Here is a 144,179-nt window from a genome sequence, read left to right on the forward strand (position 1 = left end):
GTAGAGACAGGAATCTAGTTATTTTTCCTAACATTTAGTATGGGATATCCTTACTTGGATTCACATTTTGTACTTGAAATTGCTAAAATCATAATTAGAAATAACTCACTAATTAAAAACATATAAAAAAGCAAACTCATCCTAAATTTCCACTTAAAACCAAACCTAAATGACATTTTTTTATATTGGAGGATGCTTATAGCAGAAAGAAAAAAATCTTTCCCCTATGTATAAGAACTTTATCTCTAGGTGAGTTTTGCTTGGGACATAGGGATAAAAGTAATTTCTGCTGGGCACTGGTGGCTCATGCCTATAATCCTAGCTACTCAGGGGGATGAGATCTTAAGATCGTGGTTCAAAGCCAGCCCTGGAAAATCTGTGAGATTCTTTTATCTCCAATTAACCACCTAAAAGTTATAAATGGAGATGAGGCTTAATTGGTAGAGTGCTAGTCTTGAGCCCCAAAACTTGAGGACACTGCTCAGACCTGACACACAAAATCATTTCTATTGTGTTTACGTGTAATTATTTAGAGTATTCATATGTAATAGTGTTTTACAAATAACATATTATTGTTTCTAACGATCTTTCAAGGTAGATATGTACCACTATGGCCATTTAGAGACAAAGAACTGAGGCATGAACAGGTAGAATGTCCTGTGACTGTAATTGGAGTCATCTGGAGTAGAGTCCGGCTCTGTACTTCTTTGCAGCTCTAAGGCATCCAACTTCCTCTGTCTGCCCTCCTACAAACCTTCCCACAGAATGTCCCTCAACCTCTTTCAGCTGGTATTCAGACCCACAGGAAACCACCTAGCACCCACTTATAACCTGACAACATTAGAGCCGAGACTGAAAAAGGAGCAATGAATGACCGGACGCACAAGGTAATGGTCTGAAATGTCTTATTAGAAATCTAACAAAACATCACCCCGCTGTTTCTCTAAGAAACAAAATCAAATTACCAGAGGGAGAAGGCAGAAATGAGATGAGAATTAATTTTTCTCTTCAAAGCAAAGTGAGATGAAATATCCCCTTGGAATTTTTTTTTGCCTCTTAGCGATTGCAGCGGTCATGAATGCAGTATTAGTCTTTCGTATTTGTGACCTGTGGGGGGCCCTTGGATAAACCTCGAACTGTACACCTGCGAGTTGTCATCATACCCCTCCCCCAGCGGCTGTAGCACTGTGGCCAGATCCTATGTCAAGGGCTTATCAGCACATTCATACTTCAAGAAATGGTTCTTGATTTACTCCAGTTTTGGAAGTTCCAGAATTTCACAGAGAAAGGAAGCTACGTAAGATTACATCATATTATCCTTAATTACACAGGAATTTTTTTAAAACACACACACACAACTTTTGGTGGCTCTTTCCTCCCAAACTCTCAAGGGAGAAAAAAAAAAAAGATACAAAACGATGTATCTGTACTTGTTAAATATCAGAAACAAAGCAGACCTATGCAGATCGAATAAACCTTCCATCAGAAATACTTAGGAGTCTAAGATCTACAGAAGTAAAAAAAAAAAAATCTACCACCTCTCCCCCTCCACACACTTCCCTAAATTCTTCCAGCTCTAAAGACAGATCCTCAAACTGTCAGGGATGCTGTGATGACACACAGACTTTTACAGGGAGCCCCAGGACACACTGTCACCCTAGCCTATCACTTCCCCCTGGGGAGTTTGGAGCAGAAAGCCAACAAGTCAGAGTCACAGCTTCCGTCAGAGTTCGGCAGGAGGGTGAAAGCAACGTCACTGCGTGTCCCCAACCAGCTCCTTCTGAATCAGGGCGTGGTCGGGTGTCTTCCTTCCGGACCGTGGGGAAACACCGGGGCTCCTGGAATTTCCCACTAACCATGCATAAAAGGGGTTCTCTGTTCTCGGGGAGACACAGATCCATCCGAGATCACCATCAGCTCTCCAGCTCCAGGCTCTGCGATCATCCTCTTGCTCAGCTCCGTGATGGCCCGCATTGCCTCCCTCTCTGCCCGCGCTGCGCAGCAGCAACTCAGAGTCGCACCGCTGCTGCTGCTGCTGCTCCTGCTGACCAGGAGCCAATGCACTGCAGGTGAGGTCCTCACTCTATGGTCCCACGGAAGGACAGAGCTGGGAGGGCGCCCAGCTCCAGGACAGCCCTCGCTAACCTGGTCTCTCCTCCCCGCAGGGGCGCCCTTGGCTAGTGAACTGCGCTGCCAGTGCCTGCAAACCCTGCAAGGGATTCACCCCAAGAATATTCAAAGCGTGAAGGTGACGGTCGCCGGACCCCACTGCGCCCAAACCGAAGTCGTGTAAGTTCTTCCCTGTCCTCTGTGGCTACTGAGTCACCAGACCCTCTCCATCACCCCACCCTTGACCCCAGACCCAACTCCTGCCTCTCACTCTGCTCCCCGCTTTCTCTCTGCAGAGCCACTCTCAAGAATGGACAGCAAGTTTGTCTCAACCCTGAAGCCCCCATAGTGAAGAAAATCATCCAGAAGCTGTTGAACAAGTGAGTCGGGGTTCTATTTGCACGTGGGACTGCAGTCACGAGGCTCAGGCTGGCCCGTGTCCAAAGAAACTCAGGACTAACGAGGGACTAGCAATCACGATTCATCTTGCTATTAAGATCACTAATGCACTCCAGTGCCAGATAGACATTTAAATGGACCACTATGTGTCCTTGAAACATCAGGTAGAATTGTCTAGGAATGCAAGCCTTCTACCTATTGGGGTGCAATATTTACCTCAGTCTCTTAGGAGCCTCAGACCTGAAAAGTGGAACCCCTGGTTTGATGCCAATGTTCCTCTACATCTTTCTGAGGAGGATCAGGGGCTTTGTATTAAGATCCTTCTGAGTTGAAATCTACGTTTCCCTTCTAACTCGTCCTGTCATTCAATGGGAAAGTAGTCATCGTTCAAGGCTACTCTGAAGCTTCAGTGAGGTCACACACATTCAGCTTTATACCTGTGCAATATTGTTGGGGATGTTGGATGCTGAGAGAATTTTGACCCCCTAATTACACAGCATCCAAAGCCTGGTGGGTTTGCTCCATAGTCAGGTGGAGCTAGGGGATGACTCTATGTGGAGATATCTATATTAAGGTGGGAGAAAGGGCTGCTCCATCTATTTGGGGATATCTACTAACAGCAACCATTTTTTCAACACAGAGACAACAGCAATTGATTTGGAAAATTCTCTGCTTCTGTTCATCCTCTGAAGAAAGATCAAAGTGAAGAGAGAGAGAAGCAAGCTCTGTCTGGAGATAGCTGAACCATCGGTGTCTGATGTGTTTATTTATGAGAGCTTTTCTGTTTATTTATATCTGTATTTATTTATTTAATTGATGCTTTTGGAGTCCTATTTATTGTGATATTTAAAGACATGAATGTGTTTGGTGATACACTGTAGGGCTTGATATCTGTCATAGATGGTCATTTCTTTTTTGAAATGCTCAATCAGATATTTCAGTCCTGAAGGAGGGTGATATTTAATTGGAGGGTGATGACTTTTTATTTTCCTTGTTATTTCTTTGGAAGTGATAGATGTAAGATGTTGTTAGTGTGTTAAGTTTTGGAGGGGAGGGTTGGGCAGTGGACAGTGGTAAGCCCCTGTGGTGAACACTGAAGATCAGTAGGGAAAGAGCCAGATGCATGTAGTCAGATCACTGTGTGTATGTGTGTGTGTGTGTGTGTGTGTGTGTACACTATTTTTTTGATAACTGTTTAGGAGAATGTCAGCTGCCACTTATTGTAATACTTTCCCAGTATGTGGTCAGCGTTTCTGATGCTGAACTTTTAAGAATTCTGGTGTTCGATTTATCCCTTGGACATTTTATGTCTTCTTTGTAAGGCACAATGCCTTCCATAGCAATAATAACACAATGTCCTCCATGTCTTGGAGTTGAGATATTTATTTATTAATGTATTATTTTGAATAATGTAAAAAATAAAGCTGTTCACAAAATAAACATACTTTGCTTGAAGAAAATTACTCTGTGTGTTTCAACTCTTTGTTCCTCTGGGATACTAGATTTCAGGAACCCGTAGCAGACCTTAGACCATAATACCTACTGTCCCTAGCTGGCACTTCCCTTATTTCTCTCAAAAGGTGTGTTTAATGTTTTTTTTTTCAGAGTCTGAGTGGTCCCCACTTTAAGCAACCTAACTTTACATAATGTGTTAATCATGTTTTATTTGAACCACTTTCCTATTTAATTCTAGAACTTGAATCTTTTTTAAAAAAAATTAATACACAAACAAGACCACACTAAAGCTACCAGCACAACCATGTTTATTGCAGCATTATTTACCATAGCTAAGATATGGAACCAACCCAGATGCCCCTCAGTAGATGAATGGATCAAGAAAATGTGGTATATATACACAATGGAACTCTATGCCTCCATCAGAAAGAATGACATTGCCCCATTTGTTAGGAAATGGAAAGACTTGGAAAAAATTTTATTAAGTGAAGTAAGCCAGGCCCAAAGAAACATAGGTCCCATGGTTTCCCTTATTTGCAATAACTAATATATGTCTGAGTCAAGCAGAAAAGGTCAGATAACGTGATGTTAGGGAAATGAACCTAAGATATGTATTCAAATGTTTTTTTTCTTCTTTCATGCGATTGTTTCTAACACATTTATAAGATTATTTCTTTGTTGCTTTGTATGTCCCCCCTCCCATGGTATAACCCCTGCTTTCACTGTATTTGATGTTGTTATAATTTGTGGAGGGGAAGGGAAAAAACAAATCGTTTAAATAGGGATACAGGTGGACCCACTGCAACAAGAGATGTACAGGTCGTGATGTTGAAAACAAACTTTACAACTTTGATGGTGGGGGGGAGGAGGATTGGGTGGAGGAGTGGGGAGGATGGGATGGGAAGGGGAAACAAAGGAGGAGGCTACAATGCTTGATAAGAAATGTACTCATTATCTTGCCCATGTAATTGTAATCCTTCTGTACAGTATTTTCATAATAAAAAAATTTAATAGTTATTTTAAAAGAGATTTTCAGGTAAATTACTAAATGTTTTCAATCATATTTGCCACTTAATTCTGCTTCCTCTTAATGAAGTTGAGAGTTGAATTGGAATAAAGTGGATTCTGTTCCAGAACATAAATAGTGCAATTAATAATAATAATAATAAGCAGGAAAGAGATCTATATAAGTAAGGCAGTAGCTGAAAAGGCCTTCATTTTCTAAACTTCAGGGACCACCACCAATCACTGAATTTAATGTCGTTTTGATGGTTTCCAAAGTGGCACTATTTTAGATGCAGTGGCAGCCTGTCCATTTGAACTTAAATTGCAGAAGCACACGGGGCCTCCCCAACAGAAGACAAGGCTGCCATCTCATGGTAGAAAAAGGTCTGAATTGTGTGGAAAACACTCCAACCCAGAAAAGGAGGGAAGTCTGTCCACTTGCAGAAAGAGGAGAGGGAATGTGGATGTGGGAGGGGAGCTTTTGAGTCTGACCTATTTTTCGACTCTGAAGCTTAGTCTATGGCAGGAAGGAGGGCTGATCCACCCCACGCACAGCCCCAGAGCTGCAGGCAGGAACCAACCACACTGAAGGAGATGTGCCTCTTCCTCTGAAGAGAAAGTATACCAGACTCTTCCTTTGACAGGATTTGCTTCTAAATGAGTGAAAAAGGATGGGAAAATGTGTTTACATTGTCCAGAGATAAACAAATGCAAGTCATTCCGGAAGTTCTGTAGGAAAGTTAGCCAGTAGCAACTCTGTAAGCTTAAAGGGGCATCTGTGCTTTCAGCTATGGGAGATAAAACTTCCAAGGATTTAGCAGGGAAAAGTTACCTTTGCAAACCAGGAGGATTAAATCCACTGCCCTTTGTACAGATAATTGCTCTTGATTGTAGATTTTCCCAATGCCTCTAATCCTGCCCCCAAAGGAAAGTGGCAACTTGCACTAAGTCTCTAGATTAAGTCCCAGGGATAGGGAGATAGGGGTGCTCCTTCTAGTTATTTACAGGTCAAAAGAGATGAAGCCTTAGGCATTGAGAGGTGGTCTACGTGGGGAGTGAGTGGATTTCTGTCTAGTTTTTGAAGAGGGCAAGTTGATGTTTGCCTGTAATTCCAACATTTGGAGCGTGAAGGAGGTTGTGAATTTGAGGCCAGCCTGGGCTCCATAGTGAGACACTGTCCACAATGAAACAAAATAGGACCCAAGCAAACATAAAACTAAGACACAGGTGTGATCTGTTCTCTTGGAGACCCTTTTAGGAGGGGAGATGCCCTCTCTCCTCCTTCTGCTTTCTAAGCAGAGCACTGTTCTTTATCTTCTTTCTCTTAGCTCTTCAGTGGAGAGGCTGGTTTCCAGAGCAGAGCCATCAATGTGACTTTCAGTACTTTGTCTCAAGGTCTTGACCAGCAAGAGGTATAACAGACTTAGTTACTGTAAAGTATTTAATAAGAAATGTGTCATTGGTCACAATTCTTCTCACAGTCACTCAAGATCAAATTTTAAAGTATGGAAAGTAGATACTCCCAGAACTTAACAACTTGGTTCCCAGAAGGAAAGAAGAAAAGGAGATGCAGCTAGTTCACAAGGTAATTAAGAGCCTAGGGTACAATGGACTGAGTGGATATGGGAACAGCTTGTAACTGATCTGAAGGTCAACTTTTGATACATTTAAACTTTATTCTTCCATAAAAGAGATATAATAGTGCTATTTCTGATTTGCATTCGTCACTATAATTTTTCAATTTTTTTGCTGTTTTTATAAAGGTTATATACAGTCATATAAACCACATATTGAGTACATTTCTTTTGGACAATATCACCCCTTTTCCTCACTCCCTTCCATCCCCACACACAAGTTATACAGTTCATTTTCTAGATTTTTTTTTCTTTAAAGAGACACCAATATTTCTTTTTCAGGAAAAACTTTTTTTAAATGATGACTAATTGCAAATATCCTTGAGCCTGCAAAAGTCTATAGCTCCACCTCCAGGAAATACTATGAAAAAAATGTTCATACCTTTATTGACAAATGTAATGTTTGGGATTTTTCATCCCTTCCAAGTAAAACAAACTGGAGAAGTAAATTCTACTTCCTTATTGACTCAGACCAAACTGACTTCTCCTTTTCTTCTTCCACAAGGAGGGAGAAGGGAATAAAAGCTACTCTTGAGCCCGGTACATTGCCAATCCAGAGAGATCAGGAAACAGAAGCCATGGATCCCTCCTTCCATCCTCCCCCCACAAAACAAAAAACACTTTTCTGCTCTCTGCTCACATAATTTCTTCTTTCCTTTGGCCTACTGGGACATTTCTTTAAAAATAAAAGAAAACCAAAGAGACATGGCTACCCTACTTTAAGTAAGAGACATGAAGTCTGAAGTTAAAGAAAGTCATAATGCCCTCAGGTTGTTAAGCACCAAAGTCCATAGAGAAATAGAAACAAATATATTTAATTACTTTGAAATCCTCAGTACAAAGATCTGTATTTCTTACTATCACCTCTAGTAAGAAATGCAGTAGGAATTGTTACTCCAATTAAGTCTAAAGTGTTTATTAGTACATGGGAGGAGATCTAACATCTAATGATCATTTAAAAAATTTTCACTGGACTCAAGCATTTCTTTTATACTTATGTAAAGTTATTGTCTTGGTGATAATAAAAGCCTGTAGGGAATCAATATTTGTTCTGGTATATCTAATATTATTTTATAGTTTCAGGTTAATAAATGCATATTCATTATTATATTAAGATAGTATTAGCAAACAATTGATATTTCATAATTTATATGGCTATTGATATCAAGATTTGAATGTTAATACAATATTGGAACTTACCAAATTGACTCCAAGTATTAAACAATTTTGCAATGGACTGTTTATCTTCACTAAGAATTTCAACTATACTTACCTCATACAGCTGATGATGGTTAAGAATTGCAATATTCAGACATAGTTTACTTCTCCCAAATTCATTGACAATACCTAGTTTATACTTGAGATTTTTTTCTCTCTCCTCCTTCTTTTTCTCCTTCACCCACCTTTCCTTCCTTCTTTCCATTTGTTCTTTCCTCTCTTTCTTGCTTGTTTTCCTGCTTTAGTTATTTTCCAATAGGCTACTGTGGCTTTGCTTGTGGCCAGCCTCTAGTTTCATTCCTTCCATTGAACTAGGATTACAGATATGCCACACCATACCCAGCTGGTTTATTGGTTGAGATGATGCTTTGCTAACTTTTTGCCCCAATGGTCTGCTCTCTTTTTCTTTCCTGAGTATCTGGGATTGCAGGACTATACTAACATACCTAGCCTGGTAATGAATGTTTCTTGCTGTGACTGAAATAACAAAAGAAACTGTGTAAGTACAAAAAACAGAAGAAATTAAGGACATTTACATTGTTGTTTTTAGAAGTAAAATACTTACAAACTTCACTCAACTATGAATATAGGAGTCTGAGGTCTAGGGCATTCTTTTATTATGCAGAAGAAAACAAACTTCAATGTTTAAGGCTCCCATTATAGAAACTTTCAGAAACCTTAAAAAAGCAGTCTGATATGGTAATATGAATAAAGTATCCATTAGAATGGGAATTAATTTTGACTCCATGAGCATCTACAATTTAAGCAATAACACATGTTGATCAATGAGAGCAAGTAATTCAGAAATCTTATGAACTTAGATAGAAGATATTAAAAAGATGTCACTGGGTACTGGTGGCTCATACCTGTAATCCTAGCTATTTAGGAGATTAAGACTAGAGGGATCATGGTTTGAGACCAGCCTAGGTAAAAAAAAGTCTTTGAGACTTTATGTCCAATTAACTAGCAAAACCCAGAGGAGGAGCTGTGGCCCTAGCCATGAACAAACAAGCCAAGGAAATGCAGGCCTGTGACTAGCTCCACAAAACTAAACAAAAAAGACCCAAAACAAAACCTCATGCAACATGACTTTTCAGAGTTAAAGTTTCTCTAATTGCACAAAACTTCACAAACATGAGAGACTATATAAACACATGTTGTATTAAGATATAAGCCTGTTTTACATGAATTATATAAAAGATCAAATAAAACATTTTATGTATACATACATCTATGATATGCACAGGTGTATATATATATATATATATATATGTACACACACACACACACACACACACACACACACACATAATTTGGCATGCACTTCTAGGAAGAGTAACAAAATAATGATGTGCATTTCCCACTTCAAGACATGGCCATTACCTGTGTAACCAGACACACTCTCTTACACTATCCCAGCTCTCATCCTTCTACTTTTGCATAATAAATTAACTAGGAACAACTTAATAAAAAGAATTTTAGCCAAATACTGTTTTTGTTACATTCCCCAACTTTCACTCTGATCTTGAATTCACTGTTCACAATTTCCCATTTGTTTCTATGACTGAGATTCTAAACAATTCCTTACTTCTGTTTGCTTTTGATCCCTGGTCAAATGAGAAACTGCTACAGAAATTTGACTTGATTCAGTCAGGTGCATGTTTACGGATTCTATCAAAGGCTGATCCATTTTTACAAAACTTCCAAGTCTTCATCACTTTTGTAGGTTATCCTTATGACAACATCAATGCTGATTTATCTGATCCACAGCTGGATGGACATTTGAGTTGCTTACACCCTTGTACTGATGTCGATTACATCCTCAAAGATAAATATGTAAAAGTAGAATTACTGGCTTACAAGGTATGGATGTCTGATTCACTAAATAACATACAGTTTTCCGTTTAAACGGTTGTACTAATTTACTAAAAATTTTCTAATTTTTAAATTTTACCAAAAATTTTCTAATTTACTAATTTTCCAAAAGCAATTCAAGGAAGTCCCTCTACCGCCACCTCCCGGTCATTCTTTAGAAGTCCTGTCAGATTTTTCCAATTGTTATCAAAGGACTCGATATAATGTTATTGTATGGTATTCATGTCCATTTTCATTTTTATGCATGAAGATGAGACTCTTTTCACAAGCTTATGAACTATTTGCACTTGCTCATAAGTGCCTCAGGCTTTAACTCTTGGGCCATTGAGAATGCTAATTCAAAGCTAGGTAGAGAGAGAACAACTAAATTTCCCAAAGGTCCATTTCAATTAGCATGATAATAGAGTTCCTTCTCTAACTTGTATGAGAGTGTGTGTGTGTGTGTGTGTGTGAGAAAGAGAGAGACAGAGACAGAGAGACAGAGACAGAGAGACAGAGAAACAGAGAGATACAGAGAGACAGAGACAGAGACAAAGACAGAGAAAGGGGGAGAGCGAACTTCTGTGCTTAAGGCTAGTGCTTTTTACCACTTGAGCCTGAGTCTCGGGATTGTGTGTGTGTGTGGGGGGGGGGGTAGTTAATGTGATAAGAGTCTCAAGGACTTTCATGCCTGAACTAGCTTGAAACAACAATCCTCATATCGCAGCCTCCTGAGTAGCTAGAATTACAGACATAAACCACCAGTACCCAGCTTTGGCTCTAATCTTTGTGGGAAAAAAGCAATCTGAAATAACATGATGCTTATGAATGCCTATTGTTCTTGTTCCCAATGTCTATTTAAAAGTAATTTTCAAGTAAACATATATATCACATTTTCTTGATCCATAGATTTAGAGGGGCATCTGAGTTGGTTCCATATCTTAGCTCTGGTAAATAATGCTGCAATAAACATAGTTGTGCTGGTAGCTTTAGTATGGTCTTGTTTGTAATCATGTGGATAAATGCCCAAAAGTGGGATTGCTGGGTCATAGGGGAGCTCTATGTGGAGTCTTTTGAGGAACCTTCATACTGCTTTCCAGAGTGGATGAACAAATTTACACTCCCACCAACAATGCAGTAGGGTTCCCTTCTGTCTACATCCCCTCCAGCATCTGTTATTATTAGAGTTCTTGATTATAGCCATTCTAACTGGAGTGAGGTGGTATCTCAATGTTGGTTTGATTTGTATTTCTTTTATGGCAGAGATGTTGAGCATTTCTTCATGTTGAGCATTTCTATTGGCCATTCTTATTTTCCTCTTCAGAGAAATCTCTCTTTAAGTCTTTAGCCTAGTTATTAATGGGGAGGTTGTCTGCATGTACTGTTTGCTCTAACTGGAACTTCTTTCATCTTCTCAATCTTTAGTCCATCCATGTGGTTAACTTTTACCTGCGCTTCCACTATTACTTTATATGTTACTGCCTCCAAGAGTCATTTCCTCAGTCCCTCAAGTATTATTTGGCTAACGGGGTGTCATGGTAACAATCACTCTATTTTCACTATATGTTGTGTGTGAACAGCATTGAGCAAGAGAAAGGAACTGACTTGCCCAAGGTTAGACAGCCTGTTAATAGCAGTGCCTTGGTGCCAGGATTGTTATCTCCATTTTTTTTCATTTCCGCCTCAGGTAGTAGTACCCAACTCCACCTCGGTTATACCTAGGCCCTGTGGAGTGCTAACATATAAAATCACCAGAAAAACAGGCCTCTGTGTAGGCTTGGGTGTGGTGCATTTCTTCGCTCTAACTCATTAGCCCACTAAGACATCCTGATTGTTGCTCCCTGCCAGCTCTGTCGGCCTCTGTCACAGGAACATCCAGTGCAGTGATCTTAATCCGGGCTGATGTCTATTTGCTGCACTTTCTTTTTGTTGCCAATGTAGGCATTGGCAATTAAACACTATAATTTAGTTAGCTCTCCCCAGAGTTTGCCTGATAAACTCAGGCCTGATAAACCCTTCCTTCCTTCCCTCCCTCCCTCCTATTCTAGTCCTCCCTCCCTCCTTCCTTCCTTCCCTTTCCTTCTTTCCTTCCTTCCTTCCTTCCTTCCTTCCTTCCTTCCTTCCTTCCTTCCTTCCTTCCTTCCTTCCTTCCTTCTTTCCTTTCTCTCCCTTTTCTTTCTTTTTGTGTTAATACCATGGCCTGAACTCAGAGCCTGGGTGCTGTTCTGAGCTCTTTTGCTCAAGGCTAGCATTCCACCACTTGAACCACAGCTTCACTTACAGTTTCTTGGAGTTAACTGAAGATAAGGGTCTCATAGACTTTTTGTTCCTAGGCTGGCTTTGAACCATAATCCTCAGATCTCAGTCTCCTGAGCAGCTAGGGCAATCTACCTACTCAGCCATGAGCAACTGGTGCCTGGCTCCTTCTATTTTATCATTTTACTTTATGCACAATTTACCCAGCTATCTAAGTCAGGACCTATGTTTCATCACAGACCGAGCCTCTTTCTCAACTCTGCTATTTCTAGCCCCCTTAGCCACTCTCATAGGTAACATGTCTTCCTTCCTTCATCCCTATGCTTTTGCTTTGATTTTGGATTTCAGCTGGGCCATTGAAGTAACTTCACGTTGAATCTCTCCACTCCAAGTCTATCCATTCTAGTCAATCCTATTTACTGCAACGTAATTGGTTCGAAACACAGAGGTCATGAGCATGGCCTCCCTGAGAGTCTTTAATGAACCCTTAAAATGGATAGTCAGTATCCTTGAGCTTTCATGGTGTATTTGTTAGCTTGAGCTATCATAACAAAATATCATTGACTGAATGGATTAAGAGAAATCTACTTCAATCTAGTTCATCAACTTTACAATAATAAGAGCCAGTTCAAGACTTAGAGGAGATAGAAAAGGGGATATTACCCTTAATTCTATAGAAATCCAGAGGATCTTTAGAGATTATTGAAATAAATGGATCGATCAATTTATAGACACGTATAATATATTAGCAAGAGAAATCTAGGGAGTAGATATGCTCACTAATCCTGAAAATGTGTGCATACTAACTCCTGAATATTTACTCATCTATGTATACTTTTCTGTGCCTATATTATACCAAACGTTAGTTCAAAAATATTGAACTTAATCCATATGAATATAGATCTCTCCTCTTCCCCGTTCTTCCCTGTAAATTTCTTACAGATCATTCTTATAATCCAACACACATTTAGCTATTTTATTCTAGGGAGCACATATACATTATCAGAACTGTTAATATACATGCAACTTTATTAAAGATCAGAGTACAATATTGATAAGCAGTTTCTCAGTTTTAAAGACTCCACTCAGTTTTAATGTTCCTTCATGCTACTGAGGTCATCACTTTGCCCCTATCCCTTTCATTGAGGTTGTTCATACATTGGTAAAACAGATTATCTTGACATAAACAGGCTATATTATTTTCTGAAAACCAGAAGCCTTCTACATGAATTAAAAAATATATATATATACATTAAGTTTTATTCTTAATGTGTAAAGTTCTAAAGGTACTGGCAAATGTATCATAACAGGTATCAATAATTATACTATCATACAGAATGATTTCACTCCTAAAAACCCTCTATCTATTAAACCTTTTTCCTAAGACTTTGTCCATCACTTAGCTTTTTAAAAAAATTGTTCTTTTTTTTTCTTTATGTGATGTCAAATAATTTGAATAATACTGTCTTTTCCAGCTGTGTGTTTGTGTGTGTGTGTGTGTGTGTGTGTGTGCAGATTCTGGAGCTCAAATTTAGGCCACGTGTGCTGCCCCTGAGCTATTTTCTCTGCCACCTGAGCCACAGCTCCACTTCCAGCTTTTTGTGGTTGTTAATCAGAAATAAGAGTTTCATAGACTTTCCTGAGTGGCTGGCTTTGAACCAAAACCTTTAGATCAGAACCTCCTGAGTAGCTAGGATTATAGACATGAACCACTGGTACATGGCTAAACCATTTTTACTTATCAATATTCTATATATATTTTTTAAATTCTTTTAGACAGGTTACCTTGTAGTCCAGGCTAGCCAGCCTCAAATTCATCACATTCCTGCTGCTTGGAGTGCAGAAATGTTAAGTTTGAACCACCACACCTGGCTGAACAATCATTTAAAGCTTATACATCTCTTTTTATGACTTTCTTATTGTTAATGAATGCTATCTCATTGTGTGGTTATAAAACAATTTGTTTACCCAATACTTCCCTTTAAGAGATAGGGCCTAACTGAAGTAAGTGAGGTCACTGGGGATGTGCCCTTGAATGAGACATTGGGACGGAAGTCCCAATCTGCCAGATTCAACAGTACTCCTCAAACACACAGTGTTGTTGCCATTTTGGACTATGCTACCAAAGACTCAGAGCAACGTGACAGCTAAATGACTGGACTCCCAGCAACACGAGCAAAAGCAAACTTTTTCCTCCTTTAAGTTGATTATCTCAGGCATTATTTTCCTGGTGATAGAAAACTGAATGACACAGGGACAAATTCATTGTTTAGTACCCACCAACAATGATTAGAGTTCTGATTGCTCCATGTTCTCCTCTACATGGGTTATTATCAGTTTTGGGACGCTTTAGCCATCCTAATAGATGTTTGTTTCATTGTTGTCTTAATTTTCATTTCCAAATGGCAATTTAAAAAATGCTTTATTTGACATTTGTTTACTGCAAATATCTATTTAGATGCCTTGTCTAATTTTGGCTTGTGTTTTTATTGGTGGTGTTTTAAGAGTTCTTCAGATATTTTTTGATACAAATTCTTGAGTAATGTTTTTCACACATTTTCTCCCAGTGTTTGCCCTGATTTATCTTTTCATTCTGTTAACTCTCCTGTTACACAGCAGAAGTTTAAAACTATTTCTTTTATAGATTATAATGTAAATGCTTTTCAAAAACACCGCACTGATGAGATTTTTCTCCCTTTGTCTTTCAGGCCACTCTTTCCATGGGCTTTCCTTATTATCAGTTAGATGCAAATGGGAGGTTCCATTTCTAACAACCTTGGATTCTAGAAAGCAAATTTTCTCAGTAGAGAGCATCTGTGAAAGTGATTATGACTTTGCAGCTGCAGCCTGACCTTGGAAAAAATATTATTTCTTGCTAGCTTGGCAGCGATTTTACTTGTGGTAGTTGTCTCTCTTAGTTTGTACAACGAATTAAGGTTTGTTTTGTTTTTTTCAAAGACAGCAATATTTTGCTTTCTCAATACAAACTCACTGCACAATGAAGAGTTTCCAGGCTATGTCAACTTGATTACAGACCCCCGGGGTGGGGGGGTGGGGGTGGGGGAAGCCATCCATCTTCCAAAGGTGGAAACGTATGTAAAGTTATGGAGATCCTGGGATCCAGACCTTGTTGAGTGGAGTTCTCCTCCTCCACACAGTGAAATCCTTGTTTCCGTTTCTCCTTGTGTTTCTTTCTCAAGGTCACACAGAGAGGGTTGGCTTGGGAAGCCAAGGCCTCTGTCTCGCAGCAGCTCTGCAACTCAAAGCGGTATTTCACGTAACCTTGGAGATGGCCCCAGAGGCGCAATGGCTGGGGGAAAGTGGGGCACGCAGTCTGCGGTGCTTCGGGCAGCCGCCCTCCCCTTGGACCTCGCCGGAGGGACCTGCGGAGGGGCGGCGCAGGAGGGCGGAGCCGGGTCTCCAGGTCCGTCCCCCTCCCGGCCCCGCCCCGCGTGGCTCCCGGGGACAGGGCGGTGGGCGGACCCTCGCGCTGCGCCAGACCGGCTGGGGCGGAGCCGGCCTCGCGCGGGGATCCTGCGTCCGCAGCCATGGCGATGCGGGCTCGCGGCCTCCTGCTGCTCCGCGGACGCCTGGGCCGCGGGCCCGCGCTGCTCCCGGGGACGGCGGGGCGCGCGCTCCGGGGCTTTCGGAGCAGCCGAGTGAGGTGCGTGCACTAAGCTGGGCGGTTGGTGTCTGGCACGGGTGTGCGGTCACAGGAGGTCACATGGGAAAGGCAAGGGCGATCGCGGGAACGGAGAGGGCGATCGCGGGAACAGGGAAGGGAGCGCGTGATCGGGGAGGGCGCGTGGAACGGGAGAGGGCGCGTGGAACGGGAGAGGGCGCGTGGAACGCGGGAGAGCCGTGAGCTTGGCCTTGTGGGCATCACGCCTGCCGGTCCGGGGAACTTGGCCGTACTAGGCCCTGGGCTCCCGCCCGGGAATGGATCGTCTTCACAGCAGGTGCATTTGAGCGACCAGGAGGACCTTGGAGGCCCTCTGCAAAGAGGTCGAGCCCGCCTGCCCCACCCCGGTGGTCATTGGTTTTGGCTCTGGTCCGTGAGAAGGAGGCGGGGTGGCCTGGCTGGTCTGGCTCCCTTTGTTTGGGGTCTGCGGAGGCCTTTCGCACAAGTGTTGGCTAGCGTGATGCAGACGCGCGGTGGTGCCCTGGAATGCTTCATTCTGCCCCGTCTTTTTACCAGTCGTTGTTGGGGTCCCAGAGCCCACAAGAACCGTTTTTTAAAACTGTCAAGGCTTCCAGAGATGCGATTTCACTGCTGTCTTAGATGGCTGGAGAGTGTCTCTTTGATTTCTTTATCCCCAGTGCCCAATTTGGAAGAAAGCAATCCATCATGGGTCAACACAGATACTGTGAATTTAAATTAGCTCCTCATTGTATACACTTACCTTGCAGGCCTGAGCCACTAAAATCAATGAATGCCTGAAAGATTTATTGGGGACGTGATTTATAGTGACTAGGTCTCCACAAGGGTATGTGAGAAAATTACAGTAATTCAGAGTTACGATGATGTAAACTGTAATGGTGTTGTATAGGAATTTGTTGGGTGGCCACGGGGTTCCCAATTATCAGCTAGCTCTACTCCCGGGCAAAAGCACCTTCTGCAGAATCTTCTTTGTATTATAGAAATGAGAGAATTATTACTGCCGCTCTAAATTATTCAGATTATTGTTAGATCAATTATTAGATCAATTTCAGTTGTTTTAGCACTTCTTTCCAGAGTTAGGACTATCTTTTTTCACATTGTACAAGTTGATTAATTTCCCTTCCCTTCACTGTGACTGTGTTCACTGACTGGAAGTCACAAAAAGCAGTTTCAGCTCAAACACGTGATTAGAACTCCATGCTTCATACACACCAGCACATACAACACCCATTCATAGAAAATTCAGATATTTTAGCATTGGCATGAGGCCTGGGATTGGAATATATAATGACCTCTTTGTAAGTTGAAGTATTCGACTGCAGTGGTTTTGGAAATACATTATTCAGAAAGATGATGTAAGTTATTACTTTCAGTCTGGCTGTGTACCCTCCCATTGGATACAGATTATAACTCTATAAGAGAAAATATTTCTGATAGCTTAATTTTGTTTAAAAAGATAGCTCTGGTTAGGATAAGGTGTCATTTTTTACATTCTCTTGGCACTGAATACCTGATATGAAGGTGAGGCTGGCTGTCAGGTTTGCACTGCAGAGTGGGGTGGGGAGGAAGCCGGACAGTGTGTTGATGCTTATTGGTGTCTCTTTTCTCTTCTAGGACCAGCAGAGAGAAGAGATTCCATCTTCCAGAGATTGCCACTGTCTGCCTCCCCACTTGTCCCCATCCTCAGACATCTTTTTAAAAATACTTAATGACATGTTAGTTGTAGTCTAGTTCCTAGTGTGAATGCTATTTAAATTAAGCATCATCACCATGGTAGGAAATCAAGCCCTAGTATTATTTTTATTGAAAAGTATCCTCAAGTGTGATAAATTTCCCAGTGATACTGCTTTAAATTAACAGCCATTAGAAATATTTTTCCCTTAAGTGGACAAATATTTTTAGTATTCTTTTATTTTTCTGATGAGTTAGATACCTGTAGTAATGGAGCATATTAAATATTTTTTAAATGGTGGAGTTTCAAGAAATTATACTTAATTGCAATCAAGAATTATAAAATCTTAAGATTTATCTTTTAATGATTATCCCCTTAAGATTTGCAATAAATTTCCTTTCCTGTTTGTCCAGGGAAGTAGATAGTATAAGTTGAAGAAATTAAGGTCAAGAAATTAAGTCCTTTAATTTGTTATAGCTTCTTATTTCTTGAACTACTTAGCCGAAAGTCTGAGAAAATCTTTAGTGATTAAATTTTTCCCACTTCCCTGGGATGTGTGAAGAGTTCACAAATGAATATGGCCTTGGGTAATAAACATCCTGGGAGTCTGAGCCAGTGCTTTTCAGTCTGGCAGCTGCCTATTCTGTTTGGGTAAGGTAGTCTCAGAGCAGATGTCTTGCAACACAGATACTTTCCCAAACCTGCTTTAGGTTACTCTACCTGAACAACTCATTTTTAGTAGCCACATGGAATCCCATGTGTTTCCATTTTTATTCTGCTGCTCAACAATTTCTTGTCATTAATTTGTTAGATTTTATTTTTTCCTTCCTACAAATGCTTTATTCCTTTTAGCATCTGTACAATGTTGAGTGCCATCCTACAGCCTTATATAAACCTTCACCTTTCTTTATGTCTCATTGCCAATAGCTATTTAATTTTTGCAGCTAGGCCAGCTTTAAAAAAAATCCAAATTTGGAGCTACTAACATATAGTACTTTATTTAAATATGCCTGTCTTTTAAAGTGGGTAGTTTAATAATTTAACAAATTTTAGCAGAAACACTGCTAAATCTCAGATTCTCCCTACTAGTACTTGTTCAACATCTTCCTCCCTATAGTAGAGTTATTGTTTTTATCCTCATCTGAAACTTGAAAGACCCAGGCTCCAAGTGGGAACTGTACAAAAGTTCATTTTTCTATAGACTAATTTTGTTCAAGTGAGGATTGATCCTAAAGGCTAGTAAAGACAGTTTTTCAAAATTGCATTATTTTGTTTGAAAAAAATGAGTTTTATTAAAAGAATCTGAAAATAAAAAATGAACTCCTCTTCTAATAAAAGTGATATTTAATACCTAGCTGGCTATGATTATGAGTGCTAGCAGTTATGCCATTTTAAATTTAGACTGTTTCAGTGTTTGGCATCTCAGGTTTTAGTTTTATCTTATCCATTTCCCAGTTGTTCAGAGATGTTATATTCCATTGAAGTATCTTGAAAATCACTTTTTCTGACTGATATAGATCAATAAATGAACAAAGGGGTGATTATTAAATCTCAGATCTTGTTTGTGGGTTAGCAGTTTAATGAAATGAATTTTGATTTTTCAGATGATTTGAAGTTGTTTATCCTTTCATGACAGTATCTTGATGGGAAGATAAAAAGAGCAGGGAAAACAAAAACAAAACAATGAAAGTAGACCAGTACCCAGCATTTGGGAGGCTGAGTTCAGGATGACTGAGAGAACCAGGACATCCTGGCTGCAGAGTGAGGCTCTATCTCAGAAGACCAAAGCCAACTAACCCACTACACTACTTCCACCAAAAAAACCAAAACCAAAACCACCAGATAATCTTTAGTAGCCTCAGAGTTTTTCAAGAAGTCACAGAGAGCTCAATGAAGGTCTATAAAATAGTTTGTTTTGGAGCTGGTTATGTTGTTGGCAGAGATTCATAGAGTTGAGAGGTTAGATGAAATTTAAACTAAATAAGAGGGATACATTGAGAGAATTCTTAGCAACTAATGATATTTTTCTATTAAGTACAATTTGTACCTAAGGAAATACTGTGTATAGGAAAACCCTGGTTAGTGTATGGATATATGCAAATTGCTTATAGACGTGTCAAGACGTATAATTGCTCCACTCAGCTTTACAATATATGTATTCCATTTCTTGTTACTGTTTCCAGTATTTTAATGTGTACATAGTAATAAATCAATTGCTATGACTTTCCTAATTCAATTGCTATTTTCATTTAATGTCTAGTTTTTGCAAAATGTAAAATAATTTGCTCTCAGATTCGGGTCATTCTCTGGTCAACGTCCTATGAACCCCTTTTGTTTACTTAATAGTGAGAACTGTAAGTTGGTTTGGTGACTATTCTTACTAAACTGTGCCCCCATTTGAATCTCTAGATGGCCTTGAGTGAAAATGCCATCCAGAAATTCAAGAGCGGGCTCAGCTTAAAATAGATGGTCTGTTTCCTCCCCCTCTTTTTTTCTATTTTTAATTCTGCAGTGAATATTATCTTGGTTTTAAGTAATCTAGTTGCTTTATTGAAAAATAAATTCTTACTCTTACCTATGGATATCTTTCTCATTGGTAAGCACTTAGATGAGAATTTTCACATACACAAGGGTTTTTGTGTTTTTGTTTGTTTGTTTTTTCCCTCACAAGAAGCGAAAGAAGTAGATTTAAGCACAGCCATTCACAACTAATGGACTGGGAAATTGGAGCTTAGATAAAAGAAACAATTTTTCCCAGGTTATCACAACCAAAATTATAATAAAGACAGCTTTCCAGGACTCTTCTTTACAATCAGTTTATGATTGTTGACTTATCTCACTGCTGCTTTCTTTCTATGAAAATAATTTATCCATGTAGGACATTTGTGTAAGAAGAAACTAATTTTTCTTATTAATCTTAAAAAAAAAACTTAATTTGTCATAGTCCCTTTCATGTGGCATGTACTTAACTTAGAGCCTCATGGATAGGAAAAATCCATAAATACCCTTGCATGGGAGGTCAAGGTCATAACATCTAATCAGCACTTTTTCCTACTTGTAAATGTTGGCACAAATCATAAGACTACCATCAGTACTTGTAAAATTATCCATACAAAGCACAGAAATTTAATGTCAGTTAATGCTGATTATACAAAATAGCATTTATACTTAGGGCTGCTTTGATTGAACAGTAGTGTCAATCAGGTATTTGGTATTATTTGATATTAAGTAGTCCTATCATTAGATCCTATTACATGATGCTTTGAGAAAAGTATTTGATTATACTGTATCAATAGAACTGGCTTCCCTTGGAATCCGGTGTATTCAATAATGCATTTCTTTGATTTCCACAGTAGAGTCCTTTGTTAAACTATAAAAATGAATAACAAAAATCATACATAAGGATAAGAGCTTGCTTTATTTTTACTGATACACAAATAGGCTTTTCTTTTGGTAAAATTACTTTAAAAATACACTGTAGATGTATAATGAATTTTTTAAAGAATTTGAACCTAATGAATATTCAACAGTATTCATTTACTTTAAAAATATAGCTCAACCCATTCTCTACTATTAGTGACAGGTTTTACTCCACATGTAATCTTTCTTGGAAATTGTTAATTCAGAACTAGAATGCTCAGAATGTGCCAGGAGACACAAAATGGTTAAAGTACATACTAGTGCTTGAGAAGAATGTTGAACTTTTAACAATTATGTTAAGAGTTTTCATATTTCTAAATCCTAATTTCTGCTTGTCATCACCTGGCTGTTTCCTGTGTTTTCATGTAGTATTATTCTCTGTGTCTTCTAAAAGGGCTGTAGTCCTATGGATTAAGGCCCCAAACTGTCCAGTTGGATACAGTGTTTCCTCTTAACTTCATATGCAAAAACTTTGCTTTCAAATAATATCCTATTTACAGGTTTGAGTTTAGGAATTGAACATAGAACATAGAACCATCGAAAGACTGTCATAACTTCAATCTGGGAAATGAACAAAGATGATGGCTTTGTACTAGCTAAGCTGTAGTAATCAAAACTGTGTGATACTGGCATATAGATACATGGAACAAAGCTTGCTGAAATGAGCCTGTGTAGTTAAAGTTGGTCACTGACAAAGGTGACAGGCGTGAAGAAAGAGTACAATGAAGACAATCTTCAATAAGTAGCTTTGGGAAAACTCGGTACTGCACTTGGGAAGTTAAGGCAGGAGGACTGAATTTGAGGCCAGGCAGTAATAGCTAGTGATACTTGTTCCAATAACAGTAACAACAAAACTCCAAAGAAAACAAGAACAAAAAAAAAAAGCTCTAAAATGTCACATGATCTCCATGGAGATATCACATGATACTGCATGGAACTCCCAGGGATGAGAGGGAAGTAGGAGGAAATGGGGAATGCTGCCCAAAGGGCAAAAAGCTTGTTGGACCATATGGAGAAGATCTGGAGTTCCCATTGTACAGCACAGTAACTAGAGTTAGTCATCATGTATTTCAGACTGGGACTATTTTTTTAAAATTTTAATAGTTTTTGTAAAAATACTATACAAAGCGGTTACAGTTACATGAGCAAGGTAATGAGTACATTTCCTATCAAGCATTGTTACCTCCTTTGTTTTTCCCCTAACATCCCTTCCCTCCCACCTCCACAATTACACTCCTTTCCTCTCCCCCTTCCCCACCCCAAACTCCTCCCCACACGCCTAAATTGTAAAGATCGGCATAGCATCTTGTACATCTCATTGTTACAATGGGTCCACCTGTGTCCCTATTTAAGCATTTTGTTTTTTCCCTTCCCCTCCCCAAATTAGACCAACATCAAATACAGTGAAAATGCGTTATACCATGGGGGAGGAATATACAAAGAAACAAAAAAATCACATGATACATTATAAATACGTTAGAAACCATAGCAAGAAAGAATAGTGTTTCTGAATCACAGATGTGGTTGTAGCACAATTTTAGCCAATTCCCCAGCCAATATACATACATGTATTCATAGATGACACTTGGGAATCCCTTCCTGACAAAACATCATTTGAGCCTGGCTAAATGCTATGGACAATGCCAGGCTGAACTGGAATACTCTTGATATGGATCCATCTAATGCACACAATCCTTTCAGAGAGGGCAGTTAACTTATTTGGAAGCAAATTTGCATTTTGTGTATTGGCTGATGTTCATCATGCCCATTGTGATCATAAAGTTAAAAGTACACATTTAGAAAGAATTCATTCTTAAGGGCCTCCTTGCCTCATTTTCCCCTTGTACTTCCTTCCTTTCTCCACTTCCTTCTTCACTGTCTTATTGGCTTACTTTTGGTGTCTTGTGGAATTGAGTTTTATACAATAGGATTTTCAATAGAAGCAGGCAGCAGGGAAGGAACAAAGTTACTTTTTCCAAGTCTTTACCCATTTATCTAGTTTAGAATATGTACATATATAAAAAAATCCTGTTTTACACCAAAGATATGTACATTTAAACAATAAACACACAGCAAGAACCTAAATCACCACTTAAATCTGACATCATAAAGAACAAAGTAATCTTAAACACTTTACTTTGTTCCTTGTTTTTCTACAGATAATTTATTGTCATCTGTCAAAAGGTAACAATCCCTACCTTAAGTACTTATAAATTGCCAAGGAATAATGTTCTATAAAGAGTTTTCTATAAGACATGATTCCATGTCACAGAACAACCAACCATCTGCTTTCTGAGCAGGTGCCTCACATAATAGCAAACCTGTCAAGACTCACAACTTTTGTCAGCGAGTTGGTCTGGGGCTGAGGAATAAAATGATTCCTTGAGTAAAGTTAAGAGTTTTATGGAGCTCTGGATTGTCAAGTGTGAACTGATTTAACTGAGCTCACAAGATTGTGGGGCTACAAATATAGAATATAAAATACAGCTCTGAAGTTGAATGTCAAGTTTAACTAGGCTATGCTGATTTTGCTCTTCAGAAGAAACAGCAACACTTGAAATATAGCCAGTGTTATAGTGAAGATCTTGAAGATGTGATTTGATTCAATATACGCACACATAATATGAATGAAAATTGGGGGCTTCTGCTGCACGGTGTTTTAGTCCATTTGGACTGCTGTAACAGGATACAGTAGACTTGATGGTCTGTTGACAACAAAATGTAGGTAGCACAGCTCTTGGGGCAAAATTCCAAAGATCAAGATGGTGGGTGATTTAGTATGTGGTGAAGGATAGTTTCTTGATCCATGGATGGTCATCTTCTTTGTCTTCCAATGAGTGGAGTTCTCAGGAGTGACTTATAAGGGCCCTAATCTCATTCCCCAGGGTTCCCAAAAGTCCCATCTCCAAATCCTGTCGCATTGGGCAATGAGGAGGGGTGGAAGACATTAGTCTTTAGAAGTTAGATTATAAGGCAGAACCAAATAGAACATGAATCCTTACAGATTTGAAATGTAAATATGAGTCTGCAGGTGTGTCAATAAAATGGGAGAAAAATCGAATGTTGCTTATTAGTATCCATCAGTTGTATGTGGGGTTTTCATTTCAGCATTTGAATACATGCAGGCAATGTACCTGATCGAACTCACTCCTCCATTACCCGCACTCCCCCCTCTCCTTCCCAAGCCAGTCCCCACAGCTTCATTGTTCCATGCTCAGACACTCACAGAAAATATTTGACCATATTTACATGTCTTCATCCTGTTTTCTCTCATTGCTCCCGTCCCAGATAAGACAAGTTTCAACCTCGTCTTATTCATTTTAGTTAGGGTACCGACAGATTAATTATTGTTCAGAAGGCTTTCCCTATGGGATTTTGCACATGCATTGTGCCATCCATTCATCAGAATGATCGTATGTGTGTTCATGTGAATCTTTCAGTTCCTGGTTTTTCTTTGGTGGTAGATTATTACTGCTTTAATCTCATTTCCTATCTGTATCTCTATTTAAGTAGTTAAAGTACTCTGGGTTCAGTTTTGGTTATCTAGAAATAAATTCATTTCTTTTAGGTTTTCTAATTTGAGTATATGTTTCCAAAGTCTGTAGTCATGATGTCCTGGATTTTACTTGTATTTGTTGGGCTAAGTCCATTTTCATCTCCAATCTTTCTTATGTGAGTCATTTCATTCATCCTTTTAGTCAGATTGTGTGAGAGTTTTTTGATTTTGTTTATCTTGTTTCGTTGATTCTTTTTAAAATTAATTTACTTTATTGTTATCACAGAGGTGATGTACAGAGGGATTGCAATTACACATGCGCAGTAATCAATGCATTTCCTTTTGTACACTGTCTTCTGTTCCCTCACTCTCTCCCAGATTGATTTACCTGGCTGTTACCCTAATCTTTGTTATTTCTTTCCATTTCTGCTAATTTTCAATTTGGCTAGTACTTTTTTTTTTGTCGATCGTGGGGCTTGAACTCTGGGCCTGGGCGCTGTCCCACAGCTCTTCAGCTCAAAGCCAGCCACTCTACCACTTGAGCTACAGCTCCACTTCCGGTTTTTAGTGGTTTATTGGAGATAAGAGTCTCACGGACTTTCCTGCCCGGGATGGCTTTGACTTGTGATCCTCAGATCTCAGCCTCCTAAGTAGCTAGGATTGCAGGTGTGAGCCACCAGTGGAGCTTAAGGTATATCATTAGGGTAGTTATTTGAGATTTTTTTTAAACATAGGCACTCATAGTTATAAACTTTCTTCTTATTACTGCCTTTTCTGTATCCTAAGCATTCTAATATGTTATGTTTACATTGTTATTGGATATAGGAACTTTTGCATTTTCCCTCTTATTTCTTTAGTGACACACTCATCATTGAACAGTGATGAGTCTCTATGGATTTGAGTGGTTTCTGTGATTTCTTTTTCTGTTGAGCTCTAGTTTAAATCACTATGGTATGATAGAATTCAGGGGATATCTTATGCTTTCTGGGGCTTGCTTTTACTCCTACAACACCATCCATTTTGTAAAAAGACCCATGGGCTACCAGAAGAATGTGTAGTGTGCAGCTGCTAGATGAAATACTCTATAAGTATCTATCACATCCATTTGGTCCATGAGTTTTCAAACATAAGTTTTCTTGGTTAAATTTTTGTATGGATTACTTGTCTGTTGGTGAGAGTGGGGTATTGAAGTATCCCACTATCCTTGTGTAGGTGTCCATGTGTGTTTTATAGGTCCAATAGTATATTTGTTGTACAAAGTTGGATGCAACTTTAAATAATTTGTTTTTAAAGTTCACCAAAAAGTTAACCTTGTTTGAGTTAATATTTAATATTCCTTATAGTGTTTTTAGCACTGCACTGTTTTGTTGTCCACAGATATGAAGCCATTATCATCTCTGGAACTGAAATGGCCAAACAAATCCAGAAAGAAATACAACGAGGGGTGGAATCGTGGGTCGCCCTTGGGAACAGACGACCTCACCTTAGTATAATTTTGGTGGGAGACAACCCAGCAAGCCACACCTATGTGAGAAATAAGTTAAGAGCTGCTACTGCTGTAGGTGGGTATGTCGTTTAGTTGTAATTCTTATTAAGTATGTTTTCTATTTTTACATAATTTTACATAATTACAACTCATAAATTACAAATTAAGTATCCATTCAATAATGTGTCATTATTATTAGATTTTTCAGTTACTATATGTTAATTTATTTCTATTTTTCTTCAAATTTCTTATAACACTAGTTCCTGTAACTTTATATCTTAAGAGAAATGTAGGATAACTATTTTGCATTTCAAGGGCCTGTATTCATTATATTTGCTTTAATCAAATGACAAACTTTGCTTGTTTACTCTGTCTCGTTTAGCTTTACAGCATTATGGTAATAGTACTTCTACTCTCCTCAAATCTAGAAAGAGTAGGTTATCATATGTCAGTGCAAGTTGTTACCCGGGGAACTATCCAAAGAACACATGTGAATCACAAAAAATTACCTGTATGCACGTAACGGAGGGAAACCAGGAGGAGGAACAGAATCAGTGGGAAACAGAACAGCATACAACAAAGGAGCCCATCTGCTGCACTGGACATAGAAGAAAGAGAACTAAGCAGCCCAAAGACAGCGATGGGAAGGGAGGAATGAGAGGGAACGAGGGAACAGCCTACACTAAGCAGAAGGAAAGAAATGTAAACATCACCCAATGTGGAAGAAATAATTTGTATTGTCAAAGCTCAGAGAATTCACAAACTTTATAGACCAGGATAATGATAATTTGCCTTGTGAAGGTTAAAATGTGCTTGTGACTCTAAGTATCACTATTCCACAATACTGTGAAATATATGAAATTTATGTCATCATCTCCTTCAGTTTTAAAAACAAGTGGGAGAAGGGATGGGTTAGGAGCCATGATTGACAATGTCAGATACCTTGTATACTGTTTTGTAGAATGGGAACTTCTTTGTACAACTACTTAAAGATAATAATAATAATAATAAATGTTAAAAAAGAAATAGAAATACTATTATGGTGATCTTAATGGCTAAGTGTAAAGAATATGTTACAAAACTGTTGGAAGGTTCATTTGCTGTTTTTGCCATTCTCTCCCCCTTCTTTGCAGAAAGGTTCTCACTATAAGGTGCCAAATGGTCGGGACCTTTCAAGCCTTATGGCAGTGACAGAAGTGATGGAATTAGAGATAAGTGCTGCTATGCCTGGCTTTTAGCAAGATCACAATAAAGCAATACCAGTGCATATAAGGAAAAAAATACCTGTATCAGTTGGTGGCTCACATCTGTAATCCTAGCATTAAGAGGCTGAGATCTGAGGATCGTATTCAAAGCTAGCCTGGGAAGGAAAGTCCATTAGACTCTTATCTCTAAACAACAAAAAAGCTATAGATGGAACTGTGACTCAAGTAGTAGAGTGCTTACCCTGAGCAAAAAAGCTCAGGGACAGCACCTAGGCCCTGAGTTTTAGCCCCAGGACCAGCACACACGGACAGACACAGACACGGACACAATTACTTATATGGTTTGAGAAATACTTCCTCAAAGTGTATGAGACATCTTGTTTGCAGAAGGGCCTTTTCTTTCCATGGAACAAGGATCTAGGAAATCAGTGACATCAGTAGGACACCTCTAATGAAAAGCCACAAATAACTGTCTGCTTGTTTTTCTTCCAGGTATCTGTAGTGAACTCATTCTAAAGCCTAAGGATGTGTCTCAGGAAGAACTTTTGGATATAACTGATCAGTTGAACATGGACCCAAGAGTCAATGGTATATTGGTTCAGTTACCACTTCCAGGTATGTAACACTCTTCTGTAGATGGGATTTGGTTGGAAGAGGGGCACTTGCAACATAGCTGTGATACTAGTAATATGTGATGATTAATAACTATAAGTGACAACTTCTGAATGATTGCTGCTTGTATTGATGGAAAACTATGAGGAAGCATTTAGGCATTGGCAGTACATACCGTTTTTGTTTGGCACAGTTGGTACAATTATAAAAATGACCACAAATTGAAATCTGTTAAAGTGATCTTACTAGTGAATGGAAACAATTTTTCTTGAACCTTTACATTTTTTGACCTTAACTTTTTATCAAAGCACAAAACTCTCCTATTATGATTTATGAATAAATAGTGAAATAAATAGTGAAATTAATCAATATGCTGTTATTTATTTATAGTGCTAATACTAGGGCTTAAGCTCAGTTTCGAGTGCTCTATCTCGACTTTTTCCTTTCACGGTTGTCACTCTACCACTTGAGCCATGCCGCCAGACCCAAAACACTATAATTTAAAACATTAGGAATATTGAAAATTAAAGTGACCTTTTTTCTATAAAGCATTTTTTCCCAGAGTGGTTTGACTAGTATCATTATACAACTTATGATATAGAACAATCTTTTAAATGCTCTGGTAAATTAAATGGTCATATTGCTTTCTATGTTTAGATCAGCTCCCAACATTGTATCCTGTATTCCCTTAGTGTTATGTAGTATAAAGTTCTTTTGATATGAAGTTTTATGCAGGTGTTTATCTTTTCAAAGGATGCTGTTTCAAATCCCCTAGTCAGCATGTCCCATTTACTTCAGTTAAATTCCTCTTGAAGTGACTTCATCTTTTTTTGTTTGTTTACCAGGCTTTCTCTTACCTTTGCTTTGCAGCCATAATTTTTCAGATTTGCTGCCCAAATGCATTTCGTGTCCAGCATTCAATACCTTTGTCTTTGTTATATCTGCATCGTTATAGGCTAATAACCTAATTGTGTTGTTGTTGGTGGTGTGGTCCTGGAGCTTGAACTCGGGACTTGGGTGTTGTCCCTGAGCTTCTTTAACTTAAGGACAGTGTTCTACCACTTGAGCCGCAGTGCCACTTTTGGCTTTGTTTGAGTGGTCTATTGGAGATAAGAGTCTCATGGAGTTTCCTGCGGGGTTGGCTTCGAACTGCAGTCCTCAGATCTCAGCCTCCTGAGTAGCTAGGATTACAGGCATGAGCCACTGGTACCTGGCTCCTATTTATTTTTGTAAAATGTTATGTGGGTTTATTTGTCTGGGAGATGCGAGACAAAAAGACAAAAAACTTTGCTGAGTGTGTTCCAACTAAAAAACTGAAGTGCCCAATTAGCAGTAGTCTTTGCAAGAAGTGTCATGATTGGTCAATGACCATGATGCGTGCTTGTTATGTTCATAGTGTTTTGTGGATTGAAGAGACAGCTGCTCTCACATTATCAGATGTGAAATTTGAACTGTGTTGTTGGAGAAATGCTTTTACCTAATGAAATTGTGGTTCTGAAACACATGTATGTTTGAACCTTGTGAGAGGATGGCTGTTTTTTTTGTTTTTTGTTTTTTTTGTTTTTGGTCCAGTTGTGGGGCCTGAACTCTGGGCCTGGGCGCTGTCCCTCAGCTCTTCAGCTCAAGGCTAGCGCTCTACCACTTGAGCCACAGCGCCACTTCCGGCTTTTTTCTTTTTGCTTATGTGGTGCTGAGGAATCGAACCCAGGGCCTCAGGCATGCAAGGCAAGCGCTCTACCACTGAGCCACCTTCCCAGCCCCAGAGAGGATGGCTGTTATAGTGCAGGTTACAGTTTTACTCAGATTTTACTTCTGCTACTTTGATCAGCAATTATCTGATGTGGAGAAAGTTAATGTCTATGATGCTCTTACATGGGATCTTCATGTAATTTGAATATTTTCCTTTTTCTAATGATAGAATTTAGTATGTACATGTATTTTATATAAGACACATATACTAATATATGTTATATGTACATATATTATATATCACATATCTATGTTATATTACATATATCATGTATTACATATATACTTGCATGTTATGTATTAATATATACACATGCTACAAACAATATATATTACTGTATGTTATTGAATTCATATTATTTACGTTGTATCAAAATTCATCCTTCTGATTGTTCCACAATAACTGCATCTTAAAAAATGATCAAGTGGGAAGGACTCTTAAGCAATTATATGACAGATAATTCTGTAACTTAATTATGACAAAATTAATACAATGATATATAATTTAGTTTTAAAATATAAAAAGTTCTCTACATGTAATACTTTACTCCAAACCATAGTGAAATGGGTTTAGAGAAAAGCAGGCATTTTTTTCAATGTTAAAAATTTGCCTGATTCATTTTAGCAGGGTTTGGCGTATACAAAAAAGAATCTAAGCCGGGCGCCGGTGGCTCATGCTTGTAATCCTAGCTACTCAGGAGGCTGAGATCGAGGATCGTGGTTCAAAGCCAGCCTGAGCAGAAAAAGTCCATGAGACTTTTATCTCCAATAAACCACTCAGAAAACTGCGAGTGGCACCGTGGCTTAAGTGGTAGAGCGCTAACTTTGAGCTGAAGAGCTGAGGGACAGCGCCCAGGCCCAGAGTTCAAGCCCCACAACTGACCAAAAAAAACAAAAAACAAAAAAAAGAATCTAGTTTTGGCAGGGCACTGGTAGCTCACGTCTGTAATTCTAGATACTCAGGAGGCTGAGATCTGAGGATCATGGTTTGAAGCCAGCTCAAGCAGGAATGTCCATGAGGCTCCTTTATCCAATTAACCACCGAAAGAGCTGGAAGTAGAGCTGTGGCTCAAGTGGTAGAGTGCTAGCTTTGAGCAAATAAGCTCGGGGACAATGCCCAGGTCCTGAGTGCAAGCCTCAGGATTGCTTGGGAAAAAAAAAAAAGAGAAAAAAGATTTCTAGTACTGTATTTGTCAAGCAATTGTTTTACAGTTTGTGGTTGAATCTTCTCCCACTTTATTTGTACAGCTTTCAAATAATTTTGTGAAACATACCACAATATTAATTTTTATCACAATATTAACGTTAAACTGACCATATTCCCTAATGTTTGCTATAATTCTATCAAAATTCTAGTAGCATTTTTTCACAGAAATAGAAGCATCATCCTAAAATTCATATAGAGCCACAAAAGACCTCAAATAGCCCATACAATCCAGATTGAAAGAACAAAGCCAATGCACCGAACTACATAGTTTTGAAGCCTACTACAAAGCTATAGTAACAAAACCAAGTGGTCCTCTTCCAAATGGAGACATACAGATGAATGAAACAGACCAGGGAGCCCAGGTACAAATTGACACTTGAATCAACTATCTTTGGCAGAGTTGCTAAAAACACAAATGGGCAAAGGAGTCTTCAAGAAATGACATGGGGGAAATTGGATCTCCACATACAGAAGCATGAAACTAGAACCTTATTTCACCCTTAATAGACACAAAGTTGACTAAAGGCATAAATTTAGACCTGAAACTGTATGCTGCTAAAGGAAAACTAAGAGAGAAAACTTCTTGACATTGTTTTGGCTTTGAATATCCCTTCTTGCATACAACTCTCAAAATCCAGGTGATGAAACAAAAAAATAGACAAATGAGATTGCATAGAACTAAAACACTTTTGCACAGTAGAAGAAGCAGTGAAGAATATAAAGAGACAGCGTACAGAATGGGAGAAAGTGTTTGTGAACCATATGTCTGACAAGGGGTTAACTCCCCAAATATATTAGGAACTCCTGTAATTCAATAGCAAGGAAAAAAGACCCTAAGGAAAATGGGCAAAGGAGGCATTTTTCACAAAAGAATGTAAATGGCTACCAGGTATATGAAAAAAATGCCAACCACACTCATCATTGGGAAAAGACAAACTAAAGCCACATCTATGCTGATGGCTGTACCATGATAACAAACGGGAAGTGTTGGACAGAAGGCAGACTAAAGGAGTACTTGTGCATTACTCTTGAGGGTGTACACTGGTGCAGCCATTATTAAAACAGCATGGAGGTGCTCCTGCCCCAAATAACTACAATACAGCCTAGCAGTCTCACTTCCAGGTATACATCCAAAGGAAATGGCATCAACCCTTAGTAAAGGGTTCACAGCAAGATTATTTACATGACCCAGATAGAGAACCAACCTAATTGTCCATCATGAATGAAAAGATTATGAAAATACGGTTATCGACACACTGGAATACCATTTAGCCATACAGAGGAAGGAAGAATGACCACTTATTGTAGAATGGTGAGCCTGGAGCCAATTATGTGCAGGGGAAGGAAGCTAGCACCAAGGAACAATGCTAGTAACCTCCCTTATTCCTAGAAAATAAGGCAAGCTCATAGAGACATAGATTAGGATGCTGGTCCCTGGGGCCTAAGGCCTGGGGTATGGATGGGTGCAGATGTTGGTCAAATGACATGATATCTTACATTGATATAGTGAATAAGGTTTGGAGTTGTACTGTACAACATGGTGACTATAGTTAATAAGTGCACTTGTATACTTTCAAATTTCTAAGAAAGCAGACTTCACAGATTCTCACCACAAAAAAAGCAGAGGATGGGTTGCCTGTTAATCAGCTTTATTTAGCCTTAGACAGTGCATACATGCTTCAAAATGCATGCTGACACCCCCAAATAGATATTATTTTTGTCACTTAAAATTTTTAAAATTGTCTTTCTAAATGACTTTATTTACTTCACCAAGTATTGATGGCTACATTAGGTTTAATTGTCCTGGGAAAATCAAAATTTTTGTCTATAGAAATTTAAAGAAATGTACTCATTACCATACTCATGTAACTGTAACCCCTCTGTACAGCAACATTACAGTAAAAATTTTTTTTAAAGAAAAAAAAGAATGCACTTTCCCAAGTACAGACTTACTTGGTGACTGTGTTGCCAACTGGCCACTAGATGGTAGTGATGATCTACTTCTGCTAGACATTAAAGCCTGATAACCTGTGATCCTGACTAAATAAGCATAGAGGCAAAGTACCTAGAGTAAATGTGTGGATGCTCAGAGAAAGAGCAGTTTCTATGTATCTTTTTGTTTCTGTTTTTCGTCCATCCTGGGGCTTGAATTCTGGGCCTGGGTGCATTCCCTGAGCTCTTCAGCTCAAGGCTAGCGCTCTACTACTTGAGCCACAGCACCACTTCCGGGTTTCTGTTGGTTTATTGGAGATAAGAGTCTCATGGCCTTTCCTGCTCAGGCTGGCTTTGAACCATGATCCTCAGATCTCAGCTTCCTGAGTAGCTAGGATTACAGGTGTGAGCCACTGGTGCCCAACTCATGTATCTTAAAGGACAGTTTTCTATATCTACAAAATGATAGTGATGAACATTTATTACATTAAGCACTTACTGTATCATGCACGGTATTAATTCATTGAATCCTTGGCCATAATCCTGTGGAGTTGGTGCTATTATTATATGCATGTTTCTGAGAGGTAGTTGGGGTACAGAGAAGTTAAGTAACTTTCTCAAGGTCACAGAGCTTCTCAGTAACTGAGCTGGAATTTGAATCCATTGAATCCCACTGCCAACACTTGTAATCACAGCTAACTACTCTCACTACACAATGTTGAAGCCCATGTGCTCAGGCTAAGCCTCATTTTGTTCTGAGATGCAGTGTAACATAATGAAGTTAAAAGGCAGGCTGTGGAATGGGAAGGTCTGGGTCTGGAATCAGCTTTGCTATTTACTATCAGGTAATATGGGCAATTTACTTCCTTTTTTTGCTTTCCTTATTTTTTAATAAGTTTTTTGTATTGTAAAAAATACTGTACAGAGGGGTTACAGTTACATGAGCAAGGTAATGAGTACATTTCCTATTGAGCATTGTTGCCTCCTCCTTTGTCCCCTACCATCCCTTCCCTCCCATCTCCACAAGCTATATTTGTATTAGCAAACAAACAAACAAACAAACAAACCCAGAAACAATCAAAACCCAAAACAATCAATGAGCAAAAGGGCAATTAAAGAGGATTTCTGACAGTGAAATGCCAATCAGCAATAAAAGAAAGTAAATATAGATCAATAGCAGAGCATAAATAAATTGCAAATTAATTTTGCTCAGTAAATGTATCTAGAGGAATGAGTTCATATTCTAGGATTCCGTTGGTGTAAAATTTCATGAAAAGTGAACTTTGTAGAGAGCAACAAACAGCAGAACAGTGGTGGTTTTGTGCATAAAATAGACATTGGGTTAAATACAGAAATTTATTCTCTCCCAGTTCTAAAGGCCAGAAGTATGTGATCAGGCTGCCAGCGCGGTTGGTTCTTGGTGAAACCTCTTTTCTAGCTTCTTGTTCTACTCTCCAAGGTCTGACAGCTCACTGGGGTCTCTTCTTACATGGGCACTAATCTTGTCTGAGTGCCCTACCCATATGACCTCATCTATCCTGATTATCTCCCTCAGCTTCCTCTCCGAATACCATCACATTAAGGGTTCAACGTTTGAATGTGGACGGACTATAATTCGACCCATAGCAAATATTTATCATTGGTTGAGATGAAGGGTTAGGAAGACAGATGACATAGGGGTGAACAGGTGAAAGATTACAGAGTAGGTTTGTAGAACTTTTTCACTATGGCTGACATTCATTATTTTGACGGCAAGGGATTGTTTCATATTGTGCACTTTAAAAGATGCAGTTAGTTACTATATTAAAATATTCTTCCATGAAGCTGGTTTTTTTAAGTCGAAATCTTCATACTGTAAAGCAGCCATGGGAAAGAAATCAGAGTAGTTGTAAACTCATAAGCACAAGAATCAGGATAAAATTTACATCACTCTGTAGTACCAAAGGAAATGGGGCATGAGGTAGATGATATGAGCAAATGTCAATTATTATGAAGGCCATAACTTTTCCTTGGATGGGAGGTTATGTAGGCCTAACAGGAGAAAAACTTAAATAATCTGAAGTTCTGTGGTGTTTAGATGCTAGTGAGACTGCATCATAATCCAGCCTCCATGTTTGAGGTTCATTCACTGAAAGAACTCCAGATTTCCAGGGGGTGATTTCGTTTCAGTTTTTCATGTGATTTGATTATCTCATAGAAACAAAGTAACCCTTACAATTTCCTTTATCCACCGTTACAATTTAAAAACATTCTTGTAGGTTTTTTTTGTTTTTTTAATGACAGGCTTTATGAGCAAGGAAAAGAAATATGGAAGACATGTCTTCTGCACATGCAACATGTCACCTGAACCACAGGGTGGCAGCATTTACCAAGAAATCTTTTTTTTTTTTTTTTTTTTTTTATGTAGGTGCTGGGGCTTTAACTCAGGGCCTGGCACTGTCCCTGAGGTTTTGTTTCTGTTTTTGTTTTTTAACACAAGGCCAGCATTCTACATTTGAGGCACAGCTCCACTTGTGGTTTTTTCTGCTGGTTAATTGGAGATTAGAGTCTCACAGACTTCCCTGGCAGGCTTCTAACCTTGATCCTTGTATCTGTCTGGTGAGTAGCTCGAATTACAGACATAAGCCACTGGTGCCTGGCTAGTAGTGTGTATGTGGTGTGTGTGTGTGGTGTGTGTGTGTGTGTGTGTGTGTGTGTGTGTGTGTGTGGTGTGTATGTACATGCACGTGCACGTGTGTGCCCATGCGCCTGTGCTTGTGCTTGGTGCTGGGATTTGAACTCAGAGCCTGGGCACTATTCCTGAGCTGTTTGGCTCAACACTAGTCCTCTACCACTTGAGCCACAGCTCCATTTCTGGCTTTTAAAATTGGAAATAAGAGTTTCATGGGCTTTCCTCTCTGGGCTACCTTTGCACTGGGATCCTTAGACCTCAGCCTCCTCATTAACTGTCATTAAAGTTGCGAGCCACCAGCAGCTGACAGCAATCTTTTTTTTTTTTTTAAAGAAAGACTAACAACCGTTTATATAGTTAGCAAAGTAAATCATTGAGATGCAATTTACTTAGTGGGATTGGTTGATTTCTGTAACCAGTTGTCTCTTGCTCTTCAGGTTCATGTGGAAATCATTCTAAGATGTTTTTTTTTAATTGGTTTGTTTTTGTTGTTGCTATTTTTATTGGCTGTACTGAAGCTTGAACTCAGGGTCTTACATTTGCTGGGTAGATACTTTGTCACTTGAACCAGGCCCCCTAACCCTTTTTTGCCTTAGTTAGGTTTCAGATAAAATCTCTCAGAGGTTAGCCTCAGACAGTGATCCTCCTCCTTATGCCTCCTTCATAGCTGGGGTTACAGATGTACATCAGTGCACCTAGCTTGTTGGTGGCGATGGATCTGGCTAATTTTTAGCCTCAAACTTTGATCTTCCTATCTCTACCTTCCAAGAGTTGGAATTGCAGGTGTGAACCACTGTGGTTGGCCCCTAAGAGGGTTTGTTGTTGTTGTTACTGGAGTCTATAGAATTATGTCATTTTGAGCAGTTGTATTGCAGGCTTGTTATATCATCTAACTTGAGATGATTTCACAAAATACCTTCGAGAATTTCTTGATCTGTAGCCACTTCTGCTTTTCTTCTTCATCTTTTGTTTTTCCTGTTGCATGATATCTGCATCTGTTTTTGACTGTATTCACCTTGAAATGCTAAAAAGGCTTTACCAAAATCAAGAGGCTCTTTTAATGCATCTTTCATTGTAAATAAAGATCCCTTTAAATGTTTGTTTATGTGACATCTCTCTAATCCACTTCATTCATTGACCATGTTTATATAGATCCAATCTACAAACAACTCTGTGCTAGGCACTATGGGTAATGGATAGTTAGGAAATACTTTGAAGGTAAATTGTGGTTCTTGAGAAGTTTGAATGCAAGGTTACCACAATGCAGCATTTCTTCTCTGTGTTTGAGGAAGCTCTCATGGGAACAAACCCTTTCACTTTTCGGAGTGTCCTTTGTGTTGGTGTGTCTTATTCTGTTCTGTATTTGACAGAAGTTACCACATAGAGTGCCTAGAAACCAAGGACTTAGTCGGGGGGAAAAGATTTTTTCATACTACTTCTGAAAAATCAGGCAAGTTTAGGGTGCCCATCTGTAGAGCAAAAGTTTCTGGGGCTGGAGGAGAGGGAGACTGAGGCAGGGTGGAGCGCTAATTCCAGCCCTCTGGCCAAAAGAATGGCTGCCATTCTACCCTCAGCTGCAGAATCTACTCACTTTAGAGGGTGGAGTTGGGGAGGTTGGAGTCATTCCCATCCCTTTTCTGTCCCCTCCGGTACCATGATGAAGCAGCTCATCCATGATGCTGGGCACCTGGTAGACAGCTGGTATGTAGTTTCTCTCTTGAAACTTTGATGTGCAACAGAGAGAGTATTACTGGTTCAAGAACAGTTAAGAGTTGAGTGCCAGTGGCTCACGCCTATAATCTTAGCTCCTCAGGAAGCTGAGATCTGAGGATCATGGTTCATAGCCAGCTGGGACAGAGAAGTCTCCATGAAACTCTGACCTCCAATTAACCACTCAAAACTCAGAAGTGGAGCTGTGACTAAGTGGTAGAGCACTAGCCTTGAGCATAAGAGCCCAAAGACACTGCCCAGTCCCTGAGTTCAGGCCCCACAACTCCCCCTCCAAAAAAAAAAGAACAAAGCTTCCACAGTCTATCTTCCAGAAAAGAGTATGACTAGACTATTTTCATATTTTAGTATAGTTTTATTGAGCTATATTGCATTTTCTAGTATAGCTCCTAGAAATGAATCAACCCATTAAGAAGCTAGAGCAAAGTAATGGGATTAGATAAACAGACTCCATGAGAATGTAGATTCCAAAAGGAAAACATTTTGTCTGTTGGCTCCCACAGCCTCCCACTGGACAAGAAGGACACTCCATGGGTATCTGTAAAGGGACTCCAGGAGTTAAGTTTCAAGAACCCAAACATACCTACACTAAGGAGGCAGACTTTCATCTATGAAAAGAAGACTTTACCAGGATTTATGTTTAATTGCCCAAGGCCCCTGCCACCCCAAGAAGGAGTCTTTCATGTATAATTTATATTGGAGGATGTGACATGGTAGATATCGAATGTGTAGATGGAAAGGTATCAACACATCAATATTTGAATAAAACTTTAGTTTTTTTTTTTGTTTGTTTTACTTTTCTTTTTTTGGTCCAGTCGTGAACTCTGGGGCCTGAACTCTGGGCCTGGGCACTGTCCTTCAGCTCTTCAGCTCAAGGCTAGCGCTGTACAACTTGAGCCATAGAGCCACTTCCGGCTTTTTTCTTTTTGCTTATGTGGTGCTGAGGAATCGAACCCAGGGCCTCGAGCATGCAAGGCAAGCACTCTACTACTGAGCCACCTTCCCAGCCCCAAAACTTTAGTTTTATGTAGTCAGAAGATCATGAAGGCTCTTTTTGTCATGGAAGGATTTTTCCTCAGGGAGACTATTCTCATCATTCTCAGTCGCCCACTGATTTGTCTTCCTGTGTAAACTTGTAGTTGTAGCAGTTTGTTCAGTAAATGCCTATTTCCTGGTTGGCGCTCATTCCCTGTTCTTGTTCTTTGTACCAGGGACACATCTGTGGAGAAAAGGAAACTAAAATGTTCTGGCCTTGTGGAGTAGGGGGTCAAATAAAAGGCACCATTTTCAATTGTTCTATGCAGTGGATAAGAAGAAAAAGTAGACTGTGGATCAAGAAGGGCCAGGATGGTAGAGAAGTCCACTTTGACCACCCTTCCACCATGTCACAATGAAATATTCTAAACATGTATAAAAGTTAAAAGAATGGCATAATGAACTCCCCTGTGCCACTGACCTACATTCTCTAGATGTTAATGTTTTACTGTTTCCTTTGTCACATATTTATCTATCTATTCATCTAGCCATCCATAGATCAGTGTGGGACAGGTGACACTTATCACTGAGTCACCTTACCATCACCATCAAAATATGTCCAAATGAGCCAGGAGCTGATGCCTTACCTCTGTCATCCTAGCAACACAAACTGCTATCCTCCTGTCTCTGAGATCTGGAGGATTAAGGTTCAAAGCCAGACCAGGCAACAATGTCCTCAAGACTCCATCTTTAAAACCCACACAAAGCTAGGCTGGAGGTATGGCTCAAGTGGTATAGTGTCAGCTGAGCAAGGAAGTCCTGAGTTCAAGTTTCAATACTAGATAGAAAAATACACACACACACACACACACACACACACACACACACACTCACACACACACACACACACGAGCACATATACACATGTCTAAGTGGAATGCATTAGATAATGGACAAGGATGTTATTACATGCAGAATATACTTTTACTTCACTATAGTCTGTACATGAAATGCAGTATTTCTAGGTAAATGATAACATAAGGTGCTCTGCATAGTGTATTGAGAATAATTTATATTTTGAATTTCAGTGTATTATTCCTTTAGGTTCAAGGTGTGTGTGTGTGTGTGTGTGTGTGTGTGTGTGTGTGTGTGTGTGTGTGTGTGTGTGTGTGTGTGAGATCTGCGTTTTCATCCTGTAATTTAAAAGGGAGCATTAGGAACTAGGGATGTTATAACCATTTTATCTGCAGTCCTCTTTTGTTTTAAGTATGCCTGGGCAGTTCAGCACACAGCAAACTTGCTTTCATCAAAGTGTTTAGTGGAATTTTCTCTTGGAGAAAAGTGGATTTAAGCCCTCTCAACAGGCAAGGTTCTTGAGCAAAGACAATACATCACTGGAATGGCTCTATTGTTCTGTTGCTCACATTCACCCCTTTCACCAGTCCACCTACTTCTAACCCTCCAACAGCTCTAGTGGCAGCTATGTGAAGCTGTCAGTCAAGAGCCCTGTGGCTTACTGTTTTAATGGTGAGAAGAGAATAATGATGCTATATCTTTCTTGGAGCACAATCAGAAGGTATCTGGCTATAGGCCACCATAGATCGTTTTCCAGGCTTCCCTAATAGGAGTGGTCATTTTAAGATGACACCAACTTTATTTACTACTCTTCAGATCATGTGGATGAACGAACAATCTGCAATGGAATCGCCCCAGAGAAGGATGTAGATGGATTTCATATCATCAATATTGGAAGACTGTGCCTTGACCAGCACACACTCATACCTGCCACTGCCAGTGCTGTGTGGGAAATAATACGAAGAACAGGTGGGTACCGCAAGTTTTTGTGCATTGCCCTGCAGAGCGACCTCTGGAAGGGCAGACACGGGTAAGCCATGAAACTTCAGTTGTCTATGGAAAGGCGTAAAGTTATAATAGAAGTCCAAGGCTGATCCAGAATAAAACAAAGGACAGAGTACCAAGCGTCAGGGCTGAGATTTCAAGTAGTGCTTATGTCTCCCTGCATTTCATGTATTTTGGTGAAAATATTTTCAAAATATAGTCAATATTTTCCTTCTTAAAATAATGTGCGGATCATACAAGACTCATCTACTGACCTAGGTTTGTGCCCGAAGGTTAATATCATCTTTACACATACCATACATGTTTGTCCCCAGGTATTGTCATTTTTCACCCATACACCACGGATGTTTTTTTCCCCATGAATCTACCTCAAGGAACCTGTGTGGGGTTGGTTTTTCCTGGCCCGACCACTGTCATGACCATTGGTGGAAGCATCTTCTTTCTAACCTGCTATCTCCAAACAGATCATTTCTGAGAGGAGCATCATCTTGGAGTGTTAGTGCCTGCATAAACTGTTTAGTTTTCTGTGTTTTTTTTTTTCCTTCTGGAGAAACGGGGAATCAGAGAATCTTCAGGCTTTGTCTTTCCCATGATCCTAAGTCTCCAAGTTGTCCTGTTTCTCTCTTGGGTAGTAAAATACATGAGCTCTGTGAAAAATACATTCCCCCACCTCCCACTTTATTTTATCCCAAGCTTTATTTTGCTCCAAGTTTAATTGCCAGTCGAGCTTGACATTATCGTTGCACTTGACATCGTTCATAATTTCAAGGCTCTCCACTTCCAGCACGTCATGGGAATCTTAATATTTAAAAGTAATTAAATGGCAACTTGGTAATGCTTGCAGTCTCTGAATGAGGATATGGTGGGCGAGGAAATGACAAACCCATGAAGCATAACAGAGAAAAATGTATAAATAATTGAGAGTGGGGCACATTAAAGGCAAGCCACCACATCCACATTTTGTTCATCCTTTTCAGCTGGCTGTTCCCAGGTTTCATTTGGTTTGTGTTGGTTGTACATGTAAATGGAATTCTGTGTTTTTAAGGAATTGAAACGTTTGGCAAAAACGTAGTTGTGGCTGGAAGATCCAAGAATGTGGGCATGCCCATCGCCATGCTTCTGCACACGGATGGAGAGCACGAGAGGCCTGGAGGTAGGGCGCCTACCCTCTGGGGCTTCTCATGGAGATGCTGTGGTCCTATGGTATCCTCCCTTCACCCGTCATGGGAAAACTTTCCATTTGATGACTCTGTGTACCTGTGGGTTTGTGCCATTGAAAGTTTCCATTATTCCTCATCTAATGGTGTGAAGGCCTTGAAAGTGAGTACAGAAATTGAGGATGTACATGGCACTTCTATTTCTATTTTTTTGGATAAATATCCCTTCCTTCCTTCTTTCCTTCCTTCTTTCCTTCCTTCCTTCCTCCTACCCTCTCTCCTTCCCTTTTTCTTTTCTTTTCTTTTCTTTTTTTCCTTCTTTCTGTGTTGGTACTAGAAATTGAGCTCAGGGTCTCATGCTCTTGTTTAGCTTTTCTCTTCAAGGCTGGCACTCTTACCATGGTAGAACAACAATTCCACTGCTTTTAAGGCTGGCTAATTGGAGATAACAGTCTCACAAGCTTTCCTGTCCAGGATGGTTTTGAACTTTGAGCCTCAGATCTCAGCCTCCTAAGTAGCTAGGATTATAGGTGTGAGCCACCAGTGCCTACATGCTTTCTTTAAATAATTAACAATGTAAGCATCAAAAAAGGTTAAAAAAAAAAGACCCCCACAAAAACCCATCTATGAGATGCATGAAAAACTTATGCCCAAGAAAATTCTCAAAACTTTGCGCAGTTGTATGTAGAATTCCAAAACAAACAAGGTCAGAGTACAAAGTAATAGTCAGCTAGTTAGCTTACTTCACAGACAGAAGGGGCTGATAGCTTACTAGCAAGATTTCATGACTGGGCACGGAGGTACAAGGGATCATGAGGGAAGCCCCAAGTCAGTAAGAAAGCCCAGCCAGATGTAGACATGTTTGAGCACATAAGCCACATACCAGGAACCTGCCTTCTCATCACCAGTCCAGCCTGATGGTTGGATGCTGAGTGGCTGCTAGTGGGCAGGGAGAGGGGGTGGCAGGAATGGAGATGCAGGGAGGAAGAAAATGCAGCAAAGGGGTAGGTACTGCTCACGGTGGCCTTTGACCTCGCTGGGGCCAGAGCAGGGAAATTGGCTCTGCTCATGACTGGGTGACATTCTCTCCTAATACAAATAAAAGACTAAGTTCATGCTTCTAATGCCAGTAGTTACTGATTTATGTCTTTGTTAGAGGTTTTATTTACTGTGTCTTTTACGGACTACTGTTTCTTTTTTGTTGTTTTTGCTTGATCTTCATTATAGTATTTCATTGATTTTTTTCAAGTCCAAAATAAGTGAACAAATATCTATCTGCTTACAACACACACACATCCACACACGCACACACACATCCACAACCATACATAGATATATAAATTTCTTATGAGTCTTGCTGAATTCCAGTTTCCTAATATGACCTTTATTTTTTTTTAACATTCTTTCATTTAGGGCTTTGGCTACATAATGAATGCATCTGAAGTTAATTTTAAAAACAAAAAGCCCCATGGAAAAATAAGCCTGCTGTTAAATTTGTCTAAAATGATGAGTGTGGAGGCTTTTGAATAGCATTTTTCCGGCTCATGCCTAAGGTTTTAAATCTTGCCAGGAATGAACATATGTAAGGGGATTATAGTGAATGGGGCCTGCAGCAGGTTCAGGTAACCTCAGGATGGTTTAGCTGCCAGGGCTCCGGAAGGCTGCACTGCTGGCAGAACCATTTTTGTGACATTCATCTCCATGGTAGCACTGCTGGGTTTACTGCTGCCTTTTAGCAGCAGTATCTGCTGCATATCTATCTTTCAGGGTGCCGTAAAGCCAGTGATTCCTATTTGCCTTTATGTATTGGGTTTGTACTAGGACTTGAATTCAGGGCATCTTGCTCTCCCTTGACTTTTCTCCTCACAACTAGTCATCTGCTGCTGATCCACATCTCCAGTTCTGTCCTTTTTCTGGATCAGTGGGAGATAAGCATCTCTTGGATTTGATTTTTGGGCTGGCTTTGAACTGTGATTCTCAGTTCTCACCTGCTCAAGTTGTTACATTCAATCTTTGCAGGCCTCCACTGACCTCCTCTGTAAAAGTGAAACTACTATTCATGTCTCTCATTGATTGCTATGAGAATTAACTAAGATGGAGCTGTGAGGCAGTAATTAAAGTGTGTTTAAAGTACAAAGTGATGGACACACAGTAAGGTAATGAAGTGGAACATATACCTGTGAGTATTGCTGTTATTGTGATTACCAAGGTTTTTGCTAGTCAGTACTGGTTTTTAACTGAGGGCTTTCTTCTTGTTAAGCTTTATGCTTTGAGGCATGCCTCCACTCTGTTTATCTCTGGTTATTTTTGAGATAGGGTCTCCCTCTTTGCTGGCCTGGACTATGATGACCCCACACTTGTTGCTAGGCTAGCCTGGAACTTTAATCCTTGTGATCTCAGCCTCCCAAATAGGTATAGTGACAGGTATATACCACCAGACTGAGTTGAGAGGTTGGGATTGGGGTCTCACAAATATTTTGGTTGGGCTGGCCTGGAGACACAATCCTCCTGATGTAGGATTAGAACAGGAGACACCAGCAACCGGCTATTGTTTTAATTCTTAAGATAGAGATAATTACCTATCACCATGCCAGCCATAAAGTGTATAGTAAATGAGCTGAAGGTAATTATAATTGCACATACACTATATAGATAGGTAGATACATAGATATATGCTATTTTTTTTACCTTAATTTAAAATTATATTTTGTGGGATTTTTAAATTTGCTTATTTTACTCATATTTAATTCTTTGAGAAATAGTTTAAAAGAAACTCAGGATTTATGAAAGCTCACAAGGTATTTTATTAGACGTGTGATACACAATGCTCTAAATAATACTTTATAATATACATTTTTCTTTTCCCAGTGTAACCATACTCTAATTTCTTGTTAAATTTCAATTCTTAATTACTTACTTATAAAATACTTAGTGAAGAAAATTAATTTACCTCTTTAGATACAATTTTATGTTTGATAAGGGTATATTATAAACATCCTTTCATAAACTTTATCACATGTGGTTTCTTTATAGATCATATACACATAAAGAGGCATCAATGTAATCATGAGGAACACAAATATGAGTTGATACGAGCAATGATCTCTGAGTAGAACATTTTCGGGTAAAAATATTACTTTAGAAACATCTCATGCTTTGTATAATGAAATATTCTCACCTGAATGCATGTCAGAGTTGCTTGCACCTATAAACCTGGCAAGTCAGCAGGCTGAGAGGTAAGGCTCAGAGTTCAGAACAAGCCTTGACAGAAAAATCTTGAGACTCCATCTCCAGTTAACCAGAAGAAAGCAAGGATGGAGACCTGGCTCCAGTGGTAGAATGCCTGGTGAGCAAAAAAGAGGAGCAAGAGCAAATTAAGAGCTCAAGGGCCCGAGTTCACACATTGCTACTGACACAAAAAAATGTGAACGAACATGGAATCAATTATGATGCTGATTGCCACCCAACAGTCCAATTGACCTTTATTTTGTGGTACCAAAATGCCTTTATGCATACATTACCTGAAAGGTAAGAAGTCAGGCTAAAATATAATGCCGGAAAGTCAGCAATGTGGGTGAGTTTAATTTTATGCATATTTAACAGATATATGATGATGTTATTGATGCAATGCATTGTAGAGGGCTGTGAACTGAAGGTTTGGGAGAAGGAGTATTCCACATGTAGAATATTACATGTCTGGTAGGCAGTAATTGTGTTCTGTGCTCCCCATGCATTGTTAGCTAATGGACATAATGAAGAGGATTCACCGCACAGTTGTTTCTCTTGTACTTGTTCTAATGACACTCACGATCTGGAGTATTCAGAACCCTAATGATTCATTTTTGTCTTAAAGCCAAAGACAATTACACTAAAAGAAAAATCACCATACTGTAATTTAGTCTCATTACTTTGTGCCTACCCAGCCAGCTTTTAGTTTTGACATAAAGGAAATAGATCCCAGCTGTTTTGTAAGAAAAAACATCTTTTAATTCACTGTGGGCCCAAACCTTGAAGGGTAAAGTTATGCTGCTGGGAAACAAGGATGGAGGTTGGGCTGAGGGCCAGGACTTAGTATTGGCCTCTGCATGCTTTATGGACAGCCAGGCTGGGACGGGTGGTTATCTCCTACTACAGCTATAGTGCTGGTGGTTGTGATGGGATACAAAGAGACAATATAAATTGAAGTAAGCCAGGCCCAAAGAAACATAGGTCCCATGGTTTCCCTTATTTGCAATAATTAGTATATGTCTGAGACAAGCAGAAAAGGTCAGATAAGATGGTGTTAAGCAAAATTAACCCCAAGATAAGGACACAAGTGGTTTTTTCTTTCTTGCTATTGTTTCTAATGGATTTATAAGGTACCAGGGTTATTTTTTGTTGTTGTTTTGTATGTCCCTCCCCCATGGTATAACCCCTGCTTTCACTGTATTTGATGTTGGAATAATTTGGGGAGGAGAAGGGAAAAAACAAATCGTTTAAATAGGGATACAGGTGGACCCATTGCAACAATGAGATGTACAAGTTGTTATGTCGAAAATGAACTTTACAACTTTGGGGGGGGCGGGGAGGATGGGAAGGGATGGGAAGGGGAAACAAAGGAGGAGGCTACAATGCTTGATAAGAAATGTACTCATTATCTTGCTCATGTAATTGTAACCCCTCTGTACAGTATTTTCACAACAAAAAAAACTTATTTAAAAAACAAAGAAACAATGTTCACTAGTCTACTGTGTACATTAGACAGTATACATGATCACCATTCAGGGGAAAATACAGTTTCTCATGAGCAAGCATTTCAGCTTTTTAGGGCAACCCATGGCTGATTTAAATGAGAAAAAGAAAGTGACAGTAAAAAGTCTCTTCTTATGAGTCCTGCTAATTATTGCAAGGATTGAGGGTTATTGTGACCTGTGACAGATTACTGTGGATTCGTTTATTTATTTAGTTTTGATAGTACTTGGGTTTTGAACTCAGGGCTTTGTAAAGTCAGGGCCTCAGTATACTCTACCTGAGCCTCATTGGCTTTCCACCCCCCTCTCCCCCTTGCTTAGTTTGTTTTTCAGATGAAGATCTTGTATGTGTTTGTTTTTAGCCCAGGGCTAGGGCTAGCCTTTGATTTTGATGCTAGTATCTCCACCTCCTACCTAGCTGGGATTACAGGTATGTTTCACCATACCTGGTTAGTTTCTTGAAATAAGGTCTCACTAACTTTTGTTTAGTCAGGCCTCAAATGGTGAACCTCCCATCTCTACCTCCTGCATAATATCCTGCACAACTGGGATTATAGGCATGTGTCCATGTGCCCAGCTCTTTTAAACTTTTCTCTATGTAGCAACATATCTAGTTGTATCTTCTTTCAGAATGAAAACTGAGTACTGCTGGTTTTAGCATAGTATCCTTGTTTTTAGCTTTACTACCAGGAAGGGAGAAACTTCCTGTTTCTTTAAAACTGGTTTTTATTGTTGTCTTCGTGGTGTTTTTCTTTTGTGACACTGAAGTTTGAGCTCAGGGCCTTGCACTTGCTAAGAAAGTGTCTACCATGTATCTCTACCCCAACCCTTTTGCTTGAATTACATTTTAGGTTGGATCTTGTGTTTTTTGCTTGGATCAGCCCTGGACTTCTACCTTCTTATGTCGATGCCTCTTGTATAGTAGCTGAGCTTACAGGTGGGAAGCACCATGCTTGGCTTCTTTGAGACAGGGTCTCGCTAACAGTTTTGTCTAGGTTTACCACCAACTGTGATCCTCACATTTTTGTCTCCCAAGTAGTTGTGATGACAGGTGTGAGTCACTTGTTTTTGGCTTCATGATAATAAAGTGGCCTGATGACCAAGATATTATGGCTATTTATTGTCACCAGAGGAATTAAGAATTTCATTTCAAATTCTTTGAGTAGATTCCAAACTGTTCTGTGTGTGTGTGTGTGTGTGTGTGTTTACACGAGTGTGCATGCACACGCCTGGAGGGCTGATACAGGGGCTTAAAGAAGGGATGCTGCCCTTCAATTTTTTTTTCCCTCAAGGCTCTTACCACTTGAGCCACTGCTTCATTTCCATCTTTTGCAGGTTAATTGGAGATTAAAAAATCTTACTGCCCAGGTTGGCTTGGAACTATGACTTTCAGATCTCAGCCTCTTAAGTAGCTAGGACTATAGGCATGAGCCACTGGCTCTAAAGTACTTATTTTTATTCGTTTACAGGGAAGGTCCTCTAAATAGGTCCCCTAGAATGGCTGTGGCATCGCTGGAGTGGTGGCGGTGCTGGTGAGCTAATATGGAATATTTTGGAAGGGCCAGCAGCCCACTGATTTTGTGTGGAGTCTTCTGAGCCTGGTGATGTTCTAGATTACATTCATCTGGCATTCCTCCCATCTTTCCTGTGTGTGGAACACTGAGCTTCCAGAGCGAAAGACTTGTTCCTCTTTTCCCAAGTTGACAGTGTGTGTTCAGGATGCTACTTTGGAATGTGCGGTTTCTCCAAGCGTGACCCTGCCTGGGATTTCTGCATTAGCATGCAGTTTTCTGTATCAGACATTTGATCTGCAAGAGACACCCATCTAAGTGGAAAACCACAGGAATTGGGACAACTGAATGCCTTTCCTTTGTGAGAATTGACTATGTCTATTCAAATGATTTGTGTGTGTGTGTGTGTGTGTGTGTGTGTGTGTGTGTGTGTGTGTGTGTGTGTGTGTCTAGGCTACGAACCTTATCTTCCACCTACAGGAGGCAGTAACACTGCAGTGGATGCCTGAGGCCCTGTGTGATGTAAGTAGTATGTGTGATTCAGCTCTGCCCAGTGGCAGGTTGGGCCAGGCTCCCCGGGGTTTCAGAGAGAAGTCAAATAGCAACAACGCCTAGGAATGCAGGAGTCATGCACAGGATGGAAGCTCTGAGCAGGGAAATAACTAGTCTTATGGGCATGGAGTGCAGGGAACGATCCATGGTCAAACTGGGGCAGCAGGATAGCAGGTATATAGTCTCTGCTGATCCTCCAACTCCTCCCCCAAAGTTAGAAGTACTCATAACAAGGCATTGAAAATATTATATGTTACAGTGCTCCATGTTGAGTAGTTTACCGAGTTATAGCTTCCACTTTGGGTGGCCGACTTGGTAGCAGAGAATATGTGTTTGTGCTACTCTCATTTTCTACACTGATGAACAGAAGCACAGGTTAGTGTCTGGGAAGCATTTGGGAACATAGATATTCTCATCAGACAACTAGGACTATGGTACTGTTGAAAGTAACATTAAACCTTAATTTAAAATATCCAGCAAGTCCCAGTCTTTCCTTTTCTCTTTGTGTCCATGTCCTTAGAATACTAGCCTTTTGTTTTCTTAGCTGCACAATGCGTCCTGTTTCTAATGTGTGGAAGCCTGATTGTTGACGGCAGTGTAAAGCAGGACATGACAGATGCCTCCTTGGACATTTTGCTGGTCACTGTCTTTCCCTTCTTCTCCCCATGAACTGCGCATGACTCCAGAGATCCTTCCCTTTGTGTCTCCTTGCACTCATGTCTGCTGATCCCCTGTGTACAATCTCATTGCCCTTTACTATGCAGCCCAACTCTGCACTGCTAGTTGCTTTGGTAGTTGGTGAATTTATTGAATTGAGAATAAAGTATACTTGGTATACTGGGTCAATAATTTCATCCTGAGATATTGTTAGCAAGAAAAGAAGACTAGTTACATAAGTAAATGTCTTTACTATAAAAATAAACACATGTTCAGAGAAGAAAGCATCTTGGAGTTTTAAAACTTAATAGTACGAACTTTGGGGGGGGGTGGGAAATGGAAGGGCAGGGATGGTAGGGAAACAAAGGAGGAGGCAACAATGCTTGATAAGAAATGCACTAATTACCTTGCCCATGTAACCCCTCTATATGGTATTTTCATAATAAAAAAACTTATTAATAATAATTAAAAAACTTAATAGTAACTCTTCCTGAGGGTTCTTATAAAAAGTAAGCTATATGATGGGTTGGATAAGATTCAGAGTCACAACATGCTTTCTCTTTTTTGGGTGGGGGTGCTGGTCTTGGGGCTTGAACTCAGGACCTAGGAACTGTCCCTGAGCTTTTTGCTCAAGGCTACCTCTCTACCACTTGAACCACAACTCCATTTCTGGTTTTTAAATTTTTTTTGTCAGTTAATTGGAAATAAGAGTCTCATGGACTTTCCTGCGCAGGCTGGCTCTGACCTGCAATCCTCACATCTCAGTGTCCTGAGTAGCTAGGATTATAGGTGTGACCCACCATTAACTGGTTACAAAGTTTTTTTAAGTTAACAAAATGGCCCAATTATATAGGACTATTGTTTTGATCATTTAAGTAAAGATTAATGCTATCACTATTTTTAGCTCAGACATAGATATTTCTTTTTTTTTTTAATTGTGAAAATACTGTACAGAGGGGTTACAATTACATGGTCAAGATAATGAGTACATTTCTTGTCAAGCATTGTAGCCTCCTCCTTTGTTTCCCCTTCCCATCCCATCCTCCTCACCCCCCCTCCCCCGGCCACCCCCTCCCACCAAAGTTGTAAAGTTCGTTTTCGACATAACAACTTGTACATCTCATTGTTGCAATGGGTCCACCAGTATCCCTATTTAAACAACTTGTTTTTTCCCTTCCCCTCCACAAATTATACCAACATCAAATACAGTGAAAGCAGGGGTTACACCGTGGGGGAGGGACATACAAAGCAACAAAGAAATCATCTTATAAATGTGTTAGAAACAATAGCATGAAAGAAAAAAATTTGAATACTTATCTTAGGGTTCATTTCCCTAACATCAACTTATCTGACCTTTTCTGCTTGAGTCAGACATATACTAGATATTGCAAATAAGGGAAACCATGGGACCTACGTGTCTTTGGGCTTGGCTTACTTCACTTAATATAATTTTTTCCAAGTCTTTCCATTTCCTAACAAATGGGGCAATGTCATTCTTTCTAATGGAGGCATAGAATTCCATTGTGTATATATACCACATTTTCTTGATCCATTCCTCTACTGAGGGGCATCTGGGTTGGTTCCATATCTTAGCTATGGTAAATAATGCTGCAATAAACATAGTTGTGCTGGTAGCTTTAGTGTGGTCTTTTTTGTAAACATTAGGGGAAATGCCCAAAAGTGGGATTGCTAGGTCATAGGGGAGTTCTATGTGAAGTCTTTTGAGGAACCTCCATACTGCTTTCCAAAGTGGTTGAACAAGTTTACATTCCCACCAACAATGAACTAAGGTTCCTTTCTGTCCACATCCCCTCCAGCATCTGTTGTTGTTAGAGTTCTTGATTTTTGCTGTTCTAACTGGAGTGAGGTGATATCTCAATGTTGTTTTGATTTGCATTTCTTTTATGACTAGGGAGGTCGAGCATTTCTTCATGTGTCTATTGGCCATCCTTCTTTCTTCTTCAGAGAAGTTTCTCTTTAAGTCTTTAGCCCACTTATTTACTGGGCAGTTGTTTCTTTAAGGATTTGTTGTTGGAGGATTTAATTTTTTGAGTTCCAAGTATATGTTAGATATGAGACCCTTGTCCATTGTATGGCTAGTAAAGATCTTCTCCCAATCCGTAGGCTTTCTATTGATCTTGCTAGCTATGTCCTTTGCCATGCAGAAGCTCTGCAATTTCATGCAATCCCATTTGTCCAATCTTTCTTTGATTTGTTGTGTTTCCGGGTCTGTATTAAGAAAATTTTGGCCTGTGCCAAAGAGTCCTAGGGTTTCTCCTATTCTATCCTGTAATGTTTTCAGAGTGTCTGCTTTGACTCCGAGGTCTTTGATCCATTTGGAGTTGATTCTGGTGCAGGATGATATATAAGGATCTAGCTTTAGTTTTCTACAAGTAGTTAACCAATTTTGCCAGCACCATTTACTGAAGAGGCTGTCTTTCTTCCATTCTATTTTTTTTTAAGCTCCCTTATCGAAGATTAGGTGGCTATAGGTCTGTAGGTTCATTTCTGGGTTTTCAATTCTATTCCATTGGTCCTGAGGTCTGTTCTTGTGCCAGTACCAAGCTGTTTTGATTACTATGGCTTTATAGTAGAGTTTGAAATTTGGTATTGATATTCCTCAAGCAGTGTTTTTTCCATTCAGGAGCGTTTTTGCTATTCGGGGTCTTTTATTGTTCCATATGATTTTTTGGATTGCCTCTTCTATTTCCTTGAAGAATGAGGTTGGAATTTTGATAGGTATCTCATTGAATTTGCAGATAGCCTTGGGAAGTATTGCCATTTTCATGATGTTGATCTTTCCAATCCTGGAGCATGGGAGATTTTGCCATTTTCTAAGTTCTGTTTTGACTTCCTTTTTCAAGTTTTTAAAGTTTTCATCATAGAGGTCCTTCACTTCTTTGGTTAAGTTAATTCCTAGGTATTTTATTTTTTGTGGGGCTATTACAAATGGAGTTGCTTTCCTAATTTCAGCCACACTTTTCTCACTGTTGGCATACAGAAAAGCCATTGATTTTGGGGGGTTAATTTTATGCCCTGCTACTTTGCCAAAGTTTTGAATCAGCTTGAGTAATTTGGGAGTGGAGTCCGAGGGATTCTTTAAATACAAGATCATGTCATCTGCAAAGAGGGAGAGTTTTATTTCTTCTTTCCCTATTTGAATCCCCTTTATGTTTGCATCTTGTCTTATTGCTGTAGCTAGGCATTCTAATACTAGATTGAAGAAAGTGGAGAGAGTGGACATCCTTGTCTCATTTTTGAGTTAAGAGGGAATGCCTTTAGTTTTTCACCATTTTGTATAATGCTGGCTGTAGGTTTGTCATATACAACCTTTATTGTATTGAGGAATGTTCCATGGATTCCTAATTTTTCCAGAACCTTCATCATAAAGGGGTGTTGGATCTTGTCAAGTGCTTTTTCTGCATCTATTGAGATAACCATGTGGTTATTATCCTTGCTTCTGTTGATGTGATGAATTATATTAATTGATTTGCGTATATTGAAACAGCTTTGCATCCCAGAAATGAATCCTGTTTGATCGTGGTGTATGAATTTTTGGATGAATTGTTGAAGTCGATTGGCCAAAATTTTGTTGAGAAGTTTTGTATCAATGTTCATCAAAGAAATGGGTCTATAGTTCTCTTTTTTTTTGAGTCCCTGCCTGGTTTTGGGGTGAGGGTTATGATGGCTTCACAGAATGTGTTCGGTAGTGAGCTTTCTCTTTCAATTTCATTGAAGAGTTGGAGGAGTATTGGTGTGAGCTCTGCTTTGAAGGCCTTGTAGAATTCTGCTGTAAAACCATCTGGTCCTAGGCTTTTCTTAGATGGGAGGTCTCTTATTGCTGTTTCTATTTCAATGCTTGATATGGGCCTGTTAAGATGGTTTAACTCATCTTGGTTTAGTTTCGGCAAGACAGAGATATTTCTGTTCACTCTTTGCTTCTGGGTCTCTTTTCCTTTTTCAAATCCTAAACTGGTGGTTTCCAACTCTACCTGCTGCTTACAATTATCAGGAGACCTAAAAAAATAGCTGCCTCTTTCCAACACATAAACACAATCAAATCAAACTCTAGAAATTGAAGCTGAGCAGTGTCTTTGGAATATGTCATATTGTAATCTAATACAACAAAGGTTAGGTTCTTAGAAGGACTGTCCAAAACATTTGCATGAGACCAGTATTTAACTGCTTTCTTCTGGAGCCCCATTACTATTAAGTACCATTTGTATCCCCCTCTACACTCTCCACCTCACATCCATCCCGTACTCCACTCGCATGACCAATAAGCATTTCAAACTTATCTCATACACACACATACACAGTAACTCCTAACTTTACCCTGTAGACTTCTTTATCTGCTATAGTTTGGGCCTTCTTCAGTGGGTTCTATGCAGCGAAGACTTGCTTTCCAGCAGGCTCTCCTGGGAGGTAGTACCTTAGGGGGTGAGGCCTACTGGGAGGTCTTTAGGTTATTGGGAAATGCTATAGAAGGGGATGGTCAGATTTCAGTCTCTTCTTCTTTCACCCCCAGTCCATAAAGTGACTGGTTTTGTTCTATTCCCCATTCCTGGCATGATGCAAAACCAAGAAAGAACTATGAGCAAAATAAGCCTTTTCTATTGTAAGTTATCTCAAGTATTTGTTATAGTCATGAAAAACTGATGAATCCACCCCCTCCCCCCAACACACACACTGTCTTAGTAAGTGACACACCATCACGTCACAAAGTTGCTCCATTCATCTCCCTTTAGGGCAATGGTTGCTGTAACTTGTTAGTTTTCTGGTTACCCTTGGGAGAAAGCTGAGGAGATAGAAAAGATGAGAAGCAGCAAGCCAGAAGATTAAAGAAAATTACTGGGGGAAATCACACGAGAATAAGAATATCAAGAATGTTTGCACTGCCAAGCCAGATGTTACCAGGAAAACTAGGTATCAGGAACAAGCAGAGGTGCCCACTCACAGGGGTCAGTGAGAGAGGACTGGAGGCATCATTTAAACATTTTTGTTTATGATTTCTTTGATTCACCACTCTTTGCCAGGCCTACTGCATAGCAGGCCAAACACATGACCATGGTTATTTAACATTATAGTTTTATAATAGTCATATAATATCATTATGTGACTCTGATTGATCAAGTCTAAATTGAACTATGCTGCTTATCACTAATTTAGGCAGAATAATTCATACACCTAGAAGTTAAGTATTCTTAGCTTTATTTTACACATTCAATATTTCCACTGGTCCAGTTTAGGGACACCAAAATTTTGAACATTAAGGAAAGCATCTTTATTGTTGAACAATAAATTTAGGAGTGACAATTTTTTTTTCCTTCTTTTGCCTAGAAGAAAATCCTGACAACAGAATTCTAATTGTGGGCCTATGGTAGGCTGTAAATTCTGACATTTTTGTAACTTCTTCCAGTGTGAGCCAACTATTTTCTAAACTCAGCTGTTCTGCCAGTTTAAGAACTAGCAAATATCAGCTTCTAAATCCCAAGCAAGAAATGTTAGTTGGAGCCCAGTGCTGGTGGCTCATGCCTGTAATCCTAGCTACTCAGGAGGCTGAGATCTGAGGATCGCAATTCAAAGCCAGCCAGGGCAGGAAAGTCCATAAGCCTCTTATCTCCAGTTAACCATCAGAAAACCAAAAGTGGTGCTGTGGCTCAAGTGGTAGAGTGGTAGCCTTGAGTTGAAGAGCTCAGGGACAGCGCCCAGGCCCAGAGTTCAAGCCCTATGACTGACCAATAAAAGAAAGAAATGTAAGCTGGATGAGCTCTTATATATAGATTTAGCTTAAAGAGTAAAGTATTCTGGATTCACCACTTCCCAGCTCTGCATAAGGATTACAATTCAATCTAGCTCCAGAAGAATCGAAAATATCTAAAGCAGAAAGGGCTAGGGAATGGTTCAAATATTAGAACACCTGCCTGGCAAGTACAAGGTCCTGGGTTCAATCCTCAATACTGGCAAAAATAAATATATGACCTATTTTCAGATTTTGACATACTGCACTCATATATACATATATATATATATACTCATATATATGTATGCACACAAGCATATATAAATATATAATTTTTACATTAAAATTATTGATTGATCATGAATTGATGTATTTACATTTGCCATTTATAATTTTTGCTTTATGAATTGTATTTCTTTTATTTTTATATGTTTATTATCTTTTTGTTATGTCAACCACCACCACCATCCATTTTTTTAAAAAAAATTTGAGACTAGAGTCTCATAATGTAGACCAGGCTAGACTTCAATTGGTGATCCTTCTTCCTTGGTGCTAAGATTACAGGCATGTGTCCCTAGCTCCCAGCTTACCATTTTGTTTTTGAATATACACTCTTTGTCTTATTAATGTTGAACTTCTTGTGCTTCCTGTGTCATTTTCCTACTGTGTTTGCCCAATTCCCATCTTCAACATTTCTGACCTTTCTGAATCTTAATATCTTTCTTTAGATGTGTCATAAATATAGAATATAATTAGAAGAGTATAGAATAACTATTTACTTTTTTGAATGAATTTGAAAATTGTTTTTTAAAATAGGAAAATTTGTATTTTTATTTTGATAAATATACGTGTTCAGAATTACATTGCATTCTGTTTTGTTCTGTTTATGTTGCTTAATGAATTTTTGAAAAAGGGATTTTTCTTTTTAGCTTATAGTTCTTTTAATATTTAGGAACATTTTTGGTTCAGTCAATAACTATAGCATTATATAATATTTTAAATTCACTATTTCTATTTTTTTTTTTTTTTGGTCTGGTCATGGGGCCTGAACTCTGGGCCTGGGTGCTGTCCCTCAGCTCTTCAGCTCAAGGCTAGCACTCTACCACTTGAGCCACAGCGCCACTTCCAGCTTTTTTCTTTTTGCTTATGTGGTGCTGAGGAATTGAACCCAGGGCCTCATGCATGCAAGGCAAGCACTCTACCACTGAGCCACCTTCCCAGCCCCTAAATTCACTATTTCTTTTTATGGTATCTATTGATACCAGACGCTAATAAAATCATTGATAAAATGTTTTGATTTTGTCCTGATTCCATTAATTTTGCTTAGTTAATATTTGCCTACAAGTGATCTTTTAGAGTGATTTTATAACTTTAAATTATTTTAATGTTTCTACTACTGTTTATTCAGCTTTGAAATGATATTTTTTGACTTCCATTATTATATGTTAGCAAACTTTCTCTCCCCTTCCCATTTTAATTTTCTAGTTGAATTGTTTCTATGCAGTAAATGCAAATAGCATTTGCATTTATTCGTCTGTGTCTTAGACCAGTTTCCCTGGGCTTGACCTTATATAGGGCCTTTGATTTATGCTTCATAAAATTCTTTTTTTTCCAATTACCCATCATTGTTTTTATTGGATCTGTTACATGTAGGATAGTTCTATGGGTTAGGGGGGAGGTGCAGGCTGCCTTCCTGATCTCCTCACCTCTTTCTCTCTGTTTCCTATTGGGGTGACTCCCTTGTGGGTCTGCATTTCCACACAGTCTGTTAGACTGTGCCCAAGAGGGCTTCTCGGTCATTGTTCCTATACTCTCTGCTACAGTGAGAAAGATATGCTTGTCACATTTTGGATGGGTGCTCTTTACCCTCAGAATTACCACTTTCACAGCCATTTCCACAGATCTGCTGTTGCTGACCAACATGTTATTCTTGGAGGCTTTTTTGCTTTCTTTATCCCTGTGGGTTACATGCTAATGGCCATTTTGGGCAATCCTTGCATGTTTTTGAAGTCTTTGGAGAAAATGTGTTCTAGTTTAACTAAAGATGAAGGTTGTGCAGATTTTGTTGTTGTTAACTGGGCAGCACGTGCATATCCTCCTGGATGAAAACAATGTCTCACACAGCTCCACATTCACTAGAAGTCCCTCATCACCACCCTACCTTTCCTTTTAACCATTGGGATGTCTCAGGCTGCTTATACCTCTATTTATCCCTAACTCAACTCCATATTTGAACTTCGCTTTTTTGTTAATTAAAATTTTTTTATTGTAGAGATGGTATACAGAGAGGTTACAGTTACATAAGGTAATGAGTACATTTCTTGTTGAGAATTGTTACCCCTCCTTTGTTTTTCTCCTATGATCCCTTTCCTCCTCTATATTTCTTTTTGAACCATGTCACCTCTTGTCTCATTTTCTCTCAGTTTCTCCCTCCCAACCCATCCCCCACAGGTTGTATTGTTCATTTTTAATGTAGTCTCTAGTGAGTATCACAGCTCTATTTGTTCACCATTTGTCCTACAGTTTTGTGCTCCCCATTTACCTTACCCAAACCAGATAAACTGACATGCAAGGCAAACAGTACAGAAATAAAAAACAGTGACAAAAGGGAAAAACATACACAAACAATACAAAAAGTAAAAATTTAAAAATCCTCTTGTTACCATTTCTTATAGTTGATTTTGATTAAAAAATCATTTTATATGATCATATCATGTCTTTTACTATCCATTGTGTTTACTTATAGATTTACAGGGAAACCATGCAACCTATGTTTCTTTGGATCTGGCTTACTTCACTTAATACAATTTTTTCCAAGTCTTTCCATTTCCTTATGAATGGGGCAATGTCATTCTTTATGATGGAAGAATAGAATTCCATTGTGTATATGTGCCACATTATTTTGATCCATCCACTGAAGGGCATCTGAGTTGATTCCATATCTTGGCTATGGTAAACAATGTAGAAATGAACATGGTTGTGCTGGTGGATTTAGTGTGGCCTGGTTTGTTGGCAATTGGATAAATGCCCAAGAGTGAGATTGCTGGGTCATAGGAAAGTTCTATGTTTAGTCTTTTGAGGAACTTCCATACTGCTTTCCAGAGTGGTTGAACAAGTTTACATTCTCACCAACAGTAGTGCACAACTGAACTTTTCATACAAACACTTTCTCTTATTCTGGTCTTCTTCACTATTTTCCAAATACATCATTTCGAAGGTGTTTCTCCACCCTACTTTCCTTTCAATCCTTTCCTGATTAATATACTCATGCTTATGCTGGAAGTCCTAAACAATATTTTACATTCTCTAGGATCCCTTCTTTATCACCTTTTCATGGTGAAACTAGTCTCTCAACTTTGTGCCCATGATTTACTCTCCCAACACTTATTTCTTTTCAGTATTGTTCTTCAGAAAGTCAACGTATTATCCCCCAGATAGACATATTAACCAACTGATAAAAATTTTCAAATTCTGGATTTTAAAAGATTTATACTCTCCCTTGACTATCAGAAAGTATCCTAATTGAATCCTCTTTGATTTTTCCATGCACATAATTGAAATGCAAAATATTTTGGTTCATGTAGATTTAGTGACTTTGTGACATCAAAGCAATTTTTTTTTCTTTCTTTTTTTTTTTTTTGCCAGTCCTGGAGCTTGAAATCAGGGCTTGGACACTGTCTCAAGGCTAGTGCTCTACCCTTTGAGCCACAGTGCCACTTCTGACTTTTTCTGAGAAGTTTATTGGAGATAAGAGTCTCATGGATTTCCTTGCTTAGGCTGGCTTGGAACTGTGATCCTCCTGAATAGCTAGGATTATAGATGTGAATCACCAGCACTCAGCAACATTTTTTTCTATTGTTAAGCAGTAACCCAAACTTCTCTAGCTTTAAAACATTCATAAAATTTGGAAACACAGGGCTGGGAAGGTGGCTCAGTGGTAGAGTGCTTGCCTTGCAGGCATGAGGCCCTGGGTTTGATTCCTCAGCACTATATAAGCAGAAAAAGCCAGAAGTGGCGCTGTGGCTCAAGTGATAGAGTGCTAGCTTTGAGCTGAAGAGCTGAGGGACAGCGCCCTGGCCCAAGCCCAGAGTTCAAGGCCCCACAACTGACAAAAAAAATTGGAAACACACACAGTAGACATTGATGGGAATTCTTCTTCATTGCAGGTGATGCAACTGTGACAATTGCCCACAGATACACCCCCAGAGAACAACTGAAGGTCCATACCCAGTTAGCAGATATTATTGTAGTAGCAGCAGGTAAGTCCTTACTGACTGTTATTTGGTGGAATGTCACCTACAGAGCAACTCACACCCTAATATGTGACACAACAGAAAGAACCATGTAGGGGATAGAAATATAGGTAGTGTGTGACTAACTTCTGTGGAATGGATTCTGTCTCCTTGCAACTACCATGTGTTTGTCCATTATGCTTTTGTGAGAATTTGCCACTTCATTGTTGAAAACAGTCTGTGGAATGATAGGTGAAACATGGGAACATATGTGCACTTTACCCATGGTTTTGACAAATATGATTAAATAAAATTCATAGGAAAATCATAAATTATTATAGTTATGGGCAATACAGAAAGAAATGTGTATTTTCAAGTTGTGTTTGTGAAGATAGAAAGTCTAGGGGAGAAGAAGGGATAGAAAACCATTCTGCTATAATGGTCACATTTACTACAGCATAAGAAGACTTGTGTTTTGGGATTGGACTTTAGGGAGAAAGTGAATGGACTAGATCATGTCCAAAGTAGAACATCTGGGATAAATAGGTGGTGTATAAAGTATGCTCATATGAACTAAAGACATTTGGTCAGGAAGGAAGAATGAATGACATTTCTGGGTTTTGTGTAAGGTTTTTTGAGAAACCTCCATACTGCTTTCCAAAGTGATTGAAAAAGCCTACATTCCTACCAACAGTGCAATAGAGTTCCCTTTTGAGCTCAAACTCAACAGCATTTGTTATTTGTAGTTTTTTTGATAACAGCCATTCTAACTGGGATGAGGTAGAATCTTAGTGTTGTTTTGAGTTGCATTTGATTGCATAGATGTGGGACATTTTTCATGTATCTATTGGCCATTTTTACTTCTTCTTCTGTGAAGTCTCTCTTTAAGTCTTTAGCCAATTTATTAATTGGGCTGTTTTTTTAATGGTTTATTTTTTTGAGGGCTTGATTTTTTGAGCTCTAGTTATATTTTGGATACGAGGCTCTTATCTGATGTATGATTGATAAAAATCTTCTCCCATTCCATGGGCTTTCTATTTAGTTTGTTAGCTATGTCCTTTGCCATGAAGAAACTTTTATGTTTGATACAGTCCCATTTATAAAATCTTTCTGTGATTTGTTGTGTCTCTGGATCATTACCCAGAAAGATTTTATCTTTGCCTAGGAGCCCTAGTGTTTCCCCTACCCCTTCCTCGTGGTTTCAGGCCCCACATTGAAGTCTTTGATCCATTTTGAGTTGATGCTGGTGCAAGGTGATGACCCCTATAATTCCACTTTTGGGCATTTATTCAATAGAACACAAACAAGGTTATAGTAAAGCCACCAATACAACCATGTTCATTGAAGCACTATGTACCATAGCCAAGATAGGAAATCAGCATAGACACCCCTCAACACAATGAAATTCTACTCATCCATCAGAAAGAATGACACTGTACCATCTGTAAGGAAATAGAAAAATGTGGGAAAAAATTATAAGTGAAGTAAGCCAGACCTAGAAAAACATAGGTTGCATGGTTTTCCTCATTTTTGGTAGCTAGAGTGTACCTATAAATCTGTAAGTAAACACACTATGTGGTATGAAACGGATTACAAATGAATTACCTGAAGTATAATAGACTGTAAGGAGAGCTCAAATTGTATAATTATTTAGGAAGACTAAGTCAAAGACAACAAAATAAATACCAGGAAATGGGTATTTGCATGGGGGAGGGTGGGGCCAAGGGGAGAAGGATAGAAGAATGAAGGTATAAGGGGAGATAATGCTGGCAAGAAGTCATTGTATGAACCACAAAATTAAGAAAATAAGGGAAGGAATGGGTCAGAGGGGAGTGAAGAGACTGAAGGGATAACACAGGTCAAGATGAATTGTATACATAAACTGCTTTGTTAATGGAAAAAAAAATCCAACACATAGTCCAAAAATTAAGAAAAGTGAAGGAAGGGGTGGGTTGAGAAGGATGGGTGGGAAAGTTGCAAGAGGTGACACTAATCAAGATGCACAGTCTTCATAAACTGTTTTTCTGAATGGACACTCCTTTGAATAACTACTTAAAGATAATAATTGTCCAAAAAAGCTTGGCACCAGTGGCTCTTGCCTGTAATCCTAGCTACTTAAGAGGCTGAGATCTGAGATTGCAGTTCAAAGCCTACCTGGGCAGGAAAGTCCATGAGTCTTATCTACAATTAATCACAGAAAAAGCTGGAAGTGGCACTGTGGCTCAAGTGGTAGAATGCAAGTCTTGAACAAAGGGAGCTCAGGAACAGTGCCCAGACCCAGAGTTCAAGCCTTAGGAGAAGCAAAAACAATTCAAAAAGAAAAAGAATGAATAAGAACCTTCACTGTTTTATTTGTAAATGAGATGTCACTGATAATTCTACATTTTAATTTGGATTGGTGAAGATTTGCAATATATGAATGGAGAGTTATGGAAAACTGTTTCATGAGAGAATAATATAGTTTAAATTGGTTTGAACCAAATTAAGTTCAATTTCTTATTCTTACATAGGTCTTTTTCTGACACACAGAATGTACCTGAGAACACAAGGAACAGTAGTTTCCTTCTCATAGAGTAAAAATAGAAATGTTTCCATGAGCAATTTTTGCTCAAGGCTAGTGCTCTCCCACTTGAGCCACAGCTCCATTTTGGTGATTAAATGGAGATTTTCCTTCCTGGTCTGGCTTTGAACTGTGATCCTCAGATCCTGAGTAGCTAGGGTTGCAGTCATGAGTCACCAGCACCTGGCTGATAATATGTTTTTTTCAGACCACAGCTCTATATGAAGTAAAATACTGCTGCAGAAGTATTCCTGGGAAGACAGATGTTCTACTGATGTCTTAGAAATACTTGTACTCACATACAAGACTCAATTAGTTGAGTAGGAGAGTTAAGTGGTTCTCTTTGTCCATCTCTAACTTTAAATAGAGTGATGTTTAGCTCATATTTAAGAAGTGGTATTTAACCCTGAGATGAACAATTGCAAAGAACATGTCAGAATACTCTTTATCAATTCAGTCAAAATTTGTCACTCATACTCATGTTTTGTCTTGTCATCATGACAAATGGAAAACATGTGCTCACAATCCTCTTGCAAGATCCACTGATATTCTCTTGTGACACAGTTAACCCCTATGTCACAACTCATGATGCCTGCAATGTGTAGTTTTCCTGTATATTCTTTTGAAAAGGCCTAACTTGCTATTGTTTATAAAGTACATATATATATATATATAAGTATATTATATTTACATAAAAGACGGAAGGAAAAGGAAAATAAAGGGAAGGAAGGGAACAGAAGAATAAAGCTCATTACTAACAAAATAGGAGCCAGCAGGTGTAACAGCCTCTGGGTGTGATAGAGTTGAGCATGCTCTTTACCTGTGTCTCACTGAGGGTGCCATCTAACCACTGGTAGGCTTACGCACATATTTCAGATAAAGGCAAATAAATTGGACAACACCATCCTAATCTTGGCCAGAAAACTTTTCTTTTTTTTTTTTTTGCCTGAACTCTGGGCATGGGCACTGTCCCTCAGCTCTTCAGCTCAAGGCTAGCGCTTTACCACTTGAGCCACTTCCAGGTTTTTTCTGCTTATGTGGTGCTGAGGAATCTAGCACTGGGCCACCTTCCCAGCCCAGAAAACATTTTTGAGGGAGAAGAAATCCTGTTTCTTACCTTGTGTTCTACTTGTGATGCCTCTTATTGGATATGATAGTACACAGTGAATGCTGTTAGACAACTCTTAATTTGTAATCATCTTGAAGAAGAAAGTGTTTCATTAGTATAAAATTTCAGGGAAGAAAATTAAGACTTTATGAGAAATTAAAATATTATTGCATTTCAACTACATCATTAATTGCCTGGAGAATTTAATGATAAATCATGTAGGTCTTTGTATACTATAGTGACATGACAGAGGGAAAATATCTGTTAATATAAAACCCATCTAGTAAAACAATAGGAATAAATTATTGCCCAAAAGACCACATCACGCAGCATGTGTGGGAAATGAACAAATGCAATTAGCAGGGGATACTGAAGAGGTAGATAGTGATCTAATGGCTCAGATGGCAGGAACTAGGAGGGCTGGATTACTGCTATAACTAGAGAGTCAGCATACATGGAAGCAATCCCATCTGGGAGAAGTCAGGAAGTACAGAAGGAGGAGGAGATTAATAATCTTTGAGAGATGACAGTGAAGATTGTGGTGACGAAATCTGGAAAAGTAAAAGAAGAAATAGTTGTGTGAAGATCCTGAGGCATGAATAATATTAACTTATGTTAATAAGAATATCTGCCCTCCTGTTTATTAGAAATCTTACAGTTTTAACTATTACTTTTTAGAAATCCCCCCACACAGTAGAGCTTTAGACTACATTAGTAGGTCAGATCTGAAAAGTAAGTCCTTTTAATTATACATTTAGAGCTAGGAGACTTCAAGTCTATGGAAAACCTCCATTTGGAGTTCACAGAGAGAAAGTAATTGGTTTCAAGGGCACCTAATGAATTCACAGTACTTAATTCCTGTTTGTCGTCTTCACAAGACTACAGCAGGTAGAGATAGGATTGGTGATTTTCTTTCCTTAATTTGGAAGGCAAGTGCTTATTGTGGAGAGAACCACACAGAGTGATAGCCTATTCATATTGCATTGACTTTGAGATTATAATAAGATCTTAATTTGCAAAAGGACTTTTTCAAATTGATAAACATTTATCTAATATAAATTTAAGATTATAATATCTAAAATATGAATTGTTATTGTTGGTGTTTTTGACTTATATCATATGACATGCTTTTCAGAAACCAGTTTGTCATTGTAATATAGTTAATAAGCCCATAAGCCTGAAACATTTGTTCATGAAAGAGTAGTTCAGAGTCTTAAGTGGACACTTGGGCTGATTGAATACAGATGTTAAGGTTAAGGAATTACGAGAAGGTAAAGAATAAAGACATTCTTGTTGATATTTAAAGCACACAGCTGAGTGACAAGGAGTTGTCCAATCACCTTTGCACCAAGTGAATGATTGCAAGGATCAGCTAGGTTGAACAGGGCCTCCATTTTCAGATTCTAAAAGTAGAGCCTTGGACTCTGTTCCATGTCTGCTTCAGGGCTATTGTAAGTTTATAAAAATTCTTAGAATCTTAATTATCCCAGCAGAACAGACCTTGCCCACAGGACCTTCCACCCACAGGGATAAACTAGGATGGGCTCTTGCATATTAGCCGCTGAAGACTGTTAATCCATCACTTTGCTGAAAGCTGGCATTTTGTCCACTAAGCCATCCCTCCAGCAAGAGGCATGAACCTCACAGTGGCAACTAGCATGTCTATTAGAACACTTTTAATGACAGACACAGTAATATAAAATGGGATAAATGGGCACAATTCAGTGGAGTAATTTGGGATATTCACGTGCTCATTGTAAAATAGAATGGCCAACTAACTTCATTTCACCACTTGTCCCATCGTTTTGTCGTCTTAGACACCCTCCCATCGGATGTCAAGCCATTTCCCCTCTGGTGGATTGCCTACTTCTTGGAGCAGGGTTAGTAGTTGCTGAAATGCCAGGACAGTGAGAAATCTCAAGGGGTGGGGCTTGGAAATAGCCTGTTCCACCATCACAGCTCATGCATCTGGGGAGTGGAACTTGTTCACTTCCAGCCCTGGGTGCTTCCTGAGTTGAGGCCAGCACATCGTATGGCTTTACAAATTCTACTGTTCATCCCATATCCTGTTTCTCATCCTCTCTCTTTATCTTAAATGTATCTTCCACCCTTTATCTTAAGTTTATGTAATATTGTCAGTGCGAGAGGGTAGTATAAATACACAGGTTGTCAGCTTTACAATGTCGGTGTGGGGGGGGGGAGGGGGGAGGCTGGGAAGGGAGGTGAAGGGTAAACAAAGGAGAAGGCTGCAATGCTTGGTAAGAAATGTATGCATTATCTTGCCCATGTAATTGTAACCCCTCTGTACAGTATGTTCTCAAATAAAATAAAATAAAATTAAATAAATAAATAAATAAATACACAGTTTGTGCTGAGGTAAGAATTCTAAGGTTTAAACCTCAACTCTACTACTTCTTACTAGTTGGATGACCTGGGTCCAGTCATGCCACCCCTCAGAAATCTCAGTCTCTTCATTGATCAAGACTGAGGAACAACAGCCTTTCACAGCATGGCCTAGCCACCTGGTCTATGTAAGGAGCAAAGCTCAGTGCTGTCTGTCTGATACATACACAATAAATGTAATATACAAAGACGTTGCCTGCCATTCCTTCTTAGTCCATTGCCTGTGACTATTTAAACAATAATTTTGAAATAATAACTCCACAGATTATTATTTATTACAAGCCTACATAGCTAATGAATGTATCTTTTTGATTACTCTCACTACTAATACAGTGTTAGAATTGACCCATAAACATAAATAAGTTAATCTAAGAAGAAATGTGTACATCAGAGGCCAACTTCACACAATTTTTTATTTTTATTTGAGACTTGTGACTTCTTAGGACAGCGCCAGTCAATGTTCATAGCTGTGTATTCTATTGTTTCCTGAACAAATCCCTTATTGCTTCTCATTCTTGTGGAATAACCTGAATTTGTCAAGGGATTGGTTAGGTTGAGTTACTTTGATGAAGGAGATTTTTTTCCTTTTAGACCTTGGCCCCTCTTCCCAGCCTGTCCTTTTCTCTTTCTACCTGTTCTTCCTACTCCATACCATTCTGGCTTTTGCAATACATACTCAGAGTCTAAATTACCAACTAGGCAAAGCATTTCTGATCTACAACAAGGTTTGTAAATAGAAGATAGGAACTAGAGTCTTGAATTTCTCTCCTCAAGTAAAACATTTTCTATGCGAAAACAGAAAATATAAGCAATAGAAAGGGTGAAGAAAAGCCTGAAATTCCTGCCCAGGAACCAAGGCTAACAATTTAGTTTCCACTATTTTATTTTACATGTTAATCAAAATGTTTAAACCATTCTTTTATCTTGTCCCTATTATTTGTATTATGCAGCTCTACACTGTAGTTGGGTTAAGAAGTTAGAATAGTGATTAGAAGATTTTATACTGAGGGTCATGACAACCTTTAAATATTTGTAAGTGCTACAACATCATAATAAACTTGCATTTTATAAAGATCTCTGGCTGAGATGATTGTGGTTCTAAGCTAAAAGGAGCAAATTGAACTGAGAAGGACAAACAGGAAGAAGACTAAGAAGGTACTTGCTTTAAAGCCTGGATATATGGTGCTACCATTAACAAATAAAGGCATACAGAATGGAAGAAATAATGATGAGTGGGTGGGAAATGAAGAATTCACTTTCAACTTGTTGAGTTTGAGATACTTTTGGTATGTTCAGGATATTCAGGAGGAAAACTCTAGGAGAGGGTTGAAATTTGTGATTCAGGGGTTTAGAAGAGTGCTCTAGTCTTAAGTGACAGGTTTACAAGTCATAGCAGCAGTGAAAGTGGGCACAGAGGTATAGATAACATTTAGAGTAAGTTAGTTTGCATGTGACTTTGAATAGCTCTGTTCTAGCAAATTCACAGTACGTTGCTTGATATGATAGCTTCCATCATGTTATCTTCTTCCTTTGCATAACCAGTGCCAATAAAAGATGGCTCCATGTTTTCTTCATTTTGCAAAGATAAAACATGGTATTGTCCAAAACTGAGAATCTTATTTAAGGTCTGTGTGTTTTACTTTAGTAAGGGACCCCAGTAAAAGCTACCTGCATGATGCTGAAGAGGAGACTTAAGGCATTTTTTTCTACAATACTTTTAATAGACTTACTATCTTTCTAGGTTTATCGAATTTTTTAAAATAGATCTTACTATATATGAAGCTATCGTCAATTTGTGGTTTATAGTCATAAGAAAGATGTTTAATGACAACAATGTCATAAATATGTCAAAATATTATGCAAAATGTGAAAATATCATGGTAACACAGGGAAAGTCCTCCTTCAGGATCATACTATTAATTTTATAATGTGTACCAGTGCTAGGCATTGAAGTCAGGACCTGGACGCATATCCCTGAGCTTTCTTTGCTCAAAACTAGTACCCTTCTACTTGAGCCACAACTCCAATTCAAGCTTTTCTGGTGGTTAATTGGAGATAAGAGTCTTATTATTTTCCTGCCCAGACTAGCTTTGAACCATGATCCTCAGAGCTCAATCTCTTAAGTAGCTAGATAGGATGACAGGCTTGAGCCACTGTTGCTTGGCTGTCTTTGTATTTCTTTCTTTTTGTTTCTTTTTTCTTTTTTCTGTTTGTTGTTGTTGTTGTTGATCCTGGGGCCTGAACTCTGGGCCTGGGCGCTGTCCCTCAGCTCTTCAGCTCAAGGCTAGCGCTCTACCACTTTGCACCACAGTGCCACTTCTGGGTTTTTCTGCTTTAGTGGTGCTGAGTAATCTAACCCAGGGCCTCATGCATGCAAGGCAAGCACTCTACCACTGAGCCACCTTCCCAGCCTTGTCTTTGTATTTCTTAACCTTGAAAAGAACTTTGCTTGCCGGAATAGACAACTTACTGTTGAACATCAACATCCTTCTTTAGAAGTCAAGTGCACAGCTTTTTTTTCCCCTTAGAAGATGAGGTTCTTCATAAGGGCTAATGATCTCTTCAGGACCCATCTACTTTTAGATTCTCATGAATGCCTTGTTTGGAGCTGTTCCACTTCATGAAGGCTTAATATGGCATTGCATCGGCACCATTGAGTCAGAGATTGCACCTGCAGAACTCAAATAAAAGGAGGGAGGAGCAAGAGGATCAACTGAGAAATAATGCCTGCCTGCCTATAATGAAAGAACTGAAAAATACTGTTGCTTTGCTTTCTGGTGTGGGTAGAAATAAGAACCCTTCTGAGGGTGAAGTCATTACTTCTGTGGTGTAGTCCATGTGTGGTATTACTGAATGTTTCTTCTAGACATGTGTCGACTGGCAGAAAGTGACATCATTTCATGAGGTCTGTCGTCCATCATTCTTAATCATGGCAGTGTCAGAGCATCCCCACAAATCTAAGCAAAAGTTAGGAAAATAGAATAAATAAATAAATTTAGGGAGCAAAATGTCACACATCAGTGCTTGCATAACAGTTTATACAAAGGCGGTGTGCATCTGGATACCTGCTCTGGGTGTATCTTTGGCACTGAAGGAGAGCAATGCAGGAAGGAATCATTGTGTTGGTATTTATTGTCTCTCCTCAGGTAACTTTCTGTGATGGCTCTTTCTTTGTACCCATTTATAGTCAGGGAAAGGTTCTTGGCCCTACCCTTTCATCTTTAACTGTATTTCTTTCAGATGTCTTTTTGATTTGGATAACTAATAATTGCATATTTAGAAAGACTTAAATTTGTTACAAAACCCAAGAGTTAACCCTTACCATACAGGACTGTGGCAGACTTTCCAACTGTGGTTGGAACAAATTCAAATAAGTCATAGTTCTTCTCTGAGCATGCAGATTGCAGGCAATTTACTCTTAGTAGTTTACAAACACATGCCTTAGGAATTAAGATAATAATCAATAGCAAAGATCAGATGTTGCATTGTTTGAAAAACCAGATGCATTGCAATAATGTTGCTGTTGAGTTTCTATTATGTGTGTTTCCTAATTTATACATGTGTGTTTTGACAGTACTCAGATTGGAATGTGGGCTTTTTTGCTTGCTAAGTAGTGTTCTACTGTTTGAGCCAGGCCTCCAGCCCTTTCGGTTCTGGTTGTGTTTGAGATATGGTCTTGCTTCTTACCCTGGACAGCCTGTATTGCAATGCTCTTATGTATTTTTCCTGCTTTGACAGGGGCTTGCTATTTTGTCCCAGCTTTTTCTGTTGAAATGGAAGTTTCATGATTTTTTTTTTTGTCTCAGCTGGTCAGGATTTGCAATCCTATAGATCTCAGCCTCCCACATAGGTGACATTGACAGTGGACCATCATGCCCCATATTGGTTGACATGGGGTATTGCTAGTAAGTTCTTACCTGGGGCTCCTGGACCCATAATCTTCCTGATCTCTGCCACCCAAGTAAAACACTCTCTCTCTCTCTCTCTGTGTCTGTCTTTCTCTCTCTCTGTCTCTCTCTCTGTCTCTCTCTCTCTCTAAAGGACATGTTATAATATTATATTTCTTCCCTGGAAAGAAGGTCAAAATATTCCTAAAAGTAATGTGATTAACCTTGTCAGAATGAATAACAATTCCTCTATGTATACTAAGATTAGCTTTCATTTTTTAAAATCATTAAGATGTCACCCTTTAATTCACTTATTTTGTATAAAAAGCATTTAAGTGGCTTCATCCTCCTTTTCTTAGTGGCAAGTTTTATGACTGTGAGCTAGACATCTGGTATATTTTTCTTATTTCCTACATAATACAGTTCTAGTTCACCAAGCACAGTGCTCTGTCACTTACACTGTATGTCTTCATATACCTACACAGAAGCTATCTCAGGAAGATGGAAGTGGGTACCAAATGCACCCAGGTGAGTTATGATGGACTAAGAGCTAGCTTGATTTCATGAAACTTAGAATTTTGTGAAAGCAGTGACAGCTTCTCAATGCTTAATTTTTTCCTCATTAGATCCATGATAGTATTAATGAATGTAATTTTTATGTCAAATCTGCTTAACTCAATGAAATGACATTTTTCAAATAACGAATGCATAATATATTTAAGTCTATTCAAAATCCAAAGTAGGTGAATGGAATATAATATGCAGTATATTTACACAGTATAACATATTCACCGAAGCTCATACCGGCAAACCTAGCTACGCAGGAGGCTGAGATCTGCAGATCATGATTTGAAGTCAGCCTGGGCAGGAAAGTCTTTGAGAATCTTTTCTACAGTTAATCACAGAAAAAGCTGGAAGTGCTGTTGTGGTTCAAGTGGTAAAGTGCAGGAGCTCAGGGATAGTGCCCAGGCCCAGAGTTCAAGCCCCAGAACTTGGGAGGGGAGAAAAGATATTCATTGAAATGATTTCAAAAGATACCCATTGAAATGATTTCAAATTTCCTATTATAATTAACCAAGAAGTTTAGAAGTTTGATGCAGAACAAAAGAATCTCCAAAGTACTGTAAGTGTCATTAAAGTGCTACTTCTTATACTAAAATCTATTTGGCTATTACATAATGTTCTATTTTCTTCAAATGTTTACTACTTTTCCCCTACAGCATGCAAGATAATGTATGTTTTAAAATAGTCATTATTCTTATCCCAAATGGATACTGCTGTAGCCAGACAGTCTTTGATCTGCACATTTTGTTCAAGATATGCTAGAGCCCTCATAGTTGATTTCTGCAGTGTTCTTTTGCAAAATAAGGTAGAAGCAGCTCTTCCCCATGATGTTTCTTTCCTGTGACTTACTCTTCTTTATAACTACAAATAGATGCCACAAGAGTGTAGAAGTAGATTATAATATGAAAAATAAACACTAAGACCTATTTGGTCTCATTTCTTTTTTACTGCTATCACAGATTAAGCCCATCATGTGGAGTTTCATCATGGCTGCTCCTCCAGATCATTAGGTAAAACCGGTGATGGTTTCTTCAAGAATTTAGTATGATATAAAACTTACTGTTTCTGACATTTTCTTACAAATATAAACTATAACTGAGTTGTAGTGTGATCACTTAGCTGTGAACTAGTTTTTCTCCAGCCATCATCTCAAGCTCTTCCCTCAACATACATTCCTGTCACAAGCTCTTTTTAGTTTCCTTGTCTTTCAAGTTTATTGGGAATCTGTGCTTTTAGATAAACTCACAGTGGTAGTTAAAATTGTGGTGTTATTTTGGCTGGATGACTAGTCTTTTGGTAAGAATGGGGTGTTAAAGTAACCCAATTTTATTGTGTTGGCTTTTCTCTGTGTTTCATGTCCAGTAATGTTTTCTTTATGAAACCGGGTGCACTGGTGTTGAGTGTGTATGTGTGTGTGTGTGTGTATGTGTGTGTGTATATATATATATATATATATATATATATATATATATATATATATATATATATATATATATATACTTGTTATCTCCTCCTGCTGAATTGTTCAATTTGTCAATATGAAGTGGCCTTCTTTGTGCCTTTGGACTAATTTTTGTTTGATATATATTTCATCAGATATGAGCATACCTACTCCTGCTTGTCTTGGAAACCCATTGAATTGGGAAATCCTTTCATTTCCCTTTACTCTTAAGTCTATGTTTGTTTTTACCAGTTCAGTGTTTTTTTTTCTGGTAGACAACAAATGATCATCTTGTTTGTTAATCCAATTTTCCAACGTGTATTCTCTGATTGAAGAAGCATTATTTCTGAAAGGTATGTAGTAATTCAAGACATTTATTGGTTTTATGGTGCTTGATTGTTTTTCCTTATTTATTTGCTTTTATTGTCAAGTACAATTTATTCTTTCTTGTATTTTCATAGTTACATGTATCTTCCTTGACTGCATATGGATTTCTTTAAATATCTTCTGCAGTGATGATTTAGTTGTTGTGAGTTGCTTAGTCTTTGTTTATCACAGAGTATTTTTCTTTTTCTTTTAGTTATTTGACTTATTGAACTTTCATTTTCAGTTTCAATCTGATTTTTTTCAGAATTTCTATCTATTTATTTAATTTCTCCATGCTTTCCATTGTCTTCTTTCATTCATCCAGCTCTTTGAGTTTTCTTGTAATTTCCTAGGTATTGATTCATATTCTCTTTTCTTTTATTAATTATGAAGGCATTATTAGAAAATAAAAGCCAACAGCCTTGATGGACTATATTCAAAGACACATTAAAAATACATGTTACCACTAGGGATTTATTCCTGGCATGTAAAGGAGACTCAAATAATTCAATAATTGTAACATCAGATTTATACAATGAAAGATTAATTGCCACAATAGACAACATTTTGAAAAAATTCACTAACTTCTCACAATTAAAAATTTCCATGAAATTAGTTATAGAAGGAATGTACATTAATAGAATAGAACACTTAGGAATGTATTTATCCAAGATGGTCACAGAAAGCTTCATATCAGCAATCACAAAAGAAATACAAATTAAAACCACATACACTCACAATTCAAGATTTATATTAGGAAAAAATCTAAACATAATTAATATTAGCAAGGATATGAGAAAAAGTCTACCCTGAACACTGTTAGTGAGGATATAAATTGGTAAAAAATCATGGAAAATATTATGGACGTTTCTTGCAAAGTTCAAAATAACACTATCAGAGCATTTAGCAATCACACATTACTACATGCAGCCAAATCAATTTTTATGAGATTTTAAAGTGGTACCCCCTTCCTATGATTATTGCAAATTTTTCATAATAGGCAAAATGTGGAATTAACCTAAGCATCCAATGACTACTAGTGAATAAAGAAACTGTGAGCAATATCTGTGAATATGTAGTATTCATAGAAATGTAATATACACATCTGTAGAATATGTATATGTGTACATACATATATTTATGCACAAAGATACTACCTATTTGTAGTCACACTTACCTTTATACATACAAGTGTGTTTGGGCTGGGAAAGTGGCTCAGTGGTAGAGCGCTTGCCTTGCATGCCTGAGGACCTGGGTTCGATTCCTCAGCACCACATAAGCAAATAGAAAAAAGCCGGAAGTGGCGCTGTGGATCAAGTGGTAGAGCGCTAGCCTTGAGCTGAAGAGCTGAGGGACAGCACCCAGGCCCAGAGTTCAGGCCCCACGACCGGACCCAAAAAACAAAACAAACCAAACAAAACAAAAAAAAACAAAAACATACAAGTGTGTTTGCATGTACGTGCACATACTATATACAAAATGATTTGAAGTTATAAATATTAAACCTGAAACTATAAAACTTCTGATATTTTAATTGTTTTTATTTTGTAATTACCTTTGCATAGTTATACAAAGGAGTTGTCCTTTAACAAAGTGACGTTCTCATTTTGTACTAGATAATTTTTTGTTATACCTAAAACATAAGTTTTTTTAATACCTAAAACAGAAGCAAAAATAGGTACAATCTTAAAAGCTTTTAAATAGCAAAGAAGCAACTAAAAACTGAAAAAGCAACTTATAGAACCAGAGAAGCAATTTGTAAACCATGTGTGTTACTGAAGTGTTCATAACTAAAACATTTAAGGAACTCATAAAACTTAATAGCACATAGCAACACAAGATTAGTTTATTATTTGTAAATAACAAAAACACATATCCAACCTGATTTTAAAAGTGGTCATAGCACCTAATTAGACATTTCTCTGAAAAAGATGCTCAAATGGCCCACAACTATCTGAAAAGCTCAACAACACTAATCATTAGGGAAGTGCAAATCAAACCCAGAATCAGATCTCACATCAAACTTTTGATTACTTGGCTTTATAAAAATAAAAATTAAAACATCCAGCCATGCACTGGTGGCTCAGGCCTGTAATCCTAGCTACTCAGAGGCTAAGATTTTATGAACCCGGTTCAAAGCTAGCCCAGGCAGGAAAGTCCGTGAGATTCTTATCTCCAAGAAACCATCAGAAAACTGGAAGCTGTGGCTCAAATAGTAGAGTACTCACCTTGAGCTGAAGAGCTCAAGGACAGCATCCAGCCTCATGTTCAAGCCCCATGACATACAAAAAAAAAAAATTAAAGCACCCCCAAAGACAGTACACAGTATTGGTGATGGTTTGAGGAAAGGGAGCTTTGTATTGTTAGTTGGATGTAAATAAGTACAGTGCAGCCACCATGGGAATTGATAAGGTGAGATTCCCAAAATAAAAACAGAATGATTGTATGATCCAACAGACTAATTTGTGGATATATAGCCAAAGAAGTTGAAATCAGTATCTAAAGAGTTATCTGTCCACGTTTATTGGGACATCATTCATAACAGCCAAAACATGGAAGCAACTTGAATGTTCATGGACAGATGACCAGATAAACAGAAATGTGTTAGGTTTATACAGTGTAACTATACATTCAGCTACAATTCAGTACAATTCAGCTATAAAAAGAAGAAAATTTTACCATATGGATGAGCCTGAAAGAAAATATGCTAAGTGAATTGGAACAGACATAGTGGGCCAAATAATAATACATGATCCCACTTTTATGAGGAAACTAGTCAAACTTATAGAAACAGTAGGATGGTGGTTTTCAGGGCTGGTATAAGGGAGGAATGAGAAGGTGTTTGAATGGTGTAAAGTTTCAGTTATATATATATAATGAATAATAATTTCTAGAAATCTACGACAACAGCATAGTGCTATTGTTAACAATAGTGTGTTAATTAGGTTACATACTATGTGTTCTTATCACACTAAATTAAATTAAAGTGGTAGGGTGCTAGCCTTGAACAAAAGAAGCTCAGGGACAGTGCCCAAGCCCTGAGTTCAAGCCCTAGGTCTGGCAAATAAATAAATAAATAAAATGAAATTAGAATTTAAAGATGTCAGGAGGATTTTGGTAGGAGATGGATACATTTAAGCCATTGTTTGTGATTTTGGTAATGGTTTCATAAACGTATACTGTTTTTCCCAAATAATATCCTTGTATCTCGCTCCTTGACACATTAACCATGCTGGTATACTATGCTCTTTCTTAAAAAAAATACTGTTACCAATGGATTGTTTCATGACTTAGTCTGGTTATTTTTGTTGCTGCTGCTGTAAATAGACCATCAAGGTTAGGTACTTCATAAAGGTTTATTTAGCTCACAGATTTCATGCACCAAAAGTCCATGCTCAGGCAACCCCATCTCTGATGGGTCTCGTGTCAGAGTCAATATCAGAGAATGTCTGTCCATGAACATATCTCACGGCAGAGTGAGTGTGCAGAAAGCATCACACAGTAACACAAAAAACTAGAGATCCGAGGGATTGACTTTCTCTTTTCATAAGGGTTTAATTTCTCAGGAGGCCTTGCAGGAGCCACATTAATCCCTTCCAAGGGCAGTTTCACAGCGACCTAGCTGCCTCCCACCCGATTAGTATTCTGCAAGGTTATTACCCCGGGGATCCAACTTCCTGCACACGAACCTTTAGGGGACACATTCAAACCACAGCACACAATTTTATTGACCTTTTCACTAATATTTGAAATTTGCATTGCAAGTTATAGGAATCAAAGCTTAATTAACTTCAATTTTTATTTTCCCTAAGATTGTATCTAAATATCCATTACAAGGTGGGGGCATTTAGGTTTCAGTAGTATGTTCCAATAAACACCAATAAGATAATATCATTACTTCCAGCCCTTGACTATCTGTATCTGTTTATATCTGCACTTGCTGAAGTGCTCCTTCATTTCCATTTCTATGGAAGTTTCTATTACTTGAAATTTCTGTTGCTTGAAGCAATTGGTATATAGGAAACTATGAAAATGTCTAAGTCACAGTTTTCTTCCCAACTATTTAATTATTTAAGACAGTACTGCTTTTCTAACCCTCCATGCAGGCTATAAAGAAAAGATCTTTTTGTTTTGGAATAGCTTCAACCAAATACTAGAATTTTGCCAACTCTAAGGCACAATCCAGGTCCTATTGACTAATATTCCCTTCTTTAGGAACCTCTGAAGTTGAAGCATTTGGGAGGGGGCAGTTGTGGGCTTCAACTCTTGGCCTGGGCACTGTCCCCTCGCTCTTCAGCTCAAGACTCTACCACTTGAGCCACAGTTCCACTTCTGGTTTTCTGGTGGTTGATTGGAGGTAAGAGTCTCATGGACTTTCCAACCTGATCTGGCTTTGAACTAAGATCCTCAGCCTCCTGAGTAGCTAGGATTATAGGCGTGAACTACCGGCACCTGGCAAGTTGAATCTTTTATCTCTTTTTCTCCAACTCTCCTGACTCCCTATTTATACTTTCCATTTTTCTACTTTAGGTCTTTCTGTGCTGACTTCTGAAATCTTACAGATAAGGGATATATTCTTTCTTGTCTTCTTTTAAATATCAGTTGCATGAATCAATGAGCACAGAATTTGTTGAAGAAAGTAGAAGAGTAAGGAAAGGCCTAAGACTCATACAAATGGAATAACAGATTATACAAAACACTTTGTGCTTCCAAAATATTAGGCTATTTGCGCCATACTGTCCAAGTTACATCCATATCTAAATATATGAGTGTTTGGTATAGGGAGTAAGATTTGGCTGCTTACAGGTATAAGAGAGAGCATGCAGTTGGATGCCTGATGCTCATTGGCTTTGCACAAAAGTGATTCAAGGCATAAACTTACAAAGTACTCGTATGAATTTCTAAACACAAAGGGGGTCTATTCCCACCTGATCAAATAGGCACACATCAGGAACTTGCTGGCCCTGTGAGACACCTAATACCTTTCTGGTATTTCCAGGGGCAGAAGCTCGGAAACATCTAGATATTGTCATTGGCACAAACATTATTCTTTTGGCAGGTGTCATGTCCATAAAGGTACCACAAAGGAGCCAAAGAAACTAAGAAAGAAAAGAAAACAGAAAAAATGTAAAAGGACAAGCTGTTCTGTGTGGTCACTACCACAGACTCATTAGTTTGAAAATGGCTTCAATAAAGTTTCAGATTTTCAGGTTCTGTCTGAGGATTGAAAATGTATGATTTCTTAGAAGTAGAAGGCTTTCAGGAGAAGATACTTTTAAGGTAGCTCTGAGTAGCTAAGATGCAACTAACCAATGTGCTTGCCCCCAATGCAAATAATGCTAAAGCAAGTTTCTCTAACTGAGAAAGAAACTTACACATCAGCAGGAATTCTATCACAGTTTACTCTTTTTAAGTATGCAGTAGAGTAACAAGTAACATCCAGCTGAAGGAGTGGTCCACCTGAAAAAGCATTTCCATGAAGGGTGTTACTCTTGTATCAGAACCAGAGCTCTGCTCTTCTTCCCAGCCTCACCTCTGACTCACCATTGTGAAACTAGGAAATCATTTAGCTTCTCAGCACCTCAAGATCTCTCTTCTGTGAATGAGGATAATGGGTAAACCTTCTCTTGCTTCACTGAATTGTGAAGTTTAATTAAGGAATGTTTGTACAGCCCTTTGAACTCTACTAATTAAAGTGTTGTGTAAATACAGTGCTTCCTTTTTATCAGGATGCCTTGATTGAGCCATTTCATAGATTTAAAGGTGACTATGAGAGAAGACTCCATAGGAAAGAGTCTAGTTTTCAAAAATGTATGGCTGTAATTGAAAAATATTATTAATATGGCTTTGGGGCTCAATTGATAATAAGTGCACAGCATCACACTTATTCAAGAGGGAATAGTTACATCTTTATATTAAGGAAAACTTAGCTTCTGCAATGTAGAGGAACTTCCTCTGTGCTTTAGGTGTAGCTATCATTTAAAAATGTTACATTGCTCAGTACTAAACAGTGCTAAATTGCTTTATGTTTTTCAAATGAAGAATCACAAAATAGCACACAGTGTTTGCATTATCTGATTGGAAAGCACTAACCTCTGAGATAGTGTGGTTCTGTGCAGTACATTCATTGATGACTTTTCAAAGAGATTTAATCCAGAACAGAGAAATCTTAGTAACTAAAACTTTTACTGTTTCCAAATGAGCGTAACTCCCCCTAAAATAAACATCCCAAATATCATTAAAATTCATCATGAAACAAGCAATTTTTTTTCTTTGCTGTTTTTTATTCTTTTTTCTTTTTGTTTGTTTATATGATTTTGGGAGTGTAAGGGGAGGCACAAAAATGGAGGGACAAAGGGTGGAAAAATGTAGCAATGGTACTCACTAGACACTATGTTGAAAATGGACTATACAACTTGTGGGTGGGGAATGAGAGGGAAAAACTGGGAGGGAGAGAGGGAAGGGGTGACACTGTCCACAAAGAAACCTTCTCTATACCTGACCTGCAACCCTTCTGTACATCATCTTTATAGTACCAAATTAAAAAAAAACTCATCATGAATAATAGGTATTTTTCTTCTTCCAGAAATAAATTCATAGATAGATTTACTGGTTTGGGGAAAAATACACATTTATTTCCATAAACCTTGAACTTTCACATATAATTATATGTGTGATAGATTTTAATTATAAGTTATGAAGCAATTTGATTTCATGTTGGTAACTGACCCAGAATTTAGAGTTGATGCTATTTTGTTAAAAACGTGGGCAACTGATAAGAGTTCTAAACATTTCTAAATGTGTAGAAACAGCAAATACTAATAGAAACTTTAATAGCTCTCTTATTACATTTCATGTTACTTATAATCTATGTACTTCTGAAATATATCTGCAAATGGACAAACATAACCAAAGTCACTTTAACAGTTAAAATCTTAAAATTCAAGCTAGTTACTTAGATGGCTGAGATCTGAGATTCATGCTTTGAAGACAGCCCAGGCAGAAAAGTCTGCAATATATATATGTCTGAGTCAAGCAGAAAAGGTCAGATAAGTTGATGTTAGGGAAATGAACCCTAAGATATGTATTCTAATGTTTTTTTTCTTTTATGATTTCTTTGTTGCTTTGTATGTCCCTCCCCCATGGTATAACCTCTGTTTTCACTCTCTTTGATGTTGGTATAATTTGTGGAGGGGAAGGGAAAAAACAAATAATTTAAATAGGGATACAGGTGGACCCATTGCAACAATGAGATGTACAAGTCTTTATGTCGAAAATGAACTTTACAACTTTGGTGATGGGGGGGAGGATTAGGTGTGGGGCAGGAGGGCAGGAGGATGGGAAGGGATGGGAAGGGGAAACAAAGGAGGAGGCTACAATGCTTGATAAGAAATGTACTCATTATCTTGCCCATGTAATTGTAACCCCTCTGTACAGTATTTTCACAATTAAAAAATCATATATTATCTGCAATTAACCTGAAAAAAAAACTGTGGCTCAGGGTACCAGCCCTGAGCTGAAGAACTAAGGGACAGCATGCAGGCACTGAATTCAAACCCCAGTATTTGAACAAAAATAAATACAAATTATTTCTGAAATGTAATCTAGTGTTAAAACTCTATTTACAGAAGATAGTTGACAACTGATTATTTTAAGCTAAGAAGACACTGAAGGAAACAAAATAGAAATGTAAAACTCTAAAATATATGCTCGTTATTGTAAAATAGAATTTGAGTGTGCCATTACAAGGAAGCAGGAAATGAATATTCTATTTATGCTTCTATCATGGTCTCTTAACCCCCCCCCCCCGGGGACCCCTTCTTTATATTTCTATCCTTCTATATATTTATAGACATTATATTAAACTTACCTGTACTTTTTCATTCAAACAAAGCCCAAACTGAAACTCACCAAGAGATGTCAGAGGGTTTTTCTTAAGTACTATTTTGAAGGCGTTGACAGAATAATTGGTACTGGACCCATCCAGATTCAGATTAATACATGTAATCATCTATTTAAATTTATATGATACACTCTTAAACAGAAGCTATGGCCTTGAACTATTAAAGAAGGAACTGATTCTCAAAACATTCTTTCTCCCAGTCAAACAACTCCAGTTGCTGAGGATATAATTTTACTCAAGATCATAGAAGCACAAATAGAATATTCATTTCCTGCATCAGGATTGACTTGTAAATGCCATCAAAATGCAACAGATAACCATAATAGTCCAATGAATTGATCCTTTCTTTGCTTATGTAACTGATTCTGACTCTGACTCTGTGTTCAAGACATGATTTTGGAGACAGTTTCTAAAAGATTTCAAATACCTACAGCTTTCTAAATTCTTCTAATTTCTTAGATAATTTGGAGCCTTTGAATTCTGTCTTCCTATCCAATTCTTTAGCATCTCAGCACATAAATTAATGGAGACTTGGGGATTACTATGGTTTAGACATGCTTTAAATGTCCCCCAAAGGACCATACATTCTAAGCTTGGTCTCTAAGGTATGGTAGTATTGGGAAATGATGGGACTTTTAAGAGGTATGGCCAGTGAGAACTCATTGGAGTCATTGCATCTAAAGAGATAACAGGATGTGTCATGTAACCCCTTGATATACTTGAGAGTCATTATAAAAGAAGGAAGCGTAATCCCTGTCACTCTCTCTGGCTTCTTGTTTGAGATGTGCCTCTAAGCACACAAAAGCATCATCGCTGGGCAATCAGTAGTAGTAGTCCTGCATTCTTCACCATGACCTTGAGCAGTCCTGTATTCAAGCCCCTAGACATTGTATCACCATGGCTTGGGCAGTTGTGCATAGGGCTCCCTGGGCATTGCATCATGACCCATTGCATGTAAACAGTAGACAGACTGGACTCCAGAGGTATATGCTGGAATGAACATCCAGTCAGAGGGGCTAAACAATGCAGAGAGCTTATGTAAGCTGCATGGAGCCTCTAATTGGGTCTGGGTATTGATTTAGCTCACCAGCTATCCAATGATCTCAAGTCATATAATTTTTCCCTAGGTACACTTTATTAACCCCTCCACAACACACTCAAGCTGTGTCCCCCTTCCCCTCCTCCTAGCAGGAGTTCTGCTTATCTTTTTAAAAAATCCATCTTTGTCACTTTGCTTCTCTCTCTGTCAATGGGCTCTTTCTTCAAGACCACAGAGACAAAGTACCCAGTCCAGTGGTGCAGAGTTATCACTCTCCCATCTACACCTACCTCCATGCTGTTAGTTCCTTGTAGAAGGCTTGACTCCTGTTCAATACTGGACTTTAAACTTTCAAAACCATGAATTAAATAACAACATAATTTGGAAGTAGCCTATCTCTGATATATCATTGTAAGGATGAAATGTTAACTAACATAGAGCTCTAGGTTATAATGTTCAGAAAGTTGTCCCTGATTCCCTTGAAAATTCTGTTTCTTACTACGTTTGGGAAATTTTTAAGGCTAGATTGTAGCTCACCGTGAGACTAGGTCTTACAATCATCAATAAGGGGTTTTCTGTTTCTTTAGGAATTTATTGTCTTTGAGGGATTTATGTCTCGCCAACTGGGAAGAGAAGTAAGTCAGAAGGAAATGAAGAAAGACTGGGAGGAGAGGAATAGGTGGGTTAAAGCCATCATGTTTTTGTTAACGTTTGAAAGAATCTAAAGAAAGGTAGGAAATAGTTGTTCAGGGGGTTTTCAATTTAACATGTTTGTATTGTTTTTATTTCTGTCTTGACCAAGAATTCTTTTATGGGTACAGTTTTAGAGTCAGAATACCTTTAAACATTTCTTCAAACACATTAAAATACAGATTATTAGATGTCTGGAATTTTATTCTTTCGTATTTTAAGGCATTTCTCAAATGAGCACTTGTGTTGTTTTCCACAAAGAAGTTATCATTATTTTAAATGATCTTTCCTGAAGGCATGCCATTTATAAAGAGAGTAAACATGAAAGTTGGAGTTACGGTGTAAACACTTGTAAGGAAGCTGATGCTTATCAGAGAGCATATAGACTCAGGGTGAAGAAAATCCAACAGTCTAAAAATGAAAGTAGTACATCTTACCTTCTGCCTAGTGATCCACCCCTGCTGTCTTGGATGTTCCCAGCTATTGAATTTCATAGACCGTGAGATTTGGATAGATTTCATAGATAAAATGAGACAGGCTAAGAGAAGTACTCAATATCTTTTGCTAAAAGACCCGAAGCAAAGTTTTTCCAAAGAATTTCTTTCAAAAGATGTTTCTGGTCTCAGTGCTCCAAGTAAGGTTGAAGAATAGATTTGTTTGGTTTTCACCACGTTTTCCTATGAATTTTCTTTTACATAGAAAAGCCACAAAATGACAGAGTGACAGATCATCAGTGGTGTTAGTAATGAAACTGACTTTCACTGGATTAAGTTTTTCAAGTCTGGTTATGTAATAAAAGGATTTCTAAAATGAGTTTTTAATTCAGAGAAAACAAAGTCAGCTTGATTTGACAGGTTTGAGTTATAAGAAAGCAGAATTCAGTGTCAATACAAACCCTGTGTGATCATCACAGAGAAGGCCAATAGTTTGCTGTCCCAAAAGACTTACAGGGCCACACAAGAGACACCTGTGGTTTCTGAGTTTATGTATTGGACCCTGATGATGCTTTAAAAAAATACATTTATTATCTTCAGATAGTTGTACAAAGGAATTGCTATTCACCAAAGCAGATAATGAAGACAGCCCATCTTGATCAGTGTTATTACTTCCAACTCCTCACCTACCCCTCCCACCCATTCTTTCCCTTGCTTCATTTTAGGTTATGTATTTACTTTTTTTGCCTTTTAACAAAACCGTTTTTATGTGTACAATGCATTTTGGTCTGTGTCAAGAGAAATTCTCTTTTTTTTTGTTGCTGAGGCAGTTTAATCAAACTCAGGATGGGCTTGGTTGCAGAAAAGCTGGGCTAACAAATATAATATTTTAAAATTATATTTCTAGCTGAGATAAAAACCACTATGAACTGTGAGACTCTCATATCATTTTCTCTTCATTGGTCAAAACAAGAAGAGAAAATGTATGAATATTTTGACGATAAGCAAAGCTACTTTATAGAAAAACATTAAGTCTAGAAAGTCCTTGAGACTATTATCTCCATTAACTACCCAAAATAAGTTGAAAGTGGATCTGTGGCTCAAGTGATAGAGCACTCACCTTGGGCAACAGCACTCAGGGACAGTGCCCAGACCCTGAGTTCAAGCCCTAGGACTCGAGTGCACACACAAAATACAATTCTTGCAAAACTTTGTAGTCCCAATCATATGTTGCTGTAAGACAAAAATATATGTAAAGTATTTAGCATATCTAAAATGTTTCTATTTTTTGAAATAGATAATTTTACATGTTCATTTGTTATAATTTCAATCATTAAATATCAATTTATCATCTATTACTATGACAAGGTCCCGAAGCTTCATCAAATTAAAAAGAGGAAAGATTTATTTTGGCTTGTGCCTTTAGAAGTCTTAGTCCAGAGTGGTGTGGCTCCATTGCTTTAGGGCCTTTGGGGGAAGCAATGTATCATGGAATAAGGGGGCTCACTTCATCATAACTGGAAGACACAGAGAAAATACAGTCCTGATATCCTTTTCAAGGGCATACCCCCTTCAAGGGCATACCTCCTTCAAGGGCACACCCCCAATGACCTAACTTCCATTCACTAGGCTCTACCTCCTAAAGTTGCCTTCACTTCCCAATAACACCACAGCCTAGCAACCAAGCAATTAGCATATAGGCCTATGGGGACATTAAAGATCCAAGTTAAAATGCTGGTTATATTTTGTATTCTATTTTCTCTTTTGTTATATAAGAACCGTGTGCTAACCGATTGTGCCACTGGAGCACCCTCTATTTTCTCTTTTGTAAAGAAGAATGATGGGGTCCGAAGTCTACAAAGGATTACAAATTGAGTTACTTAGAAAAAGAAAGAATTTTTTTTATTTGAAAAGACCAAAGGAAAATATTTAAATCCTGCCATGGAAAGGCATCGCCAATGCACAAATTCATAAACATCGCAGAAACAGAATTAAGCCAGCTGCTTCTGCAGTCCCAATATCATAAGGACAGCTATGTTGGATAAAGGAGTTCCAGTAATTTTACCACTAAATGAATCTAGTGAGACAGTGCCCTCACAACAATTTTGCATTACCAATCGATTGCTCATAGGAAAGTAGCAAGAATAAATAGAAGCTTAGGATTCAAGGAAAGCTGGTCCCTGGGGCTCAGGAAAACTGCTGAAGAAAGATTATCTCTTCTGTATGCACGCTACAGTGCACACAGTTCACTGAACCCCAAAGCATTCCACCCTGAGTTTAGAGACCGGCTGCCACATGGATTGCTGAGCTCAAGTATTGCAGAACATCCTTAGGTCGGAGAGACTAAGACATAATCTGGGTTATTCTGACATTTCCTTTTTATCTCAGGATGGCCAGTTCTTGGTGTATTGTGAGACTTACAAGGGGGATAAAGTTGAGTTGGCCACAGCCGTCTATTACCTGTATTCCTATAGCTAACCTTCCTAGTGCACTTCCTTTTACCTTAGTCTAAATATTTTTATCAAGAAATAAGGGTAGTGTCAAGTTTCTTGTCTTTACATATTTTACTATTCTTAAAATAATCTAAATTCCTACTTTCATCCTTTGTTACTTTTTCTTCTTTTTTTCTTCTCTCAAACCATAGAGAGTAAATCTACCCCCAATTCAGTTTAAAGTATGGAATACACTGCTATAATGGTTGTGTTTGTTTTGTCTTTATTTCCATTTTTTTTCCTGTGATAAGCAGCCTGAGTTTTGGCAGCCATTCCCTTATTTCAGAGCTATTCAATAAGTTTGCTGCGCTGTTTGCTATTTTGGAACTATTTCTTACCCTCAGTGAACAAGGTGAGAAGCTTATAAAAAGGAAGAATATAAATCATCATACCACTTCTGTCATTAAGAAAGTGTTAGTGATGTAAAAGTAGAGCTAGCCAAATTAAACAGTGTGTGTTTTAAGGATATAGTTGCTTTACATGGTGGCACAAACTTTATTTTTACCGCCACCAACTGATGGTGAAAGGTTATGCCAAATAGCTGAGCAGTTGACATGATTTCTAGACCTGTTCTTATCATTCACTAGCGCAGCCTCTGGAATGCAACCAGAGAATATAGTGAAAATATTTTACTTTTATATGGGCACACTCTTTACCCTTCTTTTTAGTGGGTTTTTCACTTAGTACAGTATTATGCAATTAGAATTGCTTATTCATCTCACTTCAGTCTCTTTTTGATGCCATTAGCCTATCATTCCAAAGTGAAAACCTATTAGCTCCTCTCTCTGATTTTATGTCATCTGTCGATAGGAGCTAGTCAACTCATGATGTATTTAAAAATACAAACAGCCCGCCATACCCCAGATTGAACCATTTCAACATCCATTTTGCAAAACCAATTTTCACCTATCTGTGGTTCAGCTGTGATGGCTTTGGCTGCTCTTACTAGGGTTGCTTAAACATCTGGCGTTAGCTGGCAGTAAGCTGGTAGTTGAACAGTCCAGGAGGGGCTCAACTGAAATGACTCATGTCTGCATCCTCAAGTAGGCTAGCGTGAGCTTGTTCCCATGGCCATGCCCGGGTTCCAACGGAAGTGTGAAAGATCAGTGAAAGCATCAGCCCCACCCCTGGCATAGCATAGCGCAGAATAAGAATGGATATTAACCTAGAAGATGACAAAAATAAAATCACCACCACATGGCCAATGTGTGTGCTTCCTTTATGAAAATTTTTCGTAAATAGCGCTGACATTCATTTTTCCCCAAAGGTCTCAGGGGATCTCGATATATCTTGTTATAGATTCATTGGTGAGCTCTTTGGGGATATGTTCTTAACTATAAATCTTCCAGGAGGTACTTTCATTCAAGTCACATTTCTTCATGATTTTTAACAAGGTGAATATTTTCGTTTATCAAATTTGATGTTGTGACTAAGAAATAATTTATACTCTTCTGAACCCGTGAATATCATTCTAACATTTGTTAGTAGCAAAATATTAGAAATACTGGGCACCGGTGGCTCACACCTGTAATCCTAGCTACTCAGGAGGCTGAGATCTAAGGATCCTGGTTCAAAGCCAGCCTGGGCAGGAAAGTCCATGAGACACTTATCTCCAATAAACCACTTGGAAAACTAGAAGTGGTGCAGCGGCTCAAGTGATACAGTGCTAGCCTTGAGCTGAAGAGCTGTGGGACAGTGTTCAAGCTCAGAGTTCAAGCTTCATAACTGACAAAAAAAATTAGAAACAATGAAGGAATAAACTTATGAGAATCCTTATGATGAATTATTTCATCTTCTTTTTATGCTATATACTTCTTAAATAATATTTTCGTATCTTTTTTTCAGATGTAACCTTGATTCTTTTTTTAAATACTTTTTTATTGTGAAAATACTGTACAGAGGGTTTACAGTTACATGAGCAAGGTAATGAGTACATTTCTTATCAAGCATTGTTGCCTCCTCCTTTGTTTTTCTCCTAGCATCCCTTCCCTCCCACCTCCACAACTACACTCCCTCCCTCCCCACTAAATTGTAAAGTTCATTTTTCAACATAGTATCTTGTGCATCTCATTGTTACAATGGGTCAACCTGTGTCCCTATGTAAGCATTTTAAGTAGTTGTACCATTCAAAAAAATCTATTTGTAAGTACAATGCATCTAGAGCCATGTCATCCCTTTCATCATTCTCCCCATCCTTCTCAGCCCAACCCTTCCCCTCAGTTTTCCTAATTTCTTTGGATATACATCAAGTAGTATGATTGCTTTCTCCCACCTTCCTCTCTTCATACATCTACCTCCCCTCCCCTTAACCTCTCCTGACACTTTTCAAGTTCCAGTTGTCTGGTATTCATTTTGTTAGATTTTTAGTATTTCTAAGGAATTACACCATTTGTAATTTCCCCTGCAAATACCATACTTCCATTAATTTATGTATATTTGTGTGCAAACTTAATATGTGTTTACTTATATATTAATAAATTAATTCTAGCTTCCACATATGAGAAATATATTCTTCCTTTGTCTGTCTGAGCCTGACTTGCTTCACTTAACATAAATGATGACAGGGGCAGTGAAACCCACTAGATACTATGTTGGAAATGAACTATACAACTTTGAAGGGAAGGAAGTCAGGAGGGGAAAAACTGGCAGAGAATGAGGGAAGGGGTGACACTGTCCAAAACGAAATGTACTCAACACTTCACTCATGTAACTAACCACTCTGTACATCACCTTTATAACAAAAGAAAAGATTAAAAGAACTTTCTAGGAATATCTAACAACTAAAAAGAATAATAAATGATGAAATGGGAAGATAATCACAATTTAATTTCTTATATATTCACTTTATTTTAGTTTAGTTTTTATAAAGTAGTCACAGTGAATTAGTCACAGTCAAAGCCCTCAGGCTATCCACAATTTCAAAACTTGTAGTAAGCCTAAAGTTTCTTTTTTTTATAAAAAATCTTACTTTCCTTATTTCACAATTTAATTTTAATGAAATTAATATATGGTGAAACAAAATATAAATGTAATTCAGGTATCATATTTTATAGCTAATATTAGAAATATTTTTAAGTCTTGAAAAGAGATTAGCACTTATTAACACTTTTTATCTTTGGATTGCAAGAATATTGTAGCTTTTATTTTCATTTGAAACTCTTAGACATCTAAAGCCTTTATAGTGGACTCATTTAAATTATATTATCAGAAAAAAATATTTTAAAATTTTCCCTATTTGATAATTTTCCTTAGAATTAAACTATTGCTAACATTTTCTTCTACTTGTTTTTAAGATTGTAGAATTTCCATTCTGGTTTGATGGCATCTGGAATATTATTGTAACAAGAGGGAGAATGTATCTGCCATTATTAAGGGAGCTTGATTTTAATAATTGATTTATAAATATTTCCCTCTTTAAAGTTTTTCTTGCAGTTGAGTGTGGTGACTCACACTTAGAATCCTAGCCCTCGTGAACCGCAGGCAGCAGGATTGTAAGTTAGAAACCCTATCTTAAAAAATAAAAATACCGGGGCTGTGAAGGTGGCTCAGTGGTAGAGCGCTTGCCTTGCATGCATGAGGCCCTGGGTTTGATTCCTCAGCACCATATATGCAAAAAGAAAAAAGCCAAAAGTGGCACTGTGGTTCAAGTGGTAGAGCACTAGCCTTGAGCTGAAGAGCTGAGGGGCAGTGCCCAGGACCAGGGTTCAGGCCCCATGACCAGACCCAAAAAATAAAAATAAAAAAGTAAAAAAAAATACCTGAAACTATTGTCAACATGTATTTTCTTTTCTTGATTTTCTCTTTTGGAAGTTCTAGGATCGCACTCAGTGTCTCATACATGTCAAGCAAACTCAACCACAACCACATCCTCAGCCCTATATTTTCTTTCTCTATTGTATGCCCAAAAGAAAAATAGAGCTTTCTACTGTCTTTAGATCAACAGTGTCAACACTAAAAGTTGATTTGAAAGGATGAAGAGCTATATCAGAGGATTAGAAAGCAAGGAAAATTTTCATCTCAAATATTGTTGCCATTACTCAACAAGGAGCTTATCATTAACTACATTCATATTACCACTGACCATTTGTTGTTAAAACTCTTACTAGCACTAAACTGTATGCCTCACAAAGTGACATGTGGAATGTTTAAGTCACTAGCTGGAGTGCTAGAAGGCACCTTCCAACAACACAATAAGTAAGCTTTTCCTAAAGGCATAGAGAATGTGCAAATGAGTAACTCACCTGTCAGACACAATGTCTACTAGAGTTACGGTGATAAAGGTAACTACAAATCCTTGATTCACCTCCTGCTGACAAGTATACTCTATTTTCTTTTGAATCTGAGTAGTTTGTGCCACTAATTGGACATTGGAATATGATAGAAGAGACATGCTTGTCTTGGGCTTCTAGTCTTAAAAGACTGGTAACTTCTAAATACTGTCTTGGAACACTCACTCTTGGAAGCCAACTGCCAGGCTGCAAGAATCCCAAGAATACATACACATATTGCTCTAGTGGAAACTTGTAGCTTGATTTCCAGTCAACAGAAGATCATCTGCAGCCATGTGACTGAACCATTTTGGAACTAAACTAGTCATATTTTTAGAGGGCTCCAGACTTTGACACTATCTGTCTCTGGTTATTTTATTTAGTGTTATTAATCACTATTATTATCATCATTATGTAGTTGTACAAAGCAGTTGTCTAAAAGAGCAGTTTATGAATACAATATATCTTGCAACATTCTTACCCATCTCTCCCTTCTCAAGCCCTCCCTCATTCTTCTTAATTTTGTAAAATATGCATTGGTTTCTTGTCTGCATTTTCCACTTTCACTTAAATGAAGTATCCCAAGCCAGTTCTAGCCCACAGAGCTCTGACCCCACACAACTGTGATCATAAGTTGTAACTTTAATCTGCTAAATTTAGGGATGACTTAATAAACACTCATTTAAAAATGAATGAGCCAGTACTTGTTGCACTTGAAACAAATTTAAAAATGCTTATAGGGAATGGATGATAACATAAGATCTCTATAGATCTACTTTTGCAACTCTAATGGAGCAATAAAGAGAAGAATTTATGATACATATTGTTGAGTCATGTATGAATGCAAGTAATCAAATATACCATGGAAAAAATAAAGTTACATTATGCTTGGAATTGATGAGAGGCTGCCATGCAGATGACACTTTACCATAGCTGTCGAAATATGAATTTTAGTTATTTATTTTGTTTTTGCAAGTCCTGGGCTTGAACTCAGGCTTTGGTGCTGTCCCAGAGTTTATTCTTAAAGGCTGGCGCTCTACCACTTGAGCCACAGCACCACTTCTAGGCTTTTTTGAGTAGGTTTATTGGAGATGAATCTCATGGACTTTTCCTGCCTGGGTTGGCTTTGAATTGCGATCCTCAGATCTCAGCCCCCTGGGTAGTTAGACTTATAGGCCTGAGCCCCTGGCACCTGGTAAGTATATGAATTATTATATCACATTTTTTCCTTCCTTTCTTCTTTCTGCCTCCACTTTTCATATTGCTTTCAGTCTATTCCACTTGACTTCAGCAGGAAACCAGTGTCTGTCTATAACTTCTCATGCCTTGCAGAAAGAGGCTGCTCAAGCTGATATCCAAATAGATAAATGGAGGTCAGGTAAGGTGAGGGTAGCTCTGGGCAGGATTCCACCCACCAAAGCCCATATCCCACTTTACTCATTGGTGTTCTCTGCTTGATGAGAAATGGGAAGAGGGAAATAGTCTCGTCCTTACAAAAGAGTGCATTTTTATGTATTTTTAAAAAAATCTATAGCCACAAAACAGTAGATGTTTAAATCTTTCATAACTCAAAAATAAAGCTTAAGTAAGATTCAGGGGTGTTTTATCACTTTTATTTTCAGGCATTCCAAAGTTGATTACAGCTGACATGGTTAAAGAAGATGCTGCTGTGATTGATGTGGGCATCAACTATGTTCAAGATCCTGTGACAGGGAAGACAAAATTAGTGGGAGATGTGGACTTTGAAGGTAAGAAATCAAATCTTTTTTGGCAACTGAAGAGTTAAAAAATGACTCAACCTCATATACTTTGATAGTAGAAATGTTCTATCACCTAGTGGGGATATTATTAAGGTATTAATCATCTTTTTCTCCTGTAGGAAGAGTTTAATCATGCTTACATCATCCTCCCCATTTCTTCCTTCCTTCCTCCTATTCCCTCCCTCTTTTTCTTTATTTCTTCTCTCTGTTCCTTCTGCTCTCCTTTTCCCCTCTTTTCTCTCTGTCTTCCCTCTCCCTGCCTCCATTCTTTCTTTCCTTTTTATCCTCCCTCTCTTCTAATTAGGTTTTAAGGTCAAATATCTTAGAGCAATTGTGTGTGGCGGGGGAGCATGCACAATGGCCTTGAACTCGGGATTCAGGGCCTGGGCACTCTCCTTGAACTATTTTTTCCCCCACGCATGACTAGCGTACTTTACCATTTGAGCCACTTTCCAGCTTTGTCTGGTAGCTAATTAGAGCTAAGAGTCTCACAGACTTTTTTTTCCCTTTTGTGGGGGGGAGGGGGTCAGTTGTGAGGCTTGAACTTTGGGCCTGGCGCTGTCTCTCAGCTCTTCAGCTCAAGGCTAGTGCTCTACCACTTGAACCACAATCCTCAGATCTCAGCCTCCTGAGTAGCTGGGATTACAGGTGTGAGCCATCAGCGCCTGGCTTTCTCACAGACTTTTCTACCTGGCTGGCTTTGAACCACAATCCTCAGATCTCAGCCTTGTTTGTTAGATATGATCAGTATGATCAAAATTATTTCTGGGTAGCTAGGATTGCAGGTGTGAGCCATCAGTGCTCAGCTTATAGCAATTTTTAATGAAAGTGTCCATCTGTGCATTATTTTGACCTTCTGAAAAGTCATCACATACTAACTATACTTACACATTTCTGCTCTTTACTCAGCCCTTCACTCTTACAGCCAGAAGGTATTTTTGGAATGCATTGCTAACTTGAATCATGTTTTAGATCTAAACAATGGTCTGAATAACTGAAGTTACATTCTTCACTTGTGTTTTATATTTCATTTTTTTGTTTGTTTACTTGTCCTGAGGCTTGAACTCAGGACCTAGGCACTGTCCCTGAGCTTTTGTAGGGCTAGTGGTCTACCAATTGGACCGTGGCTCTACTTCCACCTTTTATTTCAGTTGAGTGTCTCACAGACTTTCCTGCCTCCTTCTGGCTTCAAACTGTTATCCTCAGATCTCAGCCTTCTGAATAGTGAGGATTGCAGGCATGAGCCACCAGCACCAGCACCTGGTTTCACTTGTGTTTTAAAGGGAATGAATGGAACTAGGTTAATATTTCTATGGTCAATGAAGGATTTAAGAAAGCCAATTATAAAACAAAGTTCTGACTCCATGACTTTTCTTTATCCCGCAAGAGATAGATCTCTAGGTGAGTGACTCCCTAAACCAATTTTACTTCCAAGATCTTCATTAGATTCTTTCCTGTACTTATATTAGTAGAATAATAGGACTCTCAGATGTCTATAAAGATACAAGTAAAATGACTGGAGACATTTTCATATAGAAAATACTTTATGTCTATGACTGATCACATGAACAAGCAAGCCAGCCCATATGAAGACTTACTAGTATCATTACAAATAGAAAGGAATAGATGATAAAATTTTTAAATTTCAGATTTTAATTTTCACTCAGAACCTGGTTATCACCTGATATTTACCCAAGTCCTGACATGATGTTGAATAAAATTAAAAGCTTAGACAGTTGGAGTTGTCCCAAGGTATTGGTAACCTATATGTAAAATTCTGGGACATAACTGAGAGCAGGTACAGGCAAGCAATTTGAGCCTGACAATAAAATAAAAAATAAATCCATGAACACAAATATGCACTAGTGTGTTCTAGGGACAGAATGGCGAATAGGAACAAAGCATGGATGTACCTTGTTGAAGAATACACTTCTGCCCTTATAGGCTTTAATACCTAGAGTCTCTTGATGTGCTTGAAATTCTAGTCTATCAGTGTTGGTTCTCTGCGTGAAAATTTGTGTCTGCATCTCTCTCTTTTTCTTAATTTTTTTTTGGTTGTGGATCTTGAATTCTGGGCCTGAGCTCTGTCCCTCAGCTCTTCAGCTCAAGGCTAGCACTCTACCACTTGAACTCCAGCACCACTTCTGGTTTTCTGAGTGGTTTATTGGAGACTTTCCTGCCTGGGCTGGCTTTGAACCAAGATCCTCAGATCTCAGCCTCCTGAGTAGCTAGGATTACAGGCGTGAGCCACCGGGTCCCAGCTTCTCTCTTTCTTTCTCTGTGTATGTGCTAAATTCTTATGAAATGACCCATTTTTATTCAGTCAATAAATTATTTTATATCAGTAATTTATTTGAATGTCCCAACTCAAATGAGTAAAGATGCGTTTCATTTTAAATCCTAGATCAGTATTTTGTTTTGCACTTTCGTTTTATTTCTTGATAACATTATTGTAAAATCACCATACACTTATAATTCACTGGTGAGGGGATATTGATGGCATGAGATACCCAGCTGAAGGAAAAAAACAAAAAACAAAACCAGGAGCAGCTCACAACCTTGACATGGTTTGTGGGGCAGGCTTATCTAGCAATACACAACAGTTTTTAACATTCTTCTGTCATGGGTATTTCAGTGGGCTCAGATCATGTCCTTGGTTTCTTATTTTTATCAATGATGCTTTTTTGCTCATGAAAAACACCCTGAAAACATTTTTTTCAAACTGAGCATTTTGGAGTGGTCATGAATGCTTATTGATGTGAATACGTATTTGCTCAACTTACATAAAGCTCAACTTGGTGAATATCCATTAAATCAAGTTGTAGTTCTTTATTAACAAAGTATATAAGAAAAAGGAACATGGCAAAAAGAAATAAAGCTGTAAGATAAATGGGAAGAATACTAGCTGGTAAAACTGCTGAGGTTATTTTAGAGAGAGAACTATTGATGTCTTCCTATGCCTAACTGATGCATTAAGTTTTATCATAGGAAAATAAGTATAGGAACAAAATGTTCAGTTCAGCACTGTGTATAGGTATCTTGAAATGTATTCCGTACAGATAAAAGGGAAAGGGTTATTATATGTTAGTGTTTTATTGTTTGGTCTGTATGTTCAACAGAATATTACCGAATGTTCATGTATAAAGCACAGAAACTTTTGGAAGGAAGTCCCAATATTCAAGTTTGCTGATCCTATAATGAATATAGACAGCTGTTTATTAGTATTATCTATCAATTTTCTTGGCTATCCTGCTAGTGCATGGAGCCAAAGCACCGAGGAAGATCACACTATATAAATAAGGCCTTTCCGGTGATGCGGTGACTCAGTCATCCATAGAAGCTGGCAAGTGATAGGTTTTGACATGTTGCTTTTCAGGTTGTTCATCACGACTTAACCTGAGGTGAGGGATGGTCCCCCAGCCGAAAGGGAGGGACTTGAACTTGGATTATGCCACAAAACTCCTAGGTAGCACTGGGCTGCAAATTGCCACAGGGAAAATGTGGCTGCTTTGTGAGTATCGGTGAAAGTTTCACTATAACTCCTGCCAAGAAAAACAAAACGGATGTCGGTAGAATCAAATGCTGAAGTTAATTGTCCTACAGAGAAGTCTGGCTCATTAATAAAGGGAACTGAGCCACCCACATGAAGTAGTTTGCATTGATGAGAAGGCTTTATTGACATAAATGAACAAAGTAGATGTGACAAAAAGGTGTACCAAGGGAAGTGATGCTGTGGTGAACTTCACACTAGACCAACTTTCAGAGATAACTTATGACCTGAAAGGGCAAGATTAAAAATAAATAAGTAAATAAAAGTGATGGACTAATTAAAAAAATTTAGAAGCCATTGCAAATTGTAAAAGGATCGAGTACTTAACCAAGGATAGAAAAGACTCTCCAAATAAGTTGCACGATGATAAGCCGAGCACTAGTCAAGATATTCTTAATAGGATAAGAAATAAGAAACTAGTTCTCCATGCTCCTAAAGGTCTTAAAATATGTGCCTCTTGCCAGGCTCTGATGGCTCACACCTGCAATCCTAGCTACTCAGGAGGCTGAGATCTGAGGATTGTGGCTCAAAGCCAGCCCAAGCAGGAAAGACTATGGGACTCTTAATAATGTCCAATAAACCACTCAGAAAACTGGAAGTGGCATTGTGGCTCAAGTGGTAGAGTGCTTGCCTTGAGCTGAAGAGATGAGAGACAGCACCCAGGCCCAGAATTCAAGACCCACGACCAACAAAATATAAAATAAGATAAATAAGTTACTCTTAATAAACAGATAGTTTTGGAGGTACTAGAGATTGAACTCAGAGCTTCACACTTGCTAAAACAGGCAAATCTACCCGCCTGAGCCACACCACCAGTCCTTATAATATTAATTTTAGGAGAAGATCTCACATAATGGCTAGGCTGGCCAAGGTTGCAATCCTCCTCTTCCTGCTTCCCTGTATCACTGGAATGACTGACATGTACCACTGCACCCACCCAGTTAAGATACTTTGTGAACTTTTTTTCACAATGATCCTATGAGCTGTGCCTCCCAAGTAGTTAGGATTTCAGGCGTGGACCATCGTACCCAATCGTTTTATCATTATTTTCAATTCCTTGTGTATTTATAAGTCAAGGTAAGAGACTTATCATTTTGACTTTTTTAAAGATTGAATCATGATCTTTAAAAAAATATAAGCCAGATATACACATTAGAAAACTGATGTTAGATCATTATATATCACCAAAATCAACTCCAAATGGATCAAAGACCTCAAAGTAAGAGCAGATACCCTGAAAATGTTACAGGGAGGGATTGGGCCTATGCTAGGGTTCCTTGACACAGGTTGAAACATTCTAAATAAAGATCCAGAATCACAGCAAATTAAAGAAAGCTTAGATAAATCAGATTGCATTACACTGCAAAGGACATAGCTAGCAATATTAATAGAAAGCCCATAGATTGGGAGATCTTCACTACTTTTACAACAGGCAAGGGCCTCAGATCAAAAATATACCTAGAGCTCAAAAAATTAATCCCCCAATAACAAATCCTTAAAGAAACAACCACCCCATTAATACGTGGGCTAAAGAATTAAAAAGAGAGTTCTCTGGAGATGAAATAAAAATAGCCAATAGGCATGTGAAGAAATAGTCAACATCTCTGGCCATATAAGAAATGCAAATCAAAAACACCTTGAGATTCCACCCACCCCAGTTAGAATGGCCATTATCAAGAAAACAAATAATAGTAAGTGCTGGCATGGATGTGACCAAAAGCAAACACTACTACACCATTGGTGGGAGTGTAAACTTGTTCAACCACTCTGGAAAGCATTATGGAGGTTCCTCAAAAGACTACACATAGAGCTCCCCTGTGATCCAGATATCCCACTCCTGGGCATTTACCCCAATATCACAAGCAAGGCCACACTAAAGCTACCAGCACAACTATATGTTCATTGCAGCATTATTCACCATAGCTAAGAAATGGAACCAACCCAGATGCCCCTCAGTAGATGGCTTGATCAAGAATATGTGGCATATATACCCCATGGAATTTGATGCTTCTATCAGAAAGAATCATTACCCATTTGTGAGGAAATGGAAAGACTTGGAAAAAATCATATTAAGTGAAGTAAGCCAGATCCAAAGAAACATAGGCTCCATGTTTTCCCTCATTTGTAATAATTGGTATATGTCTAGGATAGTCCTAGCAGAGGATCACAATAGCTCAGTAACGAGGTGCATATGATCATATAAAATGATGCTAATTGAAATGAACTCCAAGATACGGAAAGAAGAGGGATTTTTTTTTTTTTTTGCTTTGTTGTTGTTTTTAATGTACTATGTGAAGTTATTTCTTTTTTCTTTTGTTTTTCCCCCTTTTGTTTCACCTGTTGTCACTGTTTTTGATTCTGGTAAAGCTGTGTTTTGTATATACCTTTATCTGATTTGGGGAAGGGAAGGGGAATAACAAAATGGTAAAACAAAAGACAAAGGATGAATCAATGCAACAGTGATACTCACAAGACACTGTTGGAAATGAACTTTACCATGAGGGAAGGGGAATGGGAGGCAGAGAAAGTGAGAGAAATTGAGGGAGGAGTAACAACATTTGACAATAAATGTACTTACTACCTTAAAAATTGTATATACATATATATGTATATATATACATATTTATATATGTATACATATGTGTATATATATATATGCCAGATGGTAGCTCACACCTATAATCCTAGCTACTTAGAAAGCTGAGATCTGAGGATCGTGGTTCAAACCAAGCCAGGGCAGAAAAGCTTGTGAGACACTTATCACCAATAAACTAGTCAAAAAAAGCCAGAAGTGGTGTTATGCTGTATTATTATTGTGATTATTATGATGTTTAGGCAGTTATATTGAGTGTATGTGTGTATGTATATGTATTTGTGTGTGTGTTTGCTGGTCCTAGGGTTTGAACCTAGGGTCTGGACCTTGTCCTTGAGATTTTTTTTGTGTGCAAAGCTAGCACTCTACCACTTGAGGTACAGCTCCATTTCTAACTTTTTGATGGTAAATTGGATAAGAGACATATAGAGTTTCCTGTCCAGGCTGGCTTTGAGCGGTGATCCTCAAATCTCAGCCTCCTGTGTAGCTAGGATTATAGATGTAAGCCTCCAACACCCAGTTTAGCAGTTAATTTTTATGATTTTACAATCATGTGAAAACTAAGCACCATTATATTTATCTCTATGTTCAATAAAATATCATGAAGTTAGTGTTCATGTAGTTCAAATTCATATCTCATATCATAACCACAACGTCAACATAATTATTCAATTTATTCAATGAAGCTTCCTTGCTATTATCATCACAACACTGTCCATGAAAGTTATTTATTGTTGGAGATAATTTTTCTCACTACATTTTAGAGACTCTCATAGTAGTGCTGTTTTTCTATATAGCTCCAAGTTGGTCCTTTCCTGCAATGCCATGCCTTTCTGGGTAATATAAAAAACAAATAGGGCTTATAATTACCATTAAGTTGAAATAGTATTTTTGTTTTGTATTATCCTCAATTACAGAACTGGAGATATTTCATTGATGTTTTCTTCCTCCTTCTAACAAATCCTCACCATTTCCCATCAATTATCTGGCCATTTCCCTGTCCAGGTTAAGACCGTGTTTATAAGCATCTGTGACAAAATAATTTATTTATTTTTTTTTGGGTCCGGTCGTGGGGCCTGAACTCGGGGCCTGGGCGCTGTCCCTCAGCTCTTCAGCTCAAGGCTAGCGCACTACCTTGAGCCACAGCGCCACTTCCGGCTTTTTTCTTTTTGCTTATGTGGTGCTGAGGAATCGAACCCAGGGCCTCGAGCATGCAAGGCAAGCGCTCTACCACTGAGCCACCTTCCTAGCCCGACAAAATAATTTTTATATCTAAGAACTGTTTTTTTATTGCAGATAATCATGCAACAAGTAGTCTATTTGAAAAATTTAGACTTACCCTATAGATGATTACTTTTTAACATTGAGACCTACCCATTTTAACCTCAGTTTCTTTTAAGCAATTTCTGTTATAGATTTGGAAGAAGTGTCAAGCTTTTTTGACAAAGAAGCTAGTCTCAAAAGACACAAACACAAGATTATGGGCCAATAGCTATTTCAGAATAACAAGCTGGAAAACAATCTCTAACCTCAGACTCAGATGCTTATAATTACACTGTGTTTATAACAGCAATTCACCAAGTGTATTTGGTCAACTGAACAGTCTAATTAATGACTTCTCCTGCTGTTAAATCAGTTAGCCTTGCTCATGTTGGTGAACTCTTGGGCCTCATTTGTATCTCATTGCTAAGTTACTATAATTTTCTGAAGCTTTAAAAGCTTTGCTTCAGTTTTATGGATGCATTCTACAGAGACTGAGGTGAAATGAGAAGAACTGGAATATCTGCCGCTTATTGCCTTCCAATCCCTCCTCTCCCTGTCTCCCAATCTTGACCACACCTTTCTACTGTTCTCTACCAAACAGAAGGAAAAATAATACAGGGAACAAAGAAGAAAGGAAACAAAGAGCTATCAGGAAATGACCAGAATGTATGAGTGTTTTCTGGAAAATCAAAATAAATGGAGCTAATGTTTATATTATTATAACGTATAACATCAATATATTATAAATGTTACATTCGATTTTTATTATAGCTACTTCCAGATTTTCTCTTGTATATTTATTTTACAGTCTAAGGGGGATACATGACATGAGTATTTAAACTCCAGTGTGTCACTGTCTATTCTAAGGCTCTAGAGTATAGTTATTTTCAGTGAATTTATCAAAATTTTCTTCTCCTCACTTGTTAAATACTTGGCTTGTTTACATTTTTTTCCTCGAAGGATTATGGTCAAGTGTAGATTAAGCTACCAGAACAAAGGAACGTCCACTCAAGGCAATTTAGCCCTTTCCCACTCACGGCTGGAGTTCAGCAGGGCATGGAAGGATTTGAGGCAGTTCTGTTCTGGTAACAATGCTGTTTTCATCCATCGTCATGGTTGTAGTAGTTTTCTAGAACTGTCATAACAACATTTACAGACATTTCTGCCTCCCAATGCTGGTGAGTAGAAGTCTAAGTTCTAGGGCTCAGTAGGCTTATTTCTTCTGTGCCCTCTCTTCCTAACAGATACATGGCCCTCTTCTCTCTCATTGTCTTCTGTCTGTACCTGCTCATGTCCAAGTTTCCTCTACTTTCAATCACTTTGTTCCTATCAGCTTAGAAAGTTATGGACATTTGAACATATTTACCCCTTTAAAGACCTCATCTCCAAAGGATGGGTTAGGAGACATGGGTGACAATGTTGTCAGATACCTTGTAATCATATACTGTTTTGTAGAATGGGAACTTTTTTGTACAACTACTTAATGATAATAATAATAAAAGACCTCATCCCCAAAGACAGTAAAGAATGGGGATGGGGGCACAGTTCAGTAGCTAACTCTGTTCCACCTGAGTATTGTCCTCATCCTTATACTTGAGTTTGAGCTGTCTCCTCATCCATGTTTTCTTCTATGGTAAGGCAAAACAGACAGTAGGACCACTAGTGCCACCCTTAGGAAAAGTGAACTGAAAGTTCCATGTATCACTCCCACTAGAGCCAATGGGCTGAACCAGCTCACCTGTGGGAGTGGAAGGGATGCAGAACCCATATATTTTACATAAGGGTTATATTTGGGTGAATAATAATATGTCCTATACATAAGAAAGTGAAACTTATTCTCTTACTTGGGAAAAATGCAAGAGATGTCCTCATCCATTATGCACATGCCTTTTGGTCTATCTGAATTTATTTAGTTGTAAAATCCCATAGCAGACAATTTCATTATTGTCTCCTTGCTTTTGGGTTGATGTATGTAGTACTTAAAGTTCTAGTGTCAAGGAGTTTATGGCTTAGCTCAGAAGTTACAACATTAACATTGGACTTTCTGTAGTCCAGAGATACAGATATTTGCAATAAAATGTGTATAGATAATACACCTTCACTCAAAGCATACTAACTGAGCATGGCTTATTACTAAATCATTGCAAGAGATTAGGTGCATTTGTCTACTTTAGGTAACCTTGAAAATGGTACCAAGTCCTTTGGTGGATTTCATTGTTCGTTTCCATTTTTACTGCACTATTTTCAATCTCTTCATTTGTAATCTCTACATTTGTAATATAATCCTTCCAACTCTTCAATTTATGTTTTTTTTCTTTTTTTAAAAATTTAATTCTCACACACATATTGGTTACAACTACAACCTAAATAGACCAAGTTCTTACTGATTGTTTACTAACATTCTAGTAGAGGAGTCAGATAATAAACAAAATACATGCATATCTATAGAAAATACATGCATGTCTACATAATACAGATGAACAAAAGAGAATTTTTGTGTTACAAAATAAAACAGGAAAGAGAGTAAGAGATTTATGAGTAGAGTTGCCTAGAAGAGGCAGAAAGGGAAGGCTCACTGCTATCCTAAAGAAAATGGAGAATCATTTTGATATATGAGGGAGGAACATTCTAGAAATGGAAAGAACTTAAAGAGGGGCATGGTTAGTAGATTTTCCTTACTTTTTTTTTTCTTTTGTTTTCCTTTAATTTTTTTATATTGTCTTTAACAAGTTGTATGAAGGGGTTTCGATTCAGCGTATCAGTTTATGAGTACAATGCATCTTCCTACCTCACTTCCTTTCCATTCTTTTCTTTCTTTCTTCTTTGTTTTGAGACATGTACTTTCTATATTACCAATTCACAATCGTCCTGCCTTAGCCTCCCAACTGCAGAGGTAACTAGTGGCCTCAACCATATCAGTCTATCCTAGTAGTTTTGCTGATCTGCAAGGGGGACCATTGTAACTAGACATACTGGGGAAAGAGAATGACAGGCTCAAGGCCATAGAGGTTGTACCTGGGCTGGCACACCCTGGAGTATTCCTTATAGACTATGGAAAAAGAGTTTTTTAATTTCACCCTATGGACAAAGGAGCTACTAGTGGAACTGGGACAGAGAAATGATGTTAGATATTTTTTAAATCGAATCTCACTCCTGGATGTTGCCTACATTTTGGAGAAGAGAGGGATAAATAGGGAGTAGGGGTACCTGTTCTATTGTAACTATCCAAGTAAGAAATGATGGCGCCTTGACCAGAATGGTAACAGGCTTCGGTGTTAAAAGGTAGATGGTAGATGTCATTTAAAAGGAGAGTTTGGAATGATTGGTTAAATGGTTAGAAAATTAAGTGTAACTGTAAGGTTCTTAAAATAAGCAGGAATAGAAGTAACAACTCTACAGTTCTCTTGAAAGAAATCTTAAAAGGGTCAGTGGATTTCACTCAACAACGTGTATTTAGGATACAGAGAGAACAGGAAATGAATGGGTCTTTCCAGGTAGAGGGAGCAGCTGACAGAGACAAAGAGGACAAAACTTTGTGTATTTGCATGCTCAGTGGTAGGCCCCACTTAGTTTACTAAAGCAGGGAATGTGGCGCTTTACATAGCTGTGAATATGCCTCAAGAGCTGGAGACTTACCTTGTGCTTTTCAAACTCTCCACTGGGCAGGAAATTTGTACCATTAAGAGACCGTGATAGTTTGGACTCCAGCTAATCAAAAATATTCCACAAACTTTCCAATGGAAAGACAACAGAGGTTTAGACTTACACAGAAATCTGGTATCATGCTCTGAAGAAACTGGTCAATGGAACAATGCTTTCTATGAAGTTTTTCATCTCTGGTTACTCTGGTTTTGGTGCTATACCTGTGAAACCTTGGCATGGCCTTTCACTCCTTGGTCTTTTTATACTATGCCTAAAAGATCATGCTAGTCTTGCTGAAAACAATTAGGTAAATCACTGTACCTCTTCTGAGACTTGATTTTATCATCTGAAAAACTGAGATAATAATACCTATCTTAGAACGTTGTTGTGAAGATTAAATGAAATAATCACCTTACATGAGTTAATTAGTGGATGTGAGTTGCTGAGCCTAATGCTAGCAGAGAACAGTATCTGTCTGTCTGTCTATCAGTCACTTTGTCTCTACTCCCACTCTACGGCTCATCGTTGACTGCACAGTTCAGTTACTGCTGTGCTTCTCAGTAATTTTCAACCTTCCGTTCAGTTTGTTGCTGTATAAATCAACTTTTAATATTCATGTTTACTCGTATCTTCTCCAAACTTCCATCATCTGGTTTAAGTTGCCTTTATGATTTTGCTCTTAATGCAACACGACCTTACACTTTTGCTTCATTGTTTACAACTAGATTGTGTGACTCTGTAATGTGAGCATCTCCTCTGTATTTTTTTGTATTTCTTAGTTGTGGCATTAGCGATTTCTCTAAGCATTCTCTGCACTTGTAAGTCTATAGTTTCACTCACATCACAGATGTATTTCTCTATTGTTTACCTGAATTGAAACAAAATCTCCCACGCCATAGAGCAGCACAGTATTAATTTACAACGTGAGCAAGGCCTTGAGTTTGAGTTTAGTTCCCAGTAGCAAACAGAAAGAAAGAAGCATAAACTTGTTCAACCACTTTGGAAAGTAGTATGAAGGTTCCTCAAAAGACTCCACACATAGAGCTCCCCTATGACCCAGCAATCCCACTTTTGGGCATTTACCCAAATGATCACAAACAAGACCACACTAAAGCTACCAGCACAACTATGTTTATTGCAGCATTATTTACTATAGCTAAGATATGGAACCAATCCAGATGCCCCTCAGTAGATGAATGGATCAAGAAAATGTGGTATATATACACAATGGAATTCTATGCCTCCATCAGAAAGAATGACATTGCCCCATTTGTTAGGAAATGGAAAGACTTGGAAAAAATTATATTAAGTGAAGTAAGCCAAGCCTAAAGAAACATAGGTCCTATGGTTTCCCTTACTTGCAATATCTAGTATACGTCTGAGTCAAGCAGAAAAGGTCAGATAAGTTGATGTTAGGGAAATGAACCCTAAGATATATATTCAAATGTTTTTTTCTTTCATGCGATTGTTTCTAACACATTTATAAGATTATTTCTCTGTTGCTTTGTATGTCCCTCCCCCACAGTATAACCTCTACTTTCATTGTATTTGATGTCGGTATAATTTGTGGAGGGGAAGGGGAAAAAAAGTCGTTTAAATAAGGATACAGGTGGACCCGTTGCAACAATGAGAAGTACAAGTCGTTATGTGGAAAATGAACTTTACAACTTTGGTGGGAGGGGGGTGGGGAGGTTTGGGTAGGGGAGTGGGGGGAGTCTGGGAAGGGATGGGAAGGGGAAACAAAGGAGGAGGCTACAATGCTTGATAAGAAATGTACTCATTATCTTGCCCATGTAATTGTAACCCCTCTGTACAGTATTTTCGCAATAAAAAATAAATAAAAATTTAAAAAAGAAAGAAAGAAGCAAGGAAGCAAGGAAAGAAGGACAGGGAGTAGGGAAAGGAGGAAGGGACAATGGGAAAGAGGAAAGGAGGGAAGGAAGGAAGGCAGACAGGGAGAAAAGGAGAGAGAAGGGAGGGAGGAAGGAAAATAATCAACAGCAGCTTATCACATTCATGGTAGAAACTGACACACTTGGTAATAAATACCTAAAGCATTTTCAAAAGAAGTTAACAGTACGTGGTTTGAAAAATATAAATTGCGGAGACCTTGTCCAAATTGTATGCATGGCTATATACCCACTAGCTGGGTCAATCCCTAGCATGTGTCAACATTCACTAGCACTGGCTACAGCACCCAAATAGGTCATTTCAGAAAACAGGTAGAACATCCTATGGTTGCTGTGAGATCCCTGTCATCATTGAGCCGGTTGTCTTCACTGTTGCCTACTACAGAGATGAATGGTTATTGTGAAGTAAGTGCATTTGATGTGGAAGAAAAAGTTATGTTAGAAGCACAGTCACATCCACAAGAACACTGCAAGTTTTTGTTTTCCTTTCCCTTCCCCTTCCCTTCCCCTTTTCTTTTTCTCTTCTTTCTCTTTCCCTCTCTTTTCGCTTTTGCTGTCCTGTGGTTTAAAGGCAGAACCTGTGTTGTTATTTGAGCCACCTTCCATTCTTTTCAGATAGCATCTCACACTTTTTTACTCTAGCCACACACTGCAATCCTCTGACTTGTGTCTCCTAAGTAGCATGACACAGTGTCCAACCTTACTTTTTCTTCTGTCTACCACACATAAATGCTTTTATAATTGCTTTTTGGGCATTGTATTTTAAATAAAAATACCTATAAGATAGAAATGTTTTCTCCTCCAAAGGCTGTTCTAAGAGATTTGGGCAATCTTTTAATCTATAGGTTTGCCACTCCACTTGGAAAACACTGCTTAATGGTTTAAAAGAAAAACAATTATAAAGAAAGAAATTATAAAGAAAAAGTGCAGAAAATGACAAGGGATAATGATTTTGCTTATTTAAAAGACACCATGAAAGGAAGATACTTTTCATCCTTTCCCAATCTATCCGTAAATGTCATAACAGTATTTGAATTCCTGCCTAACCAGAATAGGAACTGAGTAGGAGAACGAACATGATCCGTGATTTGTAAGATAAATAACAGTATAAATAACATAAAGAACAGATAAGTGACAGCATTCACAGAAAGCAGTTTCAAACTTTCACCAGGTAAATTATTTCCTGTTCTACTACATTGAATGTCCTAAGATGAGAGGTACTCTTTTAAGCACTCACTTGTGATACAGCCAGCCAGATAGAGATTTGGTTTAATATATAAACAAAAAGAAGAAAAGAAGCAAGGAAGAGAGAGAGAGAGAGAGAGAGAGAGAGAGAGAGAGAGAGGATGGAAGGAGAAAGGGAGGGAGGGAAGAAAGAACAGAAGAAGGAAAAAAGGGTGGAAGGGAGGCAGAAGGAAGGGAGGAAGAAATGAAGGGAAGAAGTATCTCAGCTACCCTGCCAATATAGATTGAGCAGTCAATGGATGAAGGAAGCCCTTGTAAGTATAGCTCACTAAATTAATGAACCCATACAGACCAGTCTCTCATATCTTCCTATGCCATTAAGCCAGTAATTCTCTGTGTGCCATTACTGTCCCCAGGATGCCATTACAATGAATATCTTAATATAGTACATGGTAAAACAGCCAGATAAATGCAAGGGGAGGCACCTAGTAAATTGCCTCTGGAATTCCTGATTGGCTGTTGTCTTGCAAGAGTTCAATGGTGTGTTAAGGAGCCCTTGGTTCTCTTTGGTTCAACATGCTCTTTTTTTTTTTTTTTTTTGTCAGTCGTGGGGGCCTGAACTCTGGACCTGGGTGCTGTCCCTCAGCTCTTCAGCTCAAGGCTAGCGCTCTACCACTTGAGCCACAGCGCCACTTCCAGCTTTTTTCTGTTTATGTGGTGGTGAGGAATTGAACCTAGGGCCTCATGCACGTGAGGCAAGCGCTCCACCACTGAGCCACCTTCCCAGCCCCTCCAAATGCTCTTAAGCATCATTTTTATATCAGCCCTATGAGAAAGTGGAGTGTTTTCTGTATTACCTCCTGAGTCATATTATTTCTCTAGGCCTATGCCATTCAGGTTTTTCTGGTTGTTATTCCTGTACTTCATTTTCTTGAAGCTTGTCTCCCCTTCATTATAGTGGATATGTTTCAGAGGCCATGCCTAAGTGGCTTGTATTATTTAGAACCATGGGAAAATCCTCTAAGCATTTAATTTAGACAATTACATATGTATCTGAGGAGGCTGAAATTCACATGAGGGAAACATGGAATTTTTGTTCTGGAGCTTTGTCACACCAATAAGGAATTATCCCTTTTCTGGAGGAGTAAGTTGCTTTTAAAAACCGTTTGTTACAGGTGGACCCATTGCAACAATGAGATGTGCAAGTCGTTATGTCGAAAATGAACTTTACAGGGGCTGGGAAGGTGGCTCACTGGCAGAGCGCTTGCCTTGCATGCCTAAGGCCCTGAGTTCGATTCCTCAGCACTACATAAGCAAAAAAGAAAAAAGCTGGAAGTGGCGCTGTGGCTCAAGTGGTAGAGCATTAGCCTTGAGCTGAAGAGCTGAGGGACAGCGCCCAGGCCCAGAGTTCAGGCCCCACGACCGGACCCCCCCCCCCCAAAAAAAAGAAAATGAACTTTACAATTTTGGTGGGGGGGAGGGGGAGGATTGGGTAAAGGGGCAGGGGGAGGATGGGAAGAGATGGGAAGGGGAAACAAAGGAGGAGGCTACAATGCTTGATAAGAAATGTACTCATTATCTTGCCCATGTACTTGTAACCCCTCTGTACAGTATTTTCACAATAAAAAAAATAAAATAAAATCGGAAAAAAAAAGAAAAGAAAAACCGTTTGTATCATTGTCAGAACTCTAACATGGGCTATAGAGTACTTCCTTAGAAGTGACAGAGAATCAGACAAAATAGAGAAGGAAAACACGATATAAGCTTGTGACACCCCCTCCTCCTTCACTCAAAAATAGATTTACAGAGCTCAACTGTATTTTTTTTACTTAGCCAGAATATAATTTCCAAGATATGATAGCAAAATTAATTTTGTTTAGCTACATCTAGAATTTCCATTATTTGGGATTTTTGGAATAGTATGAAGTATATTGATATGGAAATTCACTATCTGTCCAGGAATTAGAGTATCCACAGAGAATATTTCAGATGACAATTTGGATTATTAAGTGTCAGGCCTTGGGAACTAAGGAAGGTAAAGTTCCCAGTAGAAATAATAGCACTGAAAATAGAATCTGGAGACACCCTGTCACAAAGCATGGTTGCTGGTACCCAAAGGTTAATTTTTTTCTTTTGTTCTTATTTAAGTTGTTAAAGGGCATTTTAATATTCCTTATGTCGCTATTAGTATCCTTCATGAGTAATCTTTCCACACCCTTTGACCACATGTCAGCCTTGGTTCTGGTTTTCCCTTCCAGTGGCACAAGCATAGATTTAACAACTAGTTTCTTTCATCATCCTTTTTCATTACCTCAGTTAAACGTGAAATAATCTTTGCTCCATAGCAACTGTTCTCACTCAGATTTTTCCTCATGTAAGAATACATTGCAACAATGAGATGTACAAGTCGTTATGTCGAAAATGAACTTTACAACCTTGGTCGGGGCGGGGGGGGGGGGGGAAGGATTGGGTGGGGGGGGGCGTGGGGAGGATGGGAAGGGATGGGAAGGGGAAACAAAGGAGGAGGCTACAATGCTTGATAAGAAATGCACTCGTTATCTTGCCCATGTCATTGTAACCCCTCTGTACAGTATTTTCACAATAAAAAAAGAATAATGGAAATAATTTTATTCTTCCCGTTATAAATGACTTTTATTCTTCCCTTTAGAAATGTTAAGCCCTGCATTGGTAAAAGAGTAGCCATCCCTACAGTAGAGAAAAAGGAACACAAAGAATAGACACCCTGAAAACACACCTTGCAATGACTGAATGACATGCAAGAATTTGGAACTTTGTGATAATTCCTGGTGAATTTCAACTTTAATTTTCTTACCAGCAGAACTTATTGGCATAGACATTTCTCTCAAATTTTGCAAAGTTGGTTATTAATGCCTACATATATGAATAAAGTAAGCTAGTTCATGAAAGACACTTTTTTGCTGCTGTCGTTTGTTTTTTCAATTTTATTTTATTGTAAAGATGTTGTACAGGGTTCGAGTTACATGAGTAAGGCAATGAGTACATTTCTTGTCCAGCATTGTTACCTCTTCCATTGTTGTTTCCACTATCTCTTTCGCCCCACCTCCCTCACTCCTCACCCCCCCCCCACCCAAAGTTGTAAAGTTCATTTCCAATATACTGATGAAAGATATTTTTAACGCTTATTCACCTTGAACACAGGGACTACAGCTACTATCACTCTATCTAAATTACCTGACTCCTCACTGGCTTCCCAGCCAGTACCTTCTCACTGTGTTCCTCATGTTTCTGTCATATTGAGCATCTTTAACCTTCTCCATTGGAAGTACAAACATCCTTTGCTTTTACCTCTCCTGTATCTGCATAGCCATTTCTTTCCTCTTCATGTATTCATTAGGTTTTTGAAGGTTTTCTGTAGCTTTCCAAACTTTCCCTGCGCCCATATTTGGCTCTCATCCCTATTTAAGGGAAGCACCTGAATTTACTTCTGTCTCTAGCGAATCTCACTTTATGTTATTTTTTTGCATATATCAGCTTTCTACTTACCACAGATACTAAACTGACTTCACTGGAGAAATGTACAAACACAGAATAAGCACTTTCCCAGCTTGGTTTTATCCCACCTTCAAACACATCTTCACTAAATAGTAAAATTACTTTAACCATTGATTTTTGACATTATCGCTTAGGTTCTATGAATCTTGAATGATGTCCACCTCTTTCACACCATCTCCTGTCACCCTTTCCTCTTACTCTGACATGTCAGCCCTACCAGCCTTCTTGTGGTACTTCCCAGAGTTCAAGCTGCTTTCCACCTGAGAGAAGTTTCTTCCTTCCATTACAAACATCTCACCTCACTGTCTGTTCTTCACCTCTCTATTTCACATGGAAAAGTCTTGCATTGATGTGTGTGTGTGCTATATACATATATATTGATGTGCACATACATATATAAATATATGTATGTATACACATATGCACACACATACACATAGGTCAGGATCAGGAAGATCCTCCAAACATATCCACAATGCAGTAAACATTGCGTCTGTGCTCATGCTGTAGCAAAGGCACAGATTTGTATTTAGGTAGTAGTATTTTTAGTATCTATCACCAAAACTAGTCTCTAAGCTTGAAGGGGTAGTAGCTGTGTCTTTCAACATGAATCTCTCTGAGAGTGAGTTATAGCACATGTAGGAATAATGATCAAGCACAAAGTTAGGAAGCGATAGACAAAAGTATTGGATCTTTGACTGCCATGACAATTAGTCTATATTTTCTATTTCAAATAAAAATAAATATTACTTTTTATTTTATTCACAAAGCATGTATAATCTAAAATGACCAAATCTGTGTTTTGAAGGAAAAATCTTGCAGTAGATAGCATAAATGATATAGTAGATTGGGAGCCACTAGACTACTATTGCAGAGTCTAAAAACTGGCCTCATGGTATTTTCTGTCTCCACAAATGAAGCTCCTTTACAATGTGACTTCGCTGCTTTTCTTACTCCAAGCCTTTGAATTTGAGCTTAACCATGAGACTTGTTGTGACCGATAAGACATTAACAACTATGATGCAAGCAGAAGTTTGAACAATATTGCCCTATTAGGACTTGACTGTATACTACGGCTACTATATTCAGTAGCCTCTCTAAAACAGTGAATCTTCACAAGCTCTTACATTTCCTCCACCATGCTCTTATGCAACACTTCTCTCCTACCATTAGAAACATTTCTCACTTTAGAGGATACATATGTAGTTTGACTTCATTTTCTAGGAGATACCAATCTACTCCAATTGTAAGTTGAAAGTCATTTTGTAAGTTGTTTTCACAGGCTCCACTAGGGCAATGATATTTATTCTAGGTCTGAGAAGGAAAAATAAATACTGAGCAGATGGAAAGGAGAGGGTAAAGTAGGTTAGACAAAGAGAGTAATACATATGTATTTTGCAGAATCTAGAATTTGAAGTGAGACTATTCCAATGTATTGTCATCATAATTATTGCCTTTCCTCAAAATATTTTTATCTTAAGTAAGTTGTTTTAAACATTCCTAAGTCATTTCCATCTACCTCTCAACCCTCCAAGCAAGTTCCACAGAGACAACATTTGATTATTGTTCCATTTGCCTTAATAGTCAATAACTCTAAGGTCATGGTGACTTTGTGAAATTGAATCTGATTTTGATTTTTCCTTATATGCATGTTAACTTTTCATGAAATTGTTGAAATCAGTTAAGATCTAATTCTTGATTCCAATCCATACAGAACTTTTGGTATTTGTTTAACCATATTTCCTTATCCCTAAATACAGTAAACAAGTTTCTGAAAGACATTATTGCCTTATAATGCTTCTGTATTTCTCTTCAATGAAGCACATAGAACACCCCCCCCCCAACACACACACACACACACACACACACACACACACACACTAGGATTGATCTTTTAAAGCATCATCTTTACAAGCAAATATAAACCCTGACTGTCTTTAAGGGAGTATGAGCCAAGGTTGTTCTGGTGATGTAGTACCTGTTAGTTGCTCTATCTCAGGCAGGACTGGGGAAAATGCTTTGGGGGCACCAAACATGATTTGGATTTATCTCTTTCTCTCATGATTAATTTTATCTCATTGGCCAACTATGGCTCTATATACACATTGTTAAGGATAGCCTTGAAATGGTTATGCAAAATGATTAGACTAGAAAATTCCTCTTTTTCTTTTTAATTGTTCAGAGATCAGGGTCTTAATGACATTGTCTGGTCCACACATGAATGCCTGTGCTTAAGCAATACCTCTGCCTCAGTCTCCTGAGAAGCTGGGACATTATGTGGTACTGCCACACGTGCCTGAGAAGAGAATGCTTCTTAAACATTCCCATGCATACTTGTCAATTACTAAGCATTCTTTACCTTTCTTGAAAATTCAGTTCCAGATCCTGATCTTTATGTACATAAATACATATTAGCACTGTCCAGCAGCACATAGACTGATTTTTTCCTCTCAAAAATCAATACTCAGGAAAACCAAGGTGGGGAAAAACAGAGACCAAATGTGTTTCTGTGAATCAGATTCATCACTGTCTGCCTCTCATGACTATCTATAGACTGTGTCTATACCTCTCAGCTTTATTTCAAACACAAAAGACATTTGAAATATGCATTTGAATAGTCAGGTGTGTTAGCAGTAATGTCATAATCTTCTGCCTCCTGAGTAATTTAAAGGGCTCCACTGATGCTACTAAATGCCTATTATTATGTGGAGGAGACCTAACCCAAGACAGGTGCAAATGCACCACCCATCACATATTCTATGAAGGTTGCTGGGCAGGACAGAACAAATGCATGATAGTTAAATTCCTGCGGAGTGTACAGTGGCAGAGGGAAATTCTTCATACAACAACTCAGACTCTTATCCTCAGTATCCTTTCCTCCACAAGAACTTTACTTTTTGAGCATAAATGCAATAGTAGGCAGTTATAAGAGAACACAATTTGGAAGAGGAAGGTCTTACCTGACACCCAAGGAATAAAGCTACTCAGACTGCTAAGCCAGCTGTGTAATTTGAAGTACAGGATGCAATGTAGAGATGGTGACCTCTGAGCACTCAGAGTTAAAAATGTAGGAAAATTAATATCTTGGAACCACTTTCCCTTTTTTTTCTATTTTAAGAATATCCTCCTAACCTTTTAAGAAAAGGACTCAAGGGTCTGGGAAGGTGGCTCAGTGGTAGAGTGATTGCTTGCACGTATGAGGCCCTGGGTTCGATTCCTCAGCACCACATAAGTAGAAAAAGCTGGAAGTGGTGCTGTGGCTCAAGTGGTAGGGGGCTTACCTTGAGCTAAAGAGCTGAGGGACAGTGCCTAGGCCCAGAGTTCAGGCCCCACGACTGACAAAGAAAGAAAGAAAGAAAGAAAGAAAGAAAGAAAGAAAGAAAGAAAGAAAGAAGAAAGGAAGGAAGGAAGGAAAGAAGGAAGGAAGGAAGGAAGGAAGGAAAGAAAGAAAGGAAGGAAGGAAGGAAGGAAGGAAGGAAGGAAGGAAGGAAGGAAGGAAGGAAGGAAGGAAGAAAGAAAGAAAAAGAAAAGGACTCAACTTCGGGCCTTGAATCATTCTTAGGACTTTTCTATTTCATCAGGATATACTAATACAAGTGTGTTGGGATGGGGTAGAATTGGGAAATCATAAAAAAATTTCAAACCTGACTGTGAATAATGTCTATCAACAGGACAGTGATAAGGCATTATAACTTTATTGAGCTGTACTTATTAAAATAATATAAATGAAGGCAGGTATGGTGGTGTACTTAAGTAGTTGGGACTGAGGCTGGAGGATCACTTGTGTCTGCAAGTTCAAGATCATTGTAAGCAACATAGATCCCATCTCAAAAGCAGCAACAAAAATTATATGTGAAGTTCTTGACAAGTCATAAAGACCTAACTGGCAGTACTTGTGGTTTTTTTTCCAAATGTAGTTTCTAAGCCATATTAACTTCCAAAATTGAAAAGCAAACTGTACAAAACAAATATGGACAACAGATTCTGGATGTAGCTAACTCTATGACCATTTTTTATTAGGGAAAAAAATGTTTTATATTAAAATTTTAGTTTGTCCTTGATCGCTTATTTTGCCATATTCTTTAGCAGTATTCAATTTTTATGTATTAGCACTTCAAAGCACTTTACAATGATACAATTTTTATATACTGTTGCTGTCAACAGTAGTAGAAAGTTTTCTCTAAAAGCCCATTGAGGTTTTAAAGCTTTACCAGGATATATGCAAAGGCTCTGAAAAGTATTGTTCATGCCTTCAAACCAGCTTATTGACAAGCAAAAAATCCAGTTTATCATCTCAAGCAAAATGAGTAGCTTGAGTTTACCAGTAAATTAGCTTGAAGTACATCGATATTGCTTCTGTCTGTCCAAATGCACTAACACATTTCTGAAATTTGATTTTAGGTTTTAAATATGGGTTATTTAGCATCAAAATTTACTGAATGGCTAATCTGTGTATAGATAAATTCTGAACTTAAAAATAATAAGAAGAAACACAAGGAGTTGCTCTTGCCATCTAGATTCTTATACCTAGTTAAGGAAATAGACCATGCAACAAGTTCTACAATGTATGTAGGTGTAAAATCATTGGACTTTGTTGCTTTCTATGTCCCTCCCCCACGATATAACCCCTACTTTCACTGTTGGTATAATTTGTGGAAGGGACGGGAAAAAACAAATCTTTAACTAGGGATACAGGTGGACCCATTTACAATGAGATGTACAAGTTGTTATGTCGAAAAACGAACTTTACAACTTTGGTGGGGGATGGGTGAAGGGGTGGGAGATGGGAAGGGATGGGAAGGGAAAACAAGGAGGAGGCAACAATGCTTGATAAGAAATGTACTCATTATCTTGCCCATGTAATTGTAACTCCTCTGTACAGTATTTTCATAATAAAAAATTGAAAAAATAATTGGAAACAGATAATTTAACTCTTAATTTGATATCTGTGGACTGTGTTTTTGAAAAAAAATCTATAGTCAGGTAAAATTTTATTTGGTTTTAATGAATAATGAGGCATTTTGTATTGGATAAAGTGGAAGGGTAGTCCAAGTGAAAGTCATAGCTCACACAGAGGAAGAAAGGAATAAAAATTTATAGCTATTTTCCCAGTCTTACATTTCTGTAGCAGAGTTCAGAGGATGGTAATATGGGTAATAGAAGGATCTGCTGAGACATAAATATGGCTTTTGGAAAACTGAAATAATATTTCTCAAATCACAATATTCTTGTAATTTTTAAATAACATACTATATTAGTCTGTTTTCCATTGCTACAACAAAATCTCAGAGGCTAGACACTTAGAAATAAAAGAGGTTTAGTTATTTTTTATTCTGGAGATTCAAGAGCATGGCATCCGATTCTGCTTGGCTCTGCTGAGGGAACTGCAATAGTGGAGCACATGTGAAAGTACTAATATAGTAAAAATATAGTAAGAACAGAAGCAGAGAGAAAGGTGGATCTTGGTCTTTTTTTCTTTTTTATATTAATATTTTTTTAAATTGTGAAAATACCTTACAGAGGGTTTACAATTACATGGGCAAGGTAATGAGTACATTTCTTATCAAGCATTGTAGCCTCCTCCTTTGTTTACCCTTCCCATCTCAGCCCCCCCCCCCGCAAAGTTGTAAAGTTCATTTTTCAACATAATGACTTGTACATCTCATTGTTGCAATGGGTCGACCTGTATCCCTATTTAAACGATTTGTTTTTTTCCTTCCCTTCCCCCAGTTATACCAACATCAAATACAGTGAAAACAGGGGTTACACCGTGGGGGAGGAACATACAAAGCAACAAAGAAATCATCTTAGAAATACATTAAAAACAATAGCAAGAAAGAAAAATCATTTGAGTCCTTATCTTGGGGTTCATTTCACCTAACATCAACTTATCTGACCTTTTCTGCTTGTCTCAGACATACTAGTTATTGCAAATAAGGGAAACCATGAGACCTATGTTTCTTTGGGCCTGGCTTACTTCACTTAATATAATTTTTTCCAAGTCTTTCCATTTCCTAACAAATGGGGCAATGTCATACTTTCTGATGGAGGCATAGAATTCCATTGTGAATATATATATATATATATATATATATATATATCACATTTTCTTGATTCATTCATCTACTGAGGGGCATCTGGGTTGGTTCCATCTCTTAGCTATGGTGAAATGCTACAATAAACATAGTAGTGCTGGTAGCTTTAGTATGGTCTTGTTTGTGATCATTTGGGCAAATGCCCAAAAGTGGGATTGCTGGGTCATGGGGCAGCTCTATGTGGTTTTTTTTCTTTTTTTGTAAGTCATGGGGCTTGAACTATGGGCCTGGGCACTGTCCCTGAGCTCTTCAACTCAAGGCTAGCACTCTACCACTTGAGCCACAGCACCACTTCTGGTTTTCTGAGTGAAGGGAAAATACAAATTGTTTAAGGATACAGGTGGACCCATTGCAACAATGAAATGTACAAGACCTATGTCAAAAAATGAACTTTACAACTTTGACGCCGGGGTGGGGAGGTGGGGGTGACGGGGTGAGGGGGAGATGGGAAGGGATAGGAAGGGGAAACAAAGGAGGAGGCAACAACGCTTGATAAGAAATGTACTCATTATCTTGCCCCTGTAATTGTAAACCCCTATGTACAGTATTTTCACAAAAAAAAAAAAAAAAAAAATTCTCACGGAATTTTTCTGCCCAGGCTGGCTTTGAACTGCGATCTTCAGATCTCAGCCTCCTAAGTATCTAGGATTACAGGCGTGAGCCACTGGCACCCAGCTTGGAATCTTCTTCTTTTATAATAACTCCATCTCACTAACTAGGATCTTCCAAGAACTACATTAATCCTTTCAAGTCAGTCTCTTCAAGTCTTAATTATCTCCTACTGGGATTCACTTGTTAAAGTTTCCATCACGGCTCAATACTGCCTCCTTGGCTGCTATACTTTAAACATATGAAACTTTGGGGACATATCCAAACATCAGTGCCTGCCATCAGAATATTCCTGATAAATGTTACTTGGCTTGTGCCCACTCACATACGCACATGCGTGTGTATGTGTGTATGTATGTATGTATGTATATATGTATGTATGTAAGAGAGAGGGAGAGAGAGTCAGACAGAGACACACAGAAAGAAATGCTTGAGCTTTTTGGCTTATTTTAGTAAAACAATATTATTCATTTGCTTTTTCTGGGTTAAACAATCCTGATATACTACTCCACTTCAAATAAGGTAAAAGCAAGTTTTACAAGATCTGACAGGCCATCTATGAAGACCATGTATGTTGTACAAAAATACTAAGAGATCTGAAAAGTATCTCTGGGCTTTGTTTCATGGAGAACCTGTAAAAGATAACACATCTGAGTGTTGTAATTAATAATGTAAGATGGTGCATTTAAAAAGTCTTGCCTGTGCTAGACTCATACCAAGAGTTATCTGGGAAAACTTTACTGCTCTTATTCACATGATGAAGCACTGAACCATCAAGTCAATGAATGAATGAAGCCAGTCACCTTTAATATTGTGGGTGTGGACACATTCTTCAGCCTTTCTGGGAGTACCATGACATTTCCTTTGAGAATAAAAAGAGAATAAAAAAAGTCTCCCTATCTTTCCCCAGCACTATGTGGGCATGCTCAATAATTCAAGTATGTTAATGGTTTTTACTGGACTTGTACTAGAATGCATCATCTGTGCCCTCAATAATATTGCTGTAACAGGAATTACTCAATTTCTTTTTTTTTTTAATTTTATTTTATTTTATTTGAGAACATACTGTACAGAGGGGTTACAATTACATGGGCAGGATAATGCATACATTTCTTACCAAGCATTGCAGCCTCCTCCTTTGTTTACCCTTCACCTCCCTTCCCGGCCTCCCCCCTCCCCCCCACCCAATCATACCCCCCCCCCCACACCGACATTGTAAAGCTGGTTTTGACATAACATTTTGTACTTCTCATTGTTGCAACAGGTCCACCTGAATCCTTAAACGACTTGTTTGTCCCCGTCTCCTCCACATGTTATACTGACATCAAATATAGTGAAAGCGGGGGTTACACTGTGGGGGAGGGACATACAAAGCAACAAAGAAATAATCTTATAAATGCTTTAGAAACACATGCATGAAAGAAACAAAAACATTAAAATACATATTTAAGGGTTCGTTTTCCTAACATCACATTATCTGACTTTTTCCGCTTGACTCATACCTATACTAGATATTGCAAATAAGGGAAACCATGGGACCCATGTTTCTTTGGGCCTGGCTTACTTCACTTAATATAATTTTTTCCAAGCCTTTCCATTTCCTAACAAATGGGGAAATGTCATTCTTTCTGATGGATTACTCAATTTCTTGAAGAGAGTATGCTGAATTGTCTGTATCCCTTTTGAGACTATTGTGTCTTTAAAAAGTAAAGTGACTAGATCAGGTAAATTGGGTCAAACATGGGCTATAGATTTTCATCTGGTAAAGCTTGCAGGGACAAGGAGATGGAAAGAAAAATCTTGATCCTGTCTGCTTTGGATATCATATACAGAGACGTTTGTCGGAGGGAGTATGTATGTGTGTTTACTTCATTCTAAAAAAAAGAATAGGAAGAGTGGACAAATACAGTCATAATATCCAAATACATAGGTGAAAAAGGTACTGTGTCACTTGAGGAGATAGATGACATCAGGATAGATGGGGACGGGGTGAGGGAAGGGGTGACGTGTTGAATGGAAACTACCTTTGTCCAACTACTTAAATAATATTAAAATATGTCATAAAAACAAAAGATGGAAAATGATCAAAGATTGTGATAGTTATGTGCACAATGTGAAAAAAAAAAAACCTAAGGCAGGTACCTGTTCAGGAGGCTGAGATCTGAAGATCATGGTTCAAAGCCAGCCCTGGACTCTTATGTCCAATTAACCACCAGAAAACCAGCAGTGGCATTGTGACTCAAGTGGTAGAGCGCTCGCCTGGAGCTGAAGAGCTCAGAGACAGCGTGCAAGCCCAGAGTTCAGGCCCCATGACTGAAAAAATAAAATAAAATAAAATAAAACAAACAAACAGAAACCCCCTATATTTATAGCATTCTTATAATGTGAAGGTTTCTGATACACTTAGACATGAAGACTATGTTCTGTTTCCTCTTTTAGCTGTGAAGAAGAAAGCTGGCCTCATCACTCCTGTCCCAGGAGGCGTGGGGCCCATGACAGTGGCCATGCTTTTGAAGAACACCTTTCTTGCGGCGAAAAACAGCTCTTATCAGATCCCAGGAAAGAACCACACGAACTGAAGTCAAACTGTGTATTTATTTCACAAAGGGCAAAAAAAAACTTTCTATTTTACTACAAAGCTATTTATTTCTACATTGTATTTATTTTTTCATGGATGAAATCCTTGTGGATCAGATGATTCTGATCTTTATGCATTTCCTGCTAATGAATTTTGAGTTTTAGGAAAGACTGAAACAATTCCTATTAAAAAATTGGTAATAATTGTTCATTTTATGGGTATGTGTTCATAATGGTAAGAAAGGGTTTATAATAAAGAAATCTATTTTTGACAATTATGTACCAACATAGGATGTTTCAACAAATGTTTTGTCACTCAAATAGGTACTAATGTCAAATTCAATTCTGGTTTTCCTATAAACATGCTGAATTTTTAATCTACTTCATGTCTTAGGTCATTTGCTGAAAAAGATCTTAAGAATTAAAAGAAAGATAGAATGTTGAAAATAAATTCAGAATATAAGATATCTCTCAAATGCAGCCTACAAGGCCATCCTAATGAGAAACGATATTCTATTAATGGGGAAAAATCATGAAAGACAAGAAATACATTCCATGACTTGAAAAAGTAGTGATTATATCAAATAATGATTGACTGTTAGTCATGGTAAAAAATATTTGAAGAACATGTTAGCTTTGCATATCATTTTTTTTCCTTTCGAAAAACTATTGGGCAGTATTTTCAGTGAATAATATTATAAACATCCAGAAAAAAAATACACACACACACACACACACACACACACACACACACACACATGTAAAACAAAACTCACATTATGGTTTTCTACAAGTGTCAAATGTGATAGAATATAACTGAGGCTATCAGTAAAGGACAGTAGCTGATAGGTCTGTTCACAAGTTCAGCTATCTGACAATGCTTTAAGTTTATAGAAACTAAATTTAGGATGCAACTAAATACTTTATGCCAACTATTCTTCCCTCTTCCATTATGACATTTGGTTCTTGAAATAGATGCCACCTTTTTAATGTGATTTTTTTGTCAGTCATGGGGCCTTAACTCTGGGATTAGGCACTGTCTCTCCGCTCTTTAGCTCAAGGCAAGTGCTCTACCATTTGAGCCACAGTATCACTTCTGGGTTTTTCTGCTTATGTGGTGCTGAGGAACCATATCTCTGTTACTTGTCTCATGCACTTATGCCCCAACCACATCAGTTACTTGTATATCAATAGTGACTCTTAAACAGTACATGTCTTTATCAGTGCATACTCTTTTTTTTTTTTTTTTAATTTAATTTAATTTTATTTGTGAACATACTGTACAGAGGAGTTACAGTTACATGGGCAGGATAATGTGTGCATTTCTTACCAAGCATTGCAGCCTCCTCCTTTGTTTTTATCAGTGCATACTCTTGATTGTGTGAACATGGACTAGATGTTTGTAATTAATAACATCCAACTAATTAATAAACATAATTTGATGAAAAAGAATAGCTGTATTTTTTCTTTTTTTAAATAAGTTTTTATTGTGAAAATACTGTACAGAGGGGTTACAATCACATGAACAAGGTAATGAGTACATTTCTTATCAAGGATTGTTGCCTCCTCCTTTGTGTTTTTTAAGATAGCTATATGTTTTCCCCATATGCTTGCTACTGGTTTCCTTACCTCACTCATGATAGGAAAATGTAGTAAGTTTTATGAAGAGGGAAACAAAGACATTAGAATGTGTTCTCAAATTGGTCCAGACCACTTTTGTTCAGTAGTTTTGATAGAAATGTAAATCCAAAGCTTGCAAGCAAAATTTTAAAAGGGCCTCTTTGTAAAGGTTCCTGACTTCTCAAACAACTAAGGTAATGAGAATACATAGATGTGAAAAAATGGAATGACTGTAATTTGAGCACCCTACCTCCATAGTGCAAGAAACATTATTTTGGAATAATATATTGGAGTCTACCTTCCAAAACACTAATTGAAATACAAAGAAATGTCTGACACTTATTTAAAGTAGTAAGGGAGACTTTATTCAAGACTATTGCAATGGAATCATGCAGAGATGAGAGACAGAACTCTATAGCAAATACAGCTGGCAACTTAAGAGTAGATAAGCAGAGATGGGGGACATGGAAGGAAAATGATTAAGAAGATTTGATTACTTACCGAGGACAGAGAAATTCTTCCTAAACTAGTTTATCAGTGTTCTTGATAAAAGCATTCCACAGACTTAGATATTAAGGGTAAGAGATGGAAAACTAGATAAGATAGTTACAGAAGGATGAGTTGTTTTTTAATGATTTAGTGGGCTTCTTTATTAAAATTAAGCTTTGTCAAGAAGAGGCCTCAAAGGAGACTCGGTAGAGTCTGGTGAAGGAAGGATTCTGTCAGTACATAAAAGAGATAAAGTCAATTCATTGGTATCATGACTTTATTCGTAGGTATTTTGAAACATTGAAATATAGGCATGCAATTTCATTGTGGAGGAGAGACATATATTTTCTTTTCCTATATTATTTGTGTCTATAAAGAGACTCCTAAACAATTAATGGGAAGGAGGATAGGGGTGGCAGATGAATGGGAGGAGGGAGGGTAGGTACAGTCATTATATTCAATGCACAAAAAAGAATTAATGGCTGTTGTACATTACAGACACAAGAATTATATATATACATATTTCTTGCCTTTCTACATATGTAACATTTTTATCTACATCAACTATATTTTTGAAAGAGTGTAGTTAGACGAAGATGACAAATGTAGGTTGCAGAGTGTTAGAAATGGCAGTGGACTTAATACGGAAAACACATAAAATATGTAAAAGCATGCTAAATCAATATGTCTACCACACTTAGGGAGCAGTGATTCTTGCAGTTAGAGGTTATAAGATATTACCGATTAGCATAAGAGGGGCTGATTTTGGAGGACAGCTAGTATGTTTTTCATTTAAGTCCTGTTGAATTTGAGGGGACACACTACATAAGTACTGCAGATTTGGGAAGAAGGTTAGTCATAGCTAGCAGAGACCACTATGCCTCCCGTGGGTTTCTACACCTACTCATTAGGAACCCCCCGTCCTTCACTCAGCGTCTATCATGTGCTATGTGATTTCTTTTTATTTTCATAGTTTTGGTCTTGACTCCTTATTAAAAAAATTCTACTTCCGTTTAACTAGGGATACAGGTGGACCCATTGCAACAATCAGATGTACAAGTCGTTATGTCAAAAAACGAACTTTACAACTTTGGTGGGGGGGAAAGGATCGGGTGGGGGAAGTGGGGGGAGTATGGGAAAGGATGGGAAGGGGAAACAAAGAGGAGGCAACAATGCTTGATAAGAAATGTACTCGTTATCTTGCTCATGTAATTGTAACTCCTCTGTATGGTATTCTCACAATAAAAAAAAATTTTTTAAAATTTCTACTTGATGGATGAAGAAATTGATCCTTCCTGACCTTAAAATCTAGCCATGACCCAATGGATAGAGCTAGAGTTTGATGTATACAAGATCTGTTGAAAGTCTGCAGGTCAGAATCTAATCTATAACACCTTCTTAGTGTCCCTACTACCTACCATTACATACCCCAGTCCCATTTGTTATTTAAGACTCACTGCAAGTGAAACTTTGCCAGGAAAAATGTCATGCAAGTGTGGTGGAGTTCCCTCTCTCAACTGTCCTAGCCTATATTGGTAACCTAAGCCCATAGCTGTTACTCTCGGCACACTACAGTTGTTGGGTACATACTTTGCCCAGCTCCTTTTTGGAGGCAATAATACACACCGTCTGTTTATTTTATAAACATCACTATGTTCAGCCTAGTGCCAAAGATGTAGAAGACATTTAATATTTATGAATGGTATAAATAGCAACTGGATTCTTGAGAATTATAAACTTAGGGGAAGAAGCGATAGATCAATGAGCATTTCCTAGTGATAACTAGCTACAAATTCTAGTTGAATTTGTGAAAGAGAAAGAAAAGAAAAAAAAAGACTAAAAGAAAGGAAAGGGTCTCTTCCAGAGATGCTTATGACTAGAGGAGAGAGTGAATACAGTAACGGATGGATAGCTACATGTACAAGGGAAAATCGTTAGGTGAGCTCTTGGCTTCTTGCCTCTTTTTCTTTCCCAAACTTGCCTTAGGTGTTAGGAATGAATAAAGTTATCAGTGAAGTTAGTTTAAAATACCTATCTCGCTCCTTTAGGATGGGCAAGAGAGTATGAGCAGGCTGTCAACTTTAGAAAGTGGGAGTGGAAATCATTAATACAGACCCTGGAGGAAAAGCACTCAGAATGACTCAGAGCTATTTTCTGATTTCAAAATGGTAGGTAAGTCCCTGAACAACGTGACCTAATTTTCTAGAGTTGGAAGCATCCACACAGGCAACCATCCATCCTTTTCAGTCTAAACATGTGCAAAAATAAACCCACAGATGATTTAACATTTAGTTTCCTATGATAATGGAAACCTTGATTTTTTTAGATAATTTTAGGACTTACTTTCTCTAAGATCTGTACGCCAACTCCTACTAGGCAAGATAGCTGGGGAAATGCAAAGTTATCTGATTGGACAGTTGAAAATATGATTGAATCCTGACTCTGGAGCATGTCATTTGGCAAATCACGTTTTTCCCCTTTGTAGGGCTGGGGCTTAAACCTCAATCTCTCTTGTGCCAAGTTCATCCTTAACCACTGAGCTGCAACCCCCTGCATCCTTACTCAAATCTTTTGAGCCTTCATGTCTCGTGTATTATCTGAGAATAAAAATAAAGTCAGCTATTTAGTTCTTTATCAACTTCAGACAGCTGTGTTGAGTATTTATTTGTCTACCACTAGATTTATTGGGCTAGGATTAGTGAAGAAAGAATTGAGATGTATACGAAAACCTTACAACATACGATGGATTATATTATCCATAGTTCGAGATTTTTACAGGATGGTCACCCAAATTTCACATCTTAGTGTTTCAAAGATATTTGGAGTAGGGTTGTGGTTCAGTTGTAGATCAGTTGCCAAGCAGAGGTGAGGTCTTGGGTGGATAAATAGATGATTGATAGATACTAGATAGATAGATAGATGGACAGATATTTAATGTAAGTCATTTCCTTCCAGAAGTGCAAATGGAGTTATGACAATTATTTATTCTTTTATAAATGATTTCTTATCAAAGTTTCACCAGGGGTACTAAAAGAATATTTATAATTTATTTGTAATCCAACTATTATTTATAATTTAAATATTGAAAAGGTAGTATCCATAAACTGACTTAATAAAGTTTTAAACATAAAACCATAAAAGTAGAAATACAAAACAGCAGGCACAAGTAGGGGTATAGCTCAAATGGTAGAATACCAGACTTGAATGAAAAAGCTAAGTCAGTGTTCAAAGCTCTGAGTTCAAGCCCCAGTACTGGTAACAAAACAGAGAATGTAGGCTCATTTGAAATGACCTCAGTATTTTAACATTAAAAGGATGACTCTGTGGTGGGTGATTGCCCAAGATATAATGAGTACAACAAGCTCACTCTTGTGCGATTTCTAAAGCAAAATCTATATCTGAATATTGAAAGGAATAATTTCTGATAAATCTAATTTGCTGGATAGACATGATGCATAACCTATCTTGACTTCAACAACTTTTCAAAGTTTAGAAAATGTGAGCAGTCATATTCCAATTAAAAGGACATGGCACTTCCACAAAATATATTTACAAATATCCATATTAATTTAGAGCAAGCGAAAGTTGGTGGGAAGCCCCTAGAGTCAGAAAATGGAATAGCAATAATTACATGTTTTTAGTCTTTATAAAAACCACAATAGATTAAAATTGAGAAAGTGTTAAATGTTGTATTAAATCTAGCAATTTTAATCATTTTATTCATTCATTCAAACTAAATGTCATCTTGATTTTGTCTCACAGGAGAATATTAAAACTATGACTACTATTACTATGGTTATTTTGGTGCTTTATTGGCTCTTTGAAGCATAAATGTAAGCATTGTTGTTCCTGGAACTTGGTAGCCCATTCCATTTTCTCAGAAAAATACTAAATGGTAAAAACGACACAAAGATATATAGTACTTATATAACTTATTATAGGTAAAGTAACAAGAACTGAAATTGAATATTAAATCTGCTTTTACACAAATTTAATGATTCTCCCTGTAGATGTTCAGAAAAAAATATTTTGATTTGCATTGGAACTCTGAATCTATGATAAAGGACTTAAAACTGAATTACTTGTTCAATTATCAGGGAGTGTGTGTGTGTGTGTGCATGCGGGTTCTGGGCCTGGGCACTGTTCCTGAGCTTTTCTGCTCAAGGTTAGAGCTCTGCTACTTGAGCTACAACTCCACGTACAGCTTTTTGGTGGTTTATTGGAGGTAAGAGTGTTCATGGACTTTCCTGCCCAGGCTGCCTTCTAACTGTGATCCACAGATCTCAGCCTCCTGAGCAGCTAGGATTACAGGCATGAGCTACCAGCACCCAGTCCTGGGATTTATTTTATTTCATTTTATTTAACAGGATATGATGTTTCCTAACTTGCAAATGCCTTTGTTGAAATCCTATAGAGTCTTCCTGAAGAGCAAGAATAGTTCTGTTGACAATCGAGGGGGGTCGATTTAGAATTCCCACTCTTTTTTTGTTGTTTTAAGTACTTTTACACATATGGCTATGCCTACAGGTCACAGGAAACCAGTGTTTCCAAAGGAAACCTGATCACATCTGTAGATAACACAGGTATCCTAAACAAGTGCCTGTGTGCCCTGAGGCTTCAGGCTGTTGCCAAAAGTACATATTTTTTTGATTGGTAAGAACTGTGAGATGACGCTTGGTGAAACATAAATGGCAGAAAGACTCAGAGACAGCACAATAAAAACCTGTCAGTCTCGGAGAACAAGAGAGCAAGTTGACCAAGGGCAGGAGATGGCTTTGCGAGTTCCAGTATTAATCTGCCTTTTATTTAAAGGTAGGTAAATTCTCTTTTGTTTTGTTAAAGCTGTATCGCTCTAAATTGCAGGGATTTGTTTCTTTGAACCAGACATTCACTTCTAATATTTGCTTCTGACAAAGATCAGAGCAAGGAACCTGGATTAATTTAGGGTTTTGTGTATGTGTGTGTGTATGTGTGTTTGTGTGTTTTTTGTTTATTTCTTTTACAGATTGTATGTTCCCTTCTTCCTATGTTTGGATTATCTTCCTCTCTCTTTCTCTCTTTTTTTCTCTCTTTCTCTTTCTTTCTTCCTTCTTTCCTTCCTTCCTTCCTTCCTTCCTCCCTCCCTCCCTCTCTCCCTTTCGCTCTTTCCCTCTCTTTCTTTCTTTCCTTCCTTCCTTCCTTCCTTCTTTCCTTCTTTCTTTCTTTCTTTCTTTCTTTCTTTCTTTCTTTCTTTCTTTCTTTCTTTCTTTCTTTCTTTCTTTCTTTCTTTCTTTCTTTCTTTCTTTCTTTCTTTCTTTCTTTCTTTCTTCTCCTGGAGAGCTCTAAAAGACTTGCAATTGGATAGTAGCAGATGAACATTTAGTTATTATACTTCAGTACAATGTCCTAGTGATTGACTTAATATATAACTGTACATGTGTTTGTGATCAAGATGCATTGTATTCATAAATTGCTTTGCTAAATGACAACTTCTTTGTACAGCTACTTAAAGATAATAAAAAACAAAAATATGAATATTTAAATGTTCTTTATTTTACCAATGAATTAAAACTTAAAATACTTTATACATTTGATTACCAACTTGAAACTTTCTATTTAGAATTAATGTGTTTGTATTTCCTATGAAATGTAGTCATGGAATGGTTGAGAAACAGTTTGTAAATGGTCTCCGATCAGGTTCTGGATTTCAAATGTAATCAATGAAAAACAGAATAGAAAATACGAATAAGAGAATAAGAATAATGTTGGATTTGTGGTTTACACGTGGAAGGAAGTTCACCTCTGAAAAGATGCTTTTCCCCTGCCACAGCAATGACAGCACTGACAGAAGATGCAGGAGTGACCGTGACACCTGACAGTATAGTCCAGCAGAGTAACTGGACAGCTAACCAAACTGAAGGTATTTTGCTTCCATCCTTCTTTTCCAAGTAACTTCTTTAAAGCCTTTGAGAGGAATTTGCATTGCAAATTTGGAAAGCAGCACTGGAAAAATTTTCATTTTATGTTTTATTGGATAATCAACTCATTTAACAAGATGCTGTTAGGTTGAAGCGACAGATAAATGTGTCAGCCAAGAACTGCCTTCTTCAAAAGAAGGAAATGAAAAAAAAAGGAAACTTTTTAAAAACCTGTCTTCACCTCCTGTTCTGTATGTAAAATATGCCACACTTTCTTCCTTACTTCCAATAATAACCCATGCATGTCCTGCGTGGCTTCGAGCAATTTTGACATTCTTTTTGTTTTTGTTGTATTTTGTTTTGTGCCAGTCCTGAGGCGTGAACTTGACCCTGAATGCTGAATGCTGTCCCTGAGCTTCTCTATTCTTTTTTTTTTCTTAAGTATATCACTTGAGCCATAGCTTCATGTACAGCTTTCTGGTAGTTTATTGAAGATAAGAGTCTCACAGACTCTCTTGCCCTGGCTAGCTTTATATTGTGATCCTCAGATCTCAGCCTGCCATGGGTACATGACTGTTTTGGCATTCTTAATGAAGACATTAAATTTTAGCCTGTGATTGGTAGCTATGGCTCTAAGCTGAAGCACTTTCCCTTGTCTGTCTTTGAAAGTAAGTATCCTTTTCTCCTTGCTTGGTCCTCAGGGGCTTTTGTTGCTGTTTTAACTTGCACTGAGTTTCCTAACCACTTAGAGCCAATTTTTGTTGTTGATGATGATGAGATGTTTTCTTTTTGATCTCATTACTGTTATTACAGTGGCTTCTGGCTGCTGTGGCACATCAGCAGTATGTTTGAACTAGAGGTGACCTTGGGAAGTCTCATAGCCCTCGAGATCTGTAACCAAATGGTTTTAGATCTCATGCAAATCACAGAAATGGCCCCTGATAGGATCCTGGAGAGATCTGCTCTCTCAGAACACAGCAAATAAAAGATGATCAGTCAAACATTTCATTTAAAAACATGCAACATCTTCATGTCATTGATAATTTTAAACAATCATTCGAAAATATTTTACTCACTTGAGTTTTCAGATACTATTTTGTAAAATGAAAGTAGTGTGAGTTTCAGAATAACTTTTAGTCAACTTAATGCCATCTGGGCCTTTGAGCTGTTTTATTAAAATAAGATCAATAATATCCTAGGAAAAGTAAAGTAATGTGACTTCTTTCTGGTGAGTGATGTCATTACTACATTTCTTTCTAGTCTCATTTTTTAAAATTCCTGAATGGTGAGCTACTAGCAAAAAAATTATAGGAATGAGTAAAAGGATTGACTATCTCATCTCTATATTTTCCCTTTGTTTTTTTTTTGATAAAGAACTTTAGTTTCTCTTTTGCTTTTTTTTTATTTCAGTTAAAATATGAATGTAATATCTTAGAACATTTTTTATCAAGTGTAACTACTATTCCTAGGAGAACAAATCTGTTATATTCTTTCTTTGAAAATGCTTCTTTCAATTTTCATATTTTCTATCAACTCCTGTTTTAAGCTTGGTAAAATAAACCTGCTTTGTCTTAAACTTAAAAGAAACTGGCAGCTGAGAATATAGCCCAATGGGGAATTACCAGGCTCAAGGCCTTGGGTTTAATCCCCAGAATCTCAAAAGAAGAATTTATGGTGAGAATTTCTCCATACCTCAGCACCAATTGCAAAATAATAAATTGTATTCATGATACTGCATTCAATAAAGTGATTGTGAATTTTTAGATAATATTAGGTGTTTTCAAAGTGAAGTGACACAAGAGAGCATCTTATTGCTACCAAAAATACCAAAAGATTTAGTATTTTTCATACAAGAAGAAGTTTATTTTGTTTGCTTTTCTAAAAACCAACAAGCAGGAGAGTCTCTTAATCTCACGGAGGCAAATATACAAGAGTATATCATCATAACCTGATAACTTGTAATGAGGATATAGATTCATGGCACTGACAAAAGAAAAGTCTACTAAGTCTGCTTGAAAAAAAATTAAAATTGCTGGAGTATGTGAAAAGGAATCAGTTCTGTATTTGGGGGATGATCTGAGTCGTTCCCAGTCCAAATATGTCTTTAGCCTATCAGAGTTAGGGAAGGCATCCTGAGACATGACTGTTTTGCCTAAATATACTTTCTTGAAAAGAATCTGTCATAGGGGGGTTTCTGGACACCTGACTATAAAATTGTGTTCAGTTGTGATCACATTGCTTGGTGTTAGAGCTAGAAATAAAAACTTGGATTTCCTCAATTCCAAATCCCTTGCCTTTGACACTACTTAATGACATAAAACAGGTACTATTCGAAGTTATCATCACTAACTATATTCTCTTGAGCCATAACTTACTTGGGGTTTCCAGTACAGGTCATCATAGTAACTCTTCTGAAGTCAGTTTGGGATAAGGTCCCCTTTTCAGTTAGCACCCTTTACATAAAGAGAAATTCATGTCATCTTTCCCTTTGTGTAGATCAAATATTCTGTGTTCTGCTTTCTCAATGTACAGGTGGAAAATGTGAAGATTGTATGAAATCTTCCATGTTTTTGAACATTCAGGTATACCACAGGAAAACACTGTTCAAAATAACCTTTGAAGACTCGAACCAGTGCTGCCACCTTTTGGCAAGCGTGTTGTCTCTATACTTTTGTCTTTCTTTTTTTATTGTAACATAAACTTTATTATTTTTTATTTTACTTTTATTGTCAAGGTGATATACAGAGGAGTTACAGTTACCTAAGGTAGTGAGGACATTTCTTGTCCAACTTGTTACCCCTCTTCTTCATTTTTCTCCCTCACCCCTATATCTCTATACTTCTAAAGAATGGAACAATTCTCAAGCCACCTTAACAATATATCTAGACAATATTCATTCAACTCTGTGAGTAGAATCAACACACCAAAGGAACCAATAGTTAAAAGGATGAATGCATAACAGGTATATACCTATGTGTTGAAAATTTATCAGCTGTTAATACGGAATCTTCTTTTCCTAGCTGACTATGTAGAAGGGCTTATAGCCTTGAAGTTTTCACACCCCTGTCTGGAAGACCACAATAGTTACTGCATCAATGGAGTGTGCGCTTTCCACCATGAGCTAGAGAAAGCCATCTGCAGGTAATAGCAAAGAACTTTCCAAGACTTCAAGACAGGAATGAGGAGGTGGTGTGCACACAGTACATTCCTATACTCCTCATTCTTACCCAGTAAACGTGGTGCTTGACCTGAATATGAATTGCCAAATTTCTTTGTACTTCAGTTTCTAAGGAGTGATTTCTAAACTACTGAAGCCACATTGCTGGGCTTCAAGATTTGCAGCAAGTGTGAGACCTAACACTTGTTGGAAATGAAGAATTTATGCTCTATCCCAGAACTGCTGAATCAGCATCTATACATTTAAAAAAATCAAATGACCTTTAAGTAGTTATACAAAGTGTTTTAAATTCAAATGTCAGCTTATGAGTACACTGCATCTTGGTCAGCCTCACCCCATTTTCCCAGTTCTCTCCCATCTCTCCCAACCCCACCCATCCCCTCAATTTTCCTAGTTCCGTTTTCACATAGATGCCTTGAATATTATGGCTGCCTTACACCCAGGAATCTATACTTGTAACTTGCAAAGGGGATTCTGAATTTTCTCAGGATTGTTTGTCAGATGAAAGAAAACAGTCTAAACAAAACATAATCTTTAGGAATATAAACGTCTAGAGCAACTAAGACATTATTCTTATAGCCATTGATTTGTTTAGCATACCACCTTCCCTGTCTACCAATGAGGGACAAATGTGAGGTCTTAAGTAAATGACTGATGTAAAGTTCATGCCTTCATATCTACTTCTTGTCTTTAGCTGCTTGGTTTTGATTTGGTATTTATTTCTTTAATTAAAAATGCTTCCTTTTATTCTTTGAAATATGTCATGTCTTTGTATTTTTGTCACCACAAACTGTAAAATTATATATTATTTTCTCTTTTTCAAGATGTTTTACTGGTTATACTGGAGAAAGGTGTGAGCACTTGACCTTAACTTCATATGCTGTGGATTCTTATGAAAAATACATTCCAATTGGGATTGGCGTTGGATTAATATTAAGTAGTTTTCTCGCTATGTTTTACTGCTACATAAGAAAGAGGTATGGAAAAGACAAAACATGAAGTCACTTCATTTGACAGATATTTATTGAGCCCTAATCATGTGCCAGGCCATGTGCATTGACATGCGTAAATTTTTAATGTAAAAAAGTATGTAAATCTGGGAGGTTTCTTCATAACATTTGGTGCCTTTAGTCATAAACTCAAACAAGAGGTAAAATTTTACCTTCAGTTAGAATATGATAGGATATATTTATGATTTCCCTTTTATCCATTTGTATCTGCCTAAACAAAAATTATAAATGAGCTGGATTTATGCCTGTAATCCTACCTACTCAAGACGCTGAGATCTGGTGAATCATAGTTCAAATCCAGCTCATGGAGAAAAATCTGAGAGATTCCATCTCCAAAATAACCAGACAAAAGTGTCAGACTGAAGGCAGAGTGCCAGCCATGAGCTATCAAGCTGCGAGCTGAGCAAGAATGAAGCCCAGAGTTCAAGCTCAAAACAGGCAAATATACACACACATATATATGTACATATATACATATACATGCATATATATACACACAGTCACATGCACACACATATTTATATCTATCTGTATCATGATATATGTACATATATACATATACAGTCACGTGTACATACACATATATCTACACACACACATACACACACACACACACATACGCACACACACACACACATACACACACACGGGAAGGACAGAAGATCCCAAGGGTGTAGGGACTGAGCAGATCTTGTTCACTCTATGCATTAAGTGCCTAGCATACAATAGAACTGACTAATATTTGCTGAATAAAAAAAGTTAACAAAGCTTGGTGCCAGTGGCTCACGCCTGAAATCCTAGCTACTCAGGAGGCTGATATCTGAGGATCACAGTTCAAAGCCAGCCCAGGCAGAAAAGTCCGTGAGACTCTTATTTCCAATGAACTACCAGAAAACTGGAAGTGGTTCAATTGGTAGCACTCACCTTGAGCTGAAGAGTTCAGGGACTGTCCCAAGGCCCAGAGTTCAAGCCCCATGATCAACAACAACAACAAAAATTAACAAGTACTAAATTAGTGAAGACATATAATAAAGATGGGACATTTTGTCCTCAGACTTTAAATTGAGGCTTAGAAGATAATTCTACCTTTTACAACCTAAAATGATAAATGTGATTTACAAATAAGTATTAATTACATCTGTAGATAGTCATACTTCTTGCTTTGCTCCACTTGTGATTTTTTCTTCAATTTATATAAATAGAAGAAGGTAAGAATGTGAGATGTATTTATTTATTTATTTTACATTCCCCATGCTGCATTTTACTTAGTTGTGTGTGTGTGTGTGTGTGTGTGTGTGTGTGTGTGTCTTTGTGTGTAATGCTGGGGCTTGAACTCAGGGCCTCGGCATTGTCCCTTAGTTTTATTGCTCATGTTCTACTATTCAAACCATTGTTCTATTTCTGGCTATATGGTAGTTAATTGGAGATAAGAATCTCATTGACTTTCCTGCCTGGGCTGGCTTCAAACTATAGTCCTCAGATCTCAACCTACTGAGTAGCTAGGATTACTGTAATTCCAAAACTGAAACTATATGTCCCAAATAGAAAAGTTTATTTGCTTAATGAATATGTCTCAGGGCAAGTCCAATCTATATTCTCTTGGTTTCATGTTTGTCTAAGACATCAAGAATAATAATGAGGAGGAGGAACCTGCTGATATTTAGGGTCCCTAAATATCCCTGCAGTAAAGGATAGCAGATAGAGCAACAGAAGCGGTTTAGTGAAAGTGTAGCTTCAGCCTTAGTCCACAGGATGATCTGGTGTGTGAATGGCATCGTAAACCTGTCCCAAGGAGGAGTAAGATGCAGCTCTGGTATTTCATATTCGTCAATCCTGAGCCACAAGATGCTCCTGATAGGGTAGGAGGCAGAGACTTGCAATCTTCCAGGAATCTCCTGGCAAGCTGCTCTGAAACAGGATTCTGCTGTGCACCGGCTCAGGGCTCACAGCCACAGGGGATAGGTCCTCTTGTGGTGAAGGGGACTGCATAGGCACCAAAAGCAAATCCTTCAGCAGCAGCTTTATAAGTACTCCACAAGCGTCAGTACAAACAGCAATCATATGGAAACCAATACTCTCTTTTAGGTGCCTAAAACTGAAATCACCTTACAACATCTGTTCTGGAGGGAGACCACTGTGAGGCCTTGTAAGGTGTTTTCATCGAGTCATTTTTGTGTCATCTGTAAAAAGAAAAAAGAAAGGAAAAGGAAAAAAAAGAAAGGAAAGAAAGGAAGGAAGGAAGGAAGAAAGAAAGAGAAAGAAAGGAAAAAGAAAAAGAAGAATCAGTGGGGTCCAAATTGAAATCTTCAAATGAAACAACATAAAGTGGCAAGCTGACGAGACTTGAAAGTAATTGAAGCTGGGATTACATCAAAACGAGAAGATAAAATTCGACATTAATCTTTAGACTTTGCCATTTGTGGGCCATGAAGCCAAACGAACAAGCTAGAAGTCAAGTTCATGGGTTGTTGTGTGCTTGTTATCACTGCAGAAAGACTGTGTATCTGCTTCTGACCATGTCCGATGAGGGTTTTTATTTGAACAATTTTTAGCTGACAGTCTCCAAGTGATGTCTACTTGGGTTTTTCATGGCCCACTACCTGGAATTTTAAATTGCCTAAAAAGACCTCTGGCTCTTCACTTGATGGACCTGATCCCAAGCATTCTCTTTTTCCATGGTTGTTAATAGAATCTAATGTCCATTTTTTAAGGTGAGATAAGTGTATAGCACTTGAAAAAAAATGGAATGTCCAAAGCAAACACAAATTATACCCAACTTCTGAGAGCACCGTGCAACCTTTCCACCTGACATCCTCAATGAATTAAACTGTTTCTGAAGACTGAACACCATCTGGATCTCTCATCCAGAGTAGGCAGAGGATTTCTGCTTCTGTGTGGATTATGAAACTTGGTTGGACTCACTTTTCCTCACTGTTTTTGTTTACTATGTCCTCTGTTTACCAATGGAATTTTCTGGTGACCATCCATTTGGGTTGAAACCCTAGAATTCTCTCAGTGACTGAAAGTCTACAAATGGTCCCAAAACCCAACTTGAAAAACTCGCTATAGAAACATCATGTGCAAGCTCCACCATTTTTGAAAATTTGGTGATGCACAACAATGCAGCAAGGGTAGATATAACTCTTGAGGAATCCAGGTTCTTCCTTTTTTAATTCTGCTTCTGCCATGGAATCTGAATAGTGCATACAGGTCCTTTAATTTCTCTAGGCCTTGGCTACCCTTTCTCTATAAGGCCTTCATACCTCTGAATTTTAGCCGAGGGAAGAAACAACTCTTTCACATCTGCACTGCAGGTGAGATAATCCTTCAACCATTCCAATTGTGCCTCTCACCTTGAGACACACCACTAGATATTATCTTAGGTGTATATTTTAGTGCTCAGTTTGTAAGATAATAATTTATTTTTAAAGGAAATGCAAAATAAAATGAAAGAATAACAACAGCTATGGTTTTACTTTGTAGATTCAATCTACAATGATGGACTTTTTTTTTCTTGTGATGTAGATAAGCAAAACAATTTTGATGATGAGATTCATTAAGAGAGTGAGATTTGAATATTCTTTAGTAGCCATCTAGGAATAAGGTTTTGAGTTATACTAAGTTACAGCTGTCCGCTCGCTCCAAAACCAAAAACCAAAACCAAAAAACAAAATAAAACTTTACATTCAGCTTTCCTTTGAGGAGAAGGTATTTCCCTGGGTTGGTTTTGATTCAGGAGGAATGTGATGTAGCTGAGCTGCATGTCAGCACTTTCCGCCTGTCTTCACACATGATGCCATGGTTACATCATCCCCAAGGCTGGGAAGTGAAGGCTCCTCCCAATGACTCCAGCAACCGCACCTAGAAAGCTATGAGCTTCCTGAGCATTTCAAAAAGATATAAAAAATGCTGGGGAGAGTCCAGAAAGAAACAATAAAGACCTGTCTGGAATTACTTAAGAACTGCCTCCTGATAAAAAGAAAGGAGGAATCAGTCCTATAGTCTGAGGAGGTGTGATGTAAACAAAGAGAGACATTGCAGTCTGTAAAAGCTTGTTAGTTTCCAACACACAAGGAAGTGAAATTAGAACAGCAGAGAGTTTGAATTCCAAAGCTGCTAAACCAAAATGTTAACCAAAACAAATACTAATACAGACTCATTTTGTAACCTGTAGAATAGTATTTCTTAACAATATAAAATCTACGCAAGGAGACAATGCATAAACTTTAAGAGGCTGGCGTACGACTGCCATCTATATATGGCCTATCGTATGAAATGATCTATGATCGTATACCTTTGGGGTTAATTTTGCAGGAAAGTATCTTTGGCCTTCTTAGAGAGCTAGAAGCACACCTACAGATATTTATATACATATCAAGACATTAAATGAAGAAATGCACAAATATAAGATGATCTGAGAATTGTTTCATCTTCTAATTTTTTTTCTTGGATGTAATAAGATCTTGTAAAGAGCCTTCCAATGAAGCCCATTCCCCAAACTACACTTCCAGTTATCAATCATGGATCAGTAAGTTTGGTAGATCATTTAGGAAGGAAATAACAACTTGTGCTGGCATCTTTGACTTTATCTATTTCTTTCATTTCTGTGTGTGTGTGTGTGTGTGTGTGTGTGTGTGTGTGTGTGTGTGTGTGTGTGTGTGTGTGTGTGTGTGTGTGTGTGTGTGTGTACTGATCCTGGGGGCTTGAACTCAAAGCCAAGGCACTGTTCCTGAGCTTTTGTGCTCAAGGTTAGTGCTCTACCATTTGAGCCACAGCTCCACTTCTGACTTTTTGGTGGTTAATTGGAGATAAGAATCTCCAGGACTTTACTGCCTGGACTAGCTTCAAAACGAGATTCTCAGATCTCAAACTCCTGAGTTGCTAGGATTACAGGTATGAGCTGCCCAACTTCATTCCCTTATTATTTCTAACTTATGTTTGTCCTTCAGTTCTTTGAGAGCATATTATTAGGTCATCCATATCAATGAGGGCCTCATTATTTAGCATTTTGGAATATAAGGTGTGTGGTGGGGAGTGCAAACATTATTATCTCAACTATACCTATACCTGTACATTTACAAAAAAGGAATCACGATAGTTTGTCATTGTATCCTTTATCGCCCCAAACTAGTTTTGTGTGTAGCCATGTTTACATAAAGAGAATGAAATTATAATAGAGTTCATCTTTTTCCTGGCATAATGTAGATCTAATCCTTTCAATTTGACATATCCACTTTGGTGACGTCAATAAAATTTCCATTCATTATATTTAATTGAAAAAAATGTCTTAAGACAATAACAAGACAAACATCAGCAATTTAAGCTTTTGATGAAGGACAATTCATGGATGAGATGGCTATGAGTAAGCCATCTAACTTCTCTGCATTACAAAATGTAACGTGCTTTCTGTGTGTGATATAAATATTGATATCCCACAACCCACACTAAGGGGAAGGGTTAGCAGAATCTCTTTGTTGCAAAATATCACTCTTTCTGGCTTACATCATGGCTGCATGACATCAGATAGAAGCAGAAGCCAAGATGAACTGGCAGTGTTGAAATGTAATTTGTCAGAGTCTGGCACTGCTAATCTGGGTGAGTCCACATTCCTGCTCAAACCTTTAGCACAGATCTCGTCAGTAGCATATTCAGGACTGTGTTTTCCAGATTCTGTACAAAATTTCTCCTAATTGTTCAATCGGTCAATGACAAGTCCAGCATACAAATTCCAGAACAGTTAATTTCCTAACAATTCCAAGGATAAGCCCTCTGAATATCCTTGTATAAACACTTCTCTGCCCAAACTAAATCTGATGGATGTTTTAGACTGTGGGCAGCACCTTCAGCTCCCAAAGAAACATTTCAAGAAGATTGTGACGGTGATTATACAATGACAAAGAGTATACATTGTTGAGTCGAACCTTACCTTAACATCTGATAGGTTTTATCATTTTATGTCTCAGAATTAAAATGTAAGTCATCTAGATTGAAATCTGATTAAGCATTTTTTTCAGTATTTAGGTTAAACTTAAGAAAGGCCTCTCACTTGTTTGGTATATTTGCTCAACTGATTCTCTACTATCTGAGCTATACCTTCAATCTAGGATTTTGCTGGTTATTTTACAGATGGAGTCTCTGAATCTTTTCTGCTAGCTTTGAAACTTGATCCTCTAGATCTCAGCCTTCTAAATAGCTAGGATTGCAGTTATACCTGACTCTGGCAGAATTTATTATCTAAAAGACAATGTTCATTAAGCCTCACATCTTTCTGGAAAGAATGGCACCTCTAGAACTTTAAAATGGCACAAAAATATGGTTGAAATATTCAATCCTTTAACAAATCAAGATGAAGCAATAGTGTGTGGAGTTACCATTTGTGAGCACCCAGAATGCATGAAGGCATTATTTGCATTATTTTAATGAATCCCCATCTGTATGGAATGGCACTTAAGAAAACATAAGACACTTGTTGAAGGGCACACAGCTCTTAAGAGTCCCAGGTAGAATGTGAACCAGGTAGACCCAAGGCCAGAGCTCTCCATACGCTCTAGATGATAATACATCCCCAAGTGATTTGTAGATCAAGGAAGTTTCTTTTCACTAGAACATGTAAAATAACCTTTGCTGTGAATCAATCACAGAAATTCCCTGCTCCAGCTTGCAGAGGAAGATATGCATACTGTTCTCAGGGTGGGGCCAAACAGTGTCAAGTGTTTGTGGACAGGTGGGGCCGCAGACTAGGAAGAGACTATAGGATGAAAACAAACTCAGCTTATCCTCAGGACCCAATGATAAGGAGGACTCGGTCCTCTTGCTGTGCTATCTTAACAGGAACACACTTGACTCAGGTGGGCCCTGGGAGAAGCAACGAGACATCCATACAGTAGACATCTTCTGCATGGTACAGCTCAGTGAAAACCTTCTTCCTTCAATTCCCAGTCCTGTTCTTGACCCAATATGCACTTTGAAGAAAAAACAGTAAAAGATGATGGATCACCTTAGGGGAAAAAATAGAAATCTTAAAAAAAAATCTGTACAATAAGTTAACACTCTAATGACAGAGTTCTAATGGAAATACACATTTGTTAAATTTTGTGGGACCTCTTCGCTATGACATTCTTTTCTGCTAAGTGGAGACATTGAACCCTAAAGATGACTTCCACATTCCTTCCTGATGGGACTAGGTATGTAAAAAATGTGAAGCCTCTAAGACAAGTCTAACCCACTGACATTATGTCCTTTGGAATTCATTGTGTTTGTTTTAAATCAAGCCCACATTCAGAAACCAAGATGGTTTAGTAAAACCATCTAGTATCCTTTGGAAACGTAAGATACAAGGTGCTGGCTCTGTCCTCTCCAGGAGCTATGGTTAGGAATGAGGCCTCAACAGCTCAGCCTCAGCTGCCATCTCAAGATTCTCTGCACACTTGGTTCTTTGGATTCCAGATCTTTTCACCCAGTTCCTCTGTGCCTGTAGAGGGTGGTGTTGCTCCACACACCTCACAGCTCACAAAGCAATCTCAGATCAAAGTGTTGCCCAGGAATGTACTCTGTAGGAGAAGCCGCACTCACCTGAGAGCTGGCACTGTGGCATCTGGTGACTCAAGACACTCTGCCCTGCCCACGCCCTCAGCCACTCTCTGCCTCAATCCTTGCCAGGTTTGTCTTCTCAGCACATGAGCTAGCCTAGGTTCCCTCCTGGCTGGAACTCCAACTCTCCAGTCTGCTCCATGTTTAAGAAGATCTTGAAATTCAGAAGGCTGAAGGCCTCCCTAGGGAGGCTTGGGTGGTCTGTCTTTCTCATTTCATCCACTTCTTCCCAGTGAATAGTACTTTTCTGCCTCCAAGTAGATGCCATGATTCTGCCTGTGTGTTAGGCATGCATGTGTGGCTAGGGGGAAGGTGTTGTCACCTCTCTGCTGTTCCTTCTAAATAGATTAGGCTCTCATCACTGTCTGCCAAAGTCCTGGACAATGGTGATTTTTTTGAGTCTCCTCTTTTAGGAACCGTTCTGTTATTTACAGATGTCATCTCTACCTCAGCAGAACTCTTGGACAGCCTTTTTGGGTATCTCTCAAATGTTATATACTTTCTACTACTTGTTATAAGCATTTATGTTCTTGACTAAGTTCCAAGGAGAATAGTAATATTAAGGAGTGTGGTTCATTAGGTTCATGCCATAGACTGGTCACAGTGCTAAATAATTTTGCTGCTGGATCCCTCTCAGTCCTCAGAGACAGTTGAGAGACAGCCAGGGAAAAATGCTGGTTAGCAAGATGAGAATCTGAAGTTTAATAGACAGAGGTTTAGCTCCAGCTTTGCCTATCTCTTAATTGTCCTATCTTAATCAAGTTTCTTTACTTTCCCTTCAACTAATCTTGTTGCCTGTAGAAAGGGATAGCATTTGCACCAGAGGATATTTTGAGGTTAATGGTAAGTGTTCAATACATGTTAACTATTTTATTATAATTGTCTCCTAGTTTTTCAGATTAGGAAGCTGAAATTGTAATGTAAGTAACCCGATCAATAACATCTCTTTAGTAACTGGTAGATCCTGGATTTGATTCTAAGTCTGTCCAGCTGCAAGACCCATGGTCTGATGTAGTGAAAGGCCAGTGAATGCATGCATGCTGGTATCTCTGACCCTTCTGCATTCAGTGAGGGGTAGCCTTGGATAAGCTTGATCAGTGTTGTTTGACATAAGAGCTGCATTCTTAGAGAACTAGAGTTTGAGCTTCCAATTATTTATTAGCTTTCTGAGACTGAGAACAAATAATTGAACTCCTCTAAATCAGCTGACTCCTTTATAAAAGAGGAAAAACACACTTCTCAGGATTAAGATATATCCTTAGGTAGTGTATATATAATATCTGTAACTTAATGTCCACTGGAATAGGCAATACTTATCATAGTTATTAAACATTTGAAATTCTTGTTGGAACACTTACTGTGAACACTCAATATAATTTCATTATAAGGTGGGCACATATTCCTAAAGGTCATTACTTTTGAAAAAAAAATCCCACTAAACTTGTTTAAAAAAAAACCCTGGGATTCAGAGAACAACACTTGGGGAGAAAACATCAATGACATATTAAAGGCAAACAAGCCAAAAAGGAAATCTAATTAAAGTGATAACACAGTTTTGTACACTTTGGATGGATAAGATATACAAAAATAACAGAGTAAAATACAACCAGTTCTCCTGGAAAAGACCTACAGATTACTTGTAAAAGTTGTGGCTTCCCTGATATTGTCAAACAACAATGAAGTTGATGATGTAAAGTGGTGAGTGAACATGGCTCATACATCAACATGAGCCCAGGTAGCTGGTGTGCGCTTTGAGGTGTGTGTGTGTGTGTGTGTGTGTGTGTGCGTGTGTGTGTGCATGCACACAATCATGCATGTGCATGTGTGCTGTGTGTGTTCCACACTGCTCTGCTCAATAGTTTTCCACATGTATCTAGTCTTCCGAGATAAAGTAATATCTAAGCAAATACAAAATTCCCAGTTATGTGCAAATTGTTCCTTTCTTTAAAATGGAACAAATGTCTGTTGTCAAAACAAGCATGGAAATAAAACTGAATGTACCTTGAAATGAACACAGCCCTTGTTTCCTGACCCAAATCTTAGTTGATTATCAGGACCTTGGGGTGGGAAAAGGTCATGAAAACCCTCATTTCTCTATCTCACTATTATGAGTGTTGAGGACAGAATTCCAAGGCCTCCTGTGACTGTGACTTCAAATTCTAGTTGTCTTATTGTCTATTCTTTCCTTCATCACATTCTAAATGAAAAAAAAGAAATCTTCCTAACTGTATTTCACAATGTATAATTGTATTTCCTATTTTCACTTATTTCCCTCCTCTTCTTTATCTTCTGAATAAACTGCTACTGTTAATCCAAATTGCTGAAATGGTGCAGAGCAACTTTTGTTTCTGTTAGCAATTTGTATTAGGCACTAAAGTAGCTCAAACTTGGGCTGGGAAGGTGGCTCAGTGGTAGAGCACTTGCCTTGCATGCTTGAGGCCCTGGGTTCGATTCCTCAGCACCACATAAGTAAAAAGCCGGAAGTGGCGTTGTGGCTCAAGTGGTAGAGTGCTAGCCTTGAGCTGAAGAGCTGAGGGACAGCGCCCAACAGAGTTCAGGCCCCACGACTGGACCCCCCTCCCAAAAAAAAATTAAAGTAGCTAGCTCAAACTGGATTGGGGATGTAGCTATTTGCAAAGCATGTGCTTAGCATATATGAGACCTTGGTTCAACCAGAGAGAAAAATAAGCCCAACCTACAGACATTCCAGCAGCAACACCTTGCTTAAAAAATTACCTGATGGAAGTGGCACTGTGGTTCAAGTGGTAGAGCACTTGACTTGAGTTGAAGAGCTGAGGGACAGCACCCAGGCCCAGAGTTCAAACCCCATGACTGACCAAAAAAAAATTACCTGAACATTTAATAGAAAGATGAGTCCACTAAACAAAAGAAAATAGCTAAGAAATGACCATTATACTTTCCATCTATCCAGCTGGAGTGTAGAACTTGGAATCAGGAATCAGGCCTTAGGTGCCATGGCTGTTGCTGTGTGTCATCCATATAAAGTGCTTCATAGACTAATTTTGTTCAAGGCAGACTATGAAATAAAAATAATGGGACATAAAAGTCCTTTAGATAGAATATATCTAAAATGTCCTGATGTCAATTGATCCTATGGTTGTGCTGACTTTGGTATGGTTCTGCATTTCCATTGATTTCCTTTCGTTATATCAGATGTGATTCAAGCAGAGGTTTTGCAGTACTTAATCAGGTATTGGCTCCGTCAGACACTTTGAAGTAATAAGTGAGAAAGCATGAACTTGAACAGCATCACTTCGGTGAGAAGATCCATTTGTCATGGACACAATGCTGTCACAAATAAAGGCCTCAGGTACATGAGTGCCATCTTTCTCAGCACAGCAGTAGAATCTGATAGCACAGCAGAGATCCAAAGCTTTCTGAAGGTCTTTGTCTGTGATCTCTGAGGATAACATTGTCTGCTCAAATTTTCACTGGAAAAATGTATTGTAGTTTAAGAAATTATCACCACTTGATCAAATTCAGAGGAAAGGGATAGAAAACCAGGGATTCCCTGAGAGCCACTGGGCAGAGGTTGAAGCCAGAATGTGGAGAGAGGGATAGTTTAGAATTTGCACCTGACACAGGCCATAAGGCCTAGGAATCTCATGAGATGGTTAGAGCCCTGCACTAGAACCTCATATTTGTGAGAGAAAAAAACCACATCAGACAGTCAAGGTCTTAATAAATGGAAAAATGTACAACTCAAAATAGAGACAACTTCAATACATTCAAACTTGATAGAACAAGGAAGGCTGCTGGAGTTGGAAGTCAAGTTTCTCATAAAGTTTATGAATCCCACACTGAGAGATTTAGTGAAAAACAAAAGAGTCAGAACCAACTGAGCAAAACTAAGCGCAGAATTTTTTAGTGAAGTTTCTATAATAAATGGTATTCTGGATAAAGATAAAATTTCTAACTTAGGAAGATCTCATGAACCAAACACATGAAGAATTTCAGAGTGGAGAAAGTAGATTCAGGAATGTGACATTTCCTCCTAAGTGCCTAGAGAAAATATAATCTAAAAGCTTTTTCCAAAGGATAATTTAGGGGTTAGTGGTATAGCTCGGTAGTAGAGTAGTACGAGTCAAAAAACAAATGAAAATTCTACATTGGAAACATAGAATTTTCAACTTAAGAAAATCCTTTAGGGCCAAGGCCAGTGGCTCACATTTGTAGCTCTGACTACTAGGAAGAGTGAGATTGAGAAGGAAAGACCCAGATCGAGGCTAACCCAGGCAAAGGCTTTGTGATACCACATATCAACCAATTCCTGTTATCCCAATAGCAAAAAACTGAGATCAGGAGGATCACAGTTGCAGAATCACAAAGTAGGTGCATGAGACTGCACAAGCTGGATATGGTGTCATGCACTTGTCATTCCAGCTAAGGCCTGAAGCATAAATAGAAAAATCACGGTCCAAGCTAGTGAGTTCCTCTCTCTGTCTCTGTCTCTGTCTCTGTCACCCTCTCTCTCTCTCTGTCACTCTGTCTGTCTGTCTGTGTGTCTTTCTCTGTCTGTGTGTCTTTCTCTGTCTGTCTGTCTGTCTCCCTGCCTGTCTGTCTGTCTTTGTCTGTCTGTCTCTCTCTGTCTCTGTCTCTGTCTCTCTCTCTCTCTCTCTCTCTCACACACACACACACATACACAAGTCCTGCAGGTAGGTTAAACATTAGATCTGGGACTGCTGAAAATAGAATTAGAGGCTTGAAGAAAGATCTGAAGAAACTACCTAGAATGTAGTGTAGAGAATTAGATACAAGAGGTACAAGACATAAAATCATCTAGGAAAATTCATATGAATTCCTAAAGTATAAAATAAAGAGTAACTGCTAAAAATTTCAGAAGAAAAACAAGACTCCAGTTCTTAAAGATGCTCCCAATAAGTCTTTAGAAAGATGAGTAAAAACAAATGTATACCGAAACAAGTCACAATAAAACGAGTGAGAACATTATTGATTAAAAATGTATTCAACGGAGATCTCAAATACTGTAATTACTAAGAAAGACAAAACCAAAGTTCAGCAAAATAAAACACCAGGAAGTGGTTTTTGAAAGGAATGAGGTGGGGCCAAGCGGAAAGGGGGGAGGAGTGAAGAGAAGAAGGGGAAAACGCAGACAATCCAATGTATGTCCTATATAATAATAAGAGGGAGGGCAACAACAAATCCTCAAAGAAACAACTGCCCAATAAATAAGTGGGCTAAACACTTAAAGAGAAACTTCTCTGAAGAGGAAAGAAGGATGGCCAATAGACACATGAAGAAATGCTCAACATCTCTAGCCATAAAAGAAATGCAAATCCAAACCACATTGAGATTCCACCTCACCCCAGTTAGAATGGCTATAATCAAGAACTCTAATAACAACAGATGCTGGAAGGGGATGTGGACAGAAGGGAATCCTACTGCATTGTTGGTGGGAGTGTAAACTTGTTCAACCACTTTGGAAAGGAGTATGGAGGTTCCTCAAAAGACTCCACATAGAGCTCCCCTATGACCCAGCAATCCCACTTTTGGGCATTTACCCAAATGATCACAAACAAGACCACACTAAAGCTACCAGCACAACTATATTTATTGCAGCATTATTTACCATAGCTAAGATATGGAACCAACCCAGATGCCCCTCAGTAGATGAATGGATCAAGAAAATGTGGTACATATACACAATGGAATTCTATGCCTCCATCAGAAAGAATGACATTGCCCCATTAGTTAGGACATGGAAAGACTTGGAAAAAATTATATTAAGTAAAGTAAGCCAGGCTCAAAGAAACATAAGTCCCATGGTTTCCCTTATTTGCAATAACTAGTATATGTCTGAGTCAAGCAGAAAAGGTCAGATAAGTTGATGTTAGGGAAATGAACCCTAAGATATGTATTCAAATGTTTTTCTCTTTCATGCCATTGTTTCTAACATATTTATAAGATTATTTCCTTGTTACTTTTTATGTCCCTCCCCCATGGGATAACCCCTGCTTTCACTGTATTTGATGTTAGTATAATTTGTGAAGGGGAAGGGAAAAAACAAATCATTAAAACAGGGATACAGATGGACCCATTGCAACAATGAGATGCACAAGTCGTTATGTCGAAAAACAAACTTTACAACTTTGGTGGGGGGTGGGGGAGGAGGATTGAGTGGGGGGGGCGGGGAGAGGATGGGAAGGGATGGGAAGGGGAAACACAGGAGGAGGCAACAATGCTTGATAAGAAATGTACTGGCTATCTTGCCCATGTAATTGTAACCCCTCTGTACGGTATTTTCACAATAAAAAAAAAATTAAAAAAAAGAAGAGGGAGGGAAGAGGTGGATAGGGGAGGGAGTTGTAAAAATATTGGAAGGAGTGACATTGATTAAGATATATTGCATTCAAAAAATAACTTGGTACATTATAAATACATTCCTCCCTCATGGTATAACCCCTGTTTTCCCTGTATTTGATGTCAGTGCCCTGCATCTTGTATATACACTTCTCTAATTTGGGGAGGGGAAGGGAAAAAACAAAATGCTTAAATAGGGATACAGGTTGACCCATTGTAACAATGAGATGTACAAGACATTATGTTGAAAAACAATCTTTATAATTTAGGTGTGGGGGGATAAGGGGAGGGAGTGTAGTTGTGGAGGTGGGAGGGAAGGGATGGTAGGAGAAAAACAAAGGAGGAGGCAACAATGCCTGATAGGAAATGTACTCACTACCTTGCTCATGTAACTGTAACCCCTCTATACAGTATTTTTGCAATAAAATGTATGAAAAAAGATATATTGCATTCATAAACTCCTTTGTTCAATGGCAACTCCTTTTTACAACTACTTAAAGATAATTTTTAAAAATGTTAAATTCAATAAGCAATAGAACATATCCCCTCCCACAGGCAAATTAGAATGGGAACAAATATCCAATAGAAGCAAAAATAGGCATAATACAGTGGGATTAAGTAGCTCAAGGTTAGCGTACAGTTCTGCCACCTGTAATAAGAAAAATAGAACAAAGACTTCTAACCACAAAGCATCTTGATACTTTCTCTTTTTGTTTTGTTTATTTTGTATGTGGGGGTGGTGGTGTCAGTGCCAGAGATTAAACTTGATCTGATGTTCTTGCTTGGCTTTTTTGCTCACAGTTGTCAACAATAAAGAGGAGTGTGCAACTGCAAATGAACAGTTTCTGGAACAAATACAGTTTTCCCCCGTTAAACATTTTGAGATTTCAAAATAGTACATTGATCAAAATCATTCGTTTTTGTTCTTCATAAACTGATATCTAGAGACAGGTTTAGCTTTAGGATGACACGCTAAAACCGAACAGTGAACTTAATTTTGAAGTAACTCACTAGTTAATGGGCTGACCTCTTATCCACATGATCTGGGATTTAATCAGTACTTCAACTTTCCACAGACTAGTGATAATGATCTTCTAGTTGCTTTTCAGTGTTTCCTATGATGGTCATAATACAATTAGAATTTATGACCTATCCTTTTCCTTTCAAGGAAGGTCTCAATTAGAGACCTGAGAGGAGACTAAGGGTTTAGAATCCCCAACCATCATTGGAAGAACTGCTAGTGAATATGTGAGAAAGAAAAAGAAGCCAGGAGGAAAAAATAACACTTGCAAATAGAAATGATGAGCAAGGAAATCAAATGCATGTTGGTAAATAAAAATAAATATGGGATACTAAGTAGGGAAAGCTACCAGTGTGAACTTAAATACTCGAGGACAATACCAAAGAAGACTGGAGAGGGAATTCAGAAAAAAAATCTGCAGTGTGGGGCTGGAAAGGTGGCTCAGTGGTAGAGCGCTTGCCTTACATGCATGAGGCCCTGGGTTTGATTCCTCAGCACCACATAAGCAAAAAGAAAAAAAGCTGGAAGTGGCGCTGTGGCTCAAGTGGTAGAGCGCTAGTCTTGAGCTGAAGAGCTGAGGGACAGTGTCCAGGCCCCATGACTGGACCCTCCCCGCCCCGCAAAAAAATCTCTAGTGTGCTCAGCCTGTCTTGTTCAAGTAAAAATAGAGATTCTTTTTTAAAACAAGAAACAAGTTATAAAATTAGAAAATTTGAGATTAAGTATAAAGCATACAGTTAACTTTTAATTATATTAAATATTTATGGTTATACCAGGAGGGATATTATATCCAAATTCTAAAACAGGAATGACTACAAAAATATAACAGAAAAAACCCTCTTTCAATCAATAACAGTAGAAAAGGATGAATAAAAGATGGAAAGAAATATTAAGTTAAATAGAAAGCAATATCAAAAAATGAGATAGCAGAGGCATACTATGAGTTATAATCATTGTACACAATTAAGAATTT

General features: G+C 38.2%; 3 protein-coding genes across 8 annotated transcripts; all 3 read left to right on the plus strand.

The window, feature by feature from the left end:
- The first annotated feature begins 1,907 nt into the window (after positions 1-1,907).
- LOC122106718 (permeability factor 2-like) lies at positions 1,908-3,952 on the plus strand. The gene is made up of 4 exons (XM_042678219.1): positions 1,908-2,069; positions 2,166-2,289; positions 2,406-2,489; positions 3,149-3,952. The coding sequence occupies exons 1-4, from the start codon at positions 1,964-1,966 to the stop codon at positions 3,162-3,164; spliced, it is 330 nt and encodes a 109-aa protein (XP_042534153.1). The 5' UTR covers positions 1,908-1,963; the 3' UTR covers positions 3,165-3,952.
- Positions 3,953-15,468: 11,516 nt separating this feature from the next.
- On the plus strand, positions 15,469-117,010 carry Mthfd2l (methylenetetrahydrofolate dehydrogenase (NADP+ dependent) 2 like). Of its 2 annotated transcripts, XM_042678207.1 has the most exons (8): positions 15,469-15,594; positions 25,557-25,741; positions 27,363-27,485; positions 39,416-39,568; positions 40,650-40,757; positions 58,121-58,213; positions 88,964-89,089; positions 115,922-117,010. In XM_042678207.1, the coding sequence occupies exons 1-8, from the start codon at positions 15,479-15,481 to the stop codon at positions 116,059-116,061; spliced, it is 1,044 nt and encodes a 347-aa protein (XP_042534141.1). In that variant the 5' UTR covers positions 15,469-15,478; the 3' UTR covers positions 116,062-117,010. The 2 variants fall into 2 exon arrangements, with proteins under 2 accessions (XP_042534141.1, XP_042534140.1); XM_042678206.1 differs by lacking the exons at positions 27,363-27,485; positions 39,416-39,568; positions 40,650-40,757; ... (1 more) ...; positions 88,964-89,089; positions 115,922-117,010 and adding an exon at positions 17,206-17,306 and having other exon boundaries at positions 25,557-25,635.
- Positions 117,011-122,922: 5,912 nt separating this feature from the next.
- On the plus strand, positions 122,923-130,393 carry Epgn (epithelial mitogen). 5 transcript variants are annotated; one of them, XM_042678433.1, is made up of 5 exons: positions 122,923-122,980; positions 123,978-124,067; positions 127,086-127,206; positions 128,068-128,220; positions 130,339-130,393. In XM_042678433.1, the coding sequence occupies exons 1-5, from the start codon at positions 122,938-122,940 to the stop codon at positions 130,391-130,393; spliced, it is 462 nt and encodes a 153-aa protein (XP_042534367.1). In that variant the 5' UTR covers positions 122,923-122,937. The 5 variants fall into 5 exon arrangements, with proteins under 5 accessions (XP_042534367.1, XP_042534362.1, XP_042534363.1 ...); XM_042678428.1 differs by having other exon boundaries at positions 122,938-122,980; positions 128,068-128,094; XM_042678429.1 differs by having other exon boundaries at positions 122,938-122,980; positions 123,978-124,040; positions 128,068-128,094.
- Positions 130,394-144,179: the final 13,786 nt, after the last annotated feature.

The sequence above is a fragment of the Dipodomys spectabilis genome, unplaced genomic scaffold, assembly GCF_019054845.1.
Source record: "Dipodomys spectabilis isolate Male_0828 unplaced genomic scaffold, ASM1905484v1 ptg000043l, whole genome shotgun sequence".
NCBI lineage: Eukaryota > Metazoa > Chordata > Mammalia > Rodentia > Heteromyidae > Dipodomys > Dipodomys spectabilis.

Coding starts and splice junctions, on each gene's coding strand:
- Epgn (XM_042678433.1), top strand. CDS start 122,938: ATGGCTTTGCGAGTTCCAGTATTAATCTGCCTTTTATTTAAAG. Junction 124,068..127,085: donor GACAGCTAACCAAACTGAAG/GTATTTTGCTTC, acceptor TTCTTTTCCTAG/CTGACTATGTAGAAGGGCTT. Junction 127,207..128,067: donor CTAGAGAAAGCCATCTGCAG/GTAATAGCAAAG, acceptor CTCTTTTTCAAG/ATGTTTTACTGGTTATACTG.
- Mthfd2l (XM_042678207.1), top strand. CDS start 15,479: ATGGCGATGCGGGCTCGCGGCCTCCTGCTGCTCCGCGGACGCCTGGGC. Junction 40,758..58,120: donor AGAGCACGAGAGGCCTGGAG/GTAGGGCGCCTA, acceptor TCTTCATTGCAG/GTGATGCAACTGTGACAATT. Junction 89,090..115,921: donor GGGAGATGTGGACTTTGAAG/GTAAGAAATCAA, acceptor TTCCTCTTTTAG/CTGTGAAGAAGAAAGCTGGC.
- LOC122106718 (XM_042678219.1), top strand. CDS start 1,964: ATGGCCCGCATTGCCTCCCTCTCTGCCCGCGCTGCGCAGCAGCAACTC. Junction 2,070..2,165: donor CAGGAGCCAATGCACTGCAG/GTGAGGTCCTCA, acceptor TCCTCCCCGCAG/GGGCGCCCTTGGCTAGTGAA. Junction 2,290..2,405: donor TGCGCCCAAACCGAAGTCGT/GTAAGTTCTTCC, acceptor TTCTCTCTGCAG/AGCCACTCTCAAGAATGGAC.